Source organism: Vombatus ursinus, unplaced genomic scaffold, assembly GCF_900497805.2.
Source record: "Vombatus ursinus unplaced genomic scaffold, bare-nosed wombat genome assembly UNPS02014791.1, whole genome shotgun sequence".
Lineage (NCBI taxonomy): Eukaryota > Metazoa > Chordata > Mammalia > Diprotodontia > Vombatidae > Vombatus > Vombatus ursinus.
In genome coordinates this window covers 81,136,687-81,280,865 of record NW_020954569.1, presented here as the reverse complement: position 1 = coordinate 81,280,865, position 144,179 = coordinate 81,136,687, and the positions used below count along the sequence as shown (strand labels likewise).

At 36.8% G+C, this 144,179-nt stretch overlaps 1 protein-coding gene and 1 pseudogene across 4 annotated transcripts; both read left to right on the top strand.

Annotated features, from left to right (window-relative positions):
- Positions 1-50,850: 50,850 nt before the first annotated feature.
- On the top strand, positions 50,851-128,159 carry ZFR (zinc finger RNA binding protein). Of its 4 annotated transcripts, XM_027868846.1 has the most exons (21): positions 50,855-51,132; positions 51,783-51,951; positions 52,265-52,364; positions 72,425-72,707; positions 73,730-73,874; positions 75,477-75,695; positions 86,439-86,686; positions 90,031-90,222; positions 91,107-91,395; positions 92,073-92,260; positions 94,007-94,126; positions 94,719-94,864; positions 98,346-98,505; positions 100,632-100,837; positions 106,444-106,594; positions 109,062-109,203; positions 114,375-114,472; positions 115,330-115,425; positions 123,329-123,440; positions 123,559-123,656; positions 125,217-128,159. In XM_027868846.1, exons 2-21 carry the CDS (start codon positions 51,915-51,917, stop codon positions 125,394-125,396), a joined length of 3,210 nt encoding a protein of 1,069 aa, XP_027724647.1. In that variant the 5' UTR covers positions 50,855-51,132; positions 51,783-51,914; the 3' UTR covers positions 125,397-128,159. The 4 variants fall into 4 exon arrangements, with proteins under 4 accessions (XP_027724650.1, XP_027724647.1, XP_027724648.1 ...); XM_027868847.1 differs by lacking the exon at positions 52,265-52,364; XM_027868848.1 differs by lacking the exon at positions 90,031-90,222.
- A 13,795-nt stretch (positions 128,160-141,954) lies between these two features.
- On the top strand, positions 141,955-143,930 carry LOC114047900 (annotated as a pseudogene).
- The last annotated feature ends 249 nt before the right edge of the window (positions 143,931-144,179 follow it).

Here is a 144,179-nt window from a genome sequence, read left to right as displayed (position 1 = left end):
TGTTCAATTATCACTCAGAAAGGGCTACTGGAGAGCTCAGGCACATGCCAACTGGCCAATAAATCTTTAAGAACCCTTGAAGAGTGAGGGGCCTTGGTGAAAAGGTGATAGTGTTCATAATATTTATGTAGTAGAGTGATCTTGCCTCATCTTGCATTGTTGCTGAAGATATTCTACATCTCTCATACAGGTATGGGTGTTGCTATCAGCATGGAAAATGCTGGTGCAGAAGGAAGTGTATAGAGGAGTGGGCTCTGGAAATAGCTGAGAGGACCAAGAGCAACCTTCCAAGCACTCCGAGTACTCACTATCCCTCTGAGATTCAGCTGGCTGCAATTCATCTCTACAATAATTTGTATCTTTAAACAAATCTCACAGGAAAACATGTGAGTTGTACAATGGACTGTGCTTTCATGGTTTAGTGGGGGAGGGAGGGATTAGAGTAATGTTTACCTCACACCTATTCACTTAGAGAATATCACTTGCTAAATGTTGAAGAATGAGAAAGAAAGCCTGATCACCTCTCCCACCCTTAACATTAACCCCATACAACAAGAGCGGTAGCCTACCATCCACTTTTATGTTCTGCAACAATGTATATGATATAGAAATTTCTTGTTATTTAAACAGTTTGGTATGATTTGGTTGTGGATCCTCTTAGGACTAGTGTTTAAAGAAAGAGAAAATTCACGAAATGTCTGTACTTAGAAAAGGAGCAAACCACCAAGCCATCAAAAAGAAGATAAGAAGTAACCAAAACCAGAGGAGAGATCAATCAAGTTGAAAATGACAAACAATTGAAAAGATAAAAATTGTCTGATTTCTCTTTCTGTAATTGGTCTATTTAAGTTGTCCACTAACTGCTTTATTCATTTTGTTATCTTATACTATTATATAGAAACTATCGTTTTCTCTTAGGTTCACAAAATTATTGGCATGAACTTTGTACAGTGATTTCTAATATTTTTATTTTCTTCTCATTGTTCTCTTTTTTCATTTCTCTTCTAAGCTGGGTTTGCTCTAATTTTTCTTTAATTAGACTTGTTAATTGTTTATCAATTTTTAATCTTTTCAGAAAAGCAACTCTTACATTTATCTTTTCAATTGTTTTCTTATTTTCAACATTGTTGATCTTTCCTCTGGTCTTTGTTATTTCTTATCTTCCTCTTTCTGATGGTTGTTTGCTCCTTCCCTAAATAGATATTTCATTAATTTTCTCTTTCCTTTATTGACACAAACATTCAAGGCTGTGGATTTGCCTGGGGATACAGTTTTGATATCATCCCACAGGTTTTTATATATAGGATGTGTGTTGTCATTGTCTTTAATGTATTCTGTAATTATTTTTTATAATCTTTTCTTTCACACAATCATTGTTTAGTAATTTTTAAAATTTCATTACCTTTTATTCACTGCATCATTTTATTACCAGTCATGGTCTATAAATATATTGTTTGGAATCTCTGTTTTGGAAAATTGAATGAAAAATAATTTAGTAAGTACTTACTACATGCCAGACAATGTGCTAAGGACTAGGGATACAAAAACAGAAAAGGGACAGTCTCTGGCCTCAAGAAACTCACATTCTACTAAGAGAAGATAACACACATTGGAAAGTGGTGGCCAGGGAAAGGAGTTTTGGTGTATGGAGTCACAAGGATGGTGAGTTGATGGATAAGGCAGACAATTGACATACCCTTTCTAGAAGTACTAGTATTATTTGTTTAATGTTCCTAGAGCAAGAAATAGAAAGTTGGGGTAAAAAGTTAGGATACATGCTTGATGACAGGCAGATGGTAAAATAGCCTGGATAGACAACCAGGATAGGATAAGAAGGCATCCATCTCTGTTATCTAGCACGTGAGGTTTTAAAATTGTTGTTGTTCATCCTTTGTTCTCAAAGAGGACCAATAACATCACAAGGGTGATGTCTTGACTTGTACATGAATTGAATTTGAGTGGGGCACAGTCTTCAGTCTCACTCTCTCCTCCAGAGTCATCAAAGTCCAGTTTCAAGACAAAGGTCAAGATGACTGTTAATGGCCTCAGATGCAACCTTAAAAAAAAAAAATTACATGAATGCTGTAGTGGAAAAGAAGTTCTAACCACCAGGGGGAGTGTGTGAGCAAAGCCAAACGAGCCCTCCAGCTCTAAGTACAATGACAGCAAGTCATCTATGGCCTTGCTGGTACATATGGTGGAAGCCCTCCATCTCCAAACAATAGAGCCTGTATAAAGTCAGTCCACCTTCCTCCAGGCGATGTTTTGAGCTCCACAGATGTGCAGCTAGTGGAGCTAGTGCTCTAAGGTGCCTTCAGCCTAAAATTAGCCCTCTGTCTTCTTTTTCTGAATATTCATCTAATTCATCTTTATCTGATATCATTAGTGCCATTGTCTTTTTGTGATTAGGCAGCAGACTTTCATTTTAAAACTGCTTAGAGCTTTCTAAGTTAAATGTATGTCCTGTAAAAAGAATGTTGTTGAATTATACTATTTAATCCATTTTGGATACTTTTTGTGTTTTATTAGAAAGTTTTATGACATTGTCATTTATCATTACAATTGGTAGGTTTGTCCTTTCTTTGGTCATTCTCTTGGAAGGGATTACCCACTTTCTTGTTCTTATTATTTCTGTTACTAACCCAAATTAAATAGAGCCATTCTAAATTAAGTTCTTCCATTTTATATTAATAACCATATAGATGTAATAGACATCTGACACATGTCCAGAATACTCAATGCTTCTCTCCACATGGAGGTTTGTAGGGAGTTGCTTCTGGAAGAACCATAATGATGTATAAGAGATAAACATGCATGGATATTCTGTGATTGGGTTCTTGGCCTTTTCATTCATTCTTTTCCATTAAATGCATAGGAAGTAGAGTCTTCAACATGGGGAGTTTCAAGGGCCAGGAGTTCAAGCCACAAGAACACAAGAGTCTAGGAATCCAGGAGAGGTGTTTTAAGCAAGCCAGCATTGAGGCCTTAAGGAGCATGGAGCAAGCGATTAGAGTGACCTTGGGAACTCCAGCCCAATAGAAACACATACTGATGCTTTCTTTAGACATGGAACTTGTCCAGTGCTATGTCAGAATGCTATGAGCTAAGATTTATCTCCTCCACCTCTAGAAGCAAAGGTGATATAGGGGAGACTGTTGTTTTGTTGTTCAGGAAAATGTTTGTGTGTTGTCATTTTTTTCTTGCTATATCTTCAAAGTAAATATCCCTTTGTAAAAGCCACCCAATATTAAGTGGTTAAATGGAACTCAGGTACTAATCACTAGCCCCCTGAAAATAAAGGGGGAAACAAATGTCATAGTGGGATGAGCTAATAGCATAGATATCTATAGATAGAGAAAAGAGACATGCCCTAACCCCTTGGAGGGTACTTGGAGGGGGTGATATAGCAACCTGGTCCTGAGAGAGTGGAGTCTGAGTCCACGTTACATAGGTTATTCTAACTTTATTTCCCCTTTAGGAGCTAGGTGGCTCTACGGCTAGAGCGCTGACCTGGAGTCAAGAAGATTAATCTTCCTGAGATCAAATCTGGCCTCAGACACTTACTAGCTATGGAGCCCTGGATAAGTCACTGTTTGCCTCAGTTTCTTTATCTGTAAAATGATCTGGAGAAGGAAATGGCAAAACACTCCAGTATCTTTGCCAAGAAAACCCCAAATAGGGTCATGAAGAGTCAGACACAACTGAAAACAACAACAGGGCCTTCCCTTTGGAATTACCTTGACCTTATTCACTTTCTCTGAAACCTGTAGTAATCCATTCAACACAATGCTCTATAAGTTCTCACATTATGTTAGCAACTGTTTTAGCTTAGTTGTTTTAAATACTTATCTTTTTGACGAGGAAATTTCGTTGTTCTAAGATTACCTTGAAGTTAATATATCCATACATTTTTCAAAGTCTATTGATTTCTCAAATATCCATCTCCTATGTTCATAAAGCATACTGAGTTTTTCTTAGTAGGTAATTACAGGCTAATGGCCTGTGCTTCTTAATTTTATAAATGTATTCCAATTTCAGTGATTCTTCCTTATCCTTATTTAAAAGTCCACTCTGTAGTCAAAAGATATGAACTAATGATTCTCAAAAGAATTGCAAACTATTAATTACCATATGAAAGGTTAATCTAAATCACCAATAAGAGATGTAGAAATTTAAACAACTCTGGGGTTTCTAATCACATCCAACAAATTGGTAAAAATGAAAATAGTTAATATTGCAGGGGCTATGGAAAGTCACAATTAGGCACACTCATGCATGGTTAAGGACTGTGAATTGGTCCAACCAATCTGAAAAGCAATTTGAAATGATGGTTTGTTTTTTTTTTTCAAAAACAAGTTATCAAAACTTTCTTTGACCCAGAGATCCAGGAGTTAGGCATATATGCCAAGGAAGTCAAAGACAGAAAGAAAGTTCTTATATTCACCACAAATATTCAGCATTTTCTATGGTAGCAAAAAATCTTGAAACAAAGTATATATCTATGGACTGAAGAATGGCTAAACAAATTTTGGTACATGAATGTAATAGAATACCACTGCTCTTTCATAAATGATCAACAGGAAAAAAATTCGAAAAGCATAGGAAGATTTCTGTGGACAGATACAAAGTGAAGTAAGCAGAATTAAGAAGTCAATACACAGAGTTCTGCTTCTGGAAGCCAAGATGGCGGAGTAAGAAGTAAGTCACTCTCACCCTCCCTTATTAACCTCTGAAAGCCCAGAAAATATTGCCCTAGGAAAAACTCTGGAATAGCTGAACTAGCAGAAAGATGAGGTGCAGCAGCCCTGTAGCCCAGGAAGCTTGGGGGATTAATGGGAAAGGCCCCTCTTGCTCTGGGGGAGGGGGAGTAGTACAGAATGGGAGAGGTCCCAGCAAGCTAGCAGAAAGCCCCACCTCAGCATACCAGGGGGAGATCCTGAATCCCAGGTGGTGGAGCAGGCAAGTACCAACACCAGGACCCCTGAGTGCCTCAGTACAGGCAGAGGAACCAGTGGAAGCTGGCTCAGAAAACCACCACTGTGCCACGGTGTTCTCTGGCAGCCAAGTTTCTTGGTGTCTCAGCAAAACTCTAGGAAGCACAACTCCAAGAGGGAAAGCTCCAGGCAGAGAAACATCCTTGCAGCAGCAAAACATCCATCTACAAGGAGCCAAAGAAAGGAGCGAAAGGCCCAAGTGAGCAGGCATTCTCCAGGGGCCAGACTCCCCACCCCTAACCCTAGAGCTCCAGTGTTGCTGATTCCAGCCCATCACCAGGTAAGCTGCCAGAACCCTACAGCCTTCAACTGCCAGCATCTGAGGCCCCAGCACACAAAGCCAGTGACCAGGTCCCAGACTCACAGACCAGAAGCTTGGGTCAGTGCCTGCTGCAACCCAGCAGGACAGTGAAGATCAAGGCAGAAATTCTGAAGAGGACAACATTGTCAACAAACCTACATCCAAAACCTCAAAATGGAATATGAACTGGTCTGAAGTCCAAAAAGCCTCCTTGAAAGAGCTCAAGAAGGATTTTAAAAGTCAAATAAGAGAGGTAGAAGAAATATTGGGAAAAGAAATGAGAGGTATGCAGAAGAGAGTCAATAGCTTGGAAAAGGAAGAACAAAAATTAATTGTAGAAAACAAGTCCTTAAAAAATACAATTGGCCAAATGGAAAAAAAGTACACTGAAGAAAACAACTCCTTAAAAAGCAGAATTGGCCAAATGGAAAAGGAGGCACAAAAGCTCACTGAAAAGAAGAACTTAAAAGGGGCAACTAGGTGATGCAGTGGATAGAGCACTAGCCCTGAAGTCAGGAGGACCTGAGTTCAAATCCAGCCTCAGACACTTGACACTTACTAGCTGTGTGAAACTGGACAAGTCATTTAACACCAATTGCCTTAAAAAAAAAAAAAAAAGAAAGAACTTAAAAAGTAAAATGGGCCAAATGGAAAAGGAGGTACAAAATCTAATAGAAGAAAACAATTTTTTTTGTTTTTTTTAGATTCAAGGAACAGATAATCTTATTATTTTGATTCTACATTTTACTTCCCACTAGATACCTATAGTAGGTATTAAAAACCTATACTATCCACTTCAAACACAGGAGATTACAAGAGATAATTTACCAATTACAATAAAAGGAAGTGAAAATATTATTGGAAATATTTTGTACTCAATTCCATTCCTTTCACATAAAATGGGACCTGGACAGGACTCAGATTTTTTCCTAATATTGAAAGGGATGTATAGCCAAAGGAGCTAAAGTCACTATGGTTCTAAAAAACTTTCAGATTTGATTCTTCATGGACTGATAAGAGGAATGACCCTATTAATTATAGTTATATTTATTTGTTCAGTTTTTTCTTCATTGCTATGGCACAATAGAAAGAGAAATAAACTTGGAGTCAGGGGACCTGGGTTTATATTGTAGCTCTGAAACCTTGGATAAATCCTTTAACCTTCCTACGATTCAGTTTCCTCATCCATAAAATGGGAGACATATTATTTGTACTTCCTCTTTGTTTCAGAGGTAACAAAAAACAGTCTTATTCTACAGGCCTCTGACAATGAATAGCATCAGTATGATTATTATTTTTTTTAAAGGGTAGATACTCACCAAATCTCCAAGTTCTTTAGAATTAAAGTTAATTTAGTTCCTCTGGCTATTCATCACTGCTCATACCCTATAATTGGAAGCTCATTCCCCTCCAGCTCTCATTTTTAGCAAATGAAGATGAAATTCGCTGATTTTATGGAGAAGATACAGTTCAGAGTTCAGGTTGAAAAGGCATGCCCAGGGGATGGTGAGTGCCTCCGGATGCTTCTGTTATTAGCCAATGACATTTCACTGATTGCATCAAGCACTGGAACAGCATAGATTCTCCTAAGAAAACAATTTGTTAAAAATTATTATTGGGCAAGTGGAAGCTAATGACTCTATGAGAGAGCGAGAATCAGTCAAACAGAAACAAAAGAATGAAAAAATAGATGAAACTGTAAAATATCTCATTGGTAAAAAACAACTGACCTGGAAAATAGATGCAGGAGAGACAATTTAAAAATTATTGGTCTACCTGAAAACCACGATGAAAAAAAGAGCCTGGACAGCATCTTTCAGGAAATCAACAAGGAAAACTGCCCTGAGATCCTAGAACCAGAGGGTAAAATAGCCATAGAAAGAATCCACCGATCACCTCCTGAAAGAGATTCCAAATTGAAAATGCCAAGGAATATAGTAACAAAATTCCAAAATTACCAGGTCAAAGAGAAAATACTGCAAGCAGCCAGAAAGAAACAATTTAAATATCATGGAACCACAGTCAGGTTTACACAGGGCCTTGCAGCTTCCACATTAAAAGACCATAGGGCATGGAATATGATATTCCATAAGGCAAAGGAGGTTGGATTACAACCAAGGATCAACTACTCAGTGAAAATGAGCATGATCTTTCAGGGAAGGAGATGGATATTCAATGAAATAGGAGACTTCCAAACCTTCCTGATAAAAAGACCAGAGCTCAACCGAAAATTTGATCTTCAAATACAAGACTCAAGAGAGACATAAAAAGGTAAATGGGACAGAAAGAGACAACATGTTATTAATAAGGGCAAACTGTTTACATCCCTACAAGGGAAGATGACACTTGTAACTCTGGAGAACTGTATTGTTATTATACCATCTTAAAGGGGTATACATAAAGGGGGTGGATATAAGTTGACTTTGATGTAATGATAAAAAAATCTAATCAAGTAGGTTAACTAGATCCAAGTAAGCAGATTAATTGGATCTAATTAAGGGATTGTACTGGGAGAAAAGGAAAGGAGAAGGCAGACAAGGGTAAATTATATCACAAGAAAAGGCCTATTACACACAAAAGGCCTATCACACAAAAGCCTATTACAGTAGAGGGAAAGAAGGGAGGGAGATAAGCATTGTTTGAACCTTATTCTCATCAGATTTGGCTCAGGAGGGAATAACATTATCAGTTAGGTATAGAAATCTAACTTTCCCTATAGACAGTAGGAGGCAAAAGGAGAAAGAAAAGGGAAGGGGGATAGAAGGGAGGGAAAAAGTAGTAAGGGTAAAGGGGAAGAAAAGGGAGGGTGATAATAGAAGGGAGGGGGGACTGAGGGAGGTGGGACTGAGGGAGGCAGTGGTCAAAACACTAGTGAGAAGGGAAAGGGAGAAAGGAGAGAGAAAAGCATAAACAGTGGCAGGAGGAATAGGATGGGGAGAAAGACACAGATAGTAATCATAACTGCAAATGTGAGTGGAATGAACTCTCCCATAAAACAGAAGCGGATAGCAGAGTAGATTAAAAACCATAATCCTACAATATGTTGTTTACAGGAAACACATTTGAAACAGAGGGACACACATAGGGTAAAGGTAAAAGGCTAGAGTAGAATATATTATGCTTCAGTTGAAGTAAAAAAAAAAAAGCTGGAATAGCAATCCTGATCTCAAAGCAAAAGCAAAAATAGATCTTTTTAAAAGAGATAAGGAAGGAAACTACATCCTGCTAAAAGGCACCATAGACAATGAAGTAAAATCATTACTAAACATATATGCACCAAGTGGTTTAGCATCCAAATTCTTAGAGGAGAAATTCAGGGAATTATAGGAAGAAATAGATAGCAAAACCATACTAGTGGAGGACCTCAACCTCCCCCTCTCTAAACTAGATAAATCTAACCACAAAATAAACAAGAAAGGAGTTAAGGAGGTGAATAGAAATTTAGAAAAGTGAGATATGGTAGACCTCTGGAGAAAATTGAATGGGAATAGAAAGGAATAGACTTTTTTCTCAGTGGTACATGGCACATACGCAAAAATTGAACATGTACTAGTCCACAAAAACCTCACAATCTCATGCAGAAAGGCAGAAATATTAAACACATTTTTTTCAGATCATGATGCAATAAAAATCATATGTAATAAGGGGCCATGGAAAGATAGACTAAAAATTAATTGGAAATGAAATAATCTAATCCTAAAGAATGAATGAGTCAAATGTCATAGAAACAATCAATAACTTCAAGAGAATGACAATAATTGAGACAACAAACCAAAACTTATGGGATTCAGCTAAAACAGTTCTTAGGAGGATTTATATATCTCTAAATGCTTACATGAATAAAATAGGGAAAGAGGACATCAATGAATTGGGCATGTAACTAAAAAAAAACTAGAAAAAGAACAAATTAAAATTAAAGTAAATTAAATACCAAACTAGAAATACTGAAAACCAAAGGAGAGATTAATAAAATTGAAATTAAGAAAGTTATTGAGTTAATAAATAAAACTAAGAGCTGGTTTTATGAAAAAAAACAATAAAATAGATAAACCTTTGGTTAATTTAATTTTAAAAAAGAAAGAAGAAAACCAAATTACCACTATCAAAAATGAAAAGGGTGAATCCACTACCAATGAAAAGGAAATTAAAACAATAATTAGGACCTATTTTGCCCAACTATGCCAATAAATTTGACAATCTTAGTGAAATGGATGAATATTTACAAAAATATAAACTGCTCAGATTAACAGAAGAGAAAGTAAAATACTTAAATAACCCCATAACAGAAAAAGAAATTGAACAAGCCATTGATGAACTCCCTAGGAAAAAATCTCCAGGGCCAGATGGATTTACAAGCAAATTCTATCAAACATTTGAAGAACAATTAATTCCAATACTATGTAGACTATTTGGGAAAATAAGCAAAGAAGGAGTCTTACCAAATTCTTTTTATGATACAAATATAGTACTGATACCTAAACCCAGAAGAGTCAAAACAGAGAAAGAAAATTATAGACCAATTTCCATAATGAATATAGATGCAAAAAATTTAAATAAAATATTAGCAAATAGATTATGGCAACTTATCACAAGAATAATACACTATGACCGGGTAGGATTTATACCAAGAATGCAGGGCTGGTTCAATATTAGGAAAACTATCAACATAAATGATCATATCAACAACTAAACTAACAGAAACCAAGTGATCATCTCAATAGATGCAGAAAAAGCTTTTGACAAAATACAACACCCATTCTTATTAAAAACACTAGAGAGCATAGGAATAAATGGAGTCTTTCTTAAAATGATAAGTAGCATCTACCTAAAACCTTCAGCAAGCATCGTATGTAATGGGCATAAGCTAGAAGCATTTCCAATAAGATTGGGGATGAAACAAGGATGTCCATTATCACCATTGTTGTTCAATATGGTACTAGAAACATTAGCTTCAGCAATAAGAGAAGAAAAAGAAATTGAAGGTATTAGAATAGGCAAAGAAGAAACAAAGTTATCACTCTTTGCAGATGATATGATAATATACTTAGAGAATCCTAGAGTATCAAGTGAAAAAACTACTTGAAATAATAAACAACTGTAGCAAAGTTGCAGGCTATAAAATAAACCCGCATAAACCATTGGCATTTCTATATATTACCAACAAAGCCCAACAGCAAGAGATAGGAAGAGAAATTCCATTGAAAGTTACTGCAGACATTATAAAATATTTAGGAGTCTACCTACCGAAACAAACCCAGGAACTATATGAACACAATTACAAAATACTTTTCACACAAATAAAGTCAGATCTAAATAATTGGAAAAACATCAGTTGCTCATGGGTAAGCCAAGTTAATATAATAAAAATGACAATTCTAAGCTAATTTATTTATTCAGTACCACACCGAACTACCAAAAAATTATTTTATAGAGCCAGAAAAAATAATAACAAGATTCATTTGGAATAACAAAAGGTCTAGAATATCAAGGGAATTAATGAAAAGAAATGCAGGGGAAGGTGGCCTAACTGTTCTGGATCTTAAATTGTATTATAAAGCAGCAATCATCAAAACTACATAGTACTGGCTAAGAAATAGAGAGGCAGGTCAGTGGAATAAGTTAGGTATGCAAGACACAGAAGTAAATGACTATAGTAATCTACTATTTGATAAACCCAAAGACCCCAGCTTCTGGGATAAGAACTCACTATTTGACAAAAATTGCTGGGAAAACTAGAAAAGAGTATGACAGAAACTAGGCATAGACCAAAATCTCACACCATATACCAAAATAAAGTCAAAATAAGTTCATGATGTAGATATAAAGGCTGATATTGTAAGCAAACTGGGATAGCAAGGAATAGTTTACCTGTCAGATTTATGGAGAACAGAAGAATTCATGACCAAACAGGAGACAGAGAACATTATGAAATGCAAAATGGATAATTTTGATTATATCAAATTGAAAAGTTTTTACACAAACAAAGCCAATGCAACCAAGATTAGGAGGGAAGCAGAAAACTGGGAAAGAATTTTTACAACCAGTATCTCTGATAAGGGCCTCATTTCTAAAATTATAGAGAATTAAGTCAAATTTATAAGAATACAAGTCATTCCCCAATTGATAAATGGTCAAAGGATATGAATGGGCAGTTTTCAGATGAAGAAATTGAAGCCATCTATAGTCATATGAAAAAAATGCTCTAAATCATTATTGATTAGAGAAATAGAAATCAAAACAACTCTGAGATACCACATCATACCTGTCAGATTAGCCAACATAATAAAACAGGAAAATGATAAATGTTGGAGAAGATGTGGGAAAATTGGAACACTAATGCATCGTTGGTGGAGTTGTGAAATGATTCAACCATTTTGGAAAGCAATTTGGAACTATGCCCAAAGGACTATAAAAATGTGCATTCCCTCTGACCCAGCAATACCACTTCTAGGGCTGTATCCCAAAGAGATCATAAAAATGGGAAAAGGACCCACATGTACAAAAATATTTATAGCAGCTCTTTCTGTGGTGGCAAAGAATTGGAAATTGAGAGGATGCCCATCAATTGGGGAATGGTTGAACAAGTTGTGGTATATGAATGTAATGAAATACTATATAAGAAATGCTATAAGAAATAATGAACAGGTAGACTTCAGAAAAATCTGGGAAGACTTGTGTGGACTAATGCTGAGTGAAGTGAGCAGAACCAGGAGACTGTTGTACACAGTAACAGCCATGTTGTACAATGACTAACTTTGATAGACTTAACCCTTCTCAGCAATGCAAGGATCTAAGACATTTCCAAAAGTCTCATGATAGAAAATGCTATCAACATCCAGAGAAAGAACTATGGAATTAGAATGCAGATGGAAGCATACTATTTGCTCTTTTTTTCTCTTTTGTTTTGTTTTGTTACCTCTTTCTTGTGGTTCCTCCTATTGGTTCTAATTCTTCTTTACAACATGACTAATGTGAAAATATGTTTAATAGGAATGTATATGTAAAGCCTATATCAGATTGCACACTGTTTTGGGAGGGAAGTAGGAGGGAGGGGGAAAAAATTTAAAACTCAAGAGCATATGGAAGTGATTGTTGAAAACTAAAAATAAATTAATAAAAAATAATAATATGAAACCAGAAAAAAAAGAAATTAGATATGGAAATTATATTAAATTCACTTGCCAAGAATTTGCAGTTCTAAGGAAAAAAAGTCAATACACACAAAGACTACAGTCATACAAACAAAAAGAACTAAATACTGTGTGATTATATTAAATAAAAATTGGCCCTGGAGAAAAGCTGAGAAAATATTCTGCTCTTCCTTTTTCACAAAGGTGGGAAAATACAATTGTGAAATATTACATATACTGTCAAATACAAAATTGGTTGATTTTTCTGAATTGTTTTTTCTTCCTTTTTCTTTTTTTCTTTATAAAAAGGCATATAATTTGATGGGAAGGCGAAGGAGTATGGATATATTTAGAAATGAATGAGTTGACATAAAAACAAAAGATATAAAAATAAAAGAATTTTAAAGTCTCTCATTATCTTAATTGTAGTTTCCTCATAAGTAATTTCATTACATCCTTTCACAGCTTGTATTTTTCTTTGTCTTTATAGATTTGCAGTTTAACCATGATGTGTCTGGTCATTTTAAATCTTTGGTTCCTCATCATGGGTGTCACGTAGATCACATGTGTTTGCATTTCACCAGTTGTTTTTGCAAATTATGGGAAATTTTCTCTTGATGATTTCCTGAAATATAATGTCTAGTTCTTTTGTTTTTCTAAATTCCCTCAGATTTCTAGAATCATAAGATTGCTGTGTTGTGATCTAGGGAAGGGTGAAGGGAGTAAGTATATAGCAACTAGTATGTGCCAGGCACTGTGCTAAATGATTCACAAATTTTATCTCAGTTCATCCTCACAACAACCCAGTGAGGTGGGTGCTGTTGTTGTTATAGTTGTTGTTGTTGTTCAGTCATGTCTAACTATTTGTGACACCATTTGGAGTTTTTTTGGCAAAGATACTAGAGTGGTTTGCCATTTCCTTCTCCAGCTTATTTTTTTTTTGGGGGGGGGACTAGGCAATGGGGTTAAGTGACTTGTCCAGGGTCACACAACTAGTAAGTTCCAGCTCATTTTATAGATGAGGAAACTGAGGCAAATGGGGTTAAGTGACTTGTCCCACAGCAGGTAAATATCTGAGGCTAGATCTGAACTCAGAAAGATGAGTCTTTCTGACTCCAGGCCTGGCACTTTATCCACTACAATACCTAGCTGCCCTTAGGAGCTGTTATTATCCCCATTTTACTATATGTTGCAATAAATTGCATTTATTTACTCAGCTGAGGAAACTGAGATAAACAGAGGTTAAGTGACTTACCCAGGGTCACATAGGTAAGTGTCTGAGACCAGATTTGAACGTTCCTCCCTGACTCTAGGTCCAATGCTCCATCTACTGTACCACCTATGTGCTTCAAGGCAATTAAGGAGAATCTATCCCTCTATTTTGTCATTCTAATCTATATATTTTCCAACAGTTTATATAATTCAGTAATTGGGGAGCCTGTATTTCCAGCTGGAATATGTAATTTCATTTTTCACTATAACCAGTTAGCTATTTGTTGTTTTTATGATTTTTTTAAGGTTTTCTATCATATTGTCCATATTGGTCATTGTCTTAATTAATTCCTCACAGTCTTTTGTTTCTCTTACTTCTCATGTAATTTTCTTACCTGATTTTCTACTTTCTTCAATTTCTTCTATTATGTGATCTCATCATTTTCCTACCATTGCCATTTCTTGTGTGGTCCAAGAGTCTTGCCTTCTTTTGTTTCTATGGAGATTCTCAGGGCTCAAAGAAGTTATTCACAAAGGGAGGCTGGTAGAGCAAGTTCTGAGATTCTGGCATTGGAAAGGGATTGCTCCCTCCTTCTTTTGGGGTTACAATGTTCTCTTTGCTACAGAACTGTGAAATGAACCACACAACAGATGAAAAGAACCCTCTCTAGACTTTTCAAATTTTTCTTCCAATTTGGCTCTCAGAATCAAGACGGTCGTACCAGGGATTGAGGGGAAAGTACAAACTGCCAGAGCAGGAAACAAGACTAAGGGAATCCGGGCAAAAAAGGAACGGTTACCAAGCCCTGACCAACATTGGCTGGAATCTGCTGAAAACCCACAGGGACTATGAAGCCTGTCTGTTAGTAGGCTGGAAAATTAAGGGAAATTTCATCATCCCCATTTTTCTTTAATCAGTGTGCCTGGGGAGATGGGAATGTTGGGTGAAAGATTCATTCCTTTTTATAAGCTTCAGGTATATATATTCAAAATATTATTCTAGGAAGGTCTGAATGAATAAATGAGTGAATATTCATTCACCCTGAAGACCTAGGAGACATTAAGAATAATGGATAAGAGTTTATATTTTTCCCATATTTTGATTCCATGTTACCAAAGCTCTATGGAAACCCACTGAATGTCTCCCTGAGAGGGTGAAATATCTAATGAAGTGGGGACAATGAGTCAAAAAATATATATAATACATATATACATACATATAACACAAATATATGGTGTGAAAATTTGTCATATTTATATAATTCTCCAGAGATCTATCAAATCTAACTTTTCCAGAATTTTATTCACCTCCTTAACTTCTTTTTATTTCTTTATAATCAAGATGTGTGTGTGTTTGTGTGTGTGTGTATATATATCTATATATCTATATATATATATACACATACACACACATATAACAAACTTAAAATCCCCAATTAAACACCAAATTGGAAATCCTTAAAATCAAAGGAGAGATTAATAAAATTGAAAGTAAGAACCATTGAATTAATAAGTAAAACTAGAAGCTGGATTTATTTTTAAAAAATGAAGTAGATAAATCATTGTTTAGTTTGATTTTTAAAAGTAGAGAAGAAAAGCAAATTACTAGTGTTAAAAATGAAAGAGGTGAATTTACCACCAATGAAGAGGAAATTAAGACAATTATTAGATGTTTTGCCCAATTATATGCTAATAAATTTGGCAACCAAAATAAAATGGATGAACATCTACAAAAATATAAATTACCCAGATTACCAAAAGAAGAAATATAATATCTAAATAACCCAATCTTAGAAAAAGAAATTGAACAAGCCATCAATGAACTTCCTAAGGAAAAATCCCCAGGACCAGATAGATTCACAAGCTGCTTCTACCACACATTTGAAGAGCAGTTAATCCCAATACTATATAAACTCTTTGGGAAAATGGATGAAGAAGGAGTCCTACCAAATTCCCTTTATGACAGAAATATAGTGCTGATACCCAGACCAGGAAGAGCAAAAACAGAGAAGGAAAATTATAGATCAATTTCACTAATTAATATTGAAAAAAAAGGTTTAAATAAAATACTAGCAAAGAGATTACATTAATATATCACAAGTGTCATACACTATACCAGGAATGCAGGGCTGGTTCAATATTAGGAAAACTATCAACATAATTGACAGTATCAGTAACAAAACTAACTGAAATCAATAAATGCAGGAAAAGCCTTTGACAAAATACAGCACCCATTCTATTAAGAACACTAGAGTGTAGGAATAAATGGAACTTACCTTAAAATGATAAGTAATATTTATCTAAAACCATCAGCAAGCCTTAATTGTAATGGAGATAAGCTAGAAACCTTCCCAATACAATGAGGGTGAAGCAGGGACGCCCATTATCACCTCCATGATTTAATACTGTACTAGAAATGTTAGCTATAACAATAAGAAAAGAAAAAGAAATTAAAGGAATTAGAATAGGCAATGAGAAAACAAAACTATCATTCTTTGCAGATGATATGATGTTATTCTTAGAAAATCCTAGAGAATCAACTAACCAGCTACTTGAAATTATTAACAACTTTAGCAAAGTTGCAGGATACAAAATAAACCCACATAAATCATCAGCATTTCTATATATTGCCAACAAATTCCAGCAATGAGAGATAGAAAGAGAAATTCCATTTAAAATAAATGTAGACAATATAAAATACTTGGGAGCCTACCTGCCAAGACAAACTCAGGAACTATGTGAAAACAACTATAAAACACTTTTCACATGAATAAATTCAGACTTAAACAATTGGGAAAATATTTATTGCTTGTGGATAGGCCAAGCCAATATAATAAAAATAATAATTCTACCTAAATTAATCTATTCAGTGCCATACCAATCAAACTATCAAAAATTATAGAGCTACAAAAATAATAAGAAAGTTCATCTGGAAAAACAAAAGCTCAAGGATATCAAGGGAATTAATGAAAAAAATGTTAAAGAAGGCAGTCTAGTCATACCAGATCTCAAACTGTATCATAAAGTGGTAATTATCAAAACATTCTAGTACTGTCTAAGAAATCATGTGGTAGACCAGTGGAATAGATTAGGTACAAATCACATTACAGTAAATGACCATAGTAGTCTAGTGTATTATAAACTCAAAGAGCCAAGCTTTTGGACCAAAAATCATTATTTGACCAAAAAAAAACTGCTGGGAAAGCTGGAAAACAGTATGGTAAAAACCAAGTATAGACCAATATCTCACACCATATATCAAGATAAGGTGAAAATGGGTACATGATTTATACATAAAGGGTGATACCATAAACAAATTAAGTGAGCGTGGAATAGTTTATCTGTCAGATTTATGGATAAGGGAAGAATTTAGGACCAAAGAAGATATAGAGAGCATTACAAAATGTAAAACAGATAAGTCTGATTACATAAAATTAAAAGTTTTTGTATAAATGAAACCAATGCAACCAAAATTAGAAGGAAAACAGAAAACTGGAGGTGGGGGGGGGAATTTGTAACAAGCTTGTGTAATAAAGATTTCATTTATCAAATATATAGAGAACTGAGTCATATTTATAAAAATACACATCATTGCCCAATTTATAAATGGTCAAAGGATATAAACAGGCAGTTTTCAGACAAAGAAATCAAAGCTACCTATAGTCGCATGAAAAAATGCTCTAAATCACTATTGATCAGAGAAGTGCAAATTAATAAAACTCTGAGGTACCTCCATTAGACCTATCAGAGTGGCTAATAAGACAAAAAAGGAATATGTTGGATGTTGAAGGACATTTGGGAAAACTGGGGCACTAAAGCACTATTGGTGGAATTGTGAACTAATCCAACCATTCTGGAGAGTAATTTGAAACTTCCCAAAGGGCTATGAAACTGTGCATACCCTTTGATCCAGCAAAACTGCTGCTAGGTCTATATCCCAAAGACATCCAAAAAAGGGGGAAAGGGTCTATTCGTACAAAAATATTTATAGCAGCTCTTTTTGTGGTAGCTAAGAATTAGAAATCAAAGGGATGCTCATCAATTGGGGAATGGCTAAACAAGCTGTGGTATATGATTGTAATGGAATATTATCATGCTGTAAGAAATGACAAGTAGGATGATTTCAGAAAAACCTGGAAAGACTTTCATGAACTGATGCATAGTAAAGTGAGCACAACCAGAACATACATACTAACAGCAATATTGTTCAATGAAGAACTGAGAATGACTTGGTTATTCTCAGCAGTGCAATGATCCAAGACAATCCCAAAGGACTAATGCTGAAGCATATCCACCTCCAGAAAAAGAACTGATATTGATTGAATAAGACTGAGGCATGCTATTTTTCACTTTCTTTTTTTCATTTTTTCTTTTATTAGAGTCTTTGTATGAAATGACTAATATGGAAATATCTTACATAATTGCACATGTAATAACCTATATCTGATTGCTTACTATCTCAGGGAGTAAGGAGGGGAGGGAGAGAGAAAGGGATGGAATTTGGAACTTAAAGCTTTAAATAAAAATGTTTCTAAAAATTGGAAAAAAGATATGTATCCATCAAAGGATCTCTCCCAGAATGTCTTGCATGGCATCTTTTTCCATTCCTGTAGTTCCTGATAGTGTAGCTATTTATTCTATAATAATTCCTGATAGTGTAGCTATTTGTTCTATAATATTTTAAAATCGTATCAGTACTTTGCCTTATTGCTCTTTTTTTTTTAAAGGCAATTGGGGTTAAGTGACTTGCCCAGGGTCACACAGCTAATAAGTGTCAAGTGTTTGGTCTGAGGCTGGATTTGAACTCAGGTCCTCCTGACTTCAGTGCCATTGCTCTATCCACTGTGCCACCTAGCTGCCCCTATTGCTCTTTTAAAAAAAAAAACCTTTTTATTGGCTTTTTTGGGGCATAATTTTTAGAATTTGTTTAGAGCCATTTTTTTATAGGTATTTGGAGGGGTTTAGGGGAGAGCTCAAGCAAGTCACTGCTTTCACTCCACCATCTTGGCTCTCGGGGCATAATTTTTAAAACTATTTTTTATTCAATATTTATACTTGTTGCTTTGAGAGTATTTTGTGGGGCATGTAAAGATCCTGCCTTTGGTCTATTTTCCTTAGTAAACAAAACTATTTTGAGTCTTGTGAGCCTATGTACTTGTTTGGGGAACTGATGACTATACCCTGGGGGAGTGTCAGATTCTGAAGTTCCCAAGTTATCTTTGTAGAGTACAATGAACAAGAAAAGTAAGAAATTCCTCAAAGTGTACCAGACCTTTCACGTCAGCAAGGGGTTACATGAATGAATGAAGGAGCATGTATTAAGCACATCCTATGTGCCAAGTTCTGTGTTAACCACTGGGATGAAAGTACAAAAGTGATGACAGCCCTGGCTCAAGGACCTTAGATTTTAGTAGCAAAAGACAACACATATTATAGGAGTGGTGTGGCCAGCAATGGGTATTTTGGTTTGGAGTCACAAGAACAGTGAATGGACCCACAGGGGAATAAATCATCATTCCCTTTCCATAAGTAATTATTTTGTAACAGTGTTGATTTGATTATGATTCCTGAACAGGAAAATTAGAGATTAGGAGTAAGAAATGTGGAAAGATACTAGGCAAGTATGTGATGGCAAGGCAGCTGGTGAAAAGATGGACGGGGGTAAAGTGAGGCATGGTGAGGGCCAATCTGAAACAGTGGACCTGAGGAAACACTCACCAATAAGAACAATGGATCCCAAGGATAAGAATTCAGGAGATGAAAGGGCTAAGTTGGTTTCTGGTCAGAAGTTGGTTTCTAGTCCAAGTGGTTAGGCAACTAGTGAGAAGGTAATTACTAGTATTAGAACAAAACAAAATATAATAAAATTCTAATGTGTACGGTTCATTTAAGTGCTATAGGGAATAGGGAAGAGAAAAAGCATTGTGAGCTAAAGTCATTAGGGAAGGTTTACTGAGGATGTGGGATTTAAACTGGGTTTTGAAAGTATATATTATTGTTTGTCATTTCATTTTCAAAGAGGACCAATGACATCACAAGTGATATCTTGACTTGCAGTGAATTGGATTTAAGTGAAGCAGAGTTGCACAAAGTCATCAGTCTCACGCTTTCTTCAAGAGTCATTAGAGTCCAGTAGCAAAACAAAATTCAAGACAACTGACGATGGCTTGGGAGGCAGTGGATGACCTTGTCTTTTTCACTATCTGACCATTCTCTAAGTTTTCCACAGCATCTGCTTCAACTGCCTTCATGGTCATTGGAACAAATTGTTCTTATCTGGCCATTCCACTATAAGTCTTCACATGCTTGGGGTGGACATCCCCCTAACTCACCAATGGGTCTGAGGTCCATTGGTTGACTTCATCTTGTTTAGCCCATCTGCTGAAATGGTTTTCTGGGATGTGGTTGCTGTACATAATACAGGTTATTGGAGCGTAGGTAGAACATAGTAAGTAAAAAGAGTGTTCTAGGAAGGGGTCCACGTTAAAATTAATTATGAATTGCTACTTCCAACCAACGTTCCCCCCTTAAACTTCCTCTTTGCAAGGCCAACCAAAACTAAAAATTTTCCTTCTGTTTGACCTCTACACAAGATAACTTGAAGCAATGTTCCTGTCCTCCCCCACAGAATCCTCACTCACCCTTCCCTGCTCCCTGCTGCTTTCACCAGTGCTTCACACTATAAAATCACTTCTTTCCCCTGCCTCCTTCAACTCTCATTCCCTCCATTTGAGATAGTTTTCAAGTAGATGTTAAAAAGGAGAAAAAGTGATTAAACTATCTTATTGTCAAGTATAGATGATTAATAGCCCCCCAAATCTCTCAAAGTCACATGTGAGCAGCATGGTATTTGACCTGCAGTCAGGAAGACCTGTCTTCTGTGTATTGTGGGGAAATAACTTAGCTTAAATCAACCTCAATTTCTTCATTTGGAAAATGGGCATAAAATATCTGTAGTGCCTAACTCACGCAATTGTTCTAAGCCTCAAATGAGTATATAAAGTGCTTTTTTCAACCATAAAGCCCTATGAATCCCATCTAATGTTGTTATTTGAAAAGAGGATACACTTATAATGAAAAATGCTCCACCTTCAGAGAAAGAACTGATGGAGTCTGAATGCAATCAAAGCATACTTTTTCTTTATTTTTCTTGGGTTTTTGTCTGTATTATCTTTTACAACATGACTAATATAGAAATATGTTTTGCATGACTACACATGTATAATCTATATCAAATTGCTTGCTTTCTCAATAGAGGGAGGGGGGAGGGGGGAGGGATGGTGGGAGAGAATTTGAAACTCAAAAATAAGAAAAAAATGAAAAGAGGATATAGAATTGCAAGAAGTACAATCATCCCTCAACATTCAATAGTCACAGCTTCGCTTATTTGTGGGTTGACCAGCAATAATTAAATGAAGAATTTTGGAGATGTGCAGCATACTGTGGAAAATCACAAAGTGTGTATGTAATGAAAACTTTTTTTAAAAAGTAAGTTATAAATGTATAAATACTGTATGTTATTAATCTATTTTTATCATTTACTACTATAAGTATACACACACAAATTTATTTTAAATGACTAAATTTTGTTAAAAGTTTCAGTGTGCTAAAAACTCAGGTGCTATGCACTGTCTTTGGAAATGTCTCATCTGTCTCTCTACCATCCAGACTCAGGTGGTGATTTCTCCTTGCAGCGATCTCTGTAGGAGAAGGAAATTCACAAAGTCGTTGCTGCAGCTCTGCTGATGGCTGCAAAGACTGCGTAATGTGCGAGATACTAATCTCTCTTACATAGAAACTGCAACTTGTTCTACTTGTTTTGTGTATTAAATAAATATGATCAGAATTATTCAAAATAAATATTTGGTATGAGGCTTAGAATTATTTGCTGTTTATCATATTTGTGGACATCCTATGCCCCTAACCCCTTGTGAATTTCAAGGGACAACTATATAACTAAGTTAAGAATTTCAGAGAGTCTCAATAGCCTGAAAAAAATATTTTGGGGGACAGCTAGATGGAGCAGTGGCTAGAGTATTGGCCCTGGAGTCAGGAAGACCTGAGTTCAGATCTGGCCTCAGATACATGGTACTAGCTATGTGACCCTGGGCAAGTCACTTGACCCCGATTGCCTTGCAAAAAAAAAAGAAAAGAAAAGAAAAGAATGAAAGAAAGAAAGAAAAAGAAAAAATCTTTTGGGGTAGGTGAGGCTTTGTAGTTGCTCTGCTAGAGAGGTCAGAAACGTGAGTTCTTGGTTCTGGATTTGTTAATTACTAGTTGCATGAGATCTTACCTAAGCAAATTATTCAACCTCGTCTGAAAGGTGGCAACAATAATACCTAACCTGACTAAAGGTAGGGGATTGGACTAGATGATCTCTTGCGATCACAGCAAGCTCTAAGATCTATAAGCTCCAAGATCTAGATAGCTCCGCAAGTCTTAATGTGATTGCATGGGGCAGGGAGGGGCCCGGAATTTTTCCTTGGTTCTCCTGTTAAGTGTCTGGCTATCCTTTTCAATCTACTTTGCAAGATCATCAGTCATCTCCCACTCCCTAAGCACATCTTTTCCTAAGGATGTTCCCTGGCCTCATTTCTCTTAACACTCTATACCAGGGGTGGGGAACCTGCAGGCCACATGTGGCCTTCTAGGTTCTTGGGTGCGGCCTTTTGACTGAGTCCAAGTTTTACAGAACAAATCCTTTTATTGAGGGGATTTGTTCTGTGAAGTTTGGATTCAGTCAGAGGGCCACACTTGAGGACCTGGTGAGGCACGTATGGCCTCAAGGTCACAGGTTTCCCACCCCTCTCAACTTTCCACCCAGAACTAGTCCAGTCCCTGTCATGCTTTCCTAAAGTTAAACAGGCTAGAATGAGGCCCAGACCTTCCCTTAGGACCTAAGCCTAGGAAAATTGTGACAGTGGATTATTAGGAAGTAATATAGGATTAGAGAATCAGGGTTAAGAGAAAGCATAACTGACCATCCCAAATTCACTAAATAAACTGTATAAATGTGTATGGAGTGGTGGAGGGTCTTAATAATTTATCATTTACATAGACATTGGAATCTATGCAAAAATGTGATGAATTCTGCAAAGATTCTGTGATTTCAGGAGTACAGGGTAAATCTAGTTTGGGAACTGCCATTCTACACTGCAGCAGGCAGATAAAGGTTAGGAAACTTGCCTAGGGTCACATGGCTAAAAGAGGTCAAAAGCAAGATTTTAATCCAGGTCTTCTTGGCTCCAAGCACTGTATTTGCATCAGCTGCCTAAATCAGAATCTGATAAAACTTTAAACACACACACACACACACACACACACAGAAAGAACATTATTTTAAGAAATTTCTGAGAGGGTTGAGAAAGGAGAACAAGACTGACTCCATGTTGAGCAAAGAGCTGTATTAGCAGAATGACTTTGATAGCAACATCAGTTGCAGAGATTGCTTTATGAAGCAAAATGTTCCAGAAATTGTTCCTCTTCTCTGTTCCAGGATATCACAAAACAAGCCAAATGTTCTAGTCATTGTAGATATTTTCCTTGTTGATGAAGCAACACATACCCAGAAGCTTATTTTTGTTGTTGTTCAGTCATTCATTTGTGTCTGACTCACTGTGACCCTGTGGACCATAGCACACTAGGCCCTTCTGACCCGAGGGGCTCATCTTCCAGTGTCATATCTTTTAGCGTTTTCGTACTGTTCGTGGAGTTTCTTGGCAAAGATACTGGAGTGGTTTTCCATTTCATTCTCCAGTGGATCATCTTTTGTCTGAATTTTCCACTATGACCTGTCTTGAGTAACTCTGCACCACATTGCTCATAGTTTCCTTGAGCTATGCAAGCCCCTCTGCCGCAACAAAGCAGTGATCCAGTAGAGGAGAAGCCAATAAAAGTATATATCTATGCTTTGCAGAATTGGAACAGTGCACCAAGCAATTTGATTGTCTCCCCTTGTTAGCAAGTAAAATCTTGCTTAGTTTATGCCACTGGGCTCAGAAGATCTGGTTTATTGTCAGGGTTATTTTTCTCCCATATTAGTACAATAAGGGAGTAATTTATTTCAGTGTTTCTGTAATGCATTTGATCTCTGTGAGTAGCTCGGGGACCTCTAGAAGTACCTATAGGGAGAAACAAAATCAAGACATACCAGACAGTGACAAGAGTTGTGTGCATGGTTCTGGGGTGTTTTCTTTTTCTTTTCTTTCCCTTTAAGAGGAATTTTCTCCTGTTGGCCAGAGGCCGTCATGACTCAAATTCCATCAGTGGTTGATAGCAAATGACAGAGTTGAACAGATAGACCATGACTCCCCAAAGCCATTGCATCCAGAAACCCAGATGGCAGAGATCAGAGCAGTTGAGGCCAATTTGGAGCAGCAGGGATGGCAGCTGTTGAAAATTTCATTGAATGAATGAATCAATGAATGAATAAGTGTTGCGATCTTGTCCTGCCAAGCCCTTGCCTTGGATTACTCTCACCACTCCCTGTAGCCTCCCTGCTACAGAAGGAAGCTGGAGAAAACTGCAAAACCGTGCTATCTCGGTCCACTATAAATATTTGTTACATAATCTCAACTACCTAGTCAATTCTTTATCCCACTCACCACAGTGGCTTTTACAAACTGTTTCATCCTTCCCCAAACTCCCCATGGCTTCCACTCTCCCAGGGATGTCTGGAAACAGCTTCAATCAGTTTCTGAGGAACTAATGTTAAATTTTCAGTCTGAGCATTTATACCTTGGGAACTGGCAAATACTACAAATCATGTATTGATTTGTTGTTTTGCTGATCGCCTAGACTTAAGAAAATATTAATAATGCAGGTTAAACTTAAAATTGCATGTGTATACTTTTTTTTAGGAAGTTAGTTATGAAACATTTACCAGCGCACCCTGTTTGAGCTCAACAGTATAATAGAAAGCTCAGGGAATGAAATCATCACCAGACTGAGGACCAAATGACTATAGTCGTCATCGTCATCATCATCACTGACGTGGGCTTTATAAAGCACTTATATAGTGCCTTAAGGTTTGCAAAGTGCTTTACATATATTATCTCATTGGAGCCTTACAACACTCCTGTCCTCTCCCCACCTTCTCGGCTAAGAACTTTACTTCATATTTCCCTGAAAAAAACTGATGCCACTTGCCAAGGGCTCCCTCTTCTCACCTCCTCTTCATCTCATTCATTCAGATGCCTTCACCCACTCTCTTCCTTCAGCCCTGTCTCATATAATGTGATGTCTCTTCTCCTTTCCAAGGCAAAACCCTCTATAAGGGGTTTTCATCCCATTTCATCCTATCTTCTCCAGCAGAGTACCCCCTTTATAATCCTCATTCTCTTACTTATCTTCAATCCTGTCTCCTGGACATTTCCTTGATATCTACAAACATGCTTATATCTCTTCCATCCTCAAAAAAGAAAAAAACCAGGGCAGCTAGGTGGTACAGTGGATAGAGCTCTGGTCTTGGCGTCAGGAGGACCTGAGTTCAAATCCAGCCTCAGACACTTGACACTTACTAGCTGTGTGACCATGGGCAAGTCACTTAACCCTGATTGCCTCATCAAAAAAAAAGAACAAAAAAACAAACTCATTTGATGTTTCCATATCCACTAGTAACTATCCTATATCTCTTCTCTCTTTCATAACTAAATTCCTTGAGAAGATCATCTACAGTTTGTGCCTCCACATCCTTTCCTCTCACTTTCCCAGCCTCTTAGCACAGTAGCTATCACATAGTAGGGATTTTAAAATGTTTATTTACTATTGACTAATCACAATCTTTTTTTTTTCATCTTTATACTCCTCCTTATCCTGACCACAATCTCCAGTCCATCCATCTCTCAGTACTAACCCAAGCAGGAGTGTTCTGGCAAATGTTGACACACTTTTAAGTTTGACTTGCATTATTAATGTTTTCTCCATCACTTTCTTAAGTCCAGATAGTTTTGGCCCCTTTTCCACTGCCTGTAAACACATCCAAGTCTTCCCTATCCTTGGAAAAAAAAAACCCTCACTAGATTCCTCCATACTGGCCAGCTATAGTCCTTTATCTCTCCTCCCCTTCTCAACTAAACTCCTCGAACAAGCCGTCTATAATCATTGCCTCCACTTCAATACTGATCACTACTCTTTCCTCCTGCATATTCTCCTCTGTGGATTTCCATGACTTCTCTCTTGGTTCCTACCCAGTTGTTTTTTGTTTGTTTGTTTTTGTTTTTGTTTCTGCTGGATCTTCATCCATGTCAAACCGTACTAACTGTTGGTGTCCCCCAAGGCTAGGTCTTGGATTCTTACTTAGTAATCCCATCAACTCACAAGGGTTCAATGATCATCTCTATGCTGATGACACCAGAATTATTTATCCATCTTTAATCTCTCTCTTAAATTCCATTACCAAATTATCAGCTGCATATTGGCCATTTAGAAGTAGATGTCCTTGTAGGCATCTCAAATTCAACATGTCCAAAACAGAATTCTATCTTTCCCCAAATCTTCCCTTCTGAACTTCCGTATTACTGCTGAAGGCACTAACTACCATCCTTCCAGTCACCCAGGCTTACAATTGCAGTATCATGGTCAATTCCCCTCACTCAGTCAATTGCCAAACTTATAATTTCTCTAAATTGTCACTCCCATATAGCCTTTTCTCACCATTCACATGGCCATCACCCTAGTTTCAGACCTCATTGTTTCTTGCCTAGATTACATGTAGATCTGACCATTTCACCCTCCTATTCAATAAATTCTAGTGGCTCCCTATGTCCTCCAGAATCCAATATCAAGTCCCTTATTTGTCATATAAAGCCCTTCACAAGTCCTTTCCAGGCTTCTTATACTTTATTTCGCTATACCCACAATCCAACCATAGTGGCCTATTTTCTATTCCTTGAACATGAAACTTCATCTCCTATCTCTTAGACTTCGAAATGACTATTCCTTCTGCCTGGAATATGCTCTCTCTACCAACCTATGAGTCTTAGAATCTCTTCCTTCCTTCCTACCTTGAAGATTCAGGTGCTACCTTCTCTAGGAAGCCTTTCTTGCTCTTCCCCCACCCCAATTTCTATTGTGATCCCTTCTAAGGTTATCTTCCACCTACTTTATACTTACTTTGTATGTTCTGATTTATATATGTTATCTCTCTCATTAAAATATAAGCTCCTCAAAGTCAAGCCTGTTGCTTTTTCTTTGTATTCTTAATGCTTGGCACAGTGCCTAGCACATAGTAAGTGCTTAATAAGTACTTTCTAATTAATTTATGGATAGCTAAGTAGTACGATGGATAGAGAGCCAAGCCTGGAATCAGAAAGATTCATTCTCCTAAATTCAAATCTGGTCTCAGACACTTACTAACTGTGTGATCTTGGGCAAGTCACTTAACCTTGTTTGCATCAGTTTCCTCATCTGTAAAATGAGCTGGAAAAGAAAATGGCAAAGCACTCCAGTATCTTTGCCAAGAAAACCTCAAATGAGGTCATGAAGAGTTATATACAACTGAAACAACTGGACAACAACAAAAAATTATTTTCTAATTTTGTATTTTCAAGTGATTGTAATCTCTAGGCCAACTAGTTATGGTAGTCCTGGACCCTCATAAAATATTGCTAGAAATTGAGAAAATCAAACTGATTTTAGTGATTGCCACTAAATTTTGTAATTGATTTCATTCTATATCTCCCCAATACTTTGTATAATTGCCTAAGTCATGTTTCTTTGTCTTTGAATTAAGTTCAGAAATTCAGTCTTCCTCTCTGAGTTAAGTTTAAAAATTTCAGTTTCCTTATAAACAATTTAATTAAGAGAAACTTGTTATCTCTATACAATTAACTATCCTTTTGGAATTAGAAGAAATATGTTATCTATATACCATTAGTCATTCTTGCAGGTGAACGAAATCAATCAGAATTTCCTAGCTACAAGGTAGAAGGTAGGTTTGTTGCTAGCAATACATTCCTGAGTTCCAGCCAATTATACTGTCCCACCTACCCATGATGCTTCTAACTTTGTGACCAATCATATTGTTTCTATGATACTGCCTTCTATTTTTTTTGGATGCTCCTTTTTTTGTCTATAAAAATGATTTGTCAGCCCTCTTTCGAGATCTTAACTAGCTGAGAAGGCTGAGACTGGTAAATTCACACTTTGCTAATAAATTGATTATGCTCAGAACTTGTGCCTCAGTTTACCTTAATTTCAATTGCAACAACCATGAGTTGTGGGATTATTCAAAACAGTACTGAATGGATGGTCTGAGATTCTTTACATAATATCTTTGAACTTTGTTGTGACTTTTTAAGGGTAATGCACTCAAAAAACTTTTCATAATCAGGGATATGGATAATTTGCCAAATACACCCAGGTTTGATTTGCTGAGGACAGCAAATATTTAACTGGAATAAGAGAGTAATGGGGATAAATGATCCATGGAGCTGAGCTTAGGTCCCCCTCCACTTTCAGGGACACACACGCTTAGCACCGAAAAACTTTGGGATGACAGAGCTTCACTAGAATCCCCATAATGGCAACCGGGTGTATGAATTGTGTTCTAATTGATCTTCCTGCCTCAAGACTCTGTTCTCCTACCTATTTTCCATACAGCTGCCAAGCTGATTTTCTTAAAGTATCTGCTGACTTAATTCCCTTTTCTTAATAAACTCCAGGGGCTCTCTTCTTCATATTACTGTCTTCCACATAAGTCTAGCCAAATTTGCCTTCTTGCTGTTCTTCACACAGGGCCCTCCATCTCCTGGAGACTTTGTACATCTCCCATACATAGAATACTTTTCCTCCTCACCTCTGTCTCTCAAAATTCCTAACTAAAAGCACCATCATTTTTCAAGTAGGCAATTGGAGAGGTTAATTCTAATGGAAGAAGTCAAGGTTTCCCCACTCAGGAGTAATTTTCCCTTACAATTCCAGGTATTGTGTGGGGTCTCTGATCTGACCCCATGCGCCCCCTGGCGGTCTTATGGCCTGAAGCAACAATTTACTGTAAGCAAAGAAGATAATTGTGTGTGCACATACATGTGCAGGTGTGTGTACATTTAGCAGTCCTTCTGTCTTCTCTCCTCCAGTTACTTTAGTAACCACACTGAGCTTATACGAAGGCAGGTGGGAATCCTTTTTCAGCATTTCTGTTATTTGTTAACTTCTCTGTGCTTCTTTTTCTCTCCCCTTGACTAACATACTTCTCAATCAAAAACTGAGAAAAAGAAAGAGAAATAAAAACCTTTGTAATGGATCAACATAGTCAAGCAAAATAAATCTACCCATTGGCCACACACAAAAATGTATGTGTCTATCTTGCATTTTGTTCAAGATGTGGGTTTCATGCTTCATCATAGGGGATGAAGGTTAGTCATTGCATTCATCAGATTGCTTAAGTCTTTCAAAGTTGTTTGTTTTGTTTTGTTTTTGCACTGTTGTCATCTTTTTAAAAATTGTTCTCCTAGTTCTGTTTACTTTATTTTGCATCAGTTCATACTACCCCAGGATTCTCTGAAATAACTTCTTTTGTCATTTCTTATGGCACAATAATCTTCCATTGCATTTTTTTTTTGCCATAATTTGTTCTACAAAGCAATCTAAGCCACCATCTTAGGTTCTAGTTCTTATCTTTTCTCTTCCTTCCTTTTCATTTCCCTCTTCAGGATTGAGAAGTTTGTTTTGCTTGTGGTGATTCCCTTCCTTGTATTATCCTCCCTCTTAACATTTCCCCTCCAGATCTCTCTACTGATTTCCCTGTGGAGTTTGACATTTCTACACTGAACTCTGAGTCTTTTTAACACTCCTTTGTCTGTTTCAAGTAAAAATGAGGTTTATCTGACACCCACTTCCTTCACTCTTCTCTCCATGTTTACATATTATTCTTCTCATTTACTCAAATTATAAAAAATAGCAAGTTCCACCCCCATCTTCTTCCTTTCTTTACTTGTGTATTCCTTCTTTTACCATCTCTTTGTTTAAAAAACTCAGAACAGAACTAATCCACCGCCAGGCCCTCTTTTTTTTTTTAACCTCCTCAATACCTTTTGAAGACATTAAGGTGCTAAAGGGACACATTTCTTCTCCTTCCATTAGAATGTTGCCATAACATCATCAAATGGTTCTTTCCAATTGCAGAAATAATTTAAATACCTTTGTAAGTTTCTCTGGACTCTTGTGTTTGTATTCTAAAGTTCCTACTCTGATCTTTCCATCAGAAGTTCTGGAAGGTCCTCCATTACATTAAAGATCCATTTTTTTTTTCTCTGTAGGATGATCATACTCAGCTTTTCAGAGTAATTCATTTTTGGTTGTAAACCTATTTCTTCTGCCTTTCAGAATATTGTATTCCGAGATCTCTTCTAGTTTATAGTTGTAGAAGTGCTAGATCTCAAATGATCCTAACTGTAGTTTCTTAATATTTAACTGCTTCTTTCTAGATGCTTATATTATTATTCCTTGGACATGGGAGCTCTGGATTTTGGCTGTATTGTTTCTGGAGCTTTTCTTTTTAGGATTCCTTTCAGAAGGTGATTGGTAGAGTCTTTCTATCCTTACTTCACCATCTGGTTCTAAAAGATCTAGATAGTTTTCTTTTATGAGTTCTTGAATGACAGTGTCCAGACTTTTTTTTTAATTATGGTTTTCAGGTAGCCAAATGATTCCTAAATTATTTCCTTCTTGACCTGTTTTCTAGGTCAATTGCTTTTAATATTAGATATCTTATATTTTCATTTGTCTTTTCCAGTTTTTGATCTTAGTCTAATATTTCTTAATGTCTCATAGAATCAATAATTTCTGTTTGGTCTATTCTAGTTTTCTGGAAGTCCTTTTCTTAGGTAAGGTTGATGACTATATCTTCTAAGCTACTTATTCTCCTTCCAATTCTTTCCTCCAGAGTTTTAATTTCATTTTTAAATTCTTATTTATTTTTAATTTATGAAATAAAACAAGCATTTCTATAACAGTATATGTTATGTTTAAAAAAGATGACTACACATGAAACTGCATACTATTATGTACAACTTGCTATTCCTTTTAAATATAAAATAAAGTTATCAAGTAAATTTCTTTGTTTTCCCCCTTGTTTTCTCCTTACCCCACCCTAGAGATGGCTACCATTAAATACAAATATGTACACACACATACACACACATATATGTAAAATCATTCTATACATACTTCTTTTTATCAGTTCTTTCTCTTGAAGCAGATAATACCTTCATATGCTCTTTGTAGTTAATTTGGGTATTTGTAATAGTCAAAATGACTTATTTCCTTAAAGTTGTTCTTAAAACATTAGTGCTGTTAATGTATATAACATTCTCTTGGCTCTGAATTTTTCTTAATTTCATTTAAAAAAACCTCTTGATTCATTTCTTTTAGGTATGCTCACAGTACTTGTGGACTGCAGATTATGGACTTATATATACAATAATTTTATTCTAGTTGGTGTTTTCTTTGATTCATTCAATTCACCAGCTTCAGTTCCTGAACTGGGGCTTTGTACCAGGGCCAACCTCTGCTCCTGTTGCAGTTTTGGTTGAGGTGATCTGCCCTGCTTGGTCTCAACCAAAGTCCTTTGGCTTGTTGCCCTAACCTCCACTTCCCAGGGTTAGAGAACCCTAGAACTTTCCATTTCACAGCATTCGATATGCAGGGCCCTCTCTATGATCTCAGGACAGAGTGTCAGGGACCTTAAAGCCCATGGGCTTGGATTACCCTTGTCTGAGTGCTGTAGCACCATATTGGTCAGTATCTCATAGATGCCACTGGGTGGGAGATTCTAACTTCCCCACCCTGAAGTTTTTTGACAACCCTGGGGCTTTTTCAGAAGGGCCCTCTGCTGTTGCTCACTCCAGCAAAGAGTTTTGCAGGATATATGTGCCTAGGCATCTCTCTCCCTGATTTATTGTTGACAATTTTCCCTTCAACCTACCTTGAAGTGGTTGGTTTGCTATCATAGCAGACAAGATAGGCAGATTCATGCTAGGAGAACCTGAAGAGAGGATAAAGTTGATGATAATAGAAATGGAAGCAAAACTGGAGACATGGGCTAGTTTGGGCCTTCCGAGTTATTGTCATAACACTCCATGAACCAGGGCAATGAGGATTGAAGACATAGAATATCTTGCTATCATAGACAGTGGATCTTAAATGATAATCATCTTCTGGTCATTTATGAAAAACTGTTGCAGAATATGCCTCTACAGCTTATGCAGAGGCTAAACTTCTGCAGATTGATGAGAATATCTAGCCATGCTTGCATTATCACATAGTGAGTTTGGATTTTCCGGAAGGTTGTGAGGAGTCAGCAAGAAGGTAGATGCTACAGTCCTTCTATGTCCAGATCTGGCAAATGTTTCTGGGGTTTCAGCATTGATCAGGACAACTTCGGCCTTTTTGAGGCAGTGGCAAAGTATTATAGGCAGCAAGTTGGAGTTCAGTATCGAAATACCCTGACAACCCACATCTCCCTTGCAGAAACTTCTACTAAGACAGAGGACACTGTTAGCAGAGAGCACCACAGAAGCACTGAAAAACTCCAGTTCAGGGGCAGCTAGGTGGTACAGTGGATAGAGCTCCTGCCTTGGAATCAGGAGGACCTAATTTCAAATTCAGCCTCAGACACTTGACACTTACTAGCTATGTGACCCTGGGCAAGTGACTTAACCCGGATTGCCTAAGCAAAAAAATTAAAACAAAACAAACTCCAGTTCAGGGATGAATACAGAAAAGTTCAATCCTTGAAGAATGAAAGGATTATCTAACTCAGTGTGTGGGTCTTTATGTTCTTACTACATGGTTATAATCTCATCATTCTGTAAGATCTCATTAGTCTTGGTATTTCACCTCATCACTACCCTCACTGATTGGAGGGTGGAGCCATGAGCTGCAAACCTACAATTAAGGAAAGCTCAGCTCATATATCTCATTTCTTACCTGGCTACACTATTGGGGGGGGGGGGGCAGCTAGGTGGCACAGTGAATTGTTGTTGTTTGTCCTTCATTCCAGAAGACATCAGGAAGGTAATGCCATGACTACAAGTGAATTGGGATTAAGTGAGGGAGGGCTGTGCAAAGTCACCAGCCTCACTTTCTCCTCCAGAGTCATCTGGGTCCAGTGGCAAGATATAGATCAGGATGACCCCAGATGCTGGCCCCAGATGCAGTGGGAGACCTTGACCTTTTAAAGTTAAAGTCTTTCCCAGATCTCAGTTTGACTGCAACAACACCTATTCGGTGATTAAGGCTAGGTAAGAAATAAGGCAAAGAATGGTCTCTTTTACCTAGCCAAAAAAAAATCATCCTTGGAGGAGAAGACCCTTAGGGTTTCTGGCCAAAACAGAAATGATTGCTATTTACACTCACTCTGAGCCATCAGGATCCAAACAATGACCAACTGAGGCTTGGGCTGGGAACTATTGGCCAATCAATGAGTGCCAGAGTGATTTGGGTTTAAGGCATGGTCCTTAAGGAAGAAATCTAGCCTGTAAACCCCAAGATATCTTGAAAGGTTTCAGTGATCAAAATTTATATTCCTTTGGGCAGGTAAGGGTATGATACCCTATGTAAACAGCGGGAGAGGAGGGAGGGAGAAAAGAAGGGGAAGGGGAGAACAAAGGAAGTAAGGAAGGAGGGAGGGAAGGAGGGGGCTATGTTGCCCAACTGGAACTGACTAGTTGGGTCCCCAGTGGGCAGCTACTGCTACTCACAGGTTGTTATTTGTCCTTCTCAAAGAGGACCATAACATCAGGAAGGAGATGCCATGACTGCAAGTGAATTGGGTTTAAGTGAAGGAGGGCTGTGCAAAGTCACCAGCCTCACTCTCTCTTCTGGAGCCATCTGGGTCCAGTGACAAGATATAGATCAGGAGAACTGGAGATTCCTTCTCCACTCCCCTTGCCCTATCCCCCACACTATGTGTAGAGTGCTGGGCAAGAGTCAGGAAGACAAGTTCAAATCTGGCCTCAGATACTTACTAGCTATGTGACCCCGTAAAAGTCATTTTACCCTGTTTGCTTCGGTTCCTTCATCTATAAAATGAGCTGAAGAAGGAAATAGCAAACCAATCCAGTATCTTTGCCAAGAAAACCCCAAATGGGGTCACAAAGAGTCAGACACAACTAAAAATAACTGAACAATACATCACTTGGAGACTTGTGACTGACTTCAACCACCTCCCTGTCTGGGTGCCTTATCCTGCTTTCCCTACCCTGCCCTCTTCCTTTTGTACTTTTTCTTCCCTGTCAGATTATAATGTCTTCCCTCTTAGATATAATAGACACTTAATAAATGTTGATAGATTGATTGATATTTATATCCCCAGTGGTTAGCATGGTGCCCAGAACATAGTAGGTGTTTAATAAATGTTTACTGACCATGTGGAATGTGTCCAAGTAATAGCCCACAGAATCCATCACCATGACACCTGATTTTTTTCCAGAGTCATCTTGGAAAATTATTCTCAGAATTTAGGGAAACTTGGAGAGACATGTGCACTAATGCAGAACAATGAAAGGGGAACAGTTTACACAATAACATAAAGGGAAAGAACATTGAAAGACATCAGAGCTTCAATCAATGCTGTAGCCAATTGTGACTCCAGAGGACTGTCAAGGAATTATGCCTCTTTTCTCCTCAGTGAAGTGGTGGAGAAATAGGTGAGGAATAATACATTTGCTGTCAGACGTGGAGAATATGATTATTCTGCTTAACTGTACTTCTTTGTCACAAGGGAGAGTTACATTGTTGGGGAGGGGAGATGGGAAAAATTGTTGGGAAGTGACTGTGATGTGAAAAACAACACAGAAGAAATTGATCTCAGAGATGAGATGGTTAAAATGTAAACTATCTTCTACTTTGGAATCCCTTGGGGCCTTTTCCTATAGCCAATTATACTGTGACAAAGAGTAACCCAGGGTTACATCTATATTCCACCCTCTACATTCCCATTTACTTGCTGCTATAAAAAAATGAATAAATAAATGATGATAATAATAATAATAATTGTTATCATTAATGGAGGCTAGGTCTAAAGAGATTTGCCAAGATTCACAGAAAACTCACCGACTAGCTCTGATTTAAAAAAACAAAACAAAACAGAGAATATGCAAGTAAGGGCAAGTGATGAATATGCAGCATGTGCTCTTTCTCCAATCCCCCACTTGCACTAGAAGGTCAGGTCCCCAGTGCATGGCTGGCTATGTCCCCTCAGAACTTTAGGGATAACCCCGAGGAATTGAACAACATGTCTTTTGTAATGCTGTAGCCTCAAATCTCTACCAGTGTGCTTCCCACCTGCCACTCTCTATGATTATCAGTTGATATCAATTGGCCTGGCTTAGTTGACTTTTCTAGTGGGTATTTACTATAGTGAAACCGTATGAATGGAATAGGGTGTAGCTTTTCCACTGAGTTCCTTACAGAGCCTTGAATCTGCCTTTCCTCATCATGTTCATTTTATACTAGGCTCTTTAATGCAGACATTTCAACTAGGCACTGCGATTACAGGGACACTGCTAGGATGCCAATGAAAAATCTAAATCCTTTGGTCTTCCAACAATTGCAATATTCTCTGGTTAAGCAGGGAGGGATGATGAGGCCAAGGTGCTCTCCTTCCCCTTCCAAGGAAATCTTCCTCAGAGGCTCAGTTGGAAGGCCAAGCTACCAGATGTTTTAATTTCTTCTATTCTAACTGATATGCCATTTTATCAAAGACCCACAGAATATGACCAAATTTCTTCAATCCAAATACACTTTTTATGTATTGTCACTCTAGTTCATCCACTGGCCTTTAAAGACACTTAAAGAATTCAAATATTTTCTCATGCTTTATCTAAAACCAATAATTGATTTGAAAATTATTTTCATCTGGTTAAAGTATAAGGATATAGAATCTTGATACTTTCCTTAAGTGGAGTGGGGTGATTATCTATGCTGAGCCCTACTCTTGCAAATATAGAGTGGGGTGGGGTTACAAAAGAATAATTTCAGTAGCTGGGAATAGCAAAGAAAGCTAAGGATAATAAAAAGGGGAAATATTTAGATTGTTATTCCTTTCTCCTTATCACTTTCTCATTCTTAACATTTCCTTGCCAATTGTTTTTATGCCACCTACAAACATGCCCATATTTCTCCTATATTTAATAAACTCTTCAGTTGACCCAGCCATTATACCCTGAACTAATCATACTAAATCTCTTTTTTTTCACTACTTAACTCCTAAAATGAGTATTCTACACTCATTGACTCTATTTCTTTACTTTCTACTCATATTTCAATCCTTTTCATTCTGATTTTTGATCCCACCCATTCATGGAACCTTTACTCTCCAAAGTTATCAAGAACCTTTTAACTACTAAATACGATGATCCTTTCTAAGTCTCCATTCTACTTAATTCTGTAACTTTCGACGCTCTCTCTCTCCCACCCTCTCCTCTTGAGTACTCTCATCTCTGGTCTTCTATGACACACTCCTCTCCTTATTCTTTTACCTATGTGACATCTCTTTTGAAGGATCCTCCTGAAATATCCTCATCCACCTTCTAACACTAAGTGTGAGTATCCCCCAAACAGCCATCCTGAGCTCTCTTCTCTCACTTTTCCCTAAATTTAACCTTCCGTTTCCTCTCTCTGTGCCTCTGTACAAGCTTTGCTTGACCTATGACCAAAATGTGCTCCTTTCTTACCACTCTAAGAGTTTCTAACTTCCTTTAGGGTTCAGTTTGGGTTTCAACTCACTTTCTTGGCCCACACCATTGATACTGCTCCCCTTCCTGAAATTGTCTTGTCCTTATTTATCTGTGTACGTGGTATTCCTCTTGTGAAATATGAGCTTTTTGAGGGGTAGGCATTCTTTGATTTTTATTTCACTTTGCATTACTAGCACTTTACATAGTACCTTACACATAGCAGGCAATTAATAAATATTTGAATAACATAACATGACAATGGGAATTAACCATGATGATACTCAGTTCTAAAGGGAAAAATAGGTTAAATTTTATTCAGTCTCTCTTAAGACAGGGAAGTATAAAACACCTTTGTAAAAGAGACCTTTCAAAAATTCTGGCAATCAATCGACAAGTATTTATTAAGCACCTTATATGTGTTAGGTGAAGATCTAAGCGCTGGAAATATAGACAAAAACAAAAACAATGTTCCTGCCCTCAATAAGCTTACATATCATTGGGGAAAATATATACATATATTAACTGTCCTCACTATCCCTGAACAAGATAAGGTTCTGGGGTATCCTGGGGGAGGGGCAGTTGGGAGTGTCTCTTCTTTAATACTATCAGCTTGAACCCAATCCATTGTGTTTCCTATACTGTTAGCCACCAATAATTAACCAGGTCTTCAGTTTCATTTAACCGCTCAACATGAATTGTTTTTTAGAAAGGGATATTTACTTCAAAGCTATAACAAGAACACAGACTCAGACTTATCACAACTTTCAAATACCATTAGTCTCACCAAGTTCATATCCAAATATAGCCTGACTGCTAGAGGAGCCCTTATTTCAGCTACCTCTGGACCTGATCCCTAAAGTCCTCATTCCTCTGGGTGTTGATGCTGAATTGACTACATACCCTGGCACTGATTTCATTTCTGGACTCCTGGAGGCCATTCCCCTTTAGAAACTCCAAATGAATCTCCTTGATCTGAAACAAAAGAAAAAATGATGAGGCGAAAGAACAAGCTCCATTTTCCCAGGGCCAAATGTTAGTGTCAGCACTCTCACCAAGATGCTCTCTGTGAAGGAGTCACATCAAGAGAAATCTAACTAGAGAGAGCAGTTGGGAAGAATGTCCAAGACTCTCATCAACTGGTGCCTTTTGAAGGCACCTCCAGTTCCAACTATAGAACCAAAAGATAGAGCTTCTTCTAACCACATTGTTAATAGACTGAACATATGCTCAAAAATCTCTCCAAGGCACTCCATTACAAGACAGACACCCCAGACTCTTCCACGTGGGGAATAAGAAGTGCTCTGTGCCTGCTTGGTGTGTTGTGTTATCCACAATAAATACCTTTACTTGATTTGGAGATAGCCTGAGTGAATTCTTTCAAGATGATCTTGCACCCCAATATTTTGGGATGCTCCCCTGAACCTCATCACAAAGATATGGAGACAGAAGGGAGAAGGTATTGTGCCAGTGGTGGGGTATAGGCCCTGGAAGCCCACATCCTGAACGTTCCTTGAACTTTCCCACATGGCCAAGTCTCTGGCTTTCACCTGAGGCATTGACTCATCCCAGTAATCCTTTCAACTGGCCTTGCACTGTGCCCCCACACCCAAACCTTCAATTCTCTGTTACCTCTAACCCAGTCTAGCCCTTCATTGTCACCTCCAGACCACCATCCCTGCTTAATTCCATCTAGACCCCTTCTGTCACCTCCCAGTTACCTCAAGCTATTGGCTACATATAAAAAGCTCAGTTTCATCTACCAAATTGCTCAGATTTCTCAAGAATCTGGCCTGGTTATATTGGCATCACAAAGGCTCAGATTCTTAAAATCTGACTCGCTAGGAATCTCACTCACCCCAAATGGTGTTTTAATGAACCTTGTCTCTAACCAAAAGAAGGCTTGAGTTGAATTCTTTTGAGGCATGACCTGCATTTTCTGCCTGTGAATTTCATGGTTCCCAGCACCCCTAGACTGCAATATCAGGAAGAGAAAGAATGCCAGAGTGGTAGGACTGCAGAATATATGAAATAGAGTGATATAGAGTTACTAAATGTAGTGATACATAGAGGTAGTGGTAACCAGAATGTAAAGACTTTAAAGGCTGAATAGAGGAGTTTGGATTGGATCCTAAAAGCGATAGAAACTCACTGGAGCTTCTTGAGTAGGAGAGTGACATGGTCAAACCTGTACTTTAGGAATATCACTTTATAAACTATTTGGATTGAAGGAGGGAGAGACTTGAGGCAGTGACCAAATGGGAAGTTACTGCAATAGTTAACACAAGAGATGACCAGGGCCTGAACTAGAGTGGTGGTTGTATAAGTGAAGAGGAGATGAATTAGAGAGATGTTGTGGAAATAGAACTGACAGGAGTTAACGACTAATTAGATATGAGGGGAGAGAAACAGTGTGGGATTAAAAATAATGTCATGTTTGCAAATGCAACTATTCTAGGGACGATGGGCAACCACTGGGGCTTTTTGAGGAGAGAAGTGATATGGTAGGACCTAGGCTTTGGGAAGATATTTTGACCATTTTGTGGAGAATGGATTAGAGAGGAGAGAATGGAGGCAGAGAAATCACAGCTCGATTTCCTCTAAGTGCTCCTCCAGCTTTCATTCAGTTTCCTGTGCAGAGCTATAAGTTCAGACTACAGAGAGCCTTCTACTGGAAGGATGTTAGTACCCTCCCTACTCTGTGCCCTTGGCACTTTGAAGAGCCAAGTCCGAAGTATCTTGAAGTTTCTCTTGCTCACAGCTCTCATTTCCCAAGAATGCTTAAATAAGACAAGTTAGAGTCATTTCCTTTCATTAAAAAAGGAGGCACAGAACATTCTCTATAATTGACTTCACATTGTAGCTGCAAACTAGAGAAATAACTATGCAGTACAGTGAAGGACCTGACTAATCTTTGACTTAAAAAAAAAAAACCTTCCAGAAGGCCTAGGTGCATTAATTGGTATTTAATTGGTACAGATGACTAATGAAATTCATCACTCATAGTACAGTACAGAAGGCAATACAGGTGTCTCATCCTTCACAGAAATAGATAATAGTGAGGCTGGAGTTTTATAAAATGAAGTCTTTGGCAGGGTTTGCTTGGCCCTTCTCTTTGGTAAATAAGCAAGAAAATATGTCCTCTGGCTTCCCTATCCCTAAAAAGTGGAGACCTACCACACACTGCTATGGGAAAATGATGCATACATTACTCCTGATTGGCTGAGAGACATCTGAGCTTGCAACAATATGAACCAGCATAAGTGGAAAAGGAACTTTATCCATATTTGGAGAGATTGCTGGGAGAAATGGGGAGACAGAGACAGAGAGGACAAAGAGAAAGAAGGAGGAAGGAGAAGGGTAGGGGAGAGGAGAGAGACAGAGAGACAGAGGAAGAAAAAGAGATTAGTAGATCTCCCTTGAGCTGCAGATGTATAGGAAGGCTAGAAACTAAGAGCAGACTCCTGGTAAAGTACTTCTCTCTCTTTAGAAGCTGATATATTATCTTGGTCCAGAAGAACTTTTCTACCCTTTTTTATACTTACATCTACTCTAATCTGTAGAATTTAACCAATTTCTGTTACTGCTTATTTTGACAAGGAGGCATATACCAGCTTGTTGTGTATGTATTTATGTGTGTTCGTGTGTGTGTACCAAAAATATTTGGTGGGAGAGAGTTAGGTTGACAAGAGTGAGCTAACTGTTTCTGTCTGATCAAGAGCATTTAGGAAAAGTAGCTTTTATTCTGAACCTTTTATCATGCCTCTAGACTAGAGTTATTTGATGAGAGAGAGATAATTCAATTGATGTTCAGTCGTTTCAGTCATGTTCAACTCTTCATGACCCAATTTGGGGTTTTCTTGGCAAAGATATTGGATATTTCCTTCTCCAGCTCATTTTATAGGTGAGGGAACTGAGGCAAACAGGATTAAATGACTTGCCCAGGGTCACACAGCTAGTAAGTATCTGAGGCCATATTTGAACTCAAGAAGATGAGTCTTTCTGACTCCAGGCCTGGCACTCTGTCCACTATGCCATCTAGCTGCCCATATATTGGAAAGCTACCACTTATACACATGTACAATATTTATAAGCCCAACAACTAAGAGAGTGCTCGCACTTAATGTTCCATGGGTACCCATCCATGATGAACTTACTAATAAAAGATAATTCTTATATGTCAATACATCAAGGACTTGTGATTTCCTTGGTGTGGGAAATAACACAGACAGAAAGAAATCCATCCATAACAAAGCTCTCAACAGGAGAGGCAGAAAAGAATCTAAACTTTACTGATGCTCTTTCCATTGTCACCCATAATACCTCCCAAAGATTTACAGATGTGGAATAATTTAATAGAGATAAAAGGATTTGTATAGTTAGAGTTCTACTGGAGAACCCAGTTTCCATGCCTTAAAATCTCAATCAACCCTGACTTCTCCCCCAAGAAGTTATTTCCAACTACCCACTGGATCTCCTCCTTAGACTTAACCATGTTTAAAATTGAATTCATCATTTCTCCCACAAAATCTATTCTTTCAGCCCTCCTTATCTTTCTATGATACCATCATCTCCCAATCACAAATTATTATAGCCTCATGTGTTTTATGTGTTATGTTTGACTACTCCCTCTCCTTTGTTCCATATCGGGTACTAAATCATGTTGATTCTACACCTGTGACTATTGTTTCCATTAATCCCATCCTTATCCCTCCCATTGACACCATTCTAATTTGCACCCTCCTAGCAACAAATTAATAAATATAATAATAATTCACGTAGCGCTTACTATGTACCAGGCACTGTGCTAAGTGCTTTGTGATTTTTATTATCTCGTTTGATCCTCACAATAAACTCTAAGAGGTGAGTGCTGTTATTAGCTATTGCTATTTTACAGATGAGGAAACTGAGGCAAACAGGGTTTAAGTGACTTGCCTAGAGTCACACATATAGTAAGTGTCTGAGACCAGATTAAAACTCAGGTCTTCCCAACTCCAGACCTAGCATTCTATCCACTGTCCCACCTAGCTGCAGGTGTATAAATTAATAAAGTATTTATTAAGCATTTACTATGTGCAAACACAATGCTAAGCAATGTGCTACAAAGAGATAAATAAGACAGTCCCTGCTCTCAAGGCACTTGCATTCCAGTAGGGAGACAACACATATGGAAGGTTTCAGCTTCAAGTCAAATGGAAAAGTCCTATAGTCCTTAGGGTGCAACCAAAGCAGATGGTAATGCTTCTTCTTTAATGTCATTTCCACTGATAAATCCCATCAGTTTCTGATGTTGAACCATTTGATAATGCCAAGGATTTTCTTTTCAGGGTCTTCAGTAGTTGGGGCTGCAGTACCAGCAGGAGTAGTAGCCAGGCTGCATCTTCACAGGGGTTGCTTCACAGGATGATGTCTAAAGGAACTGGGCTGGAAGCATTGCTATCCCCAAGGTTCTTGGGTTCAGGGTCTTGGGCTGTCCCCATTAGGGTCTGAGGAGAGATGGTGGTGAAGATGGCACATGTTGCCTGGCATATGTTGCCTCCTGTCTCTCCCTCAAGGTGACCTATTGATTCAGCTAGGCTGCCCTTGTGTGTCCACAGGTTGCCTGGTTGGTGGCAATAGTCAGCCCCTTCTCCACAGGAGTTGCTCCCCTGGATGATGGCTGCAGGGGCTGGACACAGAAATAGGAATGGTGGTCAGGTGGATGCTGCTACTCCCAGGGTTCTTGAACCAAAAAAAAAAAAAAAGCAATACAGTTTGCCATCCAATTTTTGTCCATTCCAATCCTACAACAACTTCTAATTCATTCTATTTTTAAGCTTCATTCATGCCTTCCACTTTCAAATCACATGCTTTTCCAAATATACTCCTTCACCATCCCCCACCTAGTGAGCTTTTCCTTGTAACAAGATTAAAAATAAAAACAAAAACAAAAACAGGTTAGCAAAATCAACCAACACATTGATAGTATATGGCAGCACATGCAACATTCTATCCTCAGAGTCTGTCACTTCTTTAACAAGGGAAGAAAGAGGTTTATTTTTTCATTCGCTCAGGAGCTATGCTTGTCCCTTATATTTACATAACACATAGCTCTTTACATTTGTGGTCGTCCATGTTGTAGTTATCTCATATGCTGTTTTCCTGGTGGGTTGCTTATTTCACTTATGTGTCTTTCCACATATCTCTGAATTCTTCATGCTCCCTTTTTTTTCCTTATGGTACACTGATATTCCATTCCTATACAACAATTTCTTAATCCATTTCCCAATTGATGGGCATCTACTTTGTCCCCAGTTTTCTGCTACCATGAAAAGTGTTGCTATGAATATTTTGGCATATATATGACTTTTTTCTTTCTTTGACTTAACAGGAGTATAAAAATCCTCAGTAGTGAGATCTCTAGGTCAAAGAGTATGAACATTTTAGTCATTTTTTCCCTTCATAAATCCAAGGAGGCAATGTGGTATGCCAGAAAAAGCATGGACTCTAGCATTAGAGGATTTGAGTTCAAGTTCCACTTTTGACACTTAATTACCTGTATGATCTTAGGATAATCATTTAACCTCTCTGGATCTTAGTTTCTTCACCTAAAAAATTAAGGGATTGAACTAGATGACTTTAAAGTTCCTTTCTTACTCTAAATATATGATCCTATGCTATCATCAACAACAACAAAAATAATAAACTGGAGCCTGGATTAAGAACTATGCCATGAGACTATGTTTTTGATGAAGGAACTTTATTCTATTCAATTCAATAAGTACTAATTAAATGACTAGTACAGCTGAGGTACTGTGCTAGTTTCTAGAGACAGAGACTAAAAGGAATAGTCCTTGTGTTCAAAGAGATTACATTATATTGGGGAGAAGGGAAGAGGATGTGCAAAAAAAAAAATAAAGGCACAATTTATATAAATTATTCTGGAGGAGGGGAGGGCATATTCTTACATGAACAACCATTAAGAAGTACAGAAGACAAAATAGTGATGACCTCGGAAATCCTTTTGTGCCATAGATCCGTGGTCAATATGGCCTGACAGTCTAAATTTGAAGTTTGTTTTCCAGGAGAGTTCTACTAATTCACAATTGCACAGTGTATCAGCATGCCTTTCTTCCCGTAACTTCTCCAGCACTATTTTAGTCTTGTCATCCCCACCATTCTGCTGGGGATAACTTCAGAGTCATTTTGATCTGCTTTTCTCTTATTAGTGATTTGGAGTAATCACAATTTGGTTGTTAATGGTTGTGCCTCTTTTGAAAACTGGTTGCTCATATCTTTTGACCTCTAATTCATTCTACACATTTATGCCAGCTTCATCTTACTAATTTACAGGTCTACATATCATTCCACCAACCAAAAAATTTCCCTGGTTCCCAATTGCCAAAAAAAACCCAAACTCCTTACCTTACATTGACTGTTATCCTTACCCAACCCCCAATTTTGTGATTAGGATACTCTCCTCCCACCTTCATTTATTGGATTTCTATCCATACTTCAAGAAACATCATTCCAGGTATAGCTTCAGTTTCTTCCTTTACAGTATCAGGGATATGTTGGTAAATAGTTAACAATTAAAATGAATTATGTGAGTAGAAAAATAATAAAAATTAAATCCAAAAATACTTTTAATGTACACACAACATATTTAAGCTAAATCTATGTTACTTGCATCCTCTCCATTATCTTCTTAAGTCTAGTCAATCAACAAAAGTATGTCAAGCTTATTTGTAGCATTTGCCAGTTTCTAAGGTATAAATGCTCACAGAAAATTTAACAATTAGCTCTTGAGAACCAATTTAAAGTGGTTTTAGCACCTATCTGTAAATTATTGGCCCTATAAATGACTCACTCATGTTCTACAACTTTGAATCCCTTCCCCTTTTGTCCATACCTTGCAAGTGCTAACCTTGAGTTCCCTCCACCATCTATCTCCTTTACTTCTACTGATTTGCTGCTGAATGCTGGAGAAAGTCAATGGGTCTGACAAATCAATGGTCTGCAAAGTGGAGACTGTGGCTTGACCCCAAAGGTTATTCAATCAACCAATTGGTCAGGAGAGTGATGGGTCATCCCACTCTTGCTCTACCATATCTAGTTGTGGGCTTGTCTCTAGAGCAACTATCTGATCTTTTTCAATATTCTACTCTCTCCCACCGATGGCGTCCAATATGGATGACTTTCACTTGGTTCCTTGGGCTGGTTATAACTTATCCTCACCCAGGCACCCATACATTCATACAAGTAAAACTATTTATCACCTATCCAGATCCCCAGCATCACCACACTCTAGCCCCTGAATAACAACAGCTGCAACTCTAGACTTTGAGTAGAAGCTAGTAGGTAAGAGTTCCCTCTGTGTACATTCTTCATTTTTCAGTAGGAAAGGGTGAGCAGCACAGGATGAGCAGATGAATTTCAATTACATCATCTTTCTCCCCATACCCACCCTTCTTCTCAATTTCACTATCTCCATCAAAGTCACTACCATCCTTCCAGGCTTTCAGGTTCTCATACTGTTTCTTGTCATTGAGCTCATTACTCAAGTGAAATTATTTTTCAAAGTTACCAGTGATTTCTCAATCTGGTGGCCTTTTCTCAGTCCTGTTCCTTTTTGACTTTGCAACATTTAAAACTGTTGAACAACCTCTCCTCTTGGATACTCTCTCCTCTCTAGGTAATCATGACACATATCTCTCTGTCTGTCTGTCTGTCTCTCTGTCTCTGTCTCTCTCTGTCTCTCTCTCTCTCTCTGTCTTTTTCTCTCCTCATCATACAGATTTGACCGCTCCTTCTTAATCTCCCTTTCTTAGATCCTGGTGACTTTAACTCCCATGGTTTTAATTATCATCATTAAGCTGAAGACTCCCTCTACATTTCTATTCCTAATATCTATGCCTAGAGTCCCACACTTGAATCCCACATCATCAACTGACTATTGGACATTTTGAACTAGATGTTACATAGCCATCTCAAGTGAAATGGAATAATAAGCAAAGAAAAGGTAAGCTCATTAAGGATCAAGGGCCTAAGTAGCCCGCTGGTCTTCAAAAGGAGAAGGGCCTTATCTTTCCCTGAGGCTGGAGCAAGGGAAAAGAGGGTGGGTGATAATATATGATATGGTATACCAAATAATTTATTTAACATCAGAATTAGTAGATTTTTAAATGTTTGGTAGAATTCACTTGTAAATCTATCTGGTCCTGATGCTTTTTTTCTTAGGAAGCTCATTTCTGGACTGTTCAATTTCTTTTTCTAAAATAGGTTTATTTAGATATTCTATTTCCTCTTCTGTTAATCTAGGCAGTTTATATTTTTGTAAGTATTCTTCCATTTCACTTAAATTAAATTTATAGGCATATAATTGGGCAAAATAACTCCTAATAATTGCTTTAGTTTCATCTTTATTAGTGGCACATTTACCCTTTTCATTAGTGATTTAGTTTCCTTCCCTTTGTTTTTTATGGTTTATCTATTTTGTTGGTTTTCACATAAAACCAACTCCTAGTTTTATTTATTAATTTGATGGTTTTCTTACATTTAATTTTATTAATCTCACCTTTAATTTTTAGGATTTCCAATTTTGTGTTTAATTGGGGATTTTTATTTCGTTCTTTTTCTAGTTTTTTTTAATTGCATACCCAATTCATTAATCTACTCTTTCTCTTTTTTTTTTAATTGACGTAAGCATTTAGATACATAAAGTTTCCTCCGATTACTGCTTTTGCTGCATCCCATAGGTTTTGGTATGTTGTCTCATTATTATCATTCTCTTTAATAAAATAATTTATTGTTTCTATGAATTGTTCTTTAACCCACCTATTCTTTGAGATTAGGTTATTTAGTCTCTAATTAATTTTTAGTCTGTTTCCATGGCCCCTTATTAAATATAATTTTATTGCATTATGATCTGAAAAGGATGCATTTAATATTTCTGCTTTTCTACATTCAACTATAAAGTTTTTATGCCCTAATATATGGTCACTTTTTGTAAAGGTACAATAGACCTCTGAGAAAAAGGTATATTCCTTTCTATTCCCATTCAATTCTCTCTGATATCATGGTATTTTATCCTGATCTTACATACTTACATTCTCATTTATATTTGTTTGCATACATGTCTATTAGAAATCTAAAGTCCTTCAGTGAGAATCTCTCTCTAGGTCTCGCTCTCATTCTGTCTGTCATAATCATACCATCTAAGACTCTCAAAGTTATAAGAAATCTCAGGGGTTACCTAGTCCAGAATTCTCTTTAAAATTCCTGACAAGTAGTTATTCAAGTTCCATCTGAAGACTGCCAACATTGGGGAACCCATAACCTCCTGAGGCAGATCATTCCAATTTGGGATAGTTCTAACTGTAAAGATTTTCCCCCCTTACATTGAAATGAAATCTTGTTCCTACTTCTACCCTCTGAGATTAAGTACTTTTTTTTTTTGGCTAGGCAATGGGGCTAAGTGACTTGCCAAGGGTCACACAGCTAGTAAGTGTTATGTGTCTGAGGTCCGAGTTGAACTCAGGTCCTCCTGAATCCAGGGCTGGTGCTCTATCCACTGGATTAAGTACTTCAGAACAAGCCTAATTCCTCTTCCATGTGAAAACCCTTCAAGTATTTAAAAGTGACTATCATGAATTTTCCCCACTACCCAAGTCCCTCAGACCTTTCAGTCAGTTCTTGCATGATATAATCTTAAAAGCCCTTACCTTACCATCCTGGTTACTGTCCTTTGGACATGTGCCACCTTATCAATAGTCTATCTAAAATGTGGTGCCCGGAAGTCAATATCATTCTCCAGATATGGTCCAACAAAGATAAAATACAGCGGGAGTTCTAGCTTTCTCCTTCTAGACACTATGATTCTATTAATGCAACCTGATTACATTGGCTTTTTTGGCTACCATTTTTCTTATGTGAGTCATTGTTATTAATACACTACAACCTACTTATACCTAGCAGATATCTTTCCACTGCCCTTCAGGTCATCTGCAATTCTTATTGTTCTGAGAACATGATGTCCCATGATTAGTACTTATACAGCATCACTAGAAAAAAAGTATTGGTATTAAAAAGATGAGCTTTTGTGGAGAGAAGCAATTTAGAATCATTGAAAGGATCTCATAATTTCCCACATTCAATGTAGCTGTCTCTCCTTCTATTAAATTCTAGGGCCAATGTGTATTATTTAGTTGTACTAACCATTCTAAATAAAATGTGCTGACAGATTAATTCAATGGGTTGTTCATCTAACTGCATGTCACAATTTGGATAATATGCATTTTTCAGTTACTTCTAACAATCCTTTGTGTATTGTTAGAGCAATTCCTTTAAAAATGTGCATTACTGTTGCCTTTTGTTTTTATTCTTCAGTCATGTATATTTATATTCTACCACCCACATACATTGAGCCCCTTTCTATAAGAAATAAAAATATTTAAGCAAAAATAACTATGACAGTAACTGTGGTAATGTGTGGAACATTCCACAGCAATAGTCCTCCACTGTTTTTGTTTTTGTTTTTTCAAAAGGAAAGTTTGGGTGGAGCACTGGCCCTGGAGTCAGGAGCACCTGAATTCAAATCTGGCCTCAGACATTTACTAGCTGTGTGACCCTGGGCAAGTCACTTAACCCTGATTGCCTCAAAAAAAAATTTTTTTTTAAAGGAAGAAGGTTTGTCTCATTTTCTGCTATCTGGGCCTTTTTTTTTTTTGAGGGACATGGATCTGATTGAGGGGACCTTGTACTATGTTTATTACAATCATAACAGTGTCATACATGGACAGGGGAATCTAAAGAATTTTACCATCTTTAGGAATGCCTCTTTAATCTAGTCATTCAGGATAACCCATTCAGTTTAGTTCAACTTAGTCATGTTTGTGATATTCTGTAAAACATCAATGAACTTCTGTGGCTAGCATTGATTCTTCTGAGGGTGGTCCATGATTTGCAGTCATAAAGCAAATGTAATCAAGTTATGTGTCTTGTTTGATAGAGAAAATCATTGAACAAGTTATCTTTGTGGTTACATCTCACTTCCCTTCCAGTCACTCATTATTATCTCAGGCAATCCCTGACTCTCTCCTCCCTTCATCTTTCATATTTAATCAGTTGCCAAGTCTCCCGGCACCTGCCTCCATAATATACCTCACTTCTGACTCCTTTTCTCCACTCACAGAGTCATAGCCTTCATCATTTCCCACCTCAATAATGGAAAGAACCTCTTAGTCTCCCTACTTCCGGTTTCTCTTCTCTCCAATCCATTCTCCACACAGCTGATAAATTGATACCTTAAAACATTGATCTGACCACATTATTTCCCTGCTCAAGTAGTTCTAGTGGGGATCGTCATGCCTCTAGGGTAAAATGCAAATTCCTATTTGTCTTTTAAAGTCCTTTACATTATAGTTCTTTCCTACAATTCTGTATCATGCACTTTATGTTCCAACCAAACTGCCCCACTTGCTGTTCCCCAACATTCCATCTTCTATGTGATTCCATTCCTGGGCACACATTATTACTGCCTCCACTCCCCAGTCTCATGTCTGCCTCATAGAATCCCTCACTTCCTTCAAAGCTCAGCCAGGCTGCCAACTAACCTAATCTCCCACTCGCCTTGCTAGCTAAAGTCCTTCCTCAGGAATTACTTTGTATCTACATTATAGATATTCTATATTCAACATTGTAGATATTCTGTAATTGAATGTTCCTTTTACATGTTGTTTTTCTTCTCTGCCTGCCCCTCCCTCCCACCCCACTAAAATCTAAGTTCCTGTTCCAAGTCCCAGCAGAGGTCTGACACTTGAGAGTACAAAATAAAGACTCGTTGAATAGATTAATGATTTTCTTCCATAATGTCTTTTCTTTTTTTTTACTTTTTGGTGAGGCAATCAGGGTTAAGTGACTTGCTCAGGTGAGATTTGAACTCAGGTTCTCCTGACTCCAAAAGCCAGAGCTCTATCCACTGCACCACCTAGCTGCTCCCATAACATCCTTCCAATGAGCCTATATTCTAAATTACTGTAATACCTTTTCTTTAAATGTTTGGGGGCTGAGACACATTCTAACCTCTTTGAACTTCCTTGTTTTGGTGACTATTTCATATTGGTTAAAATTCTCACCTGGATGGTCCCTGTAATGAGGAAATCACAGGTCCAGTCCATATCCTGATATTGAAACTCTTCTAAGAAATGGTGATAAACAGAGTTTATGGTTTTACTTTTATCCCATTCACCATTCCAGTAACTTTCCAGAAGGCAGTGCCCCTCCCTGGCTACTACTTCCCTATGTGTGTTCTTTCTTTCTATATTAGAATGTAAACTTCTTGAGGGCAGGGACTGGCTTGCTATTGTATTTGCGCTTAGTACAGTGTTCAATACATAGTAAATGCTTAATAAGTGATTTTCATTCATTCATCCATTTTTCACTTTTCAGTCAACAACTTGATTAAATGGGTCAAGTTGAAGCTGTTGTAACAGTAACCTAAGGACAAATCCATACCACAGGGAGACTGGATTATTGAGGATCTTGGTATGGTTATCATCAATTAACTAGAATATTTGATTAACCACACTCCCCTCCCCATTACATCCTTATGCCATGCTGCATTACAGAACTAACTGTAATGGACTGCCTTCATTCAACCCTTTAAATATCCTTTTATTGATCTTTTAGGCTGTGTCTGACAATTCCATCTATCTGGGCAAATGGTAGAATCAGAACTCTTCTAGGATAGGCTGAATTTATTTTTTTTTTCAGTATCATTTAGGATGACCTGAAAAAAGGGCATGGTTACTTAATAGTGGAGGTTAATGTGATCTTTTAAAACGAATATTCAATCAAGAACAAGTAAAGGCGCTTCCTAAGGGCTGTCTCACCTCTGGGAGTCTGTACTTGTAGTCTGTAGTGAGTCTGTAGCATTTATCTCATCCCTGAGAAGAGACCTAAGTGGACAAGCCCCATTCGCTTTTTTTTCTTGCAAGTTCACTTGCAAGTTCACTTTCTAACCCAGTCTTTAACCGCCAAAGGCCGGCTGGAAACCAAGCATAAAATTAGTGCAGACAAGCCTCTTTATTGGGCAGGTGATTAACAACTGTTCTTTTCCTCCCCTTTATTGAAACAGCCTTGTAAGTATTTGCAATATCAACCCCCAAACAGTCTGTGCCTTGAAACCAGATAGCTCATCGAAATTCCTGGCTCATCAAAATTTTCTTTTAAAAAAAGTAAAATTGTAATATCCTGTTGTGGGAGTTATTCTATTTACAGCAACAAAAGAACAACGTGCTTTCACTGGAACACCGATAACCTTTGCTTCGGGCAACATTAATAATCTTGAATACAATGCTATTCATTCTCTAAGAGCAATTAACGTTCTACATTTTACCCTTCTGAAAACGGAACAAGTGTCTTTGGAGCATATATTGAATAGGATCTTATAGACACTCAGATTTCTTCTTTCGAGGGTGATGAGAGTTGGTTAAAAAAAAAAAAAAGGAACTGCGACAGTCTTCCTGGGCTGGCACGGGTACGTGAAGACTTCCTGGGCTGGCACGGGTACGTGAAGATCTCATGCTGTTTTATTTACAAATGAAGCCCTTAATCACATGAGTAAAGTATGCTTCACACAACCAACTCTCTTTAACCATCTCAAGAGGCAGTTGGGACAGAAGAGAGGAAAGAGGAAAGAAGGTTAAAGGGGAAGAGCTGGAGGAGGTAAGGAGGGAGAAGGAAAGAAGAAATGAAAGGTCGCTAAAGACAGACAGGAGAGACAACTAGGAAGAAAGAAGAGAAGGAAACAAGTAAGGCAGTGGAAATGCTAAATGGTAAGCGAAGAGAAGAATAAGAGATATATGTACGGGGGTCGGAGGATGTGAGTGATTTCAGGGGGCGGCAGGGGTGTGTATATGTTTCACGGTTTGTCAGGGCGGGGCGGGGAGGGGGCTAAGGCAGAAGAGCATTTCAGTTATTTTTGGAAGGGCTTTAGTTTCATACTACTTCTCCCACTCTTCTCTCCCTCCAGTCTCTGAAAAGGGGTTAGAAAACCATTCCAGTTCCAAATTCCCCAGTTAAAGCCCCGCTGAAACGGAACGGACATGAAAGAGATGCGAAGAGGAGAGGAAGGAAAGAGAGACTAGTGAAAGCGAACATAAGCGAGGGATACTTCAAGAGCAGAAAAAGATAGGAGGAAGAGTAGGAGGAGTGAAGAGAAGGAGGCAGCGTAGAAAGAGAAGAAGGGGGGGTAAGAGGAGGAGGAGCAAGGGGAGGAGCAAGGGAGAGGATCGAGGAGGAGTAAGGGGAGGAGGGTAGAGGAGGAAGGAAGAGGAGGAGGAGGAGGAAGAGGAGGAGGAGGGAAGAACAGAGGGAGTAAGGAAGGAGGAGGGAAGAGCAGGGGGAGTAAGGGAGGAGGAGGAGGAGGAGGAGGTGGAGAGACGAAGAGGCAGGGAGAGGAGGTAGAGTGGACTACATCTCCCAGGGTGCACGGGATCGGTGGCGCCTGCGCAGTGAGAGCAGCGGCGGAGGGTCTGTTCTCCGCCGAGGAGGAGCCGGGCAGAGGAGGGGAGGCAGCGGGTGAGAGTTCAGAGTTCAGCAGCAGCAGCCCGAGCCCATGATTCCCATATGCCCTGTAGTTTCCTTCACCTATGGTGAGTATAATTTACCCCCCCGGTGAGCCCCCGTCGCCCCTAGCCCTCCTGACGGGGATGGCGAGGTGAGGGGGGGTGGGGAGGCGGGGAGGGGAGGAGGCCTCGGGGTGTGTGTGAGGCGGGAGGAGGGAGGAGGCGGCGGCTGCTGCGGCGGCGGCCTGGGCCCCGCGGGTGAGGGCGGCTTCTCACAGAGCGTGTCTCTCTCTCTCTCCCCCTCCTCCCTGCCCTCCACCGTCCCCTGCCCGGTGGCTGCGCTCCTCCGTGTCTCCCTCCTCCCGCCATGGGACCCGACTCTCCGCGGCGCCCGCCGCAGTGCCCAGCCGGCTGGGGGAAGATGCCAAAATGGCGACCGGCAACTACTTTGGATTCACCCACAGCGGGGCGGCGGCGGCGGCGGCTGCGGCCCAGTATAGGTAACGGCTCCCTCGTCGTGCTGCGCCCCTGCCCCCCGCCCCCGAGCGGCCGAGGCCGAGGAGGAGGAGGAGGAGGAGGAGGAGGGAGAGCGACCGCCGGCCCGGGCCTCCGTCCGCCGCCCCCCGCCCGCCCGGGCTCGGGGAGACCCGGGGCGACCGGGGGCGAGAGAGGCCCCGGAGGAGGCGGAGGACGGAGGCGCCGCTGCAGGCCCGCAAACTAAGATGGCCTCCCGAGGCCTGGGCCGGAGCGCGGAGCCGGCGAGCGGCGGCCGGCCGGGAGGAAGCGCAGGCTGAGCCCTCCCGCCGCCAGTCTCCTCCTCCGCCTCCTCCCCTCTCTCCTCCTCTTCCTCTGCATCCTCGCCTCTGCTCCTCCTCTTCTCCTCTCCCTCCTCCCTCTCTTCGTCCCTTCCTCTCCATCTCCTCTTCTCTTCACCCCTTCCTCTGCTCTTCCTCTTCTCTTCTTTTCCCTCCCCATCCTCTGCATCCTGTCCTCCGCTCCTCCTCTTCTCCTCTCCCTCCTTCTCATCCCTTCCTCTCCATCTTCTCTTCACCCCTTCCTCTGCCCATCCTCTTCTCTTTTCCCTCTCTTAACCCTTTCCTCTCCATTCCCTCCACTTTTCTCCTCTGCATCCTTTCCCCACTTCTCTTCCTCTTCACCCCTTCCTCTGCTCTTTCTTTCTCTTCTTTCTTCTCTCCTGTCTTCATTCCTTCTTCTCCATCCCCTCCACTTTCTCCTCTTCATCCCCTCCTCCTTCTCTTCTTCCTCTTTCTCCTTTCCCCCCTTCTCTTCTCCATCCCGTCTTTTCCCATCTTTTCCACTTCCTCCTCTCTGTTCTCTTCTCCTCTCTCTTCTTCTTTATCCCTTCTTCTGCTTCTCTTCCTCTTTTCCTCTTTTCTCTTCATCTCTTCCCTTCTACTTTCTCTCTATCCTCTTCTCCCCTTTCTCTTCCTCTTGATCCCTTCCTCTGCTCCTTCACTTTTCCCCCTTAATCTCTTCTCCATTCCCTCCTCTCCTTTTCTTCTCTTCTCACCTCTCTATCCCCTCTTCTTTAAGTGGAGAGGACTTTGGGTTAAGGCACCTTGGAAGGTGAGCCAGATCACCCACCAGCCCTCTGTGAAGAATAGGAGAAGAATGGTGTTACATTTCTCTTAAAACAGTACCTACCTCTCTGCTTTCACCCTCCCCCCAACTTCCCCTTGCCTTGCCATCCTCTTGGGGGGGGGGAGTGGGGAATCTGTTGTTTTCCCTGAGGCATTTTTTCCCTCTTTGGAAGCTACTTTGGTGGCCAACTTAACTCTCAGGAATAAAGGATAGTAAGACTCTGTGTTAGTTAAGTTCCCTGCCAACTTGAGGCATTTAGGCATCAATTTACCAGACCAATGGAATTGTTATCCTGAGAAGTACACACACACAGAGGAAGTGTTAGGGTCCACTAAATCTACAAGGCACCTGTATTATAGCAAGTGAGTTTCCAGATAGGATAAGAATCTCCCTTAGTCTTACTGTCTTACCATCTTATTAAATATATGTATAGTGCAAGCATTGTAGTACTGAGTCATTGAGATGCATCTAGCATTGTCTGTTATTTTAGGAAGATAATTTTAAGGTTTCAGCACCTACAAATAAGGAAATTTTGGCATTTGCCTCAGAAAATAAATGAGTAGGCCTTAGTATAAAATCACTAAGGGATAGGGATTCAACCTGTGGTTTCATTGGTATTGGGAACTCTCCTGCAAGAAAAACAAATATTGGTTTCTAAAGTTTGTCCTAACCTTTGTGTACTTTTTATCTTATCAAAGACCAGCAAAAACCTAGGGCTGATTTCCTCCTTTACCTTTGGATTAATCTTAAAACTTGTTTATAAAACTCTTAAAACTTGTCTTTAAAATATTTTTAAAATTCCATTTGATCATTAGCTACAAAAAACGACAAGGCAGTTTTTTCATTAAGCTTTTTCAAATAAACGCAAATATAGAGAGGCAGTATAGTAATTGGAGAGTTGACCTGGAAGTCAAGAAGACTCACATTCTAGTGTGACACATACTGGCTGTATAATGCTGAGCAGGTCTCTAAGACTGGAAGTTGCAAGTGCCCGTTTGTTTTGGTAGAGGAAGTTCCTCACTAAGAGAGCTCTACAAAGATTCAGTTTTGTTTTGTTTTTTAAACTAATGACATAAAATGTAAATATTTGTCAAACATTCTAAAGGCCCATGACATTGTGTTAGCCTCTTCACCTAACTGCAATCTGAGGAGTGGAAGGAGATGTTAAAAACCCACCAACTTGAATATGTTACACTATAGCAAGTTCTTTCTTTTGTGTCATGGGTGTTTAAAAACTAGCAAAAGTTGCATTTGATGTAACTGTTTGAGTACCTAGATGTTGCTTGGATGGAAATTTTCAAGAGATATTTGGAACTTCCCATATCCTTCGCTACCAGAAAGGTTGCAGATGAGAATCTGTATCATAAATCAAACTACCAAGTATTAAGTGTTCTAAAAGAGGAGGGGATGACTCTTTTTTTGACTTGTATAAAGAAAAAGACCGTTTTTTCTGTTACCTTAACTCATTAGGTGCTAATTCCATTGGAATTCTAATTGTTAATTGATCCACTTGGTTGTGTGTGAGAGAGAGGAACTTTTAAAAATAGTTTTTTCTGAAAAGTTTCAAACTGGAAATATGCAGTATGGAAAGAAATTTCACTTAGGATGTACTTAGTCATTATTTATCTTTGGATATGTTTACAGACACGTAACTGTCTCCTAAGATGTTAAGCTAATTCTTTAGAGAACTTCATATGGAATATATTTCTATGACCTTGAAGAATTAAAAAGATGTGACTAAAATTTACCAGCCATTTCACATATTCGTGAATATTTCACAAAAACAATACCTTAAATTGTACTTAGATTTGTTCACATTATCAAAAATAGTTAAGACAGCTTGCCTTTGTAATCCCACAATAACGTAAACTACAAGGCACAAAGGAAAGCGTGCTAAATTTAGAGTCAGAAAAACCTAGGTTCAAATCTCAGCTCTGCCACATGTGTGTGTGACCTTGGGCAAGTAACTTAATTTCTCTAGACCTCAGTTTACTTAACCTATAAAATAAAGGGGATTGGATTAGAGTACCTTTAAAAGTCCTTTTTAGCTCTAAATATGCTGATCCTACATAAAATGAAAATTGCTTGTACTTTACAAGTATTTTTAAATTACAGTTAATGAAATGCATTTTTATATCAGGAAGCTTGACTAAATATTTTCTTGGCAGGAAGACTTAAATAATTGTACAAATCACAGTTAATACATTTAATAATTGTTCTTCCCTGACATTAATGCCATACTCTTCATTAATAGTCATCATGAGGCTATGGAAATAGTAGATATTTGTCCATTCACCTCTTCTCCAGTAAGATCAAATCACCCGGTGGGGGGATGGAGGGAATGTAAGCTATAAATATGTTCCTTAAAATACCTTTGCATAAAGGATTTAAATATAAACTTTCAAAGCTGAGTATTCACATATCTTACATAGAAACACTTATTCGTGCTACTATCATGAAGGATTTTTAACTTTGCAAAGTAAAAATACAGGGGGTCCCAAAAATCTTAGTGCACTTTTAAGCTTCAACAGTTTTTGGAACTTCCATTATAGGTATAGCTTTCTTTTGCTGGAGGTGGGGGAGGGGAGATACAATATGGTCACAGATTAGTAAATACAGGATACATGCAAAATAGATATAGTGATATGGTTTGGGGGGAAGGTGATTGGTAACAACTAGGAGAATCAAGAAAGGTCTCTTCGAGGATGTGGCGTTTGAGCTAAACCTTGAAGGCACTAAGGAATTGGGTTCTAAGAGTAAAGAGTGAAGAGGGGAAAGCATTCTAGGCCCAGGGGACAGATAGGTTGCCATTCTGCATAATTAGAAGAATAGTAATACCCTCAACAGAAACAAGGAATTTTGGAGGGATAGGCATACGAGGAAAGATGAGATCTGTTTTGAATATGTTGATTTTGAGATGCCTGTGAGATATATAGGTGGAAATTTTTAGTAGGCAGTTGGGCATAACAGGAGAGTAAAAATTTTATTCTGTCACACCTATTTTTGATGAACATTACGTGGTAATTAAAAGCAATCTTTGACATATTTTACTCATTCATGTCCTCTATTTTTGTAATATTTAAGACAGTGTATTAAGCTATGTCACATCCTCAGGTGCTGAGAAAATTGATGCTTGTTTTTGCTGATATAACACTTGCCACCATCAGTGACATGAAGTAATCATGGAGAACAGGAGAGGAAACCAAAGGACTGAAGAAGAAATATATCTCTAAAATTTTAGAAGGGAATAGTCAGAATCTTTAAACTATCTAGAACAGGGGTGGGGAACCTGTGGCTTGGAGGCCACATGTGGCCCTCTAAGTCCTCAATTGTGGTCCTTTGACTGAATCCAAACCTCATAGAACAAATCCCCTTAATATAAGGATTTGTTCTGTAAACCTTGGACTCAGTCTAAAGGACCTAGAAGGCCACCCCTGCACCACGGAGCTTGACTGTGATTCCTGGGGAAATTCTAGAATAGATTATTAAAGAAAAGGTTAGTAAACAGCTGGAAAATAAAGTGGGGGTAACAGAAAATCAGCGTGGCTTTATCAAGAACAGGTCATTTGTTTTCTGTTTTGATGGAGTTACTAAATTAGTGGATGTGAAAATGCTATAGATACAGTTTTTTCTGGGTTTAATCAAGCAAATGTTAAAGTATAGTTATGGATCAATGACATAAAATTAGCTTCAGAACTGGTTGAATGATTGAACTCAGGGTAGTCATTAACGTTCTTCTATGTTAACTTGACAGAAGATCTTCAATGGAGTGCCTCAGGGACTTGGGCTTTGTTTTCTGTTGTTTTAATATTTATATATTTTTATTCATGACTTCACTAAAGGCCTAGATGGCACACTCCTCAAGTTTGTAGAAGACAAAATTCTGGAGAAAGCATATATAACTGGATGACAGTCAAGATCCAAAAAGATCTTGACAGTCTAGAGAAGGGGTTCTTAACTTTTTAATGAGTCATATGGACCCCTTTGGAAGTCTGGTGAAACCTATGGACTCCTTCTCAGAGCAATATTTTTAAATGCATATGACTGCAAAAGAAACCAATTATATTGAAGTTCAGTTATCAGTGTATTTTAAAAAGCAAAACAAATTCATGTACTTGTGGTAAGAACTCCTGGGCTAGAGCTACGGGCTAAATCTTATGAAATGAAATTCGATAGGGATAAAAATGAAGTCTTATACTTAGGTTCAGAAATAAGCTTCATAAGTTCAGATTGGGAGAAGCCATAGTTAGACAGTACTTTGAAAAAGATCTGATGGTGTTAGTGTACTGCGGGCCTAGTATAAGTCAGCTGTTCGTTGTGGCAGCCCCAAAAGTTAAATTAAATCTTGGGGTACCATTTATGGATTCATAACTTACAGGAATGCAGAGGTAATAATATATCCTTTAAGGAAGATCATAGACCACTTCTAAAGCATCATGTTCAGGTCTGGGGACCACAGTTTAAAAATAACATTGATAAGCTGAAGAGCATCTAGAATAGTACAACCAAGACAGTTAAATAACTTGAGTACATACCATGAGAATGAGTGAATGGACTGGGGTGGTTTAGTGTGGAAAAAAGAAGACTCAGGGAAGATATTATAACTTTCTTCCAAGTAATTAAATGACCCCACTTTAAAAGAGGAATAGAGCTCGGGTTTTATTGGCTAAAGGAGCAGGAATGATAGAAGCTGAAGGCTAATGGGCTTCTTGTCAGGAAAAACTTCTCAACAACTAGAAAGTTGAATGGACCATCTTAGGGAGGTGGGGGAGAGGGTGTTTCTCATCAATGGAGTTCTTTGGACAGAGGCTGATTGACTACTTATTAGTTACATTGAAGATTCCTTTTTTTTTTTTTTTTTTTTTTTTTGGTAAGGCAGTTGGGGTTAAATGACTTGCCCAGAGTCAGACAGCTAGTGAGTGTTGTGTCTGAGGGCAGATTTGAACTCAGGTCCTTCTGACTCCAGGGCCAGTGTTTTATCCACTGCACCACCTAGCTGCCCCTATTATGCTGCTTTTTTTTTTTCAATGAAGATTCCTTTCAGATATGAGTTGGACAAATGACTAATGAGGTCCCTTCCAACATAAAAATTCTGTGACTTTCAGTTTATTTTTTCCCCTTTCTAAAACTGAAAGCCAACTTTTTGGGGAGAAATTCCTTTACATTCACATTTTTATTTTGAAGCCCATATTTTTAATGGTCTTTAATAGATAGTGAGGACTATTTGACAAAAATATTGAGAAAACTGAGTGGCACTCTGCTAGAAATTAAGTGTAGACCAACACTTCACATTGTACACCAATGCACACATGACCAAGATATTAAGATGTCACATCATAAATTATAAGAGTAAGCAAAAAATTACCTTTTGTATCTATGGATAGGGAAGAGTTAATTGCCATCCATTTGATAGAAAGGATCACACAAGATAAAATGTACACTTTATATAAATTTTAAAAGATTTTGTATAAACAAATCTAATGTAAAAATGAGAAGGGAAACAGATAACTAGAAAAAAATCTTTGCATCAAGTTATGATAAAGGTCTTATGTCCAAGATATGTAAGGAACTGATTCAAAATTATAAGACTGCACCATTTCACAATGTACATGATCAAAGGAGTAGGCAGTTTTCATTTTTTCTTTTTTTTTAATTAGTTTATTTTGATTTATCAACAATCACTTCCATAGGCTTTTGAGTTTTAAATTTCCCCCCCTTCGCCCCCAAGACGGTGCAAAATCTGATATAGGCTATACATATACCTTCCTATTAAACATTTTCACATTAGTCATGTTGTAAGTAAGAATTAGAACCAATAGGAGGAACTCCACCAGAAAGAGAAAACAAAACACAACAGAAGAAAAAAAATAGCAAATAGTGTGCTTCGATCTGCATTCAAACTCCATGGTTCTTTCTTTGGATGTGAATAGCATTTTCCATCATGAGGCCTTTGGAGATGTCTTAGATCCTTGCATTGCTGAGAAGGGCTAAGTCTATCAATATTAGTCATAGCACAGTGTGGCTGTTACTGTGTACAACGTTCTCCTGGTTCTGCTCACTTGACTCAGTATCAGTTTGTACAAGTCTTTCCAGGTTTTTCTGAAGTCTGCCTACTCATCGTTTCTTGTAGCACAGTAGTATCCCATCACATTCATATACCACAACTTGCTCAGCCATTTCCCAATTGATGGGCATCCCCTCAATTTCCAATTCTTTGCCACCACAGAAAGAGCTGCTATAAATATTTTTGTACATATGCGTCCTTTTCCCATTTGTATGGTCTCTTTGGGATACAGCTCTAGAAGTGGTATTGCTGGGTCAGAGGGTATGCACATTTTTATAGCCCTTTGGGCATAGTTCTAAAATCATCTCCAAAATGGTTGGATCATTTCACAACTCCACCAACAATGCATCAGTGTTCCAATTTTCCCACTTCTCCAACATTTATCATTGTCCTGTTTTGTCATGTTAGGCAATCTGATAGATTTGTGATGTGGTACCTCAGAGTTGTTTTGATTTCTATTTCTCTAATCAATAATGATTTAGAGCATTTTTTCATATGACTATAGATGGCTTTAATTTCTTCATCTAAGCACTGCCTGTTCATATCCTTTGACCATTTATCAATTGGGGAATGACTTGTATTCTTATAAATTTGACTTAGTTCTCTATGTATTTTGGAAATGAGTCCCTTATCAGAGACTGGTTGTAAAAATTCTTTCCCAATTTTCTCCTTTCCTTCTATCTTGGTTGCATTGGCTTTGGGCAAAAACTTTTCAATTTAATGTAATCAAAGTTATCCATTTTGCTTTTCGTAGTGTTCTCTATCTCCTGTTTGGTCATGAATTCTTCTGTTCTCCATAAATCTTATAGGGAAACTATTCCTTGCTATCCCAGTTTGCTTACAATATCAGCCTTTATATCTAAATCATGAACCCATTTTGACCTTATTTTGGTATATGGTGTGAGATTTTTGGTCTATGCCTAGTTTCTGCCATACTCTTTTCCAGTTTTCCCAGCAGTTTTTGTCAAATATTGAGTTCTTATCCCAGAAGCTGGGGTCTTTGGGTTTATCAAATAGTAGATTATTATAGTCATTGACTTCTGTGTCTTGCATACCTAATGTATTCCACTGATCCACCACTCTATTTCTTAGCCAGTACCAAGTAGTTTTGATGATTGCTGCTTTATAATACAATTAAAGATATAAATAATTGGAAAAACATCAGTTGCTCATGGATAGGCCAAGCTAATATAATAAAAATGACAATTCTACCTAAGCTAATTTACTTATTCAGTGCCATACCAATCAAACTACCAAAAAGTTATTTTATAGCACTAGAAAAAATAATAAGATTCATTTGGAATAACAAAAGGTCCAGAATATCATGGGAACTAATGAAAAGAAATGCAGGGGAAGGTGGCCCAGCCATTCCAGATCTTAAATTGTAATATAAAGCAGCAGTCATCAAAACTACGTGGTACTGGCTAAGAAATAGAGTGGTGGATCAATGGAATAGGTTAAAAATGCAAGACACAGTAGTTGATGACTATAGTAATTTACTATTTGATAAACCCAAAGTAGGGAGTTTTCAAAGGGGAGAAAGCTAAGCTATAAAAATACTCCAGATCACTAATAATTTGCAAATTAAAGCAGCGTTGGCCTTCACTTCATGTGTATTAGACTGACAAAGATTCAGAAGAGAAAAATGATAAATGTTGGGGCTGTGGTTAAGTGCATGAATGTGCTATTAGTGGTGCCATGACATGGTCTAGCCATTCTGGAAAGCAATCTGGAGCTATGTCCAAAAAGTTAAAGTATATTATACTTATTCTGTGCTTATGGCTGTATCACTATTAAGCCTATACTCCAAAGAACTCAAAGAAAGAGGAAGCAAATCTTTATGTAGAAAAATATTAATAGCAGCTCTTTTCGAAGCCAAAAATTGGAAAGGGATTTTCCCCCTTTTGAGGAATGTGTCTGAGCAAATTGTGATACATGAATGTAAGAAATATTATTGTGCCATTAGAAATTTTTATAAAATGGACAATTTCTAAGGGAAAAGGGAAGACAATTATGAACTGATACAGAAATGGAATAATGATCACATAGAGGAAAAACAACTTAGAAAAACTGTAGAACTCATAAATGCAATGACAAACCACCAGTCAAAAAGAATGAAGATGAAGCATAGCTTACTTGATGTGATGAACTTAAAATGCAGAAGAGAAAAACATACCTTTTTGTACTTGGCTAATGTGGAAATGTACTTTGTAGGACTATGTAGCTATGTATTGAGGCCTTTTTTTTTCCTTCCAGTTTTTAAAAAAGAAATTGTTCAGTTGAGGTGGGAGAGTATATTGAAAAGAATAGATTAATAAACAAATAATTCTTAATTGAAAAAAATAAAGATAAACAATTTTAAAAAATCAAACATACAGAGAATATACAGAGAAGTAGCTTTGCATAGTGAATAGAGAGCTATCCTTGAAGAAAGGAAGACCTGGATTCAAGTTCCCTCGATTTACACATATTGGCTCTGTAAATATGGGCTAGCCACTTAAACTTTCAGTAGTCTAAGGCAAAATAAATGCAGCAAATGTGACTGGCAACACTGCCAAATGGGAGTGTGACTTGAACCAGGTTAAAATGTAATTAGGACATGTTTAACAAATAATTATTAATACAATAGAATATAACATTAATATGTAATTTTCTTTCTTTTTTTCATGTTAAACATTTTCACATTAGTGATGTTGTAAATAAAAATGAAAACCAATAGGAGGAACCATCAGAAAGAGGAAACAAAACTCAACAGATGAGAAGAAAATAGCAATTCGACTTCCATAGTTCTTTCTTTGCATGTGGATAGCATTTTCCATCACAAGACATCTGGACATGTCTTAGATCCTTGTAGGAAGGGTTAAGGGTTGAGTTTATCAATATTAGTCATCACACAACGTGGATGTTATTGTGTACAACGTTCTCTTGGTTCTGCTCTCTTCACTCAGCATCAGACCATACAAGTCTTTCCAGGTTTTTCTGAAGTCAGCCTTTTCATCATTCCTTATAGCACAATAGTATTCCATAATATGTAATTTTCTAAGTCAATATACAGGTCCATAGGATTCCTTATGTACTGTGAGGGGGCCCATGATTTCTACTTAAGTTTGACACGACTGGTGTAGGCAACTCCCTGAAACTATTAAATTGTCAAAAAGATGCACACTTCATTTGGTTGATAGAGAGAATTTTCCTACTCTGGATTTCACTATACCAGTGAAATCACAGATGCAGTCATTATCCCCATAAAAACCATATAAAAACATCTTTCTGGGAGTGCAGTAGTTTTCTTTGTGAATGAATTGGGCATAGTTCCGAGGGACAAATCTTAGTGATGGAAAGTCAAAAGTTTTTTTTAATACAAGTCTAATTTATTTCTAATAATGGGTTTTGGAAAATGAACTCAGAGGATGCAAAGTGTTCTAGAAGTTTAGATAACCAGTAGAGACAGTCCTGCGTAGAAAATGATAATTCTGAGTAGGGGGAAAAATTAGCTTTAATTTGAGTGCTGTGTCAGGGCCAGCATTTTACTTTGCAATAACAGCATAAATGGCCTGGTTTCAAATCCTAGCTCTTCTACTTACACTTGCAGACTCATGAGGGAGGTCATTTAATCTCTCTGGGTCTCACTTTCCTTATCTATAAAATTGGAGGTTTGGACTAAATGACCTTTAAGGTCTTTTCTAATTCTAATACAAATCCCATAGACCCTAAGCTAGTTCTTTTGTCTCACACATAGTAATTCAGTATGAATATTACTGTCTTTTCAAATGCACACTTTCAACAAAGTTGTCTTTTAAAAATTATCTCTTGGCAGGAATTTTAACTTTGTACATTACCTTGAATGTGCTCTCATTGGCCCATAATGAAATGTGTTAGATGACTTTTTACTTTGAGTGTATTTTATTTTTTGTGGTCATCACTTGAAATCCAGTCCAGCCCACTGGAACTAGACATTTGTTGATTCTTGCGATCTCTGTAAAGGATAAAATGTGCTTCAGCTTTCCAGTGGAGCTTTTTGAGTTACTCAGATCCAGTGAGTTTAGTTGTGTTGATTAGTGAATGGGTTTTTTTTTTTTTTTAAGATGATGTAAGGGTTTTTAACAGTAAAGAATAAGGGTAACATGAGTAAGATCATTTTGTAAACTTGATCATTAACTTTGAAATTGACAGAACCAGGTAAACTGGTTTGGGAAACCATGGTGATGGAAATTTACTGGCTTTACAAATGATTTAAAGTACTTCTAGATACAGCAGTTGTTTTATTTATTGAATTCCAGGATCTTAGGTACAAGTTATATAGAAACTTTTGAAATAATTTATCAAAATTTTAAGTTTCTGTTGTTGGCATTAATATCCTGATTGGTAGAAATGTGCCTTGTGAGAGACCTTCCAGAGAAGGGAAAGATAGAGCATTTCTGTGTCTTTCAGTCTTGTTTTTCGTATGTAAGATCTCATCTACAAAGTGGAATTCTGAACTATGCAAGACGTTTAGGAAAACTCTGTAGTTTGAGAAATGCTAAACATAGTTTTCATAATCACAAAATTAATAATATGTTAAATATACATTGTTTGAGACCTAGTTGGTATGATCTATTGCCATTAACTTTTTCATTTGAAGAAGTATTTTCCTTAAGAAGCAAGTAAACCTGTTTCTCAATCTTGAGTCAGCCTATCAAAATAATAAGACAGAGCCATAACAAACTTTTACTTGTCTTACTATAGTAGTTAACATAAATACTTTCCAGGAGATTTTAAATGAATTCATGGATGCTAATCATAGCAGGTGATTAGGAACACTTTAATCATCAGTAATGCATCTTTTGTGGTTGTCCACAAATTGTCCTTTGATACTAGAGTTAAGAGGGAGAATAAAGGACTGCATTTACTCTATTTGTATGTCTGAGTATATTTATGAGTCTCATGGATATCACATAAAATTCACTTTATAGAGACCAACCAAATAAAATTTAAAGCATCATTTCATATTTATCATAAATTTCATGTCTTCTTGTGTGTGCTGTATGATATATGTAGAATATATGTATAATCAATTCTGTGAGGTCAAAGGTTTTATAGATTAAATACAGTTACAACATTATAGTTGATGAAAATTGGAACTTTTAAAGACAGGAAAGTTAGGAGGAATTTTTTAAATTCTAAAATTATTGACCTACAGGTTTGATTTAAGTAGCTTTCCTGATACATTTAAGTTTTTGTTTAAAGGTAGGAAAGGTCAGCCTTCTTTAAAATTCTGCACTGGTGCTTAATTAATGGAGGTGAATTTAAATTTTGAAGACTGTGCTAGTGGAGTATGGGTTCTGGTAGATCTGCCAAGGTAGAAAGCCATTGACTACAGATTGGGTGTTGGAACTGATATGCCTCTCTCCAGAGAATGATCCTGTCTGATTTTGGAGAAGCTCATCATTAGGTTGGCACCAGTACGGTTTTTATATTGTGTACCAGAGGTATCAACATTTGTGACCCACAACACTCCTGAGTGTGGACCAAGCCGGTTAAAAATGCAATTGGGAAAGTAATAAATAGTGAGTTTCTAAGTCAGCATGAGGACCACAGATTTCCTTATCTGTGGTTTAGTGGCCCCCAATTCTATTTGAATTTGATACCACTGTTGTATATTGTGAAGAAGTAAATTTTATTTTATTAGGCTTATGGTAACCTTCCCAGAAAAAAAAAGTTAAGTATATGTATTTAGGAAAAGATGGATTTCTGAGTAAGAAACAGGTTTTTTTTTTCTTGAAACACAGTAGTGTTGTAATGGACCTTATGCAAAGACATGGTAGACGTCTGATCTTTTTGAGTTTACCTGACAAAATAATACATTCAGCTCACACTTTTCTATTTTAATTTTTTTTATTAATTTATTTTGATTTGTCAATAATCACTTCCATATGCTTTTGAGTTTAAAATTTTTCTCCCCCTTCCTCCCCACCACCCTCCCCAAGATGGTGCATATTCTGATATAGGCTACACATTTACATTCATATTCAACATATTTTCACATTAGTGATGTTGTAAGTAGAAATTAAAACCAATAGGAGGAACCATCAGAAAGAGGAAACAAAACTCAACAGAAGAGAAAAAAATTAGTAATTTGGCTTCCATAGTTCTTTCTTTGGGTGTGAATAGCATTTTCCATCACAAGGCCTCTGGAGATGTCTCAGATCCTTGTATTGCCAGGAAGGGTTAAGTTTATCAGTATTAGTCATCATGCAACGTGGCTGTTACTGTGTACAGTGTTCTCTTGGTTCTGCTCACTTCACTCAGCATCAGACCATACAAGTCATTCCAGCTTTTTCTGAAGTCAGCCTGTTCATCATTTCTTATAGCACAATAGTATTCCATCACATTCATATACCACAACTTGCTCAGCCATTCCCCAATTGATGGGCATCCTCTGTATTTCCAATTCTTTGCCACTACAAAAAGAGCTGCTATGAATATTTTTGTACATGTAGGTCCTTTTCCCATTTGTGTGATCTCTGGGATATAGCCCTAGAAGTGCTATTGCTGGGTCAAAGGGTATGCACATTTTTATAGCCCTTTGGGCATAGTTCCAAATTGCTCTCCAAAATTGTTGGATCATTTCACAACTGCACCAACAATGCATTAGTGTTCCAATTTTTCAACATCTCCAACATTTATCATTTTCCTGTTTTGTCATGTTGGCCATTCTGATAGGTGTGAGGTGGTACCTCAGAGTTGTTCTGATTTGCATTTCTCTAATCAGCTATTTCAATTTTTTAAAAACTGTCCTGCACTTTGTAACTAATTTGGAATGGGGTGGTTGCTGTATTCAAAGCTTTTTCATTTGAACAGATCCATAAGAAGTGACATAAATAAAGTAGGCTGAAGGCACTTCTCTAAAATATTAATCATTGACTATGTGATACTTTGTTAAGACCATGGGCTAAAATTTTGATATTAAATTAGAAGCTGTGGCATAGTTGATAGAGAGATGGCCTCTGAAACATTGGCTGTGTGATCCTGGGCAAGTCACTTCCTTCTTATTGATCCAGGGTGTAGTCTTGGCAATTCTCTAGTACTATAAGTTGTGGAGAAGATGCCTGCCTGTTTTGGTAAGCATTCCTCATCTCACAGTTACCTATTTCAGTAAAATCACAGATTGAGCTTTAACTCTATACTCAGCTACATAATTTGTAATGTTTTTGATAATGGTTTGATTTAGTTATATAGTCAATTAACAAGCATCTATCAAGTGCTTACTATGTGCCAGGCGCCTTTATAGGTGCTGATAATATGAAGATAAAAGGGAAATTATCTTTAACCTTCAGAAGCCTACATACTATCAAGGGAAACAACATGAACACGTATGAATAGAACAAAACTATATACATAGACTAGATAAGTACTTATATACATACTATATACATATACACTAAATACATACTATATAAATAGTAACAAAATATATACCAAAAAATACAAAGGGAGTGAAGTTAACATAAGCTGGGAGCACCAGTTAAAGCCTCATGTAGCACTTGGGCTGAACTTTGAAGTAATCTAGATACTCTGAGAGTTGGAGATGAGAAGGTTAATTCTATGTATAGGAGACAGCCTGAGCAAAGCCACAGATTCTATTTTGGCTGGACTATATATAATAAGTCTGGAAAGATGAGCTGGAGCCAGCTTGTTAAGGACTTTTAATGTAGGAGGAGTTTGTTATTTGATCGTAGAGGCCAGTGAGAGCCATTGGAGCAAAGGAGTAACATCAGACCTATGCTTTAGGAAGTGATGGATGCTTGTGTAAAGTATGATTAGAAAGGCAGAGAGTCCAATTAGGATATAGTTGCAGTAGTTTAGGAGAGAGAGGGCCTGAATTAGAGTGGTGACTGTGAGAGTGAGAGAGAAGAATATAAGGGTAGTGGGTGAATAGTAAGGCATTGTTGTTGTTGTTTTTTGTCCTTCATTCTCCAAGAGGACCATGATATCAGGAATATGATGTCATGACTTGTAAGTGAATTGGACTTAAGTGAGGGAGGGCTATGCAAAGTCACCAGCCTCACTTTCTCCTCTGGAGCCATCCAGTGACATGGTATAGATCAGGATGGCTGGAGATGACCCCCAGTGAGGGATAGTGAATAGTCAAAGATGACTGATTGTGAACCTTGGATACTGGAAAGATGGTTTTACTCTTTATAGAAATAACAAATTTAGGAAGATGGATGGGTCCAGGGAAGAGATAATGAGTTATGCTTTGGACTTGTTGAATTTAAGATGTTTCTGGGATATACATTTGAATATATCCAATTGAACATAATTGAACTCAAGGGGTCTGATGAGATCATAGAGAGAACATAGCCTCAACCTACAATTAGGGAGTAGGATCAGTGGTCTGATACGCAGGAGAAAAACTACTGGAGGAGAGGGTGGTGAGCAGTGTCAAATGCTAACAAAGGATGACTGAGAAAAAGCCATTGGATCTAGTTATTAAAATATCATTATTAACTTTGGAGAGAGCAATTTCAGTTGAGTAAAATTGAAGCTACATTTCAAGGAGTTGAGAAATGAGAGCAGGGAAGTAAATGCAACTGAATGGAGACAACTTTTTCTGAGAGTTTGTCTGTGAAAGAGAAGAGACATGGATGTGGGATGTTGGGAGAGGAAATGGGACCAAGTAAGGGTTTTGTAAAGCTAGAGGAAACTTGGGTATATTTGTAGGTATCAGGGAATTGACAGATAGAGAAAAATTGAAGATGACAACTTAATTCATTTGTAATGATATAAGAGGAAGTTCTGTACCTTGTGGGGATAACCGGAGAGCTGAGGAAATTGGGTCTTTTAATACTTCAGTCTAATGTACGGTCTGCTTTTGCCTGCCACAGTTACCTCTTTTAGACTAGTAATGACACTCATCTAACAAGATAGTTGAAAATTGTTATTTTGCAATGGTGATAGAACTCTTTGCAGTATAATGCATTGTCTAAAGAGAGGAGTGTCTCTGACTTGCAACCCTTCTATTCTCATTTAGCTTTAGGTTTCAACAATATGTACAGAATAGGTTCAGTTCAGCCAACTAAAAGTTAGGAAGCACTTATTATTTATAAGGCCTTTGTTAGGCCTCTACAGACTAAGACAAAAAAAACAAACAACTAGTCCTTGCCATCAAGAAGTTTACATTCTACTTGGAGTTTGAAGTAGGTATTATTGTGAATAAGTACAAAACATTTCAGGATGGAGATTGCAATAAAAAGGAGGCGGAGGGAGTGTTAGGTAAATCTGAGATATCAGCCTTGCCAAAAGATAAAGCTTTTAAGGGGGAAGATGAAATGAGATTGTATTCCAGGAATAGAAGATGGCTTATATGAATGTAGGCAATGAGGTATGGAATGTCACATTCAGGGAATAGAGAGTCCAGTTTGCTTGGAATATATATAAAAAGGAGTAATGTGAAATAAGGCTGGAGCTATATTTATTCATAGAGGGACCTAAAACTGAGTTTTGTTAGTTTGAGAACCATTCACAAACATAAAAAATTAATCATATTCTAAAACTTGTGCAGTTAGAGTTCAACAAATTTCCCCATAAAACTAAATAGCTAAGTTCTCAGGATAGGAAGCTTGTGATGTTACAGAGTCAATATATTTATAAGGAAAAATTGGAGTGCTTTTCTCCTGCCATCTTGGGAATGAAAAGATTCTTAGCAACAATAGAAATTTATCTTGTTTCCTGCTGTAGTAGCTGCCTTGTCAACTACAACACAAGAATATTTGTTCTCTGAAGAAAGCTAACTCAAGGGACAGACCAGATACATGGGACATTTGTAAGTGAGATTAGTGGAATATAGACTACAGCCAAGAGTAGGGGGCAAAGAAGAGGACTGAAAGCAAGGCCCAGGACTGAGAATTAGTTAGATCCACTGAAGCCAGATGTAAGATTTAGAGCTTGATTCATAGGTCTGAAAGGATGGTGCTGAGAGGGTTCAGTCACTTTTCCTAGGTGTAGGCATCCTTTTCTGGGGCTTTTCCATCTTTACCATTCTGCCTCATACATTGGTACTTACAATGATAATTTGTTTTGTAATTGACTGTTAAACACTTGAAGTGTAGACTCAGAATGAGCTGAGGTTGAAGAGTAAAAGGTAAGGACAAAAAAAAGGATTTTTGCAGGGTTTTTAAAAACTGTCTTTAGGGCAAAGAAGAGGACTAAGGAAGGGATAGGAGCCAATCAAAATGAATTGGTTAAATGAAAGGAGAACTAAAGCTGCCCAAGACAGATCTCAAGGTAGATGGGACCACAGTAAGAAATCACCAGTGTGCCCTCAATGAGTTCATATCCCAGGATACTGAAAGAATTGGTGGAATGTCTTTGCTAAGCTGCTGTTAGTGATCTTGGAAAGAATGTGATGAGAGAAAGTGCTTCAGAACTGGCATAATTAACCTTTTTTTTTTTAAAGGAATAGTGAATCTGCCAGAGAACTTGAGTTCAATTTCTGACAAAGTTCTAGAAAATCTGCATTACAGGGATGCATACTGAATATGTAGAAGAGAGGCAGTGATCATAAAAAGCCAGTGTGGTATGGTCACAAACAGGCCATCTGGATTAATCTCATTTTCCTTTTTGACAAAGATGACTAAACCAGCAAATCAGAGAAATTGTAGAAATAGTTTACTTAGATTTTAGCAAAGCATATGACAAATCTTCCATATTTTTCTTATGGATAAGATAAAGATGTGACACAAATAATAATGCAGTTTGGTATGTTTGGAAATGGTGTAATAGCCTGACCCATAAAGGAGTCATTGACTGCTAGATGTCAACTTTGAAGGAGTCTTTAGTGGAATGCCCCAGGACACTAAGCTTGTTACTGTGCTAAAATTATTATTATTGCCTGGAGGGGGGGGGGGAGTATTGAATTGGTTGGCATGTTTATCAGATTTGTATATGACACAAAGTTGGGAAGGATAGCCAACATATTGACATTTTGGATGATGGAATCAGGATCAAAACTATTTCAGAGCCAAAACCGGTAAATTAAGTCTAATAAAAATGAAATTAAACAAGGGTAAATGTAGAATCTCACTCTTGGTTATCTTCATATTCCCAGTACTTTGCACAAGGCCTGCCACATGGTATGTGCTCAATAAATGTTTATTGAAATAAGTTAGGTTCTGAAAAAATAAACTTCAGATACAAGATGGCAGAAGAATGACTAGGCAATATTTTATAGGATCAAGGACCAAGGAGGTAATAATCTTTACATAGATAAACTATAGTATGTCTAGAGGAAGGAAACTAGAATAATGTAAGAACTGGAAAATGTGCCTTAAGAGAATTGGTTAAAGTAATTGGGAATATTTAGCTGGAACAAAAAAAGAAGATTTTGGGAGGGGACATGATTGATAGTTAGCCTTGTTTGAGTATTTGAAAAGCCAGCCCTCATGGCTTGCTCTGTTGGGCAGAACTAGATAGAAGCAATATGTTGAAGTCTCTTGAGAGGTGGAATCAGGCTTGATACAAGGGAAAATTTAACTATTAGAACTGACCAAAAACTGAAGACCTTCCAGCAAAGATTTTATGACACCTATCTAGTATATTGTGGAGTAAGTAAGTTGAACTTGATGGCCTTAGAGGTTTCCTCCAACTCAGATTCTGTGACTTACCTAAGGGAGAAAGAAAGTGGATTTATTTACTCTTCTACACCCAAGCATTGTTGTTTAAGCTTATGCTGTCATTAAGGTTATTGTGAATATCATAAGGTTTGTTTGGTTTGGTTTTTTTTTTTTAAATGGGATTCATGCTCATACTGTAATTAATGAAAATGCCTGATTTTAGATAATTCAGTATAAGCAATATGACTGAAGTACAATTAATGATTTTGCTCATTGGACTCAGGAAAAGCTAGTAAAAGTCAGTAATGGTACAGATATTTTAAATTAAGGGATAATGAGATTGGGCTCAGAGAAATTTGTCACAGAAAATGAGTCCTAAACCCTCTACTATTCCAGGTGTCTGGCTGAATTGTGTTAGTAGTTACGCCCCCATTGCATTTAATGGTGGAAAAGACTTGTTCTTAGGCCAGCACGGAGCTAGGGAACACTGTCAGAGCTGGCTTCGGGAAGTTTTTTTTAGTGTTCTAATATGTTGTAGCTCTTGACATATTTTCTCATTTTACTACAAGATAGAGTGGAACCTTTCCCATTTTTCTCCAAGCTGTCTAGACTTTATGGGCTAGGACCAGAGAAAAAAATATTTAAAAAAAAAATCTGATCCAGAAGCAATCTGGTTCAAATTGACTGCTTTTTATGCCCACTGTTTTCATTCTGCTATCTTTATACCCTCCTTCTTGTCCCAGGACTAATAACTAATTCTGGCTCTGGATCTTGCTTTTATAGACTGTGGCAAGTATTGGTAAAGAGAAATGGAAGTTTAGCAACAATACCTAGAATCTTAACCTATCTGAACCACTGTGTCGCGTGCAGTACAGAAGAGACACTGCTGAAAAACTAAAAAATTACCTAGGATATTAAATATTTTGTTTTATTTTTTGTGCCTTTAGGATTAGTGGAACTTTTATTATATAGCTAAGAAAAGTATTTTCAACCTCAGATTTCCTCTATACATTGCATTTGATTTGTTAATCTTAATTTCTTGGTATAGATTTTCTCACTCCGTTATCAGAGGAGGCTACTTCCTAATGATAAATTGCATTAAATTACTGTGTGACTTAAAGCATTATCACGTGAGTTGAACTTGGGTAAAGGTTCTAGAACAATAAGTGGTGTTTTATAGTATAACACCACATTCCTACATTTTATCTTTATGATTCATGACACTGTTTTATTTAAATGTGGTGAGGTGAAGAATTAATATTAAATGGTGTTAAATTTATTTTTCCATTCTGTAACATAGCCAGCAGCCAGCTTCGGGTGTAGCCTACTCTCATCCAACTACAGTTGCTAGCTACACTGTCCATCAGGCTCCAGTAGCTGCTCATACAGTTACTGCTGCCTATGCACCAGCAGCCGCCACAGTTGCAGTTGCCAGGCCTGCTCCAGTAGCTGTTGCAGCTGCTGCAACAGCTGCTGCTTATGGAGGTTACCCCACCGCTCACACGGCAACAGACTATGGTTATACCCAGAGGCAACAAGAAGCTCCACCTCCACCACCTCCAGCCACTACACAGAATTACCAGGTAAGAAAACTGATGCTTTTGAATCATGGACAAGAAGATTTGGTAAGGGCCTTAACTAGGACACCTAGTTAAGCTCCAAGGCCTATTATCTTCAGAATCATTAGGGATATAAACCCTGGAAGCCATTGGAGAGGTTTTGTGAAAACCTATTCTGCTTTAAGGACTGTGTTCATAAAGAACAGTTCATGAAAATCTCTCATGTATTTGAAAACAAATAACCAGGTTGCCACTTAGCCTACTGTTTAACATAAGCAAAGCCCAAACCCCTTGAATTTCTTTTCATAAGATTAATTTTCCATATCTTGGATAATTTTGATCTCTCATCTAGATCTTTCCTATTTCAGTATCTTTTTTAAAGTGTGGTATAAGAAATATGTAAATCATCCATTATATTTGCTATCAGGTATTTGAAAATATGCTGTTAATAACTAATTTTTCATTTACATGCACAGGTTTGTTTATTTTTTAGTTTTGAAGCCCAAATATGTCTGATATGTGCAAAACATAAATTTTAAAAAATCACAAAAGGAACTTTGCCAAAAATATCTATAATAAGGATCTCAAAGAGTTTTACACATTTTGGAAAGGAATAGATTGTTGTGGGGGAGTGGGGAGGAAGAGTATGCTTTAGAAGAATGATTTGCGTTTGCATCATTAGATAAACAGCAAAAAAAAAAATCTAGATTGCTCACAAATCTCCATTGTATATGTTTCTATAGGAGATTATTTAAATTGTTTATACTTAAATAGATCTGTAGTCTAATTCATGTATACTGTATAGGCAAATTTGACTTTTAATGTGGTCATTTTGTTTTTTCCATGACCAAATCCTCATAGATAGGACCTATATTGATGGACTTCGTGCTGAATTCAGTTCCGGGTGTTATAATAAGTTTCTGTGTGTACTCATTCTGATTTTGTTTTCTTTTATCAATGTTTTCTGGTAAACTTTACCCCTTACTCCATCACCACCTTTTGAGTATTTTCTTGTGACAAGATTTTCTTGTATTCATTTTTTACAGGACTCATACTCATATGTGAGATCTACTGCCCCAGCTGTGGCTTATGATAGTAAGCAGTACTATCAACAACCAACAGCAACTGCCGCTGCTGTAGCTGCTGCTGCTCAGCCTCAGCCTTCTGTTGCTGAATCCTACTACCAGACAGGTGGGTTGTGTTAAAATAACTTTCTCAGTGTAAAGCATTGTACTATGTACAGTTTGTTGGAGGCTCTAACTCTGTCTGTGAAGAGATCTGATTTTTAGTGCTATGAAGATCCCTTATTCTTAACTGCCGTCACAGGAGAGATGACTTGAATTGCGTAGAAGGTCCAAATTGGCAACTTCTAATCATACTCATTAGACCTCTGTAAATGTCTCAGATATAAAAAGGGGACAATGCCTTTGACTTTTAGCCATGCCTTTTTGCTTGCTGGAAGTAAATCTATAAGAGTAACAGCTGAAATATTAGCTGCTACTATGCTTAATTATTTCGGGACCCCTTTGGTAATATTTTGTTAGTTCCTACTTTATGGATCTCTTATTTTCAGTTATTTTTTTCTCCCCAAAACTCAGTTTTACTCAAATTCCAAATATAGTTCTAGTGGTTTATATTGCTATCCACAGCAGAAACTGTCTCCAAATGAGCGTGCCTATCTGGAAATTGAAAAGTAGGATTTGTCTAAATGCATTGAAATTTGGTTTAATGTCTTTAACTTTCTGGCTTTTTTTTTTTTTTTTTTTTTTGAGCTCACAGTGACATAAGCAGTGAAATTAATACTTAAGGTTTTTTCTGAATATAACAAATAAGATAAAGTTTCTTAAAAACATAGTTTATCTAACTTTTCTAGTATTGACACTTCAGTTAACTTTTATTTTGCTACAATGTTCTGTTGCAAAATGATACCATTTCTAATGACTATTTGTATGGCTGTGGTATTACAGAGCCTGAGTTGTTAGAGACTACCCATGCTATCTATCTGTCTAGTCCAGCCTGTGCTTGGAAGAGAAATTCCCAATAGATATATCTCAAATTTTTTGCTGAAAGGCCTCTTTTGAGGCTGAATTCTTTACTTTTGGAACAGTCCATTATACTTTTGAAGTGGCTCTAATGGTTAGAACTTTTTCCTGAAATAGAACCTAAAGTTACCTTCTGCAACTTCTACTCCTTCCCAGTTCTCTCAGGAGCCAAACAAATCAAAAAAATTTTTTTTTGTGAGTTAATCGGAGTTTAGTTGACTTTCCCAGGTCACACAGCTAGTAAGTGTCAGGTGTCTGAGGCCTGATTTGAACTTAGGTCTTCCTGACTCCAAGGTTGGAGCTCTATCCACTGCAGCACGTAGTTGCCCCCAAATCAAATCCTTTTCCACATGACAGCCTCTCAAATACGTGGTAAAAGCTGTCACATTTCCCTAAAATTTTTTCTAAGCTAAATATTCCAGGTGCTTCAGCTTACTCTTGTTTCAAATGGTTATTTGCTTCCTCACCATCCTAGTCACTTTATTCTGTACTTACATCAGTTTGCCATTTCCTTTGTTCTGGCCATTCTCCTAATTCAGCCTAATACTGTATTTTTAATTATTTTTACTTATTTTTAGTTAGCATTTTAGATGGTATATAAAGGAGGAATTTGCCTCTTGTGATAACATAAGATCTCTTAATTATTATGAGCATGTTCATGTTTTCATAATTGTAGTGATAAAGGTTTTTTTTTCTTTAATGGTTTATACCTTCTAATTATCTAATATCCCCCCTTTCCCCTTCCGTTCAGCTCCTAAAGCAGGGTATAGCCAAGGTGCAACTCAGTATACTCAAGCCCAGCAAACTCGACAAGTGACAGCCATAAAACCAGCTACACCAAGTCCAGCAACAACTACTTTCTCCATATATCCTGTATCGTCCACTGTACAACCAGTAGCAGCTGCAGCTACTGTAGTGCCATCCTATACCCAGAGTGCTACTTATAGTACCACTGCTGTCACTTATTCTGGTAAGTATGATATATGATCGTTTTAAATAAATGGTTAAGCTGATTAAAATCTTTTGTTGTCACAAATATGTTTGTTCATGAGATCATGTTCTGCTATACAAATCAAATAGTAAAGATAACTATTATACTCTATAAATAAGTTAATGGTAGTGTTGTAAATTGTGACAGAACATAACTCTTCCCAGTAAGAGAAAAGTTCAGAGACTTTGTGTATGGTGACTAGATATTAAAAACTTGCTTTTGTTGTCATTCTGTCCTTTATGAATGGTAGACAGCTACATAGATTTGGACAAATAGGACAATAAAAACTTAACCTATTGTGTTGCACAATAGCAATATTGTGTTGCCAAGTCACTTCATCTTGGTTGGCCTTAGTTGCCTCATCTGTAATATGAGCTGGAGAAGGAAATGGCAAACCATTTTAATATCTTTGCCAAGAAAACCCCAAATGGAGACACAGAGAGTTAAACATGATTAAAACAATTGAACAACCACCACCACCTTTGGTTAGCATCACAAGGTCTTAGACTTGGCTGAGACTTCAAAGGCTTTCTAGTCTAATCCGGACCAAACTAAGAATCCTCTAAAATGGTCATTGAGTCCCTTACCTAAATCCCTCAAATAAGGTGGTGAAGCAGCTTCTTTCATTTTTGGAAAGTTCTATTTGTTAGGAAGTTTTTCCTTATATCTAATCTAAATTTGGTGATCTGGAATTTCCACTCATTGTTTCTATTTCTGCCTTGTTTTGCCAAGTAAAACAAGTCTAATCCTAATCCCTCTTCCAAGACAATTCTTTGCACATTTGAAGACAGCTATCATTGTGTTCCCTAAATTTTGTTTCCTCAGTCTAAAATATGCTCAGTTCTTTCACTTAGTCTACAAAGGGCATGTTCTTTACTCCTTTCACAATCCTAGGAGCCCCCTTTGGACATTATTCAGACTGTCTTTGCTAAAATGGAATGACCACTACTAAACAGAAGGTTCCATTGTGGCCTGACAAAGTCAAAATATATCAAAACTACTGCTTCCTTTATTCTGGAAACTGTACTTCTTAGTTTATTAGCTTTTTTTGACTGCCATGTCAAAGATTGCTATTCACTAAAACTCCCTGAATCCTTTTCAGTTGTATTATACCCTAGCAATGCCTCTACCATAGTGTAGTTGGGAGGTTAACCCAAATATAGAACTTTGCATTTATCCTTGTTAGATGTTTGATTTGGCTTATTCTGGTCCGTCACTATTTTTTTTTAATTGACTCATTCATATCTTAGCTATCACTCCAAATTTTGTCATCTGGAAATTTGATAACTATGTCATTTGTCTTCAGATCATTGATAAAGCTGTTAGATAGTACAATGACAAGGATAAATCCCTGGAGGACTCTGCTAGAGACCTCCCTCCAACTTAACATGGGTCCATGTCTGTCTTCTTTCAACCAGTTTTAAATCTAACTTTGCTGTATGCTGTCATCTAGCCTATGTCTCTTCCTCATCCACAAACATAACATATGAAGAAAGTATACAGATCTATAGCATTTCACCAGCATAATTAATCTCCCCAAAAAAGAAATAGGTAAATTTAATGTAACCCAACCCATAATGACTTTTAGTGATTACTTCTTCTCTAAGTATTCATATGTAATTTCCATAATAATGTGATGTAAAATTTTGTTAGGATTAGAAGTTCTAAGCTCCTTTGTAGTTTTCAGAGTCATCCTCTTCCCTTATTTGAACATTAGGATATTTGCCCTTCTCTAGTCCCATGGCACATCTTTTCTTCTCCAAGATCTTGCAGATATCATCATCAGCACTTCATTTGCCTTCTGGAATATCATATTCCATGCTCTCCCATCCTTAATGCAGAAGCTGCTAAATCCTGTGTATTCCTAACTGTGACTCCATGCTATTTGAATTGTTTCTTTCTGACTGCTTTCTCCTTGACCTGGAAGTTCTGGAATTTTGCTGTAGTGTTCCTGGGGGTTTTCATTTTGGGGTCTGTTTCAGAAAGTGTGATCAGTGGCTTCTTTCAGTGTCTATTTTACCCTTTGTGTCTAGAATATTAGGCAGTTTTCTTTGATAATTTCTTGAAGTATAATTTCTGGATCCTTTTTTTTTTTGGTCATGTTTTTCAGGTAGACCAGTAATTCTTAAATTATCTCTCCTCGATCTGTTTTCCAGGTCAGTTGTTTTTCCACTGAGATAGCTTGCATTTTCTTATATTTTTTTTTCATTCTGTTCATTTTGTTTGATTGATTCTTGATGTTCTCATGTAGTCATTAGCTTTCATTTGTCCAGTTCTAATTTTTGAGGAGTTATTTTCTTTTTTTGTTTATTTGTTTGTTTTTTGGCTGGGCAATTAGGGTTAAATGACTTGCCCAGGATCACACTGCTAGTAAGTACCAAGTGTCCAAGGCTGTATTTGAACTCAGGTCCTCCTGACACCATGGTCAGTGCTCTATTCACTGCGCCACCTAGCTGCCCCAGGAGATATTTTCTTCAGTTAGATTTTTTACTTCCTTTTCCATTTGACCAATTCTACTTTTTAAGGAGTTCTCCCCTTTCCCCAAGTAAATTTTTGTACATATTTTTCAATTTTTTGGTGCTTCCTTCATCAAAATGTTGAGTCTTTTTTCATGATTCTCTTGCATCATTCTTATTTGTTTCCTCAATTTTTCTTCTACCTCTCTTGATTTTTAAAGTCCTCTTTGAGCTCTTCCAGGAGTTCTTTTTGGGCCCAAGACTATTTCTCCTTTTTACTTGAAGCTTTGAATGTAGTTATTTTAACATTGTTGTCCTCTTCTGAGTCTGTGTTTTATCTTCCCTGTCAGCATAATTACTTTCTGTGGTCAGGTTCTTTTTTTATTTTTTTGTTCATTTTTTTCCAGCCTATTTTATTACTTTTAAAGTTGAGCTCTGCTCCTAGGGTGGAGGGGCTACTGTCCCAAGCTTCTTATGCCTGGGGCTGTAGGCCTGGCTGTTAGTCTGCTGTTGCATAGTTGCCACAGGGGGCTGGCACTATGTCAGGGACACATGGGACCTAACCACTTGCCTGGTGCTGTGGTCTGTGGTAGGGCTCATGGGGGGCTTGGTGCTGCTCTTGAGATTACAAGGTGGGGGGGCATGGTGCTGGCCTCTCACCTGCTGCTGTACCAGGGCCACAGGGCCTTCTTCACTGACCTGCATTGGGGCTCAGGGCCTCTCACTGACTTTCTGAGGCAGGGCCTGTAGCTGGCTTGCCTGAACGTTTCCTACTTTGGACCGTGCTCTCCTTTTACCCAAGTGCAACAGACCTTTCCTGTTGATTTTCCAAGTTGTCTTGGGCTGGAAAATCACCCCATCTTTTTGTTGGTTCTTCTTTTGCAGAATTCATTTTGAGACTGTATTTTATAGTTGTCAGAGGTGAATTTGGGAGAATTCAGATGATTTCTTGCTTACTTCACCATCTTGACTCCTGGAAGTCTATCAGCAGAACTTCAGCACTTATATCTGCTATTTTTTTCAATACTGTTATTTGTCTAGACCTACTAATTAGAACTCATTGAAGGCATCTATATGTTGCTGGAACATGTTGCAGCTATTTTTGTTGTGTCTTTCCCAATCCAAAGATTATTCTCCTTGGTAGAAACACTTGAAGCAGACTGACTTTCTCATTACCATCAGCCTCAAGGAGTCGTCACATCCCTTCTTTATTCTTCCTCTTCCCCTAATGTAGATCTTTTTAAAACTACCTTTTAATTGTCCATGTAATTTATTAGAGCAACATGGTTTTAGATAAGTTTTAGTGGCACAGTTGATAGAGCACTGAGCTTAGTGTCAGAGACCCATCTTCAAGTCTGCTCTCAGACACTCTCTAGCTGCGTGACCTTGGGCAGGTCACCAAAAAATAAACAAACAACAATAAAAAAAAAAATCAACCTCACAGGGTTATTGTGAGGATCAGATTAGATAATGAATGTAAAGCACTTAGCACAATATCTGATAAACAATAGGCACTATAAAATGTTTATTCCCTTCCCCTTGGAGTCAGGAAGACCTTAGTTCAAATTTATCTCAAATACTTGTTAGCAATGTGATTCTGAGCAAGTCATTTAACCTCACTTAGCCTATGTTTCCTGTTCTGTAAAATGGAGATAATAGATACCTTACCTTCCAGGATTGTTGTGAGGATAAAATGAGATAAAATTTGTAAAGTGCTTAGTACGATTGACTGGTGCATAGTAGGTGCTATGAAATATAATGATAACAATAAATTGTCATTAATATTTATTATTATTATTATCATTATTTTCATTGTCATTATTACTGTTACTACCCTTAGCTGATTCTAGGCATGAGTCTTCATTACATTTTTAGTTGCTGTCTTCTGTTTTTATATAACCTACATTTTCTAGTGTGTTCCTCTGCCCCTTTCCTCCTAGAGACTCATCTTCTATAACAAAGAATGAAAAAGACTTAAACTTTTTTTTCATATGAAGTCCAAACTTATATGCTATATTCCATATTCTTAGTCCCCCATCTCTGCAAAGAATGGCATGTGGTTGTCTTCTCATCTCTTCTGTGGAATCAAGATTGGTTATTATAATGTCACACCATCTAGTTTCACTTGGTTTGTTCCCATTTATGTTGTAGTCATTGTGTTTGTTTTCTTGATTCTGGTTTTTTCACTTTGCATCATTTATATGTCTTCCCATTACATTTCTGTTCTTCATACAACACAGTTAATATTCCTTTATATTCATGTACAGTAATTTTTTTATCCTGACACAATTCTGCCATCTACTTCTGTATTCAATCTGACACTTGCCCTCTTGTTTTTTATATGTTTTTTAAAAATTTGAATTAATTCAAAAGTATTTATTTATTACTCCTACCTTAGGTGCTAAAGATAAAATATAAAGACTATTACAATTTCTACTCAAGGAACTTATATTCTAAGCAGGAGACAACAGGTACATATTTAAGTATGTAGTGTAAACATATAAAAACAAATACAAATCAGTAGAAAATAGGGAGGGAAGGTTCTTGTATTTGGAGGTGGGGCGTTGATTTCAGCAGAGGCTTCATGTAGAAGTGAAGCTTGAACTCAGCCTTGAAAGAAGAGAGGAGTTCTTGTATATCTACAGTTGTCTTTCCTCAGAATCATTTCTTGGTGTGTTTAGTTTAGTTTTGTTCCTGAGAGATTCTTATCTTTTTTGGACCAAGTTCCCTACAAAATATTAGTCAATTTCTACCTACCTTTTTTTCAACCTCCCCAAATTTAGTATGCATGTCAATCTATATATGGTTTGCTTCTTCTGTTCTATAAATAACTCTGTGATAGTCACTGTCTCCTTTCATTTCTTACCAGTTTCTTAGTCAGAATTAGGTTCAAAATAAGTTCCCTTTGTTGTTTTCCTATTTTTATTTTTAAAATTTTATTTTTATGCTAAAGTTAACCACCCAAAAAGTATTTCTACATAAACAGCATAACATAAAAAGAAGATTAAATAGGAGACCCTGAATTGCCATTTCATGCAACTTTCTTTGGGTGAGGGATATAAATTCCACATATTGCTGTCAACACTGTTGTTTGTGCTTCCTTCTACTCTTCTGTGCATTTAAAAAAAAGTTTTAGTGGCCTTTTTGGATGTTTCACTATTGCTAAGCCCTTCTCTTTCTTCCAGGCACCTCCCTCCACTAAAAACTAAGAGAAAGGTGGGGAAGCAACCTGGTAACAAGTAGCATAGTCAAGTAAAATGAATTCTCATGGTGGCCATATCCAACATGTATGATTCTTTTTGTACTTTGAGTTCATCACCTTTCTTTCAGGAGGTGCTTCATCATCCTTCCCTGGAGATATAGTTAGTCATTACATTGATCAGTTTTGGGGTTTTTCCACAGTTATTTTTTAGCCAAAATGGTGGAGTAGAGGAAGCATTTAAGCCGAACTTTCCCGACATTCTCCTCCAGACCACTCTAAAATAATGCCTTAAATTGAATTCTGAAGCAGTATAGCCAATAAAAGGTCAGAGTGAGACATTTTTCTAACCCAAGACAACTTAGAAAGTCAGGAGAGATCTGTGACAAGGGAATGGGGACTGGCCAGGAGCACAAGCAGCAATAACACCAACTGTGAACCTTGGAGGTGGTGGCAGTAACAGCACTTTGGAGAGCTCTTGCTGCCCAGAGATAGTAAGGAGATTGGACAATTGGTCAGAAAGAGATTACAGGGTGCTCCTGTCCTGGCACAGGGCACAGGACCAGAAGCTGTTTAGCAACTCCATTGCACATTACCCAGTTCCAGGTCACACTTCTGGGGTGGAAAGGAATGCTTGCAGTCACAGCAGAGTAGGGACCCAAGGACCTTGATTGCAGTTCCAGATTGAGGGGAGGGGTGCTAGCACTTGTAGTGGCAAGGGAACAGGGCCTCTACCTGGACCTGAGTACAGGTGAGGAGAGAAGTAACCACACCTCTCTCTGGATCACACTGCCTTGAAAGCAATGAAAACTTAGAGACAACACCTCCCTCCCTCCCAGAACTGGCTTTGAAAGCAGGGCAAAAAACCTGAAGCTAGGGATAGTGGTCAGCCCTACCCCAAGTAAGTAGAGCCCAACTTTAACATAAAATTCAGCATCAAGAAATAAGCTGGAAAGATGTACAAAAAAAAAAAAAACAATAAAATGGGAACCTGATCATAAAAAACTACCACGGTGACAGGGAAGATTAGGACACAAACTCAGAAGACAATGCTGTTTTTAAAAAAAAAAAAAATCTTCAGGCAAAACCTCAAAAGAAAAATGCAGATTGGACACAAGCCAAACAAGAATTCATGGAAGAGCTACAGAAAGAGATTTTCAAAAGAGCCAAAAAAAAAATTATTTTAGAGTTTAAGAGTAGTAGAGGAAAAATTTTGTTTGCGAGGCAATCGGGGTTGAGTAGTGACTTGCCCAGGGTCACACAGCTAGTGAGTATCATGTGTCTGAAGTTAGATTTGAACCCAGGTCCTCCTGACCCCAGGGCTGGTGCTCTATCCACTGTGCCACCTAGCAACCCCTGTTCTAATATTTCTTACTATCTCATGGAGTCATTGATTCCTGTTGGGTTGATTCCAGTTTTATAGTGTCTGTTACTTGAGTAAGGTTTACCACTTTGTCTTCTAAGCTATTCTTCCAATTTTTTCCTCTAGACATTTTATTTCATTTTAAAATTTCTTACATCATTTCTTCTAGGTTTTCATGTAGTCCTTGTAGAAAATCCATTTTTCCCCTTAAGTCTTTAAATGCACAGCTTAATTTTCAAGCTGCTTTTCAGTGCATGCTTTGATTTGATTTTTTTAATAACTAAATATTAAGCTATAGCTCAGCCATTCATAAATTCAGTCATACTGTGTGTAAATAGAATCAAGTTGCAAGTTGGAATTCAGTGTAGAAGAGGTCTAGCAGGGCAAAGACTAAAAGTTGAGGAGGTATGTGGGAACCAGTGAGAAAAAACATGTTGGACTATGGAAAGAAATTATGCGAGAAAACCTTTATAAAGAAGTTTTGCTCAGTTCATTTTCCATTTGTACCTATCTCCATTGTGGCTGTCCTCCCCAACTGCATACCTCCCTTTCAGACTTCATTTGCAAAGTCACATTTTGTCATACATACACACGTTTACTTTATACATAAGTTCATGCTTATTTTTATCTGGATTTAGAGAAGAGATATACCTTACCATTGGACAGTTGTTTATATACAATTGTTCGTGAGTTCAGTATATATAAACATAAACAGCAACAAATTAGAGGAAAGAGATGCTATGTTAAAAAAAAAATAGAATATCTTGTAAAGAATAAAAGATATGTCATTTTATATTTATGTTTGAATGGCATATAAATTGATGGGAGAGTAGGGCAGGAGGTTAGGGTTTGTGGGAGTTTTTCCCCTTAGACTTGTTTCATCAGTGTGAGGGAACTCCCTGGTGTAGAAGTGCCTTCCACTAATACAGATTGACAATTTCTCTGTAATTTATAGTTGTAGAGAGTTGCCCAATGTACGAAAAGTTAAATGAATTGTATACTTACACAGTATGTATCAAAAAGTAGGACTTAATTTCAAGGACAATTATCTATGCACCAGCCATGCTGTCTTTTAATATATGAGACTTTTTTAGTTTTTGCATATTTGAGGTAGTGTAACATAATGGATATAGTGCTGACTTCTGAATTAGTAAGAGCTGAATTCAAGTCTTGCCTTTAACACATACTAACTATGCTACCTTAGACACATTATTTAATTTCTTGGTGTCCTAGACATAGTTCTTTAAAACTATAAATTATAGAGCTGCATTTGTAGAAGAAATGCCTCACCTATGCCAATTAAATCATAGGTCCAGAACAAAAAGAAATTATTTTTACTGTGTTATTTCCCAAGAAGAATACTGAGTTGGTGATTTATGGGAGTTTCATGTCTTATTTTGTTTTGTTTTTGATGCAAATTACTTCCTAGTTATTAGTATGTGGGCTTCAGATAGAAAGATAAAATGTGACTTGCTATATAGATGGCTTTGAAAAGCAATTTTACCTAATTCATACTTATTATGAAGAAGATTAAAATTTGGAGCCTAGGATCAATTCCTCCTCCCCCCTCCAGTTTAGGGGATACTTAACCTCCCTTTAATTTGAGATTCCCTAAGGACATCTATACCTAGTACAGGTATACAAAAATTGAAGGTCTGGTCACCAAATCTGTGTCTCTACTCTATTTCTCCTATCTCTAGCTAAAGAATTCATGGTAGTTGGACCTTTAGATACAAAGCCCAAGCCGTCTTGTTTTTGTCAGAAACCCCAGTCCACCTCCTTTGCATACCTTCCAGCTCATCAGAACATTTTTAAAAAGTAGTCACATTTACAGATTTTCAAATACAGTTACAGTGCCGGTATACAGTATTAGAAAGCATACCTCTGTGTTAGGTTGATGGAAATGGTTTAAGATTGTGTGTGTGTGTGTGTGTGTGTGTGTGTGTGACCGACCCAGAATATTGTGCATTTAAGAGAATTTGTAGCCACATAAGCCACTCTGGGAAAGTACGGGCTATCAGTCTGGATGTGGAAGTATCCCCATTAAGCACAGTTGGTATTCATTAAAGTATATTTGTGATCTTCTGTGTTAGTGAATAACTGAATATATTAGGCTGTGTGTGTGCATATACATAGAATTGAGAAAGAGTGAATAATAGTTTTCTTTTAGTCAGTCCAGCCAAAAAAAAAATGCACAAGTTGTGTTTTGCTTTTGAACCTGTGGCATTCATTAGGACAGTAATTTTTGCTCTTTTATGTCAGACAATTTTAGATCTCTTTGATTGGTGGGCTCTACCAATTTTTTCACTATGTTCATTTCAGAGGCTTTCTACTCCTTCACATTTCCTGTTTTCATGTCTTCCATAAACAAAACCTTCCCTCATACTCCATTCTGTTATCCAGCAACATAATCCAACAAACAAACCCAATTGAGCTTTTATATATCACTCACCTTCATATCATGTGGTTTCTTTGCCTTTCTAACTTCAGGATTCCTTGACTATTACTTCTCGAATTCTTACCTATTTCACCTTTTTTCCTGATTTACTTTATTTCTTAGTTTGATGGTAGATAAGGTAGAATGATAGATTTCAACCATCAGAAAGGCCAAAACCGGGAGAATCAGATCTCTTTAAGTAAAAGGTATCTCTTTCCTCTTTGCTCTAGAAGCATTTCTTCTTTCCCTAATATCCCTATGTCTTAATTCCCAAGAAAGAACTGTAAACCAAATATACTGTGAATTGCCAAGTTAGCAATTTTCACTTTTAGAGGTTTTAGGTTGTTAACAGAATTAAATATTATGGGCATGAGTGAGTTGTTTTGATTTCAAGTAGACTTCTTAGTCACAAAGCCCTTTTGTCATTTAAAAAAATTTTTAGCCAAAACTATCTTATTTAAAACAAAAAGATTATTCAGAGAGAGCTAGCAGAATGTCATTGGAATGTCATGGGAGCTAGGACTTAGGATAATTATTCGGGAACCCTGTGCATTTTTGGCCAGTTGAGATAGAACTTACAGTGTCTGTTCAACCTTGGGGACAAGGCAGAAAACCCTTGTTTTCTCTTGTTCCTTGATAATATTTTCAAAGCCATCATAACCTGGCTTCAGTCTGCCTCTCCAAACTAATATCCTCACCCCTCCTAACTGTAATTAAATCCTTCACTTCAGGCAGGCCACTTCTCAGGCCCTCCACAAGCTTTTTATGTTGATTGATGCTTAATTGTATGCCTTCACTCATATTAAAGAGGCCTTTTTCCCTGTCTAAATCTTACCCATCCATCAAAGCTCAGCTCAAGACTATCAACTCTGGAGCTCCTTTGATATTAATTGATGTACACATTTTTGAACTCCTGTAGCATACCTTAGATTTTGCCATTTGATTGTCTTCTTCCTTAAGGTTGCTAACTATGTCAAGTTATATATCCTATAGACCAAACTTCTTTGAGGGATCATATCTAATTTAGATGCTCCCAGAGCATCTAGCTTATTTCTAAGTACAATAGGAAGGCATAATTGTATAGAAAAAGGTAAGTAAGATTACTCTTGGGTTCCATAGAAGATATACAGTGTTTAAAAGGTGATACATTTGAGTACTATACCTATTAACTGAATTTTGGTAACATAATTGATAACTTAAACTTTATTACTGAATACTTGACTTTTATAATTACGTGAATAATATTTGTTTGATTTTTATTTGTAAGGTACCTCTTATTCAGGTTATGAAGCAGCAGTATATTCAGCTGCATCCTCCTACTACCAACAGCAACAGCAGCAACAGAAGCAAGCAGCAGCAGCAGCAGCTGCTGCTGCTGCAACAGCTGCCTGGACAGGGACCACCTTTACTAAAAAAGCACCATTCCAAAATAAACAACTGAAACCAAAACAGCCTCCCAAACCACCCCAGATTCATTATTGTGATGTTTGTAAGATCAGCTGTGCTGGACCACAGGTATCTACATTTTATATTACTGCAAATCTTAATGATCATATTTGATAAGTGTGGACGGCATTCTAAGTTTTTTTCCTGAAAATAGTGACATTTTGCTCAAAACATTTTTCTTTGAAAGGAGTTATTGCTATTGAGATTTGAAAATAATAGCTTAAGAGAACAATGATGAATATTAATGTAAATGAAAGACCTGTAGAAATTTATATAAAAGACTTTTTTTTTAAGCTAAACTTCAATTTTTATGTCTGTTTTGGATTTTGCCTTCTTTCCTTACAAAATCCGCATTTCTTTGGAGAAAGCTCCTCCCATTTTGGGAAGGAGGATATTCCTTTTTTCTTAATCTCGCTAAAGTTCTATTTTATTCTTGGTGGAAATTTCATAAACTCAGACTTTAGGAGCTAGAAGGGACCTGATTTCTTTGTTTTATAGATGAGGCAACATTGTGTAATGTAATATTAGGGCATATAAACAAAGAAATGTGAAATAAGCAGGAATTTCTCAAATACTTTAAGAACCCTTATTGAACCATTTTTAGAAGAGCTACAAGTTACCCCAATATAAAGATGGGTTTCTTTATAAGTTGGAACTAAAATAGTGACTAATTTGTGTGTGTAGCATGTGGAAAACCATCTAGTTGCTTTATAGTCACATCATGCATAGGGAAGGGCTTAGGGATTTTGACAATAAGAAAAGTGCAGTGAAAGCTCATTTAAGGTGCTGGATAAATTAACATAGGAGACCTTTTGTTTTTCCTTGCTCTTTTTTGTTTCTAGCCAATAGTTCTTCTTGTGTATGTGATATGGGTATGTGACTGTCGCTTGTCAGTATCATACATATTCAAATCTATTCCCAGGCATAATCTGTTTTCCCTTTTTCTAAAAGGCCTAAAAATATAGTGAGAATTTAGTAGCTAGAAAGTTTCAGGTATGTTTCTGGGAAGAGGAAGGCATGTTTTCTTTTCCACTGTGTATTGAGTCTTCAAAACTTTAACTTCTCTTAAGCCTACTGGATTAGGTATGTTTGACTAGGTATTGTATTGCCTTTGAGTTACTAAACCCTTGGGCCATTAAAATAAAAAAGCAACTATAAGCACTAACTGAGTTACAGGCACCCAATTTAAAAATATCTTGTTCACGTGTATGACTGCACACTGCCGTCCATCACTGGGGTTGAGTATACCTATGGCATATGGGCTCCTGGAATGAGCATGTGAAGGGGTGCCATCATGGAGGGTAAATATGCAAGGCCTCAGTCTGGGTATATAATGAGATTATAGTGTTGAAACGTGAGTATACAGGAGTTATATGGAGCCCCCAGGTGAGTGTGAGAGGAAACGATACTGTGAGAATACACATGTAAGAATTTTCAGAATGAGTAACAGAAATATGTACTTTGAGAGAGGGTGATAATGGGATGAGAGATATACTATGAGGTTGATGATAATTATGTAAGAATTGGGTGTCCTTTGTGGATATATGAGATAGAAAGGCTAGAGCGTTTCATATGAGAAAATGTTCTTAGGAGTTGAGTATGTAATGCTAGGCATGACTATAAAATAGTAGAATGTAATGGGTATGGAACACAAAAAGAAATTATGGAATTTAAGGCAGGATTTCTTGTTGATACTTGTTGGTGCTTGCTGATGAGAGATGACTACAAGACTGAATGAGTAGAGGCAGTAGGGCATTCATTTCAACAAATATTAAGCTCCAACTATGTGCGAGATACTTTTAGTCTCTGGGAATAAAGAAACAAAGACAAGACAGTTCCTTCTCTCCTTATGTTCTCCTGGTTGAGGGCATGGAAGCCATAATATGCACACAAATAAGTAAATATAAAATTATTTGAGGAGGGAATGAATGCAAACCAAGGCAGGGTGGGTAAGGTAACAAGATGGCCCAGGGTAGAACGTGAAGCATGATTGAGTCTTGTCTAGAGATACACTGTGCTACCTACCCATACAAGTTTGCACTTAAAAATTTACCAATAAAGACAGCGTAGGGCACAGGGCAGAAATTCCAGAACTGAATAGGTTAAGTCTCCCAGGATGTAGTCTCTGGTATTAGCTTAGTCTAGGGGAAATAGCAAGGAGATGGTTAGACTGATAAGTGAAGAGAGTCTGAAGCTGGCTAGGGAGAGACTACTAATATCTAGGGGGACACATGTATAAGCACTGAAGTGATAGTCAAGAAACGTAATGTCCCAGGCCTATTTCTGCCACAGAAAACTAATTCAGAGGTATTTTGGTTTAACAAACATTTATTGAGCATCTGTTTTGTGCATAGCCCCTGTTGCGTCATAGAATAGAAACAAATTTAAATAATATTGGTACTTTCATATAATATACAGTCTAGTAGACTATAAGCTTGACCTCTCTGTTTCTTCATCTATAAAATGAAGACATTAGATTAGGTCTCTGAGGTCCCTATCAGTTCTAAAAGTCTATTGTATAATATATAATGTATGTGTAATGCTAATTCCTTATAAGGTTTTTTCAAAGAAAAGACATAAATTTTTAAATAAAATATGATGTAATTAAAGTATCACTGTTAGCCTCCAAAGTCCTAGAAAGTATCCTAAAGACCCTGACCTTGGGCAAGTCACTAAATTTTATTAGGCCTCAGTTTCCATATCTGTAAAATGAGGGGGTCTAGGTAGCTTCTAAGGAAGTCAGTGATCCTGTTATTCTGCTTCCTCATTTTCTTATAAGTAAAACTGCTTTTATTCAAGTAGTACTGGCATTGAGGAGGGAATTGAAGATGTGTTAAAAACTTGTTAACTCACCTTTTTTGTTTGTTGATATTAGAACTATTTCAAATTATTTTTTATTCTAAATACACAGCATATTTCAGTTAGGTTATGGATTAAATGAGTTTTTGTGAACTAGCCTATGAACTTTTTTTTACCATTTGTAATGTTTCTGTGGGAAACTAAAGAGTTCCAAACAATTAAATAACAAATAGCATTTTGGGACTCAACCTATTTTGTAAGCTTGTATCTTTCTATGTATTGGACTATAGCTAGAGTTTCTGTTGATGTAGAATATTTATTTATGGAGTAGGAATGTCTTTTCCCTATTTGCTTTTGGATCAATTGCTAATGGTATATATACATTTACCATCATTGTCTTTTGATTTTAAAAAAGAGAAGCATATCCTTTGTGTCTGATTGTGAAAATCACTACATTTTAATAGGAATCATAGTCTACAGAGCCACCAATCAGCTATCTTCAACTACTTCTAGAAATAGAGTTATCTTGACTTTTAAATGAGTGTTAAGAGATTTGTAAATTAGATAATACTGAATGGTATACAAATGAAGGAAAATGTTTTCTTTTAAAACAGACTTATAAAGAGCATTTAGAAGGACAGAAACACAAAAAAAAGGAAGCTGCATTGAAAGCTTCTCAAAACACCAGCAGCAGCAGCACCTCCATTCGTGGGACTCAAAATCAACTACGTTGTGAGCTCTGTGATGTGTCTTGTACAGGAGCAGATGCATATGCAGCACACATTCGTGGTGCTAAGCATCAGAAAGTAGGTGCCTTTTCTCACACACAGACACACACGCGTGCGCGCACACATACATATACCTACATACATACACCCCTTATGTCTTCATCTTTGGGATAGGGATATAAGTAGAAGTAAAAGTTGATTTTCAAATTTCATGGAGCTTAACAGTTTTGCTTCATAATCTGTGATGACTATGGAAAATATTATCTCCATTTCCTTTCACTAAAATACCTAATGCATTACTGAATTTGCTCTTTAAGTCTACTTGTAGAAACTGAATTAGAGGCCCAATTTCATTATTTGGAAATTATCAGGTGCTAATATTTCCTTTCTGTTAATCTTGTATCTGATTGGATATGACCTCGAATAAGTCATTTAATCTCTTTGCCTTGGTTTCCTTATCTAAGTAAGGTAGAAGCAGTAAGCATACATATTTGCCTCATAGTCATGTTGTGAAGATAAAAATTCTTTAGAAGTAAGGTACTCTAGAAATTTAAAATAAATCTTTTTCAAAGAAGATTAAGTGCCCTCTATGCACCTGTGGATGTACTAGGAATTCTACAGGCAAATTAAAAATTTGTATTTTTACTGTTGAGAAGTTTAAACCAAACAATAATAGTATTTTTTGAGCTGTAAGCTTATCACAGCTCCCTAATTTGACAAGTGAAGAAACTGAGGCCTAGAAGTTTAATGAATTGCCTAAGGTTACCCAGCTAGGTAATAGGCAGATATCTGGATATACATGGATTTAACAGGAAGCAAATATGTAAAACTATATACCATATAAAATTATACTGAATAGAAGGGGGATAGTTGGACTTCATTGTAAAGTGTTGTTTATTACTTTAAAAATATGCATACCCTACACAGTGTGTTGACTGATATTCATAAATGTGTTTTTATAGGTGGTAAAGTTACACACAAAACTTGGCAAACCCATTCCTTCAACGGAACCAAATGTTGTTACCCAAGCTACTTCTTCAACAGCTGCATCTGCTTCTAAATCAACTGCCTCTACTTCTGGTATTTCAGCTAGCAACAGTACTGTGAATTCTTCAATTGTAACTTCTGCAGTCAAAGTTCTTACACCTGCTACAAACACAGGTCTCAATACAGCATCAAACACTAAAGCATCAACTGTGCCTGCAAGTATGGCTGCAAAGAAAACATCTACACCCAAAATAAATTTTGTTGGCAAGTATACTTGTTTTTGCTATGAAACTTATATTTAGAAAATTTGCAGGATAGTATTTTATATGAAAACTAATTGGAATGTTATTTTTATAAATAGTATGATTAACCATTTGTGCTCATATACTTGTACTTTTGTTTCTTCACCTGTTCAGCAGGATGGTCATCACCAGTAATTTAAAAAAGAATCTTAAAACCTATTTTTATTTTTATTTTTTTAAACCTGTTTTTACAAAACACTAAGCAAACTAAGGTTAGATTTCAAGTGATCAGATATTGATAAAATTTTAAAGGGGATTAGAAGACGAGACTGTTGCAGCTTTCTTTCATCTGTCATTTGTTGAAATCAGCTTGGGCATCATGAATTTAAAAAATGTAAAATTCTATGTAAAAATTTGGTCCATTTGTAACGTGGAGATACTCCCCAAACTAATGAGGATGAATTGTTAAATAGTTTGAGCTTCTCAAAATGAAGATATTATGGATACTTTCAGGTAACTTATTCTACTGGTTATTAAACAGCAAAAGCTAAATGTTTTTAAGACTAAGTCCTTAAGCCAAAATGTCTATACTTACTAAGTAGTGATATTTTTATAGGAAGATTATAGACATTCCAGTTTAATTCATGTGAAATTTGTTTATGATTAAAATTTACAAATTTATGTATACCCTTTTTCTAGGTGGCAATAAGTTGCCGTCAATTAAAACGGAAGATTTGAAAGGTACCGAAAGTATTAAACCTACTCCTGCCACTTCTGCTGTACAGACCCAAGAAGTAAAATCAGACCCATCAGACCCAGTGACACCTACAACTCTTGCTGCTTTGCAGAGTGATGTGCAGCCAGTAGGCCATGACTATGTTGAGGAGGTATTGAACTGAGAATATGGTTATTACAAAATTCAAACCATAGATTTGTTGTGAAAATGTATTTCTGGGGAGAGGAATTACTCATTTACAAATCTTTTTTCATAACTTCTATGTTAATCATATTAAATAAAATGACAATTTCAAAAAATGTGTTCACTACAGGCGAAAAAGCTTTTGGTACCTTTGTTTTTCACCTTCATTCTTTGCCTGATAGCAGCCTGCTTAACTATCCAGAATGGTAGAAATAAGCAAAAAAGCCTCAATATTAAAGAAGATAACCTAGACAAAGCCTTGGCTTTTTACTTCTTAAGAGAGAAAAATGGAGCTTAGTATTTATTATATGTAAAACTGAAGTTACTTATTTAAGAAGCCAAAACATCCTTGAGGTTGAGAAGTTGGGAAACATATTTAGTTTCTCAGTGTACTCCCTCATGTGAGAGATTGGAAGAGATGACTTCTTTATTCCCTCTGAGTTTGTGATTCTTTGAACCTTCCAGATGAAAAAACAATAGAACCCTACCTGTAGGGGAAGGCTTCTAAAAGGAACACATTGAAGCAGGGAGAAATGTTATCTGACCGCCAGAAGCAAAAGAAAATGTGTTTGTTAAGTAATTGTACTTTGTAAGACATGGCCATTTGAAACGTTTTCTTGTATTAGGGCCACTATCATAAGGTAAACTACTTCAGTAGCCTCCAAAGGCATTGCTGTATTATAACATTGCATGATCATTTGTATTCTCAATAGTGACCCTAAATCATCAAGAAAATGTTATGTGTTCTTTACCTACTGTATATTGAGAGGGGAAATGTATAATACATTGTTAGGAAAAATTACACTAAAACACTTACTTAATGAGAAACTATGCTAGGCTTTAAGGGGATATGTTAAGATTTCCTGCTCTGAAGAAATTTACTAACTAGCAAGAGAATTAAGCTATATCTGCAAATAATTAATAGTATATTTCAATTATCCTGAAAATTCATTCATCCAAAATAACACATTTGCTAGTTTTATGCTGGATACATCCATAAGACTGTACTTCTGAGGATCAGGGTTAGGAGTACCCTTAAATATGGTGGAAGTAAAAATTTCAACCTATCAGTAGTCCATATAACATAAAAATATACCAGGCAGCAGTATGGTTAATTGGAAAGAGCATTTGTCTAGGAATCAAGAGAATTTGGTTTCTGGTCTGAGTTCTATTAATGACTAAGTGATGTCAGGTAAGTTCTCTGGGCTGTAGTGAAGCCTGAGGGGTTTTGCACTAAATAATCTCTAAGATGCCTTTTAGATTTGATATTGTATAATTCTACTCGTTCTCTGAATTGGTTGTGGTAGCTCAAATTTCAGTAGTGACTCAATTCATCATGTATGTAGATATAGTCTCTATATTCAAACCTAAATTTGTAAATAAAGGGAAATTGGCATTGCCTAGCACAGGAAGTATTTAACAAGTGCAGCCTTAATTGAATTATAAAGGAGGTCTTGCTTAATAAATATAAACAGAAACTGTTTATAGACCAGAGTCAAAGATGAATCCTTACTGAAATTCCTACACGGGCCATCCTATCAAGCCCACAAGCAATTCAGATACTGTTTCCTTTCTCTGGCTACAATTAAATTAATGAAATAGCCTTTCTATCATTAAGCTACAGAACTTTGGAAATGAATGAATGATGTTACTTCTAACGTTAAATAAACATGAATGTCTTCCTATTGTTAATGTTCTTCATTTGTTTCTTTAGGTACGAAATGATGAAGGGAAAGTAATTCGATTCCATTGTAAGCTGTGTGAGTGTAGCTTTAATGATCCCAATGCCAAGGAAATGCACTTAAAAGGGAGAAGGCACAGACTTCAATATAAAGTTAGTGGAGATGGCTATTATTGCTTTGTATTTGTATCCTCGAAAACAAAAAAATCAAAATAACAGTATTCTGATCATGAAGGAGCTCATATTCTAAGGGTTGTGTGACCCACAGAACACATCTGTTTTCTCACCCAAGTTTACTCAACTTCCTAGTTTTTACATATTTGAAACTATATACCTATGTGTCAATCATGTTTTTTCTTTTAAGGCAATGAAGCTTGATTTTATGTTATAAAATTTTTTTTATTTCTTGTTGGATTTTTTAAAGGGCATACTAAGAAATGATAATTTCATGACCATAGAGTGTTTGAAGGATGTGAGACTCTCCAGACATTCATAGAGTTTTGGGTGTAATTTCTGCATACAACACTTTGGGGATCTAATTTGAGTTACTTTATGTATCTGAAAACTATAGTAATTTTACTGATTTTACTGAATTTCTTCCTAATTATTTTGAATTAGTGAGATTTTACTGTAGTATCTTGCCTTCCATGGGAAAAATTAAAAGTATATAATTAAATAAATACATAGATTGTTGAAAAATTGTGCTGAAAAGACTAATGAAAAATACATTTTAAAATATTTGTAGAAAAAAGTAAATCCAGATTTGCAAGTGGAAGTAAAGCCCAGTATTCGAGCAAGAAAGATTCAAGAAGAGAAAATGAGGAAGCAAATGCAGAAGGAAGAATACTGGAGAAGACGTGAAGAGGAGGAACGCTGGAGAATGGAAATGAGGTACTATTTTTCACTTTTAATAAAATATGAAAAATTGCTTCATACTTAGTAACTAATTTAGTTGTGAGTAGCTCAGTAAATAAATTTATGGTAACTGTGGTGTTTTTAGGCAAGGTAAGTTTACTTTAAACTTTCAGGGAGCATCTGCAGCAGAGATCTCATATTGTGTCTTTTTTTTTTAGTTTTCAACATTCTCAAGATTTTGAGTTCCAGATTTTCTCCCCATCTTGCCCCTCTCCCCACGCAAGACGGCATGCTTTCTGAATACCCCTTCCCCTAATCTGCCCTCCCTTAAATGTGTCTCCTTAAAGAACATATTTGAAGCTTTTCTAGCAAAATTAAACAAATGAGCCAATGTTACATTTCATGTCTGAGGAATCGCTAAGTAGCCTCAGTTACTAGTAGAGCTGGGAGCTAAATCTCTGGTGGTTTGTCCCCACTGATACTGGAATTGGCCTCTTCTAAATCACTACCATCATTGGATACTCCTACCATCCTTACCCTCCCACCCCCAAGACTTGCATGCTTCTTTCTTTTTCTATACTTCCTTCCTTTAGGACCAGGTTCTTCATTCTTTTCAATATGACAATTAGCTAATCTGACAAACTGTTATTACTAATAAAATTGGGGAAAGCGTGTAAGAGCTCCTTTACAGTCTTAAAGTTTCTAGGTCACATATATGCATTACAACAAAGACTTTCTAAAAACAAATAATTTGGTCTTTTGGTTGTAGTGTATTAACTTTTATAAATTAAATCAACTAATAAAAATGTACAAACTAGTACAAGATGAAGCTTTGGTATTGATTGGAAAACGACACCATTTATTAGAATGCAAATATTCATTAAGACTTAATTTGATTTATGTATTGGAAATAGTTTCGACAATTATGGTAGATTTTAGAATCTTTGTGTTGGTAATCAGATCTATGAAGAAACAATACAAGTGATAACTGTGTTTCTCTTTGAGGACAGAACAAGAAAGAACGAGCTTAATGGGTTTACATTAAATTAAATTATAATAAACACATCCTGAATGGAAAAGTTGGGAAACATTAGATTGTTTCCAAGAAAATTAATGTATGTAACTAATATAGAGTAAAAATGTAAAAAACTTTTCCTGAGGGATTTCAAGTTTAGTGATTTACAGAGTACTGAAATTTTGTGACTTATCATAAGAACAGTTTTATTAATTCATTTGGGCCTAAGAGTCTAGTTAAAAGTGATCATAATGTATTAAAGTCTATATGTGGTATTATACCTGTAACCCCAGAGACAATGTGGTGAAGTGGATAGTGAGCTTGATCTCCAAACCAAGAAAACCTGGGTTCAAATCCTGTCTGTGACACTTGCTGGGTGTTTTGTCCTGGACAAATCATGTAGTTTTTCAGTATGCAGGGCAAATTTATTAGACGATAAGTTGTAGAAAGGGTGCCCACCTGCACTTTTAGAGAGTTCCCTATATCAGGACCTGTCCCTACTTATAGCACTCTGTCCTGGGCCCTCTTTTCTCTTTTTGCAATTTCGTTTGGTGATTTCATCAGCTTTTATGAATTATATTATCATCTCTATACAGATCCTTCTCAAATTTAGTTATCCAGCCCTGACCTCCAGTCTCAAATCTCCAACTACCTAGTGAACATCTTGAGCTAGATGTCTCGTAGACATCTTAAACTCAATATGTCCCAAACTGAACTCATTATCTAAACTCTCCCCTCTTCAAAATTTCCCTGTTACTGTTAAGGGCACTGCTGTCCTCCTAGTCCCCGAAGCTAGGTATCATCCTCACCTCCTCCTCACTTTTATCTTTGTAACATCTCACACATATTCCTCATTCTGTCCTCTGATATGGACACCACCTGTGTGAGGCCCTTGTTACTCTTGCCTGTACTCTAGCAATAGCCTGCTGGTTTCTCCTGCCTGCCAAAAACCTTTTCCAACTTTTGTCTGTCCTTCAGTCAACAGCTAAATGATCTTCCTTAAAGTATAGATATGACCATGTCACTCCCGTACTCAGTAAACTCCAGTGGCTCAGCTCCCTGTCATCTCCTGGATCCAATATAAAATCTTCTGTTTGGTGTTTAGAGCTCTTCATAACCTTCCCCCACCCCTCTTTATCCTTGATTACATACTCTGAGATCCATTGAAACTGGCCTGCTTGCTAATCTTTGAACAAGACACTCCATCTCTCAACAGCAGCCCTTTTCGCTCCCTTTTCAACTCTGCCTTCTGGCTTCTAGATTCCTTCAAGTCCCAGCTAAAATCTTACCTACTTAAGAAAACTTTTCCCATTCCCTTGTAATTCTAGTGCTTTCTCTTGGTTGAATATTTCTGTTTTATCCTGTATATAACTTGTTTGTACAGTTATTTTTGTGTTGTCTTCCCCATTAGACTTATGAGCCCCTTGAGAGTAGGAACTTTCTTTTACTTTGCTTTGTATCCCCAGCATTTAGCATAATACCTAGCACATAGTAGGTGCTTAATGTTTATTGACTATTGACATGGTCCCTCCCACATCAGTCTGAATATAAGCTACATATTTCCTAAAAGTTTGGCCTATATGAACCTTGAGTCTAGCCTCCAGTTGCACTGTTCAGTAGATAAGACTCAAGCCTCATTGGTCTCAGTATGAGTAAGTTGGTGCTACAAAATAGTTAACACATATAATACTTTATAGTTTACAAAGTAGAGTCTTAGTTGAGCCCCACAATAACCCTTTGAAGTAGATACTACAGCTGGTATTCTGGTTTTACAGATGACAAAACTAAGGCTTAGGTTAAGAGATTTACCCATAGTTATAGAGCTCTGATGACAAAAGAATTTGAACTAATTTTTGAGTTTCAAGCCCTGTCTACACTACATTATACTACACTGCAATCTACATATATGTATGTGTATGTATCACATATGTATGTACATACATTTATATATATATACACACATATTACTCCTACTCTAAAAGTAGAAAAATCAATCTGTCCTTAAAAGCTCTGAGCCAACTGTCTGCATCCCCACTAGCCTCTTAGATATAGAAATTTCATTGCAAAAGATTGTCAATTCTCAATCTGTCTTGCAAGAAACTATCATTATGACTTACTAGCTTAGAATGAGGAATGGAACAAGAAAGAATAAACAAATCTGAGATGGTCAGGGAGATTTAAAAGGAGAAAGTTGAGGAATGATACCTTTTCTCCATTCAGAGTCCCCAAGCATATTGGTATTCTTATCTCCTTCCTTCTCGTTTGTTTTTTCACTACTACTGCTCCATAAAAGGATGCTTTCATCTGCACTTATAAAATCAAAGTAGTGTGATTAGATGTATAGAGAAGAATGTGTAGCCTATACATTTAGCATGAATCTTTGCCAGTTTTGTTTTTTGCTTTTCGTTGGTCACAAATCATGACCTAATGGCTAATGCAAAATTATTTTATTAGTAATGTATGTCTTTTTATTCATAAGCATATAATATAAACTGATTTTAGACGCTATGAAGAAGATATGTACTGGAGAAGAATGGAGGAAGAACAGCATCACTGGGATGACCGCCGTCGAATGCCTGATGGAGGATATCCACACGGTCCCCCAGGACTAGGCCTCCTTGGAGTCAGACCAGGAATGCCACCTCAGCCTCAGGGACCTGCAGTAAGTTTTTGTTCTGTAAATTTTAGATGAAATAGGTTGAATACCATCTTGGCTTTAGGAGAAGGGGGAAGATGTTCTTGAGCATTACTGTTAATATTTTCATCTGACCTACCAGCTGGGTCTTTGGGTATATAAGAACTTCCTGTGGGTTCCTTGATGCTTCCCCAGAACTCCTTTATTAGCACATTATTAGCACATTGGTTTCCATTTGTCATCAACTTGAACAGGATTGCCTTTGAAATTTTATTTCTTCACCTAATAGCTGCCTAGCTCTTGTTGTCTTCTAGCATAGAAGCGGGGAACAGAGACGATACACTTTTTACTTCGTCCTCAAAGTATATTCCAGCTTTCTGTTACAATGTCTTGGAGCCTTTTTGCTTTCCTGCTTTCCCTGATCATTTGAAACTCTATTGAATGTGTGAAGAAATAAAGTATTAAAATCAAGGCATACTATACAAGTAGATCTCTCCTGATGAAAAACATTAATTTTAATCAGCATGCTTCAAATTTAGCCCTTCTTTTCTTATTAGGAGAGGTCATTTGAGGATCAACAAGAGGAAAAAAACACATGGAAGTTAGGGACATGTACAGAGGAAAGAATACTAGCTCTGGAGTCAGAGAACTAGGGTTCAAATCCTACCTCTGCTGCTTTGCTACCTCTGTGACCTTGGGTACGTCACTTAACCTCTCCATTGGCCTCACCTTCCTCATCTGTAAAACGAGATTGGATTAATTGGTGTCAGAAGTGTTTTCCAACTCCACATTTATGTTCTTATGTAAATACATTTCCCAGAGGAAAAGGATCAAGAGTGGGGAGGGTATTTGTGTGTAGAGAAAAAGAGAAAGCAGCTTTTTTTTTTTTTTGCTCCATCCTTCATTCTGACTTGTGGCTTATGTGTAGATGTGTAGAAGAAGTAGGGGTCATGGTAGGTAACCTGAACAGTGGAGAATTAAAGGAGAAAAAAGTATGAAAATAGCAATTTGTAAAAAATAAAAAAGTGTACCAAATGTTTAAGTTTAACTTTTTGCAGTTTTAGTGCAATATTTATAGACTCCTCCCACAGAAAACAAATTTTATTTATTTCAGGAAAAATGCCCAGTACAGGTTTTTATACATAAATTATCTATGTAAAAACACTACATTGTGAATTTGCTTACAGGTATAAAAAAAAAAGCATGGAGTAGATTTATAAGTTTTGTGTGGCTTGTTATTTATTGCTATTAAAAGTATATGATGTATTTCTAGAAAAAAATTTTTTTTTCTGAAAAAAATTTAAATGTTAGGGTTTTTATTTTGGGGTTTTTTTTTAATTATTAAGCATTTTGTTCTCACCCCTCCCCACCACAAAAAAATTGTAACAAATAAGCATAATAATTTTTTAAAAGTCCTGTATTAATAATGTCCAAAAACGTATGTTTCATTCTGCATGTTTAGTCTACCACTGTCAGAAAATGAATAGCATCATCAGTTCTGGAATCATGGTTGTTGGTCATTACATTGATCAGCGTTCTTAAGTCTTTCAGAATTGCTTATTTTTATATTATTGTGGTTACATAAATTATTTTTCTGCTTCTGCTAACTTTACTCTGTATCAGTCCATAGAAGTCTAACCCCAGGCTTCTCTAAAATCATCCCTTTCAACATTTCTAATGGCATGTAGTGTTCCATTATAGTCATACCATAATTTGTTCACCCATTCCCCAGCTGATGGGCACACCTTTTAGTTCCCATTTCCTTAGCAACTACAAAAAGCTACTATATTTTTGTACAAGACATTTTCTTCTTTGATACTTTTGGGGTGTAGGCCTAGAAGTGGTATAACTGGGTCAAAGTATGTGCATAGTTTAATAGATTTGAGGCATAATTCTCTATTTCTTCCCAATAATGGCTAGACTTCACAGCTCCACCAACCATGCAGCCATGTCCATGTTTTTCCATAGCCCCACCAATATTTATGGTTTTCTCTTTTTGTAAACCTTAGACAATTTAGTGGATGTGAAGTGGGCTTTAAAGGTACTTTAATTTGCTTTTCTCTAATTTATTGTTGGAAATTAAATATTGTTTCAACAGAAGCAAATTATTTCCTTTGTTTAAATGAAGTAATAAAGATTTTTCTTCTCCACAGCCTTTACGTCGTCCTGATTCATCTGATGACCGTTATGTAATGACAAAACATGCAGCTATATATCCAACTGAAGAGGAGTTACAGGCAGTTCAGAAAATTGTTTCTATCACTGAGCGGGCTCTCAAACTTGTTTCAGACAATATGTCTGATCATGAGAAAAGCAAAAGCAAAGAAGGTGATGACAAGAAAGAAGGGGGTAAAGACAGGTATTTTTTTTGTTTCTTCTCATTTTCAGTGAACAAAAATTACCTTCTCTTCCCCTTTATCTCATTGAAAAAAGAAAGAAAAATAAAATTTTTGTAACATATGCATAGTCAAGCAAAAAAAAAAAATGCCTCAGTATGCAGTGTTCACCACCTCTCTATCAGGAGGCCAGTATCATGTTTCCCAATGAGTCTGTAGCATTGGTTGGACACTGTATTGATCAGAGGTTTCCCATCTCACAAAAATATAAACTGCCCAGATTAATGGAAGAGGAAATAGAATACTTAACCCCATTTTAGAAAAAGAAACTGAATAAGCCATCAGTGAGTTCCCTAAGGAAAAAATCCCCAGGACCAGATGGATTCAATCATAAGTGAATTCTACCAAACATTTAAGGAACAATTAATCCCAATACTATATAAACTATTTGAAAAATTAGGTAAGGAACCCAACCAAATTCCTTTATGGCACAAATCTAAACCAGAGAAAGTAAAGACAGCGAAAGAAAACTATAAACCAATTTCCTTTAACTACTGTAATTGTAAAAATTTTAAATAAAATACTATCAAGCAGATTATAGCAAAGATCATACACTATGACCAGGTGGGATTTATTCTAGGAATACAGCGCTGGGTCAGCGTTAGGAAAACTATGAGCATAATTGACCATATCAGTAACAAACAGCAAAAATCATGTGATTATGTCAATAGATGCAGAAAAAGCCTTTGACAGACTATAACACCCATTCTTGTTAAAAACACTAGAAAGCATAGGAATCAGGAAAAAGATAAGTAGTAGCTATCTAAAATCAAAAGCAAGCAAAACAGGGATAAATTTTAAGCCTTTTCAGTAAGACCAGGAATGAAGCAAGAATATCCATTATCACCACTGTTATTCAGTATTGTATTTGGAATGCTAACTATCGCTGTAAAATAAGAAAAAGAAACTGAAGGCATAAAAATAGTGAGAAAGCAAAACTATCACTCTTTGCAGATGATATACTTAGAGAATCAACTAAAAAACTAGTGGAAGCAATTAACAACTTCAACAAAGTTGCAGGATATAAAATAAACCTACCTGTAAAGTAAACCACCAGCATTTCTGTTTACTACCAACAAAACCCAGCAGGAAGAGGTAGAAAGAGAAATTCCATTTAAAATAATTGCAGACAATATAAAATACTTGGGAGTCTACCTGCCAAGACAAACCCAGGGATTATATGAGCATAATTACAAAGCACTTTTCACAGAAATAAAGACAGACCTAAACAGTTGGAGAAATATTAATTGCTCATGAGTAGGCTGAGCCACATAATAAAAATGATAATTCTGCCTAAATTAGTTTACTTATTCAGTGTCAATCAAATTGTGAAGAATTATTTTATAGAGTTAGAAAAAAAAGTAGCAAAAATCATCGGGAAGAACAAAAAGGTCAAGAATATCAAGGCAATTGATGAAAAAAATGTAAAGGAAGGTAGCTTAGCAGTTCCAGATTTCAAACTGTGTCACAAAGCAGTGATCATCAAAACAATCTGGTAGTGGCTAAGAACAGATTAGATACATAGCACACAATAGTCAAATGACTATAGTAATCTAGTGTTTAATAAACCAAAAGATCTCAGCTTTTGGGGTAAGAAATCACCATTTGACAAAAATTCCTGGGAAAACTGGAAAGCACTTTGGCAAAAACCACGCTTAGGCCAACATCTCATGCTGTATACCAAGATAAAGTCAAAATGGATGTAAATGATTTAGACATAAAGGGTGATAGCATTAGCAAATTAGAGGGACATGGGAAAATGTACCTGTCAGATTTTTTGGAAAAGGAAAGTGTTTATGTCCAAACAAGAGACTGGGGATTATGGGAAGTAAAAGAGGTAACTTTAATTATATGAAATTAAAAAGCTTTTGCACAAACAAAATTACAAGGAAAACTGGAAACTAGAGGGAAAATTTGGAGCAGATTTGTCTGATAAAGGCCTCATTTTTCAAATATATGGTAAATTGAGCCAGATTTATAAAAATAAGAGCCTTTCCCCAGTTGATAAATGGTCAAAGGATAAGAACAGACAATTTTCAGAAGAAATCAAAGCTATTAATAGTCACATGAAAAAAATGCTCTAAATCACTGCTGATTAGGTTGTTGTTCAGTTATGTCTGACTCTTTGTGACCATATTTGGGGTTTTCTTGGCAAAGATACTGGAGTGGTTTGCCATTTCCTTCTCAAGCTCATTTTACAGATGAGGAATTGAGGCACACAGGGTTAGGTGACTTGCAGAGTCACGGCTAATAAATATCTGAGGCCAGATTTGAGTTCAGGTTTTCCTGATGCCAAAGCCAGTGCATCACCTAGATGTTCCTACACTACTGACTAGAGAAATGCAAATTAAAACAACTCTTGAGATACTATCTCATACTTATCAGATTGGGTAACAGAAAAGGAAGGTAACAAATGCTGGAGAGTATGTGGAAAAATTGAGACACTAATGCACTGATTTAGTCCAACCATTCTGGAGAGCAATTTGGAACTGTGCCCAAAAGTGTATGAAACTCTGCATGCCATTTGACATAGCAATACCATTTCTGCGCCTATCCCAAAGAGATCAAAGGAAAGGGGAAAGGACCTGTTTGTACAAAAATATTTATAGGACCTCTTTTTATAGTGGCAACGAAATGAAAAATGAGAAGATGCCCATCATTTGGGGAATGGCTGAACAAACTGTGTTATATGATTGTGATGGAATACTATTGTACTGTAAGAAATGACAAGCAGGATGTTTTCAGAAAAATCTGGAAAGGCATATATGAACTGATACAAAGTGAAGTGAACTGAACCAGGACAACATTATATGCAGTAATAGCAATCAAGACAATCATTCAAGATGATTACAAAGGACCCGTTATGAAAAATGCTATCCACCTCCAGAGAAAGAACTAATGAACTCTGAGTGCACATTGAAGCATGCTTTTAAAAAGTTCTTTATTTTTATTGCTTTATTTTGTTTGTTTTCTTCTGCACCATGGCTAATATGGAACTATTCTGCATGATCTCACGTGTGTAATCACAATCAAATTGCTTGCCTTCTTGAGGAGGGAGACCTTGCAGGGGAAGAGAGAGAATTTGGAACTCAAAATTTTTAAAAATGATTGTTAAATTTTTTTACATGTAATTAGGAAATATTTAATGAAATAAGTAAAATTAATTTTACAAAAAGTTTTCCATCTCCTACCACAAAACCCCAAAACTTTTTCTAAAGTTATGTTTTTGTTTTGTTTTTCAAATTTTTATATTGTTCCAAATTTTCTCCCTTTAGGTTGTCCCCGACCCATTGAGAATGCAAACAATATGATATCTATTATACATGTGTAATCATGCAAAACATTTCCATATTAGATGACTCATCCCCGCCAAAAAAATATTCAAGTTAAGAAAAATAAAGCGGAACAAATGCTTGAATATCTACTCAGTCAGTTTCACCTCCATCTGCCTCTATCTCTGGAGGTAGATAGCATTTTTCACTGTGGGTCCTTTGATATTATCGTGAAGCATTACATTGATCAGAATAGCTAAATCTTTCACAGTTGATCATCCTTACAATATGCTGTTTAGTGTGTGTGTTGTTCTTCTAGTGCTGCTCATTTCACTTTCCCTCAGTTCATATAATTCTTACCATATTTTTCTGAAACTATCCTGCTTGTTATTTGTTACAGCACAATGGTTTCCATCATAATCATATACTGTAACTTCTTTAGCCATTCCCTAATTGATGGACATCCCCTCAGTTTCCAATTCTTTGCCACCGTAAAAAGAGCTGCTATAAATATTTTTGTTCATATGGATCTTTTTCCTTTTTCTTTGATCTCTCTCCCCCTCTTTTTTTTTTTTTGGTGAGGCAGTTGGGGTTAAATGACTTGCCCAGAGTCACACAGCTAGTGAGTGTTAAGTGTTTGAGGCTGGATTTGAACTCAGGTCCTCCTGACTCCAGGGCCAGTGCTCTACCCACTGCGCTACCTCGCTGCCCCTTTAATCTCTTTGGGATACAGACTTAGTAGTGGTATTACTGGGTCTCTTCTGATTCTGCCACCACCCTAAGGCAGGCCCTCATCACCTCACACCTGGACTGTTGCAGTAGCCTTCTAGATGGTACCTCAAGTCTCTACATTCTAGTTAATCCTCTACTCTAAATTCCATTCGCTATTATCAGCAGCATCAAATATAAAACCCTCTCATTGGTTTTTAAAGCCCTTTATAATCTGACCCCTTCTTACCTTTCCATCTTTTTAAACTCCTCCATCTACTCTACTATCCAGTAACATTGGTCTCCTTGCTGTTCCTTAAAAACGGGAAGGGAATAACAAACATGTATTAAGTACTGACAATGTTCCAGGCACTGGGCTCAGCACTTTACAAATATTGTCTCATTTGAGCCTCACAACAACCCTGAGAGGTAGATAATCTTATTATCCCCATTTTATTGTTGAGGAAACTGAGACTGACACAGGTTAAGTGACTTGCCCAGGGTTACACAGCTAGTAAGTATTTGAGTCTGGGTTTTGAACTTGGGTATTCCTGTCTCCAGGCCCAGTGCTCTCTATCTCCTGTGCCTTTAGTTGGAAAGCACTCCATCTCACATCTTATGTTTTCCCTGGCTGACCCTCTGTAGTCATGGATTGTCCTTTGTCTTTCTTTGTATCCCAGTGCCTGGCACATTGCTCATTGTTATTCAGTTGTGTTCAGCTCTTTGTGACTCTGTGGACCATATTGTCCATGGGGTGGTTTTTGTTTTGTTTTTGTTTTTTTGGCAAAAATGCTGGAATGATTTGCCATTTCTTTCTCCAGCTTATTTTACAGATGAAGAACCTGAGGCAAATAAGGTTAAATGACTTGCCCAGGGCATATAGATAGTAAGTGTCTGAGGCTGCAGGCCCTGTGCTCTATTCACTGACCCACCTCACTGCCTTCTAAGGTCCTGGCACATAGTAGGCCCTTAGTAAATGCTGTTGACTTGGCTTTATTACTCAGCAGCCAAAGTGATCTTCCTAAAGCATAGTTCTAACCATATTCTTCCTTGCTGTTGCTGGAACATGACATTACATCTTTTACTCCCTACCCTTCACTGGCTGTTGCCCCCATTCCTTGAATGTTTTGTCCCTTGAATGCTGCCTATTCTACCTGACTTCTTTTAAGACTCAGCTCAAATCTTACCTTCTCCAGGAGAGGGCTTGGCTCATCTCTACCTGTCTTCTTCACATAGCTGTTAGTGCCTTCTCTGGCATTACTATCTACTCTGAATATAGTTTGTATTATTTGTAATTATTTACATGTTGTCTCCCTGATGAGAATGTAAACTCTTTGAGAGCTGAGAACTTTTTTGCTTTTCTTTATATCCTCAGTGTTTAACATAGTGTCTGGAAAAGGGTAATACCTTTATAAATGGTCGTTGACTGACAAGTTGAATTCTAGTTCTGATAATGCAGACTGCCCATTTTTAGTGGAAAATTTAATTGGATGGCAAATTTTTATCTTAATTTATATATTGATTGGTAGATAGATGTCCTTATTGGGAAAAAGAGAATTCTACATTGTAATGCAATGATTTTGCTACAGAGCTTTGAAAGGAGTCTTGCGAGTAGGAGTATTGGCAAAAGGATTACTCCTCCGTGGAGATAGAAATGTAAACCTCGTTTTACTGTGCTCAGAAAAACCTTCAAAGACGTTACTGAGTCGTATTTCAGAAAACCTTCCCAAACAGCTTGCTGTAAGTATTGTCTAGAATGTTAATTTTTGCTCCTTTTTGGGTTTGGAGTTATTGAAAAGACTGTACTTAATACCTAAATAATCAGAGTTACTAATGTGAGCTTTCTAGGCAAACTTTTTTTTTCAGTCACACATGCTTTCTGGCAAGTTTTTTTTTTCCCCACTGTGTAATTTTATATTTTGTAGTAAATGCATTTGGTATTATACAGTCTTACCAGTTTACTTACGTAAGGTAAAACTGGAACATATGTTATCTTTAGCCTTCTTTTTTTGAGACTTGAATAATGAGGGGGAAGTCATGGTTAATTGGGACCAGAAAGTAGCTATAGAAGTAAGTATATCTTTCCAGGTTATTTTTTTTGAGGCAGTTGGAGTTAAGTGACTTACCCAGAATCACACAGCTAGTGAGTGTTATATGTCCGAGGCCAGATTTGAACTCAGGAAGTCCTGAGATTGGTGCTGTATCCACTGCGTTGCCTCTCTTTCCATATTTTAAGCCACTAACTTCTACCTCTTTAAGTATATGTTTTAAGTAAATGTGAACCTGCCCTTCTGAGATCTTGTTGCCTTTTGGTGATGCCTTCCATAGCTTGCCTGTCTGAAAGCTTCTAATGGTAGGGAATATTTCTAGTGAAACATGAGCACTCCATATACTACTGATAAAGCAATTCCTTTTTGTACTCTTGTTTAAAAATTTTTTTAATTTTCTGAAATTTGAGTCCTATTTAAATTTTAGTCAATAGAATTGTTTATAGCAATAACATCATGTCTTAAATTCCCAGTATAGTTTAGATTGTCCTGAAGCTTATGAATTTTTTTTCCTGGTACTACCTCATCTGTAAGTTTTGGGTCAGACAACAATTAGTCATCTAATGTGCCCCGCATTTGAGCTTCTGTTTTCAATGCTGACAGCTCCACCTCCTTTCTACCGTGCCACCTCCTTTAGTGACAGTTTTGCCTTGGTACTGATATTGTTATATTTAGTCCAGCCCATTAATTGTCAGAGTGGAATAAAGTTGGTAGTGCTACTACCACTTACCTTATTGAGTTGAGAAGTTAGTGAGTTGAGAAGGTGGCTAAGCTCAATATTGTAGAATGATTCCAGGGACTTGGTTCATGGAAAGATTGTGGAACTTTAATGTTCCTTAATTCCTTGCAATAATGGATTAAAAAATTTGTCTCAGCCAGTAACTTTATGTGTTATTCTTAATGCAGGTGAGCAATTAGACCATTGGAGAGAGGTCATAGGATCATAAACCTTGAGGCAGAAGGGACCTGAGGGGCTATCTAGTCCGATATCCTTGGGGGTTTGGGGAGGGGCGGTGCTCTATCTACTGCATGCACCACCTAGCTGCCCCCCGCAGTATCCTTGTTCTACAGGTGAGGAAACAAGGCCAGGAAAAAGTGACTTTCCCAAGATCCAACAGCTAATACGAGTCAGAAGTGGGATTTGAATCTATGTCCTCTGACCATCCAAATAGATTAGATTCATGGGAGTTCTTTCTACAGTACTAATTTATATGAACACTTATGACTCAGGAGTGATACCTTTTTTGTGTTTTTAAAGGAAACAAAAAAACCATAAATGGAAATGCCAGTTGATATTTCTCTAAAAATCACTTAATTTTATTTCCGAAACAAATGCTTTTCAAACTTTGTGCCAGATCCCAGGAAATCCTTATATTACAGTACTCTAGCACCAAGTGACTCTTCTGTTATAACACTGTAAGGTTTAGAAAACGTTTACAAATATAACCTCATGATCTTGCAAAAATTCCTTTTGCCTTCAGGGAGTCTGTAAAAGGAATTGTTTCTGGTTTGTGATGAGATTACATTTTTTCCCCCTTACATCTTATTCTTTTTTTAATCAGGAGACAAATAACTAGTTCTTTCTGATCATATTTTCACTGGATACTGAAGAATGAAGGGCAAAAGAAACACTCCTGAGATAGAGACATGGAAACTATTTGTATTGTTGATGTTGAGGAAGAGGTGAAAATTAGGTAACCCTTAGTCATTATGTTACCAGTCTATGGTACAAAACCCATTGTTCAGGTGCAGAACAGAAACTTCCATTTTGAGAATAGATTTATCTCCTGGCTTCTGAGTGCCCATTTCAGACTGAGCCACAATGTAGTCAATCCTGCATATAAGAAATAGCTAGAATATTCATGATGAGGGGTAAGGTAAAGAAATAATTTTCCTTGATAATTTTATGCCAACCTCTCTCTGCCAGGATTCTCTTTTATCCAGCTGGGTCAAAGCTAGGTCTCCGCTGCTCACAGCTGATTGACAAGTACATTATGACAAATTTCCAAATTTGTATGTGTTATAGAAAATTAGAGGCTGAAAAGCACTGCTATAGATATGATTACAGTTAATTGAAGCTCCAAGAATGCAAATAAAAAATTCTTCCTTTATTTGACAGTACTAAAGATTTCATTTGATACCTTTTTTTTATCATATAGGTTATAAGTCCTGAGAAGTATGACATAAAATGTGCTTTATCTGAAGCTGCGATAATACTGAATTCCTGTGTGGAACCCAAAATGCAAGTTACTATCACGCTGACATCTCCAGTTATTCGAGAGGAGAACATGAGGGATGGAGGTTGGAAAGTTGTTAAAGATACTACTTTTCCAATAACTGTATCTATTCTGTTTAAGATGGCATTAAGCCCTAGAAGGCAACATGCTGGCATTACATATGTATTAGGGAGAATTGACTTAATAGACATTTCTGTTTATGACCATTTCCTGAAAAGTAAATACTCTATTTGCTAATGTATTTTGTTTCTTGATCAAACATCATAGCATGATTGATTTTGCTTTTTTTTTTATTTTAAATGCTAACCTCAGTTTTCTGGAAAAGTTCAAAATTATTTTTACCTGAACAGTTCAGGCATTTGGATATTTTAGAAAAGTGGTATTTATAGAAAGGGGACATGAGTTTTAACTTTACAAAAGTTTTTGCCCCTGCATTATAATTTTTAAAACTGAAGTATTTTAGAAATAAAACTACTGGATTGTGAACTGGATAAATGATGTCTAATACATTCTTAAGAGGCATTGTTACGCATCTAACTATAGCTTTTGCTTTTATATTAAAGTAAATGTCATTTCCAGTTTTCTGAGGTTGCTCCTTGGTCTGGAGTGCTTTCATAAATACACAGCCTCCTGACATTTATAGGTTTGAGCATTTGACCCAGACGCTGTACAAGAAATATTATAATAAATGGCGTAGTTAGTGAGTTCAAGCCCAAGTGAGAGCTCTTAAAATAAATTTATATTTATAGAATATGAAATCCTGGTGCCAGCAGTGTTGCTTTAGGGACTGTTCTGTAACACTTTCAAAGCTTCCAAAGCTTTTAAGCCAACGAGCATGATCAGTGTCTGCAGTATGTTGGTTCTACCGTTTTATGGGTCAGATAAAATTTACTTTGTTTCCTTTTATGATGTTTTCATCCATCTTAATTTATTGAAATTGAAGTTAGTCTATATCAGTATTACTATTCATAATATAGCCTTGGGGGAAAGATAAACTAATATAAAATACCATGCATATAGCAAGATTATTAAGAACATATATAAAAAATGGCACCAACAGTTTTTCATTTACCTTACTATATGAGGGGTTTTATCATAGTAATATAATTTGTGAAGACAGATTTGTGATGACAACTGCTTTATGCTTTGTTGTCCAAATTCTTCCATGCCCCAGAGAACAAAGCTTCATTTCTTTTAATGTGTTCATTAGAAATCTGTTGAATCTCATGTGCTACACATTTCACTTCATTTCAACATCTTTAAAGATAAATGGATTTTGTGTCAAGGTTGTTTTTCTGGATTTTGGGGGGGGGGGGGGGTGTTGTTGGTTTTTTGCTTTGTTTTGTTTTTTGCCCTTTTCTTTTCTTTTCTTTTCTTTTTTTTTAAAGCAGGCCCCAATCTGGTCTGGTCATGGATTTTGTCAAGAAAATAACTTTTTTAATCAATCAAATCAAGTCATATGTGACATGTGACTTTTCACTTAAGATTTGGGAAGGAAATCACATAAGATTTATTGGGGGGGAAAGCATTATTTTTCTAGAACACATCAAATTATAACCCAGTCAAGTTTAATTTGTTCTTTGTTATTTTATAGTAGAGCAAAAGTCTTTAGGTTATGAGCTATAGGCATAATAACTTAAAAACTTTAATAACTTACCTCTTCCAAAGGAAACAAAACTATTTTTGTCTGACCCACATTTGAGTTAGAATTACTGTTCTGAGTTTCATTTATCTGCTAAGTAAGTATTACTCTGAAAGGAAATAGCAAAAACAAAAATTATTAGATTTCACTTCAAGACACGGAGCTGAAAAATGGATATACAAAAATGTCAGAGATGTTAATACAATGTTGCCTCACTGCATATAAGTGCAGTAAATCATGTCTTCAGCTTTATTATGAAGATTGCTTCTTTCTTGCTGCAGAATAACGGTATGTGTGGTTTTTCTCTTACTGCAGCTCCCAATGCTCTGTGTCTTAAAATGGTTTAAAGCCCTTTAGCTTGCTTCGGGGATTTAGTTCAGGTGGTAAGGAAGGCTTTGCCGGAAGAATTCTTGTAAATGAGGACTTTGCACATAGTTTGGAATCCTGCTGATGGCCCCATTTAATTCCCCATCCAAAATAAAATAAAATGGCTTTTAAAAATCAAATTAAATTATTGAAATAACTGTTAATCGCATAGCAGTCATATTCTTCAGTAGTTTGCGTTTGACAGTTATCCATCGTTTCACAGAATTGACTTTAAATTTGATATGTTCAAAATGCTCTAACCCTTGCTGTGGAATCTTTTCTTCAGCAAGTCAAGTATGTGTGTGTGTGTGTTTTTTTTTCCATCCTTAGCTTATCAGGCCCGGTCCAAAGCCTTCTAGCAGAGGGAATTGATTCCTGTCAGGGGTTGCTGCCAAGACATCGGAAGGATTTTTGACCAAGGTTTTCAAAAGCTCAGTGTCACACCTGCCATATTGAATAAGGAGGGGTTTTGGATGCATAGTTCTAGCATTTTACTGTCCTTTTGTGTGTTTTTTGTTTTTATGTTTTTGTTATTTTTTTTTTGTCCTGGTCTCTATCTTTCATAGAATTAAGCGGTGTTCACACTAGCTTTAAAATGGTTGACTGGGTTATATAACCATGTTTATTGAAATTCATATACCTGTTAACTTTTAATTAGTACATAGTGTGGACACAGCATGTCTTCTAACTGACGATTAACCCCTTATTCATATATTTTTAGAATATATTCACACAGGGTAAGAATTTGCCTTTTGTTTTTGTAAATTAACCTAGTCTTTGTTGTATGTTAACTGGGTGTTAAGCAACAAATATGATTTTAGCACAGTGACTTTTATTAAGGGGTTAATCCATTTGAAATGTAAAATGGGTACAAAAATCCACACATTAAATTTTATTTCAAATTCCCTAATAGATAGCCTTAATTTATTTTGAAATTGCAATAGGTGTCTTGGCATCTTTGGACTTAGAGTATTAGCTAAAAATTTCAAGCTTATTTATGCTGTCCATCAATGATATATGGGATACTTCTGAACCACAATGTAAAATCAAGATTTTCTGCTTGTGGATTGGGGTGGGGAGGGGAGGTTTCATATGAATTTGGAATAATTTACTACTGTAAAATTTTAAATTAATAGGAATTATAATCTACTTTCAATTATGAGTTTTTATTTTTTTTTTAAAAAAAAAAGATTGCACAGTATCACCTATTTGCACTCTAGTTTTAACCAAATAAATAAGAGACCTTAAAGGCTTTTGGCGCATTATGCCCCTTGTTCTTTTCTGCTTTTTACTACTTTCCTGGCTGTGCTTTCCAGTAATCCCTTTTCCTTTCTCAAAAAATGTCCGAACTATCATTATACTCAAGTTGACTCCCAGAATTTGTCTTACCAGTTTTTCTCTAAATGTGTGTTTACTAATAATTTGCCTGAATATCTTAGTTTCATTATATTTGCTTCATGAAATCCTTTTTTATTACATACAGTCTATATACTCCTTTATATCAAAATATTTTCTATTCCCAGGCTGTCTATAGACTTCAATAGATTCTGAAAATTTATTTTTGTTTCATTACCTGTTTTACCTTGTTTTATAATAGAAGTGATGAAACGTAGCCTCTTAGTTGACATTTAAAATATGCCCAGTGCCTTTCTGAGGACTTCTAATCATGAAAACAGTGGTAAATTTTCCAGTTGTAAGCAGCACTTTAAAAATAAAATAATCTTTCTTTTTTTTTCTTTTCCTATCACAGTATCTTGCCCTTATTTGTTACATTAATGACCTCAGGTTTTTTTTTTGTGTTGTTTTTTAAATTCTCTTTACATTTAGTGATCATCTGCTTAAGCATTAGATATAATCAGTAACATATAATGTAAAACTTGTCCAAATATAACCTATCTTTATACTGGGCTCAACAAACAACCCTCTATGAGTTAGGCTACATTATATCTTTTAAGTTTGTTAGCTCTGCAATTTTATAACAAGACTTAGGGAGGCAGCATTGTATAGGACAAAATTACAGAACTTAGCAGTATAGGACCTCTGGTCTAATCCTAGCCCTGCCACTTAATATATGCGGCTTTGGGCAAGTAACTTAATCTCTCTTGGCCTCAGTTTTATCGATTACAAAATGAGGAGGTTGAGCTTTGATCACTAAGGTCTCTTTCTATTCTAGCTTGATGTATAATAGTGAGTTACCAGTTAAGATCTATTTCATTACCAAGTGTTGATATTCGTAGATGTATACATTCTTGCATTGAGATACAAGGTAATCAATTATTGGATTGGATATTGAACTGGACACTGTACCATTAAAAAAAATTAACTTTTTCATTACTTGAAATAACTTGATTTGCCTTGATCTTTAGGTGCTGTTGCTAGTTTTTTCCAAAACACATTTGTGTACTCCCTCTAATGTGACAAATACTTATGACATAGTAACCTTGAAATTACTTATTAAATTGAGGTATACAAAATATACTTTCTTTCTCAGTCAGTAAAGCACTGTGTTTATTGTATCCGTCTTTTATTCTGTCTTTATCACAATAGTACCTATTTCCCCTCTTCTGCTTTAACACTATACTGTGATATACTTTATGAGAACTCTGAGAATTTTAAAGGGCATTTCACATTCCCTTTTCAGTAAGTCAAACTCTCGAGAAAAAATATTTCTTAAACCTTTTTAGAATTTACTGTTTTCCATTCTTTAAAATCTTCCTTTTCCACGAATTCTAAAATCTCTTTCCAACCTTGTTCACGATGATTTCCTTTCTAAAATTAGGTCCAAAATAGCCTGTGACCATTTAAGATGATGAGCAAATTCCATAAGTTTGTTGTAAATTCTACTTTATTGAAGTGGATTTTTGTGTTCCCTCTGTCTTGTGTTCTTTGTGCTGGTGCACTGTGTCCAACCATCCTTCCTTTAACATTTAATTTTGGAGGGGATTTATTTTCCTGGAACATTTATTTGAAATCTAATTATACTGTTGCAATCATTGCAGTGAAATAATAAAGTGACTGAGAGTTAAACTTCATTTTGCTCTCATCTTCATATTGGGTTAACATTCTATGAATTTAAAAGAATTTTGCTGAATATTAATCATTGGTTTCAAAGTGCTAGTAAAATCTCAAATGGCATGTGTGACATTGAAGCTACTTTAAGGAAGTGTCTTGCTCACCTGGTCAAACACCCATTCCTCACTGCATTTTGCCAATTCAATCCATTTTAGATGTAACCTCGGGTATGGTGAAAGACCCACCGGACGTCTTGGACAGGCAAAAATGCCTTGACGCTCTGGCTGCTCTACGCCACGCTAAGTGGTTCCAGGTTCGGAACATCATTTTACTTTTTTCTTGTAGCCTTATGAGAGAGTAGTTCAGTTACAGTATGTTTAACTGTATATAAACACTCAAAAGGTTGCCCATGGCAATGCTACTTTAAATTAAATGAACAGAAAAAATGTTAACATAGTTCAGTACAGATCTGCTTTATGCAGCTATTGCTGATTTGACAAGAAACTTACATTTTGGGGTGTTTGGTTTTTTTTTGTGTGTGTGTGTGGTCATTGAGAAGGCGATGTTGAAAGCTTGACTCGCTCTGGATCACCATATGCTGTGTATTTATATTATATTCCATAAGGCTGCAGAGTACCTTTGCTTTAAATAATGGAATATGTGTTTAAAGCTTTGTGTTTAGTTTTAAGATTTTTTTTCCTGTTTCTCTAAGTTTATAAGTGTAGGGAGTGAAAGGTGAGGAAGCAGCTGTTTGGTTTAGTGACTTTGCAGTCTTGCAAAGGCACAGTAAAGAAACCAAACAGATTCCCTCAACCTTTCAGTCCCTAGACAAAACTTTTTAGCTCTTTACTTTATTTCCTTTATTTCTAATATAGGCAGATTTTTAATTTACTGTTATAAATGAACATAGGTCAAAGTTCACAGGGGATCAAGAAATATTATTCTTGTATAATCTGTGCACTCTGACTTAAAGTACATACAGCTTAAAGTACTAACCTTGGCATAAAATACTGCTGTAAATGGCAGCTCATGGAATGAAATTTTGGAGTGATTTATTTCTGTCATTATAGCTGAGCTTCCATTGAACAGTGGTGTTTTAGCTTTTTTCATCAAGGGCTATTTTCAATAGTTTCTAGGATTAATTAATTTGATTTTTGTATTGCTCTCAAGGCTAGAGCTAACGGTCTGCAGTCCTGTGTGATTATCATACGTATTCTCCGTGACCTCTGTCAACGAGTTCCAACTTGGTCTGATTTCCCAAGCTGGGTGAGTTGTTTATAACTTGTATGCTGTGAAAAATGTATTGGTGATGTTACTGATTTTTTGACCTAAATCTAACTTTTTTATTTTCATTTTTTATTTCATGTCCTAAAAGTAGCATACTTTTTTCCCCTTTGAAAAACAACAGGAACTTAAAAAAAAAAAGTTTCATTTCTTCCAAAATAATTTACCACTTAAATATAAAGATGCTACCTTAACTATCTGATTTTTCATTTTTTCTGTATTTTTTCTGAAGAAGATATTTGTTGTGGTTATTATAAACTTTATCTTAGGCATACATGGTGTTAGGATTCCAGTGACTAATTTTGAATGATACTTCAATAACAATACCTGCTTCATAATCATTTCATTTTCTGATGCCATGTAGCTTTCTATATTACCTAGGAGGCCATCACTTCCAACCCACACCTAAATAAGAATCCTCTCTACAACATATTGACAAGTTGTCGTCAGACTTGTGCTTGAAAGTTTCTAATTTTGGGGGGGACTAATCTCCCCGGGCAACTCATTCCTTGGAAGTTTTTCCTTAAGATAAGCCTTAATTTGCCTCTGTAACTCCAATTTATTGTTGCTAGTTCTGTTCTTAGGAGTAAGACAGAACTGGTCCAGTGTTGGCCCAATCCCTTTTCTGTGTGAATACCCTTCAAGTGTCTGGAGACAGTTAATGTTTCCCTTTGGAAGTCTTGTCTTCTTCAGGTTAAATATCCTCAGTTCCTCTCACTGATCAGGCATGAAGCTGAGGCTAACCCTTCATCCAGCTTATCAATAGCCTTCTAAAATAAGTGGTTCTCAGGAACTGAGCAGAATCAGATAGTCTCATCAAGGCAGGGAGTAAGAAACCTCCAGGGCTAAACACTCTCTTTCTTTGATGGCAGCCTAAGATTATGTTGATGTTAAACATCATTCACCTCTTCAGCTTCTAGTCCTCTGACATGCCCATATGCTTTTCCATTGCACTTCTCTCAGGCTGTGCCGCCTTCATCTTATACTTTGGGTTTGATTCAAAAGTATAAGATTTTAAATATTTATTCCAGTTAAATTTAATCTTCTTAGATTCAGCACAGTGTTTTAGCATGTCCTGATCTTTTTATCCTAATGCTGTATTCCTTCACTATTAGACCTGTCAGTTTTGCGTTTTTGGCAGATTTGATAAGCTGCCATCCATACTTTGATTCATGTCATTGGGAAAAAAGTTAAACAGCAGAACTCTAATGGAGTACAGCTCCTTTGAATGCATTTGGAATAGTCACCTGTTACCAAATTGTACTGCTTAAGCACATTAGGTACAATTCAATGCCTACTCTGTACCTTACAAGTAGTAGATATTCAAATAATGTCTTTTGACCTTTACACCTTACCAATAAGCATCATTTATTTGTTTGTTTGACTAAGCATTGGGGTTAAGTGACTTGCCCAGGGTCACACAGCTAGTAAGTGTCAAGTGTCTGAGGTCAGATTTGAACTCGAGTCCTTCTGACTCCAGGGCCAGTCCTCTGTCCACTGCGACACCCACCTGCCCCCAAGACATCATTTAGATAAGGGGTTCTTAACCTTTTTTGGTGTCAAGGACCCCTTTGACACTCTGGTTGTTGAAGCCTATAGACCCCTTCTCAGAATATTTTTAAATGCATATAGTAAAATAAATAGGATGACAAAGGAAATCAATAGTATTGAAATATAATCTGTAGTCAGGAAGGCAGTCTAATGGTGGGTTTAATTATTATAGTAATTTTGAAGTAATGATGAGTGTAGGTTATATTTTGAGATATTTGCAACAACTAACATAAAATAATTTATCTAAAATTTTTCTAGTGGTGACAAAGTTACTGCTAAATACTGCTAATACTGTTGTAGTTTTTCATTTAATGAAGGAAATAGTAAATTTCATTTCAAGAATGGTGAAAATAAAGATATAGAAAATTTTTTCCCCATCTAACTTACAGACTCCCTGAAATCTATCCACAGATCCTTTGAGGGTCTGAGAACCCCAGGGTAAGAATCCTTGATTTAGATTAACTGGAAAATAGAAAGGATTATGAATGTATTTTTCCAGTTAATTTTTCTAGCCATCTAAGTAAAACTGTATTAGTTAAAGCCTGTAATCTGAAACATGAGCCCTTTTAGTTGACATTGTAGAAAAATTTTCATTTGCACATCTCATTATTAAAATAATTATAGGGGACAGCTAGGTGGCACAGTGGATGAGCACTGGCCCTGGATTCAGGAGGACCTGAGTTCAAATCTGGCCTCAGACACTTGACACTTACTAGCTGTGTGACCCTGAGCAAGTCACTTAACCCCATTGCCTAGCCAAAAAAAAAAAAACAAACAATAAAATAATTGTACAGACATTAACTCCTCCAGAAGGAGAAACAATTTATTCAAATTAGCATAGACTGTTTCTTACATCTTCTTAATAGTTTTTTTAGTTTTAAAGTCAGTTCAGAAGGGTTTTTTATGGATGTGTGAAAAACACTGAAAACTAGTCTTGTTAGTTTGACGATTAACTCCTCTTAGTATACTTCTTATTAGACCAGTCAGTTGACATTGAGTGCAGGTAGGATAATTTGAGCTTATCTATTTTTCCCCTTTGCCAATTAAAAGCAAATGTAAGTCACCACATAAATTATTTTAATCAGGCAATCAGTTTGAACTTACAGTTTTCAGAAGAGGAAACAAAAATTGTTAGAAATTGCCGTAAAAAATGTTTGGTCTAGGGGGCAGCTAGGTGGCGCAGTGGATAGAGCACCAGCCCTAAAGTCAGGAGTACCTGAGTTCAAATCCGGCCTCGGACCAAACACTTGACACTTACAAGCTGTATGACCCTGGGCAAGTCACTTAACCCCAACTGCCTTAAAAAAAAAAAAGTTCAGTCTCAATAGTAATCAGAAATAAAAGTGCAAACCACTTTGAGATCCCCTTCTTCCATCCCAGCACAGCCATCAGATTAGCAAGAATAACAGAAAGCATCAAAACAATGCTGGCAAGGTTGTAGAGGAAAAGGTATACTTATTCATTGATGCTTGAATTGCAGACTTGAGAACAATTTTACTTGTTTCTGTTTATCCAATAATTGTGTTATTGGGAATGTAACTTGAAATTATTGTTAAAAACAAAACCAAAAAAGTCCTGTTTTCAAAGATTTACAGCAGTTTTATTCATACTTATAAAAGAAAATAACCTGGACACAGTTTAAATGTCCAGTAGTAAGGGGAATGGTTGAATAAATTGTGGTACATTAATATAATGCAATATTGTATAGCAATTAAGATCAAGCATAGAAATACGGTGGAATCTGGAAATACTTTTACAAATAAAGCAAAGTAGAAAAAGCAGAAAATCAAAGCACACTCTAATTACAACCACATAGAGAACAAGAACAATTGAATGAGAATAAATGGACTAAGAATTCTGATGGTGACTTAACGAGAATTGAATGAAAAATTGTTTTGTAGCTTTGTGTAATAAAATTAATTACAATGTAAATAATTCCTAATTAAGTTTAACTGTCTTGATGTTCATCTGGTTACTAATAAAACATTTAATTTTTTAAAATGAAGTCAAGAAGTCCAAGGATGGGAGGACCTTCCCTTTTGCTATATTTATAAATGTCACAGTCCTGGAACTTGAATGATTTTCTACCAGAAAGTTTCACTTATTCTAAATTAGCAATTCTTTAATTTTAATTTCATTACTTACTATAAAATCTTTCATGTTCCACTTATGCCAAGTTAACATATATTCCAGAATCTCTAAGCCATTATGTGTTATTCTGTATTAAATTGTTATTGAATTATACTAAATCCTTCTTAGAGACTATACCCAAAAAAGACATTTTTGAAAGCTGTAACTTCTTATATAGGCTTTGCAGTGTCGTTTCATAAGCCAGTGACCTGTGCATCCAGATGGTTGCTTTTAACAGGCATTATATATACATTTATGCCCATTACCATGTCTTATAAGTTCATGATTTCTCTTTGCCTCCTTATGTCCTCATATATTTTATCTAAGTAGAAGATTCAAAATCCTCAGTATTTGATACCAAACAGATTTGATTTTTAGTGGAGTTTTGACTGTAACTCCAGACTGTGTTCTGATGTTAGTGGAATGTGTTTAATACAGGTTCTAAGGGTTATCTCAAACGTTAAATGAATTTAATTTTTTCATTTGTGTGCAAGCTCCTTCTACCCCAAATATCATCCTTTTCACACTTTACTAGACCATTTTTATAAAATTATCAAAGTATATACTCCCCAGAAGTTAGTACTGAATGCAGTTTTTGTATAAATTTCTAGGCAGTAGGTATGCAAAATTTTCTATTTTAAATATTATTTATATTATTAACTTAATATTATTTATATTATTAACTAAAGCTTTCTAAGCATGGAATCATTAACACTGATATTATTTATAAGTAAACTTTGCTATATGCTTACCCTGAACTCTTTATCACTCCCACATTGTCCTTTCTAATAAATCCTATGTATGTCCTTGTATAGGAGTGCCAATGAGAGTCTTTGAGGACATTTTCCAGATTTCTAAAATAAGTTTTGAGTAACAAAATATTTGCTTGACCATTTTTGATGGGAATGTTTTTAAGATGTATTGTTACATACTTTGGCCTTTTTAAACAGAGTGTACAGAACAGTAATTTAACCTTTATTTGATATCTAAAGAGTCATTGTTGTGAACATCAGTCAATCAGAAAGCATTTGTTAAGCGCTTATTATTTCAGGCATTGTTCTAAGTTCTGTAAATACAAAAAAGGGCAGAAACGGTCCCTGCTCTCAAATGTTTACATTCTCATAGAAGAAACATGTAAATAACTAGATATATACAAGATACATGTATGTGGAAGGTACTATCAGGGGAAAAAGCACTAATAACTTGGGGGGAAGAGAGGGCCAGAAGGGACTCTATCAGAAGGTGAAATTTTAACTGAGTCTTGAAGGAAGCTAGGGAAACAAAGGCAGGGATCAGCACTCCAAGGATGAGGGCAAAAGCAGGAGGTGGAGCTGCGGTATTGTTTTCAAAACAGCAATTAGGCCAGAGTAGTTGGACCTTGGAGTACAAGAAGACTGGAAAGGTAGAAAGGGGCTAGTTTATGAAGAGCTTTAAATGCCAACCAGAGGAGGAGGCAGGTGGCAGGGTTGACATGGTCAAATCTACAGAGAAATTTTTCCCTTGGCAGTTGTACGGTACTTTTATGTTTTATTGATACTTTAAGTTTTATTTTTTCAATATCACTTTAAATTAATGTTCTTCTGCCAAATAGACTCCTTCCTTGTAATAGAGAAAACTAGTTATACAATATCAGCTAACGCAATGGCTATTTCTAACATGGTCTAGCATTCCACATCTGTAGTCCCCGGTTCCTGTGTTTATAGGAGAAACATAATTGGGTATAAAGTAAGAGTTAATAGGTACCAGATGGGGGCTTAGGATAGAAATTGGGCACATTATGTAGGGGAACTGACTTTTCCTGGTTCTTGGCCATGTGTTGCAGGCAGTTGAAGTTACTAGGTAAATGAACCCCAGGAAAGTGAGGTGTCATTATATTTAGTGTTCACTGGTGCTAAATGATTCAAGATGCATGGTTTCAGAGCTATCACTAATCTGAAAGCTAGGGAATCTCAAATTCCAATCATATCCTCAAACTTAACACTTTATGTTTTGAAGATTAGAACGCTTACGGATTTCAGAATATGTAAAATTAGACATAGATTAGTTTGACCTGTATATAATTTGCAACTCTAGTTTTTTTTTTAGTCAGCTTGATAATAAAAATAAGCATATGTTTTTCAAACCCTGCCTTTAACCTCTTACTGTTTTCTGTATAAACATACTTTTACATAATTGTGATTACAATATGTACTTTCCATTTTACTACTTACAGTTTTACTCCAGTAGACTATAAAGCTCCCCAAGGGCAGGCACTATTTAGTTTCTGTCTTTGTGTTCCCAGTGCCTAACTCAGTGCCTAGCACGTATTAGATATTTAATAGTAGACTTACTGAATTGAATACTTTGTGTTATTATTTGAGGAAGCATGATGCAGTGCAAACAGCGTTAGGTTTGGAAGTCAAGGACCTGGGTTTTTATTATTAAATTTATGCTTTAATTCTTTCTAACTGGGCAAGGCAACCTCTTTGTATCAGTTTCTTTGTCTCTAAAATAAAGAAACAGTGTTAGACATAGAAGGACACTTCCAGATCTGAAGCTGTTCTCTATTTCTGTATATTTATTATAATTGTCACTTAAAATGACAATATAATATTGTATTAAGATTACCATAATCTACCTAGACATTCCCCAATTTTGGGGCATTTGGATTGTTTCCCAGTTGCTTTGCTATCATATATTTCATTTAACTGTTGTTTTACACATACTTTTTAATTCAGTTTTTTTTTCCAATTCTAAATTCTCCCTCCCCACTCTCATTCCCCAACCCAATGAGAAAGCAAGAAAAATAGGACCATTACAAATATGTATAAGATTTGCAAAACAAATTTCCAGATTAGCCATGTTTACAGAAGAAAAGAAAGAAATAGAAGAAAATGCCTTCATTCTGCATTCTGAGTCCATCAGTTCTGTATCTGGAGGTGGATAACATGCTTCATCACAAGTCCTTTGTAACTGGTTGTTTTATTGATCAGAGTTATAAAGTCTTTCAAAAGTTGATTATCTTTATTTGCACATATTCTTCTAAGTGAATTGTCACCACAGATCTCTTCAGACCCAGTAGCATTTACAATTTTTGTTATAATTAAGGCTGTGTATTGTCTCTCTATGTTATTTAGTGAAACTTTTAAATGAAAGTAAAATATGAACACAAATTTCTGTAATGGACAATTATTCATTTAGTAGTTAGTTGTTGTTCAGCCATTTTAGTTGTGTCCTACTCTTTGTGACCTCATTTGGGGTTTTCTAGCCAAAGATACTGGCGTGGTTTGCCATTTCCTTCTTCAGCTCATTTTGCAGATGAGGAACTGAGGCAAACAGGATTAAGTGACTTGTCGAGGGTCACGCAGCGAGTAAGTGTATGAGTTCAGATTTGAACTCAGGAACATGAGTCTTCTGACTCCAGATCCTGCATTTTATCCACTGAGCCACCTAGCTGCCCTCATTTAGTAGTACTAGCCACTTATTTTTTGGAAAAGTGATTTATTAAAAAGTGAGGCATAAAAGATAATTTCCAAGATTTTCCAAGTTTGTAGTTGCCACTAGGAGAGTAGGATAATATAAATCTAGCAGTGTCTCAAATGAAAATTATGGTTTTGTTGATTATAAACAATAGGAAAAAGTACCTTAATCTTCTTTAACTTAAAATGATCAGAAAATTGTAATATCAAAATAATGTGCTTTAGTCCCTCAAAAGCCATTAAAATGAAATAATTTGAGCCTTTAAAATTTGAAAAATTTTATGTACTTTCACTGTATTTAACTTTTACATATGGATGGATCTGTAATCTTCTTGTGTGGTTATTCCTTCTACTACCTTAGGTCACATCCATAATTCATCCATAATATCTCATCCTGTATGATTTTTTTGTTACTATTTTTCCATACAGCCTCTGTTGAGTCTTAAACCAAAACATTTGTGGCTTTTGGTGATTGTGAATGCTAATTTTTTTTTTAAATAGTGATCAAAAATTATTTTAAAATTTCGTTTATTCATTTTTGTAAGTACAAACTGCAAAATCAGTTTAACACATACACCTTTATAGGATGCAAGTTGATGCTTACGTTTTCTGTTTACTAGACTAGTTCTTACTCTTTCATAGCACTTTTCATTTTTTATTGATTATAATTGTATTCTCGTTAGTACCAGTAGACAGGAATGCAATTTTTTTTTTGTCGACTATTAAAGCATTAACATTTTTTTTAGGCTATGGAGTTACTAGTAGAGAAAGCAATCAGTAGTGCTTCTGGACCTCAGAGTCCTGGGGATGCATTGAGAAGAGTTTTTGAGTGCATTTCTTCAGGAATTATTCTTAAAGGCAAGTTACATTTAATTGTTGATTTTTAAAAAATCTGATAACTGAATAGGAATGAATAATTTTTAAAGGATAATGAATATTTTTTCAAACTTTCCTATTTAATGGTGATATGCTACAGGTGGTCCTGGACTTCTAGATCCCTGTGAAAAGGACCCATTTGATACACTGGCTACAATGACTGACCAACAACGAGAAGATATTACTTCTAGTGCCCAGGTAATGTTAATAGCTCTTATAGTAAAAGCTTTACAGCCAGCTAGCTGTAAGGGACCGGGGTTAAACCTGTTAGGATCATAGGTTATAGTGCTCAAATGGATCTTATAGAGATCATTGATTCCAGCTCCCTCAATTTACAGATGAGAAAACTGAGCCCCAGAGAAGCAAAATGACTTACTCAGGATCACATAGGTGGTAAATATCTGAGCTGGTATTTGAACGTAGGTCTTTCTGACTCCCAAATCCAGCTGACACTGCCTGCTATATTATTCTGCTGCACTGTTAGATTGTCCTTGGGATTTCTGCCATTGCACTGTCATAGGTGAGATCATTTTAGATATTATTGATCCATCTGGATGTTACACTTGGCTGGAATATAATATAGATCTGTCTTCAAAAGGACTTAAGTGAAAGCACTTTATAGTGAATTTCAACATTCTAAGTTAATTAGAATTAGAACCTGGAGCTCTAGAGCAGTTAGCATTTATCTTGTGTTCCAGTATGGGGTTTGTGTTCATTAATATGATGGTTATGCAATCAATTCTCTATCATCTACACTAAGGGAAAAGAGAAGAGATATGTAGATTTGAAAGCCCATCAGGAGCCCTACAAGTTTTACCTTCTAAGTTAATATGAAGCAGAAATATTAGTATCTGCCAGGATACTTATGTGTGGTTTTTTTCTCTCTTCTCACACATCCTTCTCCCCCCACGTACCTATTTGAGTATGATACCACTGATATACATATAGGAAGAGGAAATGAACCTGCATTCAGTTTTGGTTAGAATTTTAGTTCAAGTTTTATGTTCCTCTAAGGGGAGAGTTTCAAGAAGAGAGTGTCACAAAAATTAAAACTGTAAAGTCATAATTATGAAGTAATAGTAAAGGAAATTATTTTATCTAACCTGGTAAAAAGAAGTTAAGCAAAGATATAACAGCAGATTCTTACACAGGCGATAACTGTTTTCCATCTCCTTTGAAGATAAAAAGACAAGCTAAAATATCTTAAACTATGGCAGAAAAAAAATCACTAGATAAACAGATTTGTTCAGGGTGAAGGTGTCACATATTGAAATGGAAGGCTGTTGAATCTCCAAGGATGTTTTTAGTTGTTCTGTATCAATAAAATCTTTTGAAACAGATGTCTAAAATGAATTTGACAGCTTAATCTAGGCAAATAGTGATAGAGCATTGGTTATATACATAGCTATTTGTTAATGAAATCATGGAGGCATAGGTTGTGGTTGGGGTTTTTTTTTTTTTAAATGAAAATCAGAAAATTTTTATTCATACATGTAAAGTTAATATTTGGATTAGATTCATCCCCATAAGTGACGAATACTGTTTATTCAAACCTGATTGAGTAAATTATTTGGATAATTTTTTCTCTTTAATATATAGATACGCTAGCCTTTGAAACTTGGAGGTTTTGGAGGAGATGAATCTTGTTTGTTATAGATAAGTATTGATACCTTGGGGGCTTAGGATTTTTAGTAATGATGTTTGTTTTTTTTCTGGACTAGTAAAATTGCACTTCACAGTGACTCTTTCTCTCAACAGTTTGCTCTGAGACTCCTTGCATTCCGTCAGATACACAAAGTTCTTGGTATGGATCCCTTGCCTCAAATGAACCAGCGCTTCAATATCCACAACAACAGAAAACGAAGAAGGGACAGTGATGGAGTTGATGGATTTGAAGCTGAAGGAAAAAAAGACAAAAAAGATTATGATAACTTTTAAAAAGTTTTTTGTAAATCTTCAGTGTTAAAAAACAAAAAGGTGTGCCCAGTTGTTGGCTGTTTTTCATTCATAATAATGTCTACTTTGAAATGCTTATTAAAAAGTTAGAGGGTTAATTTTGCGGAAAGAACCAGGTGTTTCTGTGAATTTAAAAACTTTTAATGAATGTACAGTGTTAGGTATTTTATGAATGGAAAGACACCAAAAATATTTGTACTCAAATTAGGGGGGAGGGCTGGCAAAGTATAAGTTTAGTTCAGATTTTTGCCATTATTTTACTCATATTTTACTAGCTACTTGTTAGAGATTCCCCCCATATCCGTGTCTTTTATTAACTAATGCATTGTCTTCGTAAATCTTAACTGTATTTAATGCAACATTCGTGCTTCTGTTGCTACATGTATTTTGATATTTTTATTTAGAGGTTTTGTTTGCTCTTTGACACTAGTTGTAAGTTACTTTGTGTTACAGGTAATATACAGCTTCCCTCTCCCCTTAATATTTTACAGCAGAACTTTTTTTTGTAAAGTGAGACTGCAGGATTTTTTGTTTCTTTTGTTGTTGTTCTATATGTGAAGGATTACAACACAAAAAAAGTTACCCTGCCATTTGAGTGCTCAGAAATGAATATTTCTGCAGATCTTGTGGCATTTGTCTCTTTAGTGTGATATAAAGGTGTAATTAAGACAGATTTCTGTTATTCTAATCAAGTTTGCTGTTAGTTGTGCATTAGCAGTATAAAAGCTAATATATACCGTATGGTCTTGCAACAGTTTTAAAGCATCTGCATAATTGATAATAAAAGTGCATGACATTTTTGTTTTTAATAGACGAACTTTAAAAACTATCATTTTAGGTTTATTGCGTAGATCTTTGTACAATTGACTTTTGACATAGCAAGGCCAAAAAATAACTTTCTGAATATTTTCTTCTGTGCATGTTGAAAGGGCATTTTCACATTTAAGTGGGCTAAGAAGATATTTTCAAAAAAACTTTATCAGTGTGGACTAACACCAATAATTAGCCCTTAATTATGATGGAATTTTCTCTTATTGGTGCCTGTGAGGTTATTCTAGCAGCTATTTCACTCTAACACAGTTCAGTGATTTCCTCCCTCATGCCCCAGTAATTTGCAGGCTGTTGAAGTAAGGTTGATAAACTATTTATTGGACAAAAAAAAAAAAAACGAAGATTTTTATCAAAGAAAAACCCAGAAAATTATTTGATGTGGCCATCTTCTGTGCTTATGTCACCTTCAAAAAGCTAAATATTTTAGCAGTGATGTAATGAAAGTGACATCGGATTGTTGATGTATGCGCTGGTACACAGGTGTCATTTTGTTGTCACAGCACTACAGTGAAATACGCAAATAAAAACTTAAATTCATTTAATGAGTTAAATTCGTTATATGTTAGAACTGACATTTTAGTAGTTCTGTTTGTTCTATATACTAGATCAAGCTACTCATTAAAACTCAAGAATTGGCATTCATTCAACATTCTAATTCTAGCTCACAGCATTCCTGGCATATTTTTAAAAATTAATTATTAATACTGGAGATTTCTGAACATTTGTTTTATTAATTAGGCTTAATTTTGTTTTGATTTCATTATTTGATTTTTAGATTTGAGGCTGCCCCAAATATTTTGAGAGGCAGAACAGTATAATGGGGGAAAAACACTAGATAAGAAATTGAGACTCAAGTTCTAGTCTAGACTTGTCCACAAATTAGCTGAATGACCATGGATATTTATTCACCTGTCTGCCTTGGTTTCCTCAGTAAGAAGGTTTGATTCAATTTCTTTCAGCTTAACTGCTCTTTTTCAGCTCTAAAATTCTGTGGCTAAAATTTTGTTTTGCTCTTCCTACATCTATCTCTTAAGGGTGCAGACAGGTTCAAAATTATTTTCACTTCACTTCTGGAAATTTTGTACTTGATTCAGGTTAATCTGCAGTTGTAAGTGGAACATCCAGGCCATAGGTCCTATTTATATAGATCCACTACTTGATTCCTTTATGACCTATTTTTTTATTTTAATGTTCTTATGTGTGAATAATCATTTGGATTCTATCTTTGACCAGCTCAAATAATTAAGGTTAGCACATGAGGATTAACTAGCCACAGTTTTGTCAAGATACAAAATGTGATGGCCGACAATCAGTTTGCTGCATGTGTGGCTTCATAGATGTCTACTTTTTAAAAGCTCTATATATGACAGATAGTACCATATAAGCCTACTTATTTGAAAGAAAAACTACTCTAAAAAAGAAGTTATTGCATTTGTGGATTTTTTTTTTAATAATTCAATAACACTTAAAGATCACCATGTGAAGTTTTGAATCCAAAGCAGATAGGACATACTACTTAAGTACTCTCAGATTAGCTATTTTAACATGTTTGATAAATGAAATGTTTATCATTATGTAGTCACTTCTCATATGCCCTCTTAAATCCTAATCTAGCTTTTCCCTTGCCATTTCAATATGCTTTTGGGCTTCTGCCCTCCATCTCCTATTGTTACTGTGTGTCCAGGTTGTGTACATTAATTTTAATAACTCTAAGGAAATAAATATTTAGGAAGGTGAATATCATTCCCACCCCCAAATTCTGTGATGCAAATCAAAACAAAATGAACTTTTGATATTTGTACTACATGGCTCATCTCCATAACTTTGAATAATCAAGTTAATGGTGTTTTGAAAAAATCAATGAGGGAGTATTACTTGACTTTTGTATTTAAATAAATGAAGTCATCATTTCAACTCTGAAATATTGGTCATTTTATTCTGGCCAGAAGAAAATTAATTGGCCAGAAGGGAAATAAATGGAACAGCACTTTAAGATGATTTTTTTTCTTTGTTTTCAAAGCATGCCCACAGCAACATACTAAATTGTTTGAACATTTTCTGAACTAATTAGAGCAACAAAAAATCCCTCATGTTGAGTCACCAGGTTTTACCATACAGTTCTAGTGCTGTATATTTTTTTTGAAATTCAATGTATAGGACTTTAAATGAAAACTTTAATAAATATAATAAACTCCTATTCATAATCTGAAAAAGTCTCAAACATAATTTTTGTAATTCTCAGTATTTTGATGGATCCATGATCTCATTGGTGTGAGTACACTCCACTAGTGCAGAAAGATCCAACTATATATATTTTGTCAAGTTTGTTTTTAAATTTGTTGCAAATTAGAGATCTTAATATAAATATTCAGTTAATCATAGACTCATTCTCTTAACTATTCTGGATTAATGAGTTTACTATGTCATAATTTAGAATCTAGTTTGCGTATTCTTCCTACTTGCTATAATTTGCGTAACCCTAAATTATTTTTCACATTCTTGAAACTGGGATTGTTTGAAGCGATTCAAGAGTGAGTACAAAATCATTTGGTATATTTATTGCTCTGTGGTAATACAATGTTTCTAAAGGGTAGATAAACATAAAAGCTAAAGATACAATTGCCTTTAGCCTACCAAAGTTTATTTCCAATAAATTTACCAATTTAACATTTTCTAACTGGAACAAATTATTTCATACAGTTAATAGTAGTATAAATACGTAGGTCCATTAAAGGCTTTGCCACAGAACAAAAGTCTACCATGTTTCACTAAGATTTGAATATGGCCTTAATGAGATTAGGTAGTTTGACTCTTATCCCAGGTTCAGGCCAAAGTTACAGAGAGATTTATCACCAGATGGCTGGCCATTCAGTGTCAAAATTTTTCATCTGGGGAGCCCCATAATGATTTGGGAACTTGAGTTTTTGTGTACTCCACAAGACTATAATGATCAAGCCAGTTGTTTGAAATATCCAAATATAGATATATAATGGGACAACATTCTCAACTTAGCATAACTGATGAAGTACAAAGAGCACTTGGGAGCTGGAAGACCTGGGATCTGGCCAGGTTGCATAACTGGGGGCAGCTTATTTTCTGTTTCCTTCCTCATCTATAAAATGAGGGTAAACCGTACATGAAGTTGAATGCTCCTTGCACATTTAATATTATGTAACTACATATATTAAAATGACCCTTTCTTCCACACTTCCTCGGTAAAACTATAGGAAATTAATGTGAAGGACAACACTTGTGATACGCTATATGGAATATAGCTGTTTTATTTTGTACTCTTTGATTTTTCCTTGTTTCCAAAACTCATTTAAAATGTATGATTAGAAGAATGAATGCTGAAGGGAATGGTTACCTCTTAATGAAGAACCTTTTTGCAATCCATTCCAAAATATCCATTATTTATTGAGTTATAGCAGCAACCCACAAGTACTTTAACTGCTAGAGGAATTTTGCTATAAATAGGCATGTAGGCAATAAGTTTTGTTTGCTTATGCTTAGTATTACCCCCATCATTAGAGTAACTTAGAGAGTTGCCTGTTCAATTATAGTCTTGCCAGTACTATTTACTGCCAGTGTAAGCAATGATGATATGTACATGTCAGCATCGAACCATCAATCCCATTTTTCTAGGTTAATAGCAACCAAGTAATAGACTAAATTTAAGTGGATGTCAATGTGGCAGAAATAGATCACTACATTTGTGAAAAGATAATTGAGACCATATTCATTAAAACTCTAAAAGGTGTCATGAAATTATGTTGTTATGAAATTAACTTATTTAGAAATATATTAGTACAAAAAATAATAAAAATATATCACAGACCTTCAAAAGAAGAAAATTAATGGTTATTCTAGTCAGAAAAGCTGTATCTCAGCATCACTACACTAATTTGATTTTTAAACATATTTTAGGCCTTCTGCCTGAAGTGCTACTGAGTTCCTCTTGGCTTAGTGGTAGCCCTAAGTTCTTGAAGGTTAAGTGTCAGCAGAAGACAGGCCTGAGACAAGTTTACTGACTTAATTGATGGAGGCCCACTTCATCTAAGTTAGTAGATGCTTATAACTAGAAGGTTGACCAAGAGCTAGTGAATTTTTTTTTCAGCTACCGAAGCCAAATGATGGAGAAGATACCCATCCCAACAAAATCAGCTACTTGAATGTAGGCCTAGGCAATATGGTATAGTAGAAAGCATTATTTTAGAGTCAGACTTCAGTTATAGCTCTTCTACTTAAAATCTGTGTGACTGACTGAATATGCCAACCCTTTTGGGCCTTATCTGAAAAAGAAGGGGACTGGTCAAGATGATGTAGTGTAAGGTTCCTTTAATTAAGTTCCAAATAACAGTCACACTTAAATTTGGGAAGCACCTTAATGTCCATCTAATCCAACCCTCTCATTTTATAGATGAGGAAATTGAGGCCCAGAGAGATGGGGACACATGTGCCACTTAAGTGGCACAGCCAAGTTTGGAACCAATGTCTTATGATTCCAAATCCAGTGTTTGGTTAAATTATTTCCAAACTATGCCGCCTGCATTCTGACTCTCCTCCCATTGGCATTTGGACACACCCCCTGTGTCCCTGGGCTCGAATAATTGAGCTCTCACCATATCTCCCCCAAACAAGGCCTCCATGCTACTTCCTAGCTGTCCTGTCTACCCACTAAGCCCCATTTTCAACTCTAGCTCTCCTTTATACAGTATCTCCTCCAGTTAAAATGTAAGCTTTTTGAGGGCAGGGCCTATCTTGCTTCCTTGCATTTTTATCACCAGCACTTAAGACAGTGTTTGGCATATAGTAGGTATTTAATAATGCTTTGTTTTGTCCATTCACAGCTCCAAATCCTATGATCCTTTGCTAATAATAGTTTCTGGGTGCCTTATAACAGCAGGCAAATTTAAATGTCATACATCAGAAAATTGTATGAGTCACTTCTATCATGCTTTTACAACAACTTTAGATGATGTGTTTTCTTCTAGGGTGCTTAAGGAATTATTATGTAAGACTTGTCTAAAAGCCAGTTCTTTGTATAAATTGAATGAGAAGCATAATATATCGCATCATGAAGGAAAATAGTACAATTTTATTATAGATTAGGTCTCAATGGAAAATGCCAGTTTACTTTTCCCATATATTACTATTGTATAGCTACTTTAAGTCCTCTAGAAACAGATAAAATTTCAGTTGTCCTAAGCAGCAAATTCAAAGCCTTGCTCTGTCACCTGACTTGTGTGACCTCGAGCGAGTCACAACCTCTCTCTCTGGGCTTTAGTTCCTCACCTGTAAAATACATAATTTGGATTTAATTATTTTGAAGATCCTTGTTAGTTCTGAATCAGTTTTCCTATCACAAAATAGGAAGTTTTACTTTTGTCAGTTTTGAGGAGTGATAATCCAGGCCAGGATCCAAGAGCTTCATCAACAAATAATATGAATGTGACAAACAGCCTGTGCTGGAATCACTGACCCATTAAGAAGTGTATGAAAGGCCTCAAACAAGTGACAAGAGGGTGTTTTTCCCCTGCGTGAAATTAAGGTAAGGACTGTTTCAACCAGAAGGGGCTTAAATATATTTGTTTCCTTCCACGTCATTCCAGCAGATCCTAAAATAAATATTTTTTTGAGTAAATGAATTAAAGCTGTCCCATGGTTAACCTTCATTATAATTTAATTAAATAAAAAATTAGAAGACAAAGGGTCAAGAAGAAAAGATCAACCTCAAAATGCAGAAAATAGCTGCATTTGTACATAAAAGAGTTAGTGACATTAAGAACATAGAAAATATTGCTAATGATTAGGAATTGTTTTCATCACTGCTATTAAAAGCAAGGAATTCAAAAGAGCCAGATTTGGAAAGTGAATAGTTGATTATGAAAGTGGTGTTTTAAAATGAGACTTGCCTTTCTGGATTCCAGCTTAAAATATATACAGCTATGGTAGGCTTCTTATCAGGGAGTGAAGTAAACTAAACACAAACAAGTAAGAATGAATTTTCCTGAAATCTCATACATCTAATCAAAAGAACTTTAAATAAAGTGGGGAGGGGGAAGAGAGGGCATTCAATTCAACACTAAGGATACACTACTATGTGCAAATACTTCATGCTATTCCTGTGGAAAAGATGGAGACTGGCTAAAATGATAGTTCAAATAGATGGATTCAGAACTGGTAAAGGGCCAAACTCCAAAAAGTAGCTATTAATGATTAGATGTCATCTTGGAAGGTGTCCAAGGAGGTGTCTCAGAAATGTGGTACTGTGCTAAAAACCGTTTTATAAATGATCTGGATAAAGGCAAAGCTACATCCTTATCAGATTTGCACACTGACACAGTTAGAAATGTTAACTAACACTGGATGACAGACTCAGGATTTAAAGAAATACAGGCTCAAAAAATTAACTTCACATGTGTATAATGGTATAGGCCTGGTTAAACATTAGTCTGAAAAAGATCTAGGGAATTTGTGTAGTAGATTACAAGTTCAATAGGAATCAGTAATGTTAAATAGCAGCCCCAAAAGGTAAGGTAATTTTGGGCTACATTTAGAGAGGCAAAGAAATAGTAATCCTGTATTCTTCCTTGACAGACTAAAGAGTATCGAAATGGGGGTAACCATGATGGTCAAAACCATGCCAGTCGTTTGAAGGAATAGGACTTTTAACCTAGAAAAGACAAGATTTAGGGAGAACATGACAGCTGTTTTTCCCAAAAGAAGAACTATGAACAATGGGTGAAAATTGCAAAGGGGGGGCCGAATTGATCCATTCAGCAGCAAGCTCTGAGAAGGCACTTAATATATGCCAGGCCATGGGCTAGGTGCAGGGCACACAAAGACAAATGAAACTATCCTCTCAAGGACTTTACACCCTATTAAGAGAGATGAAGTATGCACATTTTGGTGTCCATAAAGTGAAGATAAGGTCATCTGAGAGGCACAGGGGGAGCATCAGGAAAGGTTTCATGTAGAAGACTGTGCTTTAGCTATTAGAAGGAAAGGGGGGATGCTAAGCAGTGGCAAGCAAATGAAATGCCTTCCAGCCCATGTTGGATACTAGCATAGAGGCACAGAGATGAGATGGAGGGACACGTGTGACAACAATAAAATGGTTAGTTTGGCTCTACCAGAGTGTAGGTAGGGGATTCATGTATAATATGACTGGAAAGTTAGGTTGGGACCAAATTGTGAAAGGTTTTAAATGCTGAACAAAGATAATTATATTTGATCCTAGAGCTAATAAGGAGTCATTGGAATTTTATTAAATAGAGGAATGATATGTTCAGAGCTTTGTTTTAGGAAAATCACTTTGAGTGGAAGATACATAGGAAAGGGAAGAGACTGGAGTCTTAGGGAGACCTATTAGGAGTCTGTTGCAATAGTTAAGGTGATGAGGGCTGAGTTATGTTGGTGGCTGTGTACATAGGGAGAAGGGTATGGATATTGTGGAAGTAGAAAAGATAATATCTGTCATCTGATTTTTTCCCATTGTTTTAGTATCTATGTGAAGTGAGGGAAGTTGATTAGTTGAAAATAGTTATTGTAATTGCAATTAGTTATTGAAAATAACACTGTAATTGCATACTTGGGTCACTAAAAGGATGATGGTGCCCACTACAAGAAAAGGGGAAATCAGAAAAGGAGTTTTGTGAGAAAAATCATGAGTTCTATTTTAGACAGATGACTTGATAGAAAGAAAAAAAAAACTTCTCCAAAATTAGAGCTATCCAAATATGTAATGGGATGCTTAAGGAAGTAGTGGGCTCCCCTTACTGTCTTCAAACAAAGGTTAAATTACCACCTTTTGGGTATAGTATAGAGGGGATTCTTGTTCAGATGCTTGTTGATTTTAAGTACAATTTGAATGAGGCAGCTGCTGAGTTTCTTGCAGCTGAAATTCTATTAATTAGAACAGATTAAATTGGATATTTTGACTAAAAACAATGCATTACACAGTACAGTTAGAAATTGTTTTGCAAAACTCAGGAGCAATCAGAACTTTGAAAGAAAAATCGAGAATATGATGGAAAGTAGATAACCTGGAGAATATTCCTGAACCTTACAGCAACTGAGGAGGAATTCTGCTACACCATACATCTCAGGGTCTACAGAAAAAGCCATCTCAGTAATTCCAATTTAGATATGGACCTTCTAAAAATATGAAACAGGAAAGCAATGGATCTTGGCACCGATGATATAGTGAAAAGACTGGCGTTAGAAGACCTTGGTTCAAATATTTGAAGGGTCATCTTGAAGAAGAAAGATTAGACTTAATCTTCTTGAGGCCCTGAGGACAGAACTAGGAATAATAGGTGAATGATACAAAGTCAGATTTAGAAATGAGGTAAGAAAAACTTTCCTTATATTGGGAGAGGTCCGCAATCAGAATGGGCTGCCCTGGGAGGTGGTAGATTGCTCTATACCAGCAGTCTTCATAAAAAGGCTAGACCACCACTTCTAGGACAGGTTGTAGAGGAAATTCTAGTTTAGATTTACAAGTTGTACAACATGGTCCTAAACATCCTTCCCAGGGGCAGCTAGGTGGTGCAGTGGATAGAGCACCGGCCCTAGAGTCAGAAGGATCTGAGTTCAAATTCAGCCTCAGACACTTGACACTAGCTGTGTGACCCTGGGCAAGTCACTTAACCCCAACTGTCTCACAAAAAAGGGGGGGGCAGTGAGGTGGCGCAGTGCATAGAGCACCAGATAGAGCAGAAAGCCCCTCCCAACTCTGAGATTCTGTGAAGTCCCTGCTCCTTCACTAAGTACTTGACTTTGGATATAATCAGGGGAAACAGTCTTAATAAAAATTTGAAGGAAAAGAGCGGAGTTTTCATTGATTTCGGTAACAGCCAGCAGCTGAGCCTGGTACAGATGTTAGAAAAACCGTGGGTCTAAGTAGGGCATTGTCCCAATGCATTCTATATGGGTTAGACTGCAGCTAGAGTTCAGTCTTCAGTTCTGTGTGCCATGTATGCAAAGGCTATGGACAAGTAGCCCAAGTCTAAGGGTGGGTAACTGGCGTGGTGAAGGGTCCTATGAAGCAGTGTTTAATGAAACTGAGAAGACTTAGGAAAGGTTGGATTTCTGTCATCAAATCCTTGAAGGTCTGAGATGAGAAAGAGATGAATGAATACAATGAACGTAGTAAGTAGTAGATAACATTTAGATCAGGGGTGGGGAACCTGCGACCTCAAGGCCACATGTGGCCTTCTAGGACCTCAAGTGTGGCCCTTTGGTTGAATCCAAACTTCATGAAACAAATCCCCTTAATGAAAGAATCTGCTCTGTAAAACTTGGACTCAGTCAAAAGGCCACACCTGAGGACCGAGGAGGCCACACATGGCCTCGGGGTTGCAGGTTTCCCACTCCTGACTTCAAGGTTTGCAAAGCACTTGATATATGTTATCTGGTTTGATCTTCACATCAACCCTGTTGGGTAGAGGCTATTATAATGCCTATTTTGCAGATGAGGAAACTGAAGCTGAGAGAGATTAAGGGACTTGTTCTGAGTTACACAGCTAATGGTTGAAGCAAAATTTGAACTCAGATCTTTCTTCCTGGCTTCAAGCCCAGTATTCTATCCACTACTATATCATAGCTGCTCTGATTACATATATGAATAAACCAGTATTTATCAAGCATTTAGTGGGCACCAGGCAATAGCAGGATGCTGGAGAAACAAGTAAAATATCCATGGCCCTCAAAGAGCCTACTTGAAGGGCAGGAAAAAAGACAACACATATAGGAGAGTGGTGACCAGTGAAGATGGTTTTGGTCTGGGGAGTTAAAGGAATGCTCAGTTGACTAATAAGGTAGTTAGTTGACATTCCTTTTCCAGGAGCAATAGGTGAAAGGGAATGGGGTGCATATATACCAGTCAGCATGGCAGATGGCTACTTGGCCTGAGTGTGTAGCTGGATGAAACTGGAACCATGGTCTGGTCTTGGGCCAACTAGATATTGTGAGATAGAAGGGTTTACCCATTCTCCAATTATTTAGCCCAAGGACATGAGGGTCAAAACTGAAGGGAATAATTCCCAGGAGGCAGGATCAAAGTAGTGGAATAAGAGGAAGCATTTTTACCTATTTCATCCAGCAAAGGTCCTCCACAACAAACTAAAAAAATGCACCAGACCAAGTCTGATTGGCAAAGCCAAAGGAAAGTCACAGTGAGTCATTTGGCCAACTCAGGGCATCTTAAAAAGACAGAAAGCAAAGCCTGTGGATACAGGGGGACCAGCTAGGAGCACAAGTAGGGAGCATTCCAGTTCCCAGGGGGAAAAAGGAGGCCAAGGCAGGGCACCAGGATGGAAATAACTACAGCAGAAAGAGACTCCACAAGATCTCTGAACTAGAACAGGGTATAGGAATATATCTGGCAGCGATATTTCCTACTTGCCCAGTTCTGGTTAACAGATCCAGGACAGAGAGGGGCAGTCTTGAGGGAGCCTGGGTCCTACCTAGTTGTGTACTGAGCAAGAAACAAGTTCAAGAAATATAGCTGTGTGGCTCTGAGCATGGGAGCAGCAGGGTCTCAGTTCTGTCCTTTAGTCCAGCTTCTAAGTTTGGAATGGAATAATCAGGGCAGGAGTTTTATATCAAAGGGGAATTCGCAGTTCATTCACACTAGACCTGTAGAGCCTCTCAGCAGGCTAACATTGACTAAGTCTAGAATATTCTACTGAAATTCAATCAGGCACAAGCTCACAGAATCAAATTTGAGTTGCAAACTTGCAGAGCTCAGACTGGGATGGCCATGAACAAATCTCTCCCTCGATCATACCTATCTGGGAGCAATGAAAACGTGCAGGTCACCAGCCTGATCTGTGAAAGCAGTAGAAGGACATAAAAAGATAGACTCTTGGACCACACATCCTCCCCTAGAAGTGCAGAGAGTCCAACATTAACAGAAAGTTCCAAGCAGGCTTTAAAAAATCTGCAAACAACAAAAAAGAATTGATAATAAAGAACTATGATGACAGTCAATGTGGGAAGGGTTATGGAAAGACAGGCATACTAATTCATTATTGGCGGAGATGTGAAATGGTACAACCATTTTGGAAAGCAGTTTAGAATCTCGTAAACAAAGTGACTAAAATGTCTGTACTCTTTTAACAAGACTGAGCTTATAACCCAAGGGAAAAAAAAGCCCCCATGTACTCCAAAATATTTACAGCAGCACTTTTTGTGATAACTAAAAATTGGAAACAAAGTAGGTGTCCATCAATTGGGGAATGGCTAAACAAGCTGTGGTACATGAACATAGTAGATTACTATTATACTGTGGGAAATGATGTGTGATGAATATATAGAAGCATGGAAACATCTATAGGAACTGATATATGGTAAAGTAAGCAGAGCCAAGAAAACAACATATAAAATAATTACAAAAAATGTAAATGAAAAAAAATTACACACTAAAAAGTCAAAAGTAAATAGAACAAAATTATAAAGATCAAATGGGACTGAAATGAAGAGATATGACAAGACACTCCCAAAGACACTCTCAACCTAACCCTTTATGGAGGTGAGAGTTCCACAGGTATTAAACATTGCGTGTGCTTTCAGACTTTTTCAATATATCAATCAGTGTGCTGACTTTTCTCTTTTTCCTCCTTCAAAAAATACTATTTGTCATATGGGATGGCTTTCTGGGAGGGGTAGAGATGCAAAAGATACTGTTTTGATGTGATAAACATAAAATATCAATAAAAACTTATTTTAAAAATAAAGTAGAAAAGACATATAGCAACCATGATGTCAGACAAAGCAAAAGCAAAACCAGACCTAATTAAAAGAGATAAGCAGGGAAACTACATATTTTTTTAAAGGTGCCATAGAAAATGAATTAATATCAATATAAATATTTATGCAGGCAGATAGGTGGTGCAGTAGATAGAGCACTGGGCTTGGAATCAAGAAAACTCATCTTCATGAGTTCAAAGCTGGCCTCAGACTTACTAGCTATGTGACCCTGGGACAAGTCAATTAACCCATTTTGCCTCAGTTCCTCATCTGTAAAATGAGCTGGAGAATGAAATGGCAAACCAATCCAGTATCTTTACCAAGAAAATGCCAAAATGGGGTCATTGAGAGTCAGAAACGACTTAAACAAATGAACAATAACAACAACAGACATATACACTAAATGGAATGGCATCTAAATTCTTAAAGGAAAAATTAAATGTTAGAGGAAGAAACAGACAATAAAGTTATAATAGTGAGGGACCTGAATTTATCTCCCTCAGACCTAGATAAATCTAACAAATTAAAGGAAATAAATAGAATTTTAGAAAATTTAGATATATCTTATATGGGAATAGAAAGGTGTATACCTATTTCTCAGCTATGCATGATACCTTCATAAAAACTGACCATGTATAATATAATGGCATAAAAACTTCACATACAAATGGAGAAAAGCAGAAATATAAATGCATCTTTTCCCAACCACAATGCAATAAAAATTCATTCCATGAAGGGTCTTTGAAGTATAGATTTAAAAATAACTGGAAACTAAATAATTTAATCTTAAGGAAGGAGTGGGTGAATAGAGCACCAGCCCTGGAGTCAGGAGGACCTGAGTTCTAATCTGGTCTCAGAAACTTGACATTTACTAGCTGTGTGACGTGAGCAGGTCACTTAAGCCCAATTGCCTCACCAGAAAGAAAGAAAGAAAGAAAGAAAGAAAGAAAGAAACTAAGAAGAGGAATGAGTGGGTCAAAGAATAAATTATAAAAATAAAAATAATTTAAATATAATGACATCAATGAAAAAAATATCAAAATTTGTGGGATACAACCAAAGAAGTACTTAAGGTGAAATGTATATCTCTAAACATTTATGTCAGTAAGAGAAAGCAGATCAATGAATTGGGAGTCCATCTAAAAAACTGGAAAACAAACAAATTAAAAAATACCACTGCTGAGTTATGAACTGATCCAATCATTCTGGAAAGCAATTTGGAACTATTCCCAAAGGGCTATAAAACTGTGTATACCTTTTGACCCAACAATACCACTTCTAGGTCTGTATCCCAAAGAGGTCATAAAAATGGGAAAAGGACCCACATGTACAAAAATATTTATAGCAGCTCTTTTTGTGGTGTCCAAGAATTGGAAATTGAAGGGATGCCCATCAATTGGGGAATGGCTGAACAAGTTGTGGTATATGAATGTAATGGAATACTATTGTGCTATAAGAAATGATAAGCAGGTGGACTTCAGAAAAACCTGGAAAGACTTGTATGGACTGATGCTGAGTGAAGTGAGCAGAACCAGGAGAATGTTGTACACAGTAATAGTCATGTTGTACGGTGACTAATATTGGTAAACTTAATCCTTCTCAGAAATACAAGGATCTAAGACATCCCCAAAGGCCTTGTGATAGAAAATGCTATCCACAAAGAAGAAGGATCTATGGAGTTTGAATGCAGATCGAAGCATACTATTTGCTTTTTTTTTCCTTCTGCTGTGTTTTGTTTCCTCTTTTTTTTTTGTGGTTCCTTCTATTGATTCTAATTCTTCCTTACAACATGACTAATGTGAAAATATGTTTAATAGGAATGTATATGTATATATATATATATATATATATATAGGCTATATCAGATTGCATGCTGTCTTGGGGAGAGAGGTGGGAAGGGGGGGGAAGAAAAATTTTAAGCTCAAAAGCTTATGGAAGTGAATGTTGATAAATCAAAATAAATTAATAAAAAACATGACTAATGTGAAAATATGTTTAATATGAATGTATATATAGAGCCTATAACAGATTGCATGCCATCTTGGGGGAGGGGAGAGAAGGGGAGAAAATTTAAAACTCAAAATCTTATGGAAGTGAATTAGTTAATTAAAAAAAATCATTACCCTCACTCCTAGCTAAACACAAAAATAAAAATCCTGAAAATCAAAGGAGAGATTAGCAAAAAGGAAGCAAAAAATTCATTGAGTTAATAAAACTAAGAGCTGTTTAAAAAAAAATAAAAGCCACTAGCTAATTTGATTTTTATAAAGAAAACCAAATTTCTAGTATTGAGAATGAAAAAGGTGAATTCACAACCAATGAAGAAATAAAAGCAATTATTAGGAACTATTTCTCCCAACTGCCAATAACACTGACAATCTAAATGAATGGAAGGATATTTACAAAAATATAAATTGCCTGGATTAACAAACAGAAAATAGAATAAGAAAACAAAATCGAATAAGCTATGGATGAGCTCCCAAAGTAAAAACCTCTAGGGCTAGATGGATTTACAAGCAAGTTCTACCAAACTTTTTTAAAAAATCAATTCTAATACCACATAAACTGTTTGAAAAAATAAAGAAAGAATCCAACAAATTCCTGATACCTAAACCAGAAAGAGTCAAAACAGAAAGAAAACCATAAACCAAGTTCTCTAATGAATGTTGATGTAAAAATTTTAAACAAAATATTAGATATTAGCAAGGATATTACAACGGGATATGGCAAAGATCACACACTATGATCAGGCTGGATTTGTACCAGGGATGTAGGGCTGATTCAATATTAGGAAAAACATAAATATATTTGATTAATTACATAAAAACATATTAATTACAAAAACAACAAAAAATCATCAATAGATACAGAAAATGTTTTTGACAAAATATAACACCCATTACTATTTAAAACAACAACAACAACAATGCTAGAAAGCATAAGAATAAACGGAACTTTTCTTAAAATGATAAGTAGTATCTATCTAAAACCAAGAGCAAGCACTATCTGTGATGGGAATAAGCTAAAAGCAAAGTAATGAATTGCTTGAAGTGTCTCTCAAACACAGAGTGGATATAATCTGTCGTGGACATTGTAGGCAAGATCACGAAAGCTATATAGGGAGTCAGACTAGGCAAGGAAAAGAGCTAAGGAAAAATAGCTATTATCTATTAGCTTCAGGGTGTGTCTGTTATCTCAAATCTAAGAAAACTAGGTTCTTGAGAGTTCTAGAAACAGGAATTTTGTAGAAGGTACATTTTTGGCATCAGTTTTGAGCAGGAAGAAACAACTTAGTATAAAGTAAGTTCTTAGCCTAGTGTCAGTGAGCTTGTTTTTTTTAAAATCATATTGATAACTGTACTTCAATTCTCTTTTCATAATTTTTTATATCACTATGAAAGACTTGGCTACTCTAATCAATATAGTGATCCAAGACCAATTCCAAAGGACTCATGATGAAAACATGCTATCCCCCTCCAAAAAGAAAACTGAGGAACTCTGAGTGCAAATTGAAGCATAATTTTCTCACTTTATTTTACTTTTTTAAAAAATATGGCTAATATGGAAATATGTTTTGCGTAATTTCACATATATAATTGATATCACATTGCTCACCTGACTCAGTAGTGAGGGAGGGACAGAGAGAGAAAGAGACTTTGGAACTCAAAATTTAAAAAGAAAAGAATGTTAAAAACAAATAATAAATATAAAAAACCCCACTTTGGTGGTAGAATGGAGGGTAGATTGGAGTGGACAGAGATTTGAGATAGGTAGAACCACCAGCAGACTATTGCAGTAATCTAGGCATGAGGTGATTCAAATCTGCCTCAGAGTGGTAGCAGTTCAAAGGAAAGAAGGAGGCATATTCAAGAGACGTAAATTCTAAATTGACAGGCTTTGGTAACAGACTACATCTGGTGAGGGGTGGGGGAGAGATAGTGAGGAGTCCACGATGACTCCTGTTGCAAGCCTGAGAAACTGTGAGGATGGTGCTGCTCTCTATAGCAATAGGGGAAATTAGGACAGGAGGGTTTGGGGGGAAAGATAATGAGTTAAGTTAGGACGTTTAATTTGTCTACTAGATATCCAGTTTAAGATGTCTGAGAGGCAGTTGGATGTGCAAGATTGGAAGACAGCAGAGAGTTTGGGGTAGGAAAGGCAGACTTGAGAATCATTAGCATAGAGATGGTAATTAAATCCATGGAAACTGATAAGATCATCAAATGAAGTAGTATAGAGGGAGAAGAAAAGAGCACCCAGGACAGAATCCTGAGGGATACCTATGGTTAGAGAGTGTGATCTGGTTGGGAATCCAGCAAAGGAAACAGAGAAGAAGCAGTCAGATAGGTAGGAAGAGAGCCAGAGAGAAGGGTTTCCTAAAAACAGAGAAAAGAACTTATCAAGGAAGAGAGAGTGATCAGCCGTATAAAAGTCAAGGAGAATGAGGACTGAGAAAAGGGAATTGGCTTTAGTGATTGAGAAATCATTGGTAATTGAGAGCAATTTTATTCAAATAATAAGGTCTAAAGCTAGATTGTAAGCAATTAAGAAGAAAGTGAGAGGCCCTTGGCTGTTCTCTGAGCCCAGTGAGAGGAAGCCCCATCCAGAAACTCAACATGTCTACAAGAAAGAGAGATCTTTAACTCTCGTGGAAACTTCACAGTTAAAGTTGACTCTACACTGAAAAAGGTCTCTTCTGAGCAGCTGTGCCCAGTGGTGCTTCTACCAGCATCCATGAAGCCCTGGAGACAATGATAAGACCCACTATGTGCGGAAAGGTGTCTCAAAAGCAATTGAGCACATCAATAAAACTATTGCCCTGACCCTGATTAGCAAGAAATTGAATGTTATGGAGCAGGAGAAGATCAACAAATTGATGACAGAGATCGATGGCACTCAGAATAAATCTAAATTTGGTGCGAATGCCATATTGGGAACGTCTAGCTGTTTATAAGGTTTGAGATGCTTGTTCTGCCATATTGCTGACCTTGCAGGCAATGATAAAGTCATCCTGCCTGTTTTAGCCTTCAACATGATCAACGGTGGCTCCCATGCTGGTAAAAAGCTGGCAGTGCAGGAGTTCATGATCCTTCCTGTTGGAGCAGCAAACTTTAAGGAGCTAAGGTCTACAAACTGAAGAGCATGATTAAGCAGAAATATGGACAGGACACCACCAATATAGGAGATGAGGGTGGCTTTGCTCTTAACATCCTGGAGAATAAAGAAGCCCTGGAGCTGCTAAAAGATGCTGTTGGTAAGGCTGGCTATACTGATAAGGTCGTCATTGTCATGGATGTTGCTGCTTCGGAATTCTCCCATCTGGGAAATATGACTTGGACTTTAAGTCTCCTAATGATTCCAGCAGATACATCTCCCTTTGTGAGTTTGGGGACATCTACAAGAGCTTCAAGGACTATCCAGGTGTCTATTGAAGATCCCTTTAACCAGGATGATTGGGAAGCTTGGAAGAATTTCACTGCTACTGTAGGCATCCAGGTGGTAGGGGATGATCTCACAGTGACCAGTCCCAAGCACATTGAAAAGGCTATGAGCGAGAAAGCCTATAACTGCCTCCTACTCAAAGTGAACCAGATTGGCTCAGTGACTGAATCTCACCAAGTGTGCAAGCTGGCCCAGTCCAATGGGTGAGAAGTAATGGTTTCCCATCATTCTGGGGAGATGGAAGAAACCTTCATTGAAGACCTGGTGGTGGGTCTCTGCACTAAGCAGATCAAGACTGGTACCCCCTGCCGATCTGAGCACTTGGCCAAGTACAACCAGCTTCTCAGAACTGAGGAAGAGCTGGGCAGCAAGGCTAAATTTGCTGGAAGAACTTCAGAAACCGTTGGGTCAAGTAAGCTCTGTGGCCAGGAGGCCTCAGAGCTCACAGACACCAGTCATCTCTGTAGACATCTGCTCCTGCCCTAAGAATGGGCAGCACCAAGTACTAGACCAGTTTTGTTTTGGGGGCAGGGACCTCAGCTGCTTAACTTCCCTCTCTCCTCACCTTTCTGTGATGTCCTCACTGCTTCGTTAGAACTGTCTTACCAGAAACTACCTGATCATCTGGCACTCTGTTGGAAGACCCTTATCATCTTGTGAATGGGATAGAATGACCTGTTCTCACCCCCAACCCTGGTGTTGATGTGTGGAGCCATGTACTTGTGATGCAGTGTC

Coding starts and splice junctions, on each gene's coding strand:
- ZFR (XM_027868846.1), top strand. CDS start 51,915: ATGATTCCCATATGCCCTGTAGTTTCCTTCACCTATG. Junction 73,875..75,476: donor TGAATCCTACTACCAGACAG/GTGGGTTGTGTT, acceptor CCTTCCGTTCAG/CTCCTAAAGCAGGGTATAGC. Junction 106,595..109,061: donor ACCTTCCCAAACAGCTTGCT/GTAAGTATTGTC, acceptor TTTATCATATAG/GTTATAAGTCCTGAGAAGTA.